Here is a 121,896-nt window from a genome sequence, read left to right as displayed (position 1 = left end):
GATTTCATAATCTCCTCTATAACTTTGACTACAACACTGAAAACATTTCTATTTCTATACAATATGAAGTTTGGTGAATAATTCACATATAAAACATCTGATTTTGTTTTGTTGAACAAAAAACATTAAGCATTGGAATGGATATTTTTTTTTTTTTTAGATCTAAGGGCTTAGATTCTGGTTTCCTAATTGTTACCACATGTCTGTAGATCATTCAAAGCTCTCAGCTCAGCTCTCCATAATCTTTACATACAATGAGAAACATTAACGCTTCTGGATGAAGGTAACTGAACCATCATCTCATTTCTTTAGGCTTTTGAATCCGTCAGAACATCTAGTGAAATGCTGCAGCGGAGAAACGATTTAGGGGAAATTACAAGAAGCTGAAACAGGTTCTAATAAAAAAGTGACTTTATTTAATTAGATATACATCTGTGATCGTACGCCTCTGCCGGTTGGGAATATTTACAGCGTTTCTTTCTGCGATCCCTGAAGTATTTTATGCCAGTCCTTTGAAACTTGACTGAAATAAATAGACATTATTCCCTCGGGACTTCATCCTCTGCTTGCTTTCCCTGCTGTAGCGTCTCGAATCCCATCGCCGTCTTTAGCATCCTGGTGGCTCGGCCTACTTCAGGGTTCAGTCTCTGTCCGGTTCAGATGATTCACTTCTTCTCTGTGACATGGGGCTCTAAAAGTTTCTTGAGCTCAAGCTCCTGCACAAGCTTCTCCACCAAGGCCTTAAACTGAGGCTCCGGCTCCTGAAACGACGAGAGGCAGAACGAAACAAAGTCAATAACCTGCAGACGTTTGCATTTTATTGAGTTCATGAATGTGTCGAGTTTAAAAAGAGACGGATAAAAGGTGTATTCAAGTATTTCTGTAACAAAACTGTTAAGATCTTGTGATGTGGTGGCCTTTTAAAAAAAGCAGACAAAGAGGGAATCGACCAGAAACTCCCCCAAATGAGCTTCATTTAAACAATAAAATGTATTTTTTTAATGGCTTGGTTCTGCTCTTTTCCAGCTGTAAACATTGATATCATTGACTAAAAGTGAATATCTGTTGGATTAGCCTACATTCCCCCTCTCTGCTCCCCCAGTTTTCTTACGTCACGACAATTCAGATGATTTCAATCACGAGAATCTACATCAAAGGTTCATGTAGAAGAAAAACAGATGCTGCAGTTTAGGGAACATGGTGGTGAGCGAGGCAGGAGGGGCACAATCAGAAGACATAAACAGTGTTATTCTTTAAAGCTGCAGAGTCTTCCACACATGGTATTCATTTCAACAAATCATTGGACTGGACGGGCAACATACATGCATCTTTACTTTTCTTTCCGCCTGTATTTTATAACATAAACTCCCCCAAAATGGCCTCCTTTTGGATTATTTAAAATAGCATCCTTTATGGACTTTTGCTTTTAATCTGTTTTTATTAGTAATCTGACAGTATTTGCTTAAAGCAACTAATTGTATGAATGTGGATAAAAGTCAGTGCCATGATGACTATGACGTAAAACATGTCGACACTGTTGCTTTATTAGCAACATTTTTTTTTCAAAGCAGAGTCTAAAAAAAAAAAAATCTGTTTTAAATTAAAAGTCAGAGGCAAAGCAAAAGAATACAAATAACTTCTTCTGAGTTTTTTTTTAAATATATTCTACCCTTTCCTTTTGCAGCCCATCTATCTCAAACCTTTAGAGTTGAACAAACATTTAATAAAATGTCCTTCCTGTAACAGAAAGACAACAGGACTGGTTACCTTGTGCTCCAGCAGCCTCTGTTTCTCCACGGCCTCATCCAGGGTCAGACCCACCCACTCCGCCTCTTCCTCTGGGATCTCAAACTGCTGCTCACAAAAAAAGAAGTAAAAAAAAAAAAAAATTAAATTGGCTTTTTTTAAATATCTCTCCGGAAGAATTAAAGCAAAAATTAATTCTCAGAAGCCGCGTTAATTTGTGGTTAGGCACCTTGTATTTGTTGTAAACGGTCTCCCTCTTGACCGGGTCGTCGGGGTACAGCTCTGTGTCTCTGCGAGCCAGGCGGAGCAGCATCGCCCTCTTCAGGTTCATCCCCAGCCTAGAGTTCAGGTCCTCCTTGGGTGTCTGAAAAGCAGCGACCATTAAAAGTCAGGAAGACGCATTAATATGGAATAAATAAATAAATTCACAGTATGGCCCGCCCCCACGCTTCGCTTACTTTTAGGATATAAAAGTCAAAGCCGAAGGCAGCGTCGATGAGGTCCAGAGTGCGAGGCGTCACGTTGATGGTGAACTTGTGGTCCAGGATCTCACTGTACAGTTCTCTGCTCAGCACCTGCGGCTTCCAGACCTTCTTCAGGCGGTTGGACATCTGAGCGACAGACGGGTCACAGTGAACTTTGGATAAGACGGCGCAACCCGAGAGTCCGTCTGTAGACTTACTTTGTCATTGTTGGCATATCTGAAGCCGCTTATCCAGCCCTCTCCGCCCCACAGGCCATCCTGGGACTGTGGGGGGTAGTAGACGGGGATGGGGACGTCCTGCACCCGTTCCTTCACCCCGGTCTTGGGGCTTATTCTGTGCCGGACTCCCAGGGGCCTCCAGTGAACCGGTGTGGGCTCTTTCGGTTCAAGGGACTTCAGATAGTGTTTGGGGAGATGGGCGTAGATGCCCTGCTTCAGTTTCATAGCCTCCCACAATTTGGGGGGATACTTATGAAGAGGCATGACGCACGCGTTTACTTTGACAAATAAATCTGAAACAGAGGAGGAAGAAAATTCACAACCTTAACATTTATATTTAGTGGCAAAACTGCACGGCAAAAACACAAGGTATTTCCAAATCAAATATCTTAGTACACTTGAAATAAGATAAAACTAACAAGTAACTTTTCATCACAACACAGGGGTTTGTTTTAAGTAAATAATTACTTAATATTCATGAAAAAGAGTTGAGTAAATGAGAAATACTTTGACTATGGAACATTTTTTCAAAACTAATCCATATGAAAAAATACCATAGCGTTAATTTGCCTCTACAGCTCTGAACCGCCCCCCCCCCCCCAGTATTCAATATGGCTTTACTCTGTGTCTGTTATAAGAAAACATATTTGAAAGAAGACTATAATAGACATAGTCAGACATTTCATAATGATGCAGGTTAGCAGGAAGCTAATACAGATTAAGACAGCTACACAGGTTACTCCGCAACAAAAATAAAGCTTTACGAAATCTTCGACTGAGATAATTTCAAGGTTCTTACCGGGAACTTAAAAATCAGACAGCTCCACTTAAAACAGGTCCGTTTTTAATTCGCTTTATTCCAAAATTCAAGCCAGCAAGGACATCGTGCAGCAACCATCACACTGGTTGACTTTTCCTCTTGTTCTTCTTCTCCGGAGAAGTGAGAAGAGTGCAATTACAGTGCTGCCACCTCCTGTCAAATCAATGTCCCTGCGGCTCTCGTTCTCCCGATAATAAAATAAAATAAAAAATAAAAAAAAAATAAAATAAAATAAAATAAAATAAAATAAAATGCTGAGGTCTCAGCAATACAATGCATATGCTGAAGTGTCAAGGTTAAAATACTTCACTGCCTCAAAAAGTCTGTATTGGCGACAAATTTGGACTTTTTATGTTTGGACACAGTCAGAAAACAATTTTTTTCTCTTTCTCTTTTAAAGATTAGAGTGTCTAAATTTTAGAGCAGCCATTTGTAATTAATAATCCCACTCTGTCTAATCTTGAGGATTATTTACCAGCTACCATGTCTGGAATCTCTAGAATTGGACTAGTGTCAGCTGAAAATTAAATAGCTTTTTGGGTTGTTTTTGATTTAAAATTGTGTCTCTAGGTGAGTGGCTCTTAAAGTTTTCCTCATATGTACAAATTGTGAAAATTATTTTACCCAAAAAATATATTTCTTCACCTTTAATCTGAAGAGATTAATCAAAAGATGAATTTAAAGAGATTTGAACTTGGGAACAAAAAACAAGTGAATCCAAAATGTAATGTGAGAAATATCCTGTCAATATGTAACAAAAAAAAAATCACTAAAAGTTATATTTCACAACGAAAATATCATTCAGTATTTATAAGGAAGAGGAAGTCTCCGATTCGGCTTTTATTTTGAAATACCAGAAAACATCATAACGGAAATGAAAGTTTCTCGACAATAAACTGGTTTTCATATCTTTTGCTCCTAAATGGCCGCCCGAAAGGTGGAATTGAACCACTCTGCCGCTAAGCAGCTACGGGTTTGAAGCCCGCACCCCGGACCACCGAGGCTCATCCGGGCACTTTGAAACTGTCCGAACAGCTCTTTTATTACTACTCAGATTAATATCACTTTCACTCACGGTGTTACCTTTATGTCTTTAATTTTTCATGTAAATCTTTTATAAAACAATTTACACCTACCACAACTACATCTTACTTATCTTAGATCAGAATTCTCTCTTAATAAACCCGAAAACAGGGATGTTTTCAGCTCTGCTATGTGTTATGCAAAGCAGACGCGATTTGATTGGTTGGTTTATATTCTGAGGGTGGAGACGGAACTCTGTCTTCACAGGTGAAAGATTTTCAGTGAATCAAGTGAAACAGTATCATCGTGGTTCTGTTTTGTCAACGACTACTGTGTAAAATCTTTAGCAAGGATCAACATAGAAACCCATGTTTGGTAAATTTATTTATGCTTTTCATGAAGAAACAATGAAATTTTGGCCATGGTTGTATTTACTCATATATAGTAATAACACCCGTCCCGTAAAATACGGAATCGTCCCGTATTTGGTTGTTAAATGTTGCGTCCCGTATTGAACCTATACGGGACGCGATTCGTTCCGTATTTCTATAAATGTCCTATAGACACGCCTATCACACACATATCAACATTAAGTGCAACAATAATGACCAAAATAAAACACTGGTGGCGGGAGCTGAAAGGACCCCAGAATGCTACGGACCGACGCTGTTGTCACGGTTGCCTAGAAACGGAATCTACGCAGCCGCGGTAAGGTGCTATCAACCCGGGTCTTTTTAAAACGTCCTTGACCTGATACTCCACTGTCCTTAGAAGCAAAACCTCTCGTAAAGATACATACGTGAGTGGGAATAATGTTTGTGAGGATGAATAAAGACAATTTTCAAAAATGTGTCCATCGTGGCGCAGTGTGATTACCAGACAGAATGGATCAGGAGAAGAACTGTAGACACGTTAGAGCACGGGTCTAACAAGGAGGGCCTGCATCCTGCATGTTTTAGTTCTCTCCCTGGTTTAACACACCTGCATCAAATGATGGCTTGTTAGAAGCCCTAAGAGGAACATTGACAAGCTGGAAAGGTTGTTACTACAACCAGAGAAAGAACTAGAACATGCAGGATGCCGGCCCTCGAGGACCGACTTTGGGCGTTAAAGCCTAAAGAACTAGAAATCAGCATCTCTTCATCCCTCAATCATCTCCTGAGGCTGATATGGTAGAACATTTTATTATTAAGTTTTTTTTTATTGTGCTTTTAGTCGGCTATATTGGTTTGATTATTTGCTTATTAATAATATCAGCCAAAATAATACTAATGGTCATTTAAAGAACAACTCATACAAATAGACATCAATATTTCCTACTTTAAAAGGTTTGCTAATGCTTTCTGTATGCTTTATTTTGAAATGCTGATATATTTTATGAATTCAGTGTTCAGTGGTCATTTAATGTATTATTAATGCACCAGACACAGATCTGCAGCCCAGGGGCGGTTCTAGATGGGGCTAATGGGGTACCTAAGAAATTATACTAAATAAATATCTTATGTTAATACTCAGTGATGGATTTTTTTAACCTACACAATTTTACTTTAACAATTAATTAAATATTCTAGTGCTGCACTTTTAGCTGCTGTATAGAGATAGGATCACACTTTCCATCTGCCAGGGATCTTCAACCTGGATCTCTGGAGACAGATGTGGCTCTTTGGCTCATTTAATATATCAAATGATGAAATATTGCTCTATTTTTTTTTTTGTTTTGTTTCAAAAAACACTGACTAAAATACCAGAATGTTCACATAACTTTTATACTTTTGGCTGTCTGAGGACACATTTTGAATATTAAATCAGGTGTTATGATCAGTTACTCAGTACTTGAGCAGTTTACCAAATACCTTTTACACTTGTATCACCTTGTTGTTCCTTTGGAAGAGGAATGACAGGGCATGGATAATTTGTGAAGACTTCTGGCATCGTTCACAACAGTCAGCTGTGTACAGCTTACAGTCTGTGGTGATGCCAGACTGTTAAGTTACTTCCTCAACTTATTTTCAAAAGGTACTTTTAATCTGACAAGACTCATGAAGACATTTTTAATTATTGAGTATGACTGTCGCATCTGTGCTTTGAAAATGTCTGAACAGACCGACTAAGACTGGGTGAGTGTGAGAAAATATATTTTCAGGAACATAAACGAAACGTAGGAACATACACAATGATCACTCACAATGCTTTTATGAAATGCTGAGTGTAATGATTCTGTGTAACGACAGGCTGTTATAACCAAATGTTGTGTTTCTACATGAGAACCAACCATTCATTAACACATTAGTGTGGATTATCAGTCGTCAGGACAAAACCATCCTAATGCTGGTGTTGGTCATGTCTTTAGTTGGACTGATGTTATTACTCCTGTGCTGCAGTTGTTACCACATCTTCTTGTTTTCACATTTGAATTTCGCAGTAGGACAGGGCTTATGCAGATGCACATCTGGTTAGAGCTTATAATCATTTATTTAACTGATTTTATTTATTTCAAAGAGTCCAGACTCAAAGAAACAAATTTAATTCACTGTTTATCCCAGTTTGTAAACAAGGACAAAGTTTAGTTTTAGAACAAAAAAGCTAAGCATCAGTTATTTCCTCAGGAAATTAAAGGCTATTGCTTCAAAAGACCAACATGAGCTCAGTGTGTTTGGAAGGAGGATTTTTGATTAGGAAAAAAAGAGGTGAACAAAAAACAAACATGAAAAACGTCTGACCTCAAAATAGAAAACATCAAACTTTTTACTATTTCCACCCATTAATCCAAAAACTGACATCTGATCATCAGCTTGAAAAAAACATAACATTCATAACCACGATGAAGAAAATGTGCAGCAATTGATGCTAGGAGCAATTAGAAAATCTATAAAGATCCAAAAAGGTGTCTTTAATAAACATTAATGAGTAGATAGCTTTTATGTTTTATTTCATCACCAAACAGGGCATATCTCCATATAAAATTACCATTTAAAAAAGCACTCAAAGCTGATAAATCAGTTCTCTAAATCAGTGACGTACAGAATTTCAAAAATTTTTACATTTATTTCTTTAAGTCTAAAATATTTTGTGATGTTTGATACATTAATGGAAAAAAAACCCTAACATTTGCTGTACTTCTCCATTTATTCTGATAAAACAATGAAACACCCTAATAAGCAATGATCATCAGTGGTCATTTATAACAAGCATTAAAGCATTAAACATAAAAACTTCATAATAATATCAGTGAGCATGACACTATACAGACTCAGAACCTTTTGATACAAATACAAATAATTATTATTGCCATGACAAAATAAGTTTTGCTCAAAGAAGTAAAATCAAACCAACCAAAAAAAAGGTTTGCTTATTTGCTTATTAATAATATCAGCCAAAATAACACTAATAGTCATTTAAGAACAAATCATACAAATAGACATCAATATTTCCTACTTTGAAAGGTTTGTTAATGCTTTCTGTATGCTTTATTTTGAAATGCTGATATATTTTGACTAAAATACCAGAATGTTCACATAACTTTTATACTTTTAGCTGTCTGACGACACATTTTGAATATTAAATCAGGTGTTATGATCAGTTACTCAGTACTTGAGTAGTTTACCAAATACTTTTTACACTTTCTTAATTAAACCTGTTTAAGGTGTGCTACTCTGATTAGAGTACAATTTTGGGGTACTCTAACCGACCTCTATGCATGAATGATTGCTCTATGGATCACTTTTTAAAAACAAAAAACACCGCCATAAAATAATGTCTATCACTGCAGCGGACGTGAAAGACGTCCGCTGCAGTGACAGACAGCGGACGTCTATTACTGCAGACGTCCGGGCAACGCTCCGCGGTGGGCGTCCCTTCTTTTTATTTCTGAAAGGTGGCAACCCTACTTATATAGTAGAACTGTCCATGAACTGAAAAGTGCAACAACCTAAATATTGTATGTTGTTGTATTGTATAATATGATATTGTTATTGGAATGACAGCACTATTATACAATACCTACTGTAAGTTAGTCTTATGAAAAATAGGTTGGAAATAATTTTCTTCTGCTAGCATTTTCTATTTTCTCATATCATTTATCTTTACTAATTATTTACATTATTCTGTAAAGTACAATAATTTCCACATAGCTTTATATTTTTGTCTGTTTGATAACTTTATTTTGAACAAGTTAAATCAGCTGTTATGCTCAAACAGCTGACATGCAGTCTGGTCTGCAGTGACGCACAGAAGCCCCACTCTTCATCATCCATGGGTTTTGGATTTTTTTTCTCTCTCATCTATTAGTTTCAGAAAATTAATCTTGATTTTAAAAGATTTAAAAAAAATAAGCCATACCACCAAATCAACCAATTTGGGGGAATTTTCAGACTGTGGTCAAAGTCCCCACTCTCGCCAAACTCTATTCTGTGGGATCAGAGATGACTTGAGGTCATTGGTTTGCATCCCACACTCCTGATGATGAGAACGCAGTCTGCTGGTGAAAGCGTCAGCATACAGATGCTGTGGGGGACGGAGGCCATCTGGCTGGAGGAAGTGTGGAAGTGTTTGGTGCTGAGGAAGCCTGAGTGCAACGAAGCAGAGGGAATGAAATCTGTGGCCTTGGGAGGACAAGAAAATCCAATAAACCTTTTAATTTCACAGACTATGTTCTCTCTCTGTTGCTATGCTTATCTGTTGATGCATATATATTAGGTGTTTGGAGAGTTTTATATCATCAGAGGGATCAGGGTCTTGATTGTTGCTGCATCACTACAGTGCTTTTTATTAAAAAAGAAAAACTGCACCATTTTCTATAAAACAAGTCCATGTTCATTTTAATATTCTCAATCTATGGGGTGTTTCGCTTGTTTGTTCCATCTGTTTATTCTGCTCCATGTTTGGAAAGCAAAGGCTCGATTGGACATAACCCTAACCCCTAATACCCCTAACCCTAAGCCTGAAAACAAAAGAAATTTTACTTGGCAACTCAAGGCCTTGAAATTGGGTCTCAGTGTCTTTAAAAACTCCTGCTCTTTTTGAAACTCTGTCTTCAGGAAGTTGTCCAAACACCGCTCCTCTATTAACCCTTTAACAGCGTTTTTACCAGCACTGCACTGAGAAGCAGCTTGTGTAATGAGCTCAGCTGATGCTTAGCTCCACCAGGTGTTTGCTAATTGCTGCTGGCTCGTCTGAAGGAACTCAGTGGGGGACCCCCAGGAGAGGGTTGTTTCTGGAGGCTGCAGCTCCGAGGAGGGGCTTTGTCTCAAAGATGGGGCTAAGTCCACCCAGGCCTTTAGCACAGCTCAAAGGATTTTTCAAACATGCATGAAACAGTCAAAGCAAAACTCCAAGTATGTTTTTGATGAAGGAATAACATTATAACATAATGTAACACCCAAAAAGTCGATTTTACATAATACTGGAAATTTATTTAACATCACCCATATGAAATTGAAAAAGTAAAGCTTTTCCATAATCAAATAAAGAAACAAAAATGGATAGAAAATCTTTGGAATAACACCTGTTTATATAATAAAACTAACAGAGATAAACATTGCGCTATTTTCCGCCTTCACTTTCTTATATCAGATAAAAACAGAGAGTCAGAGGAACGTGTTCTCGATGACCAGAGTCTGAGGATCCTCCTTGCTCTCTCCAGTTCCTGATCTCTGAACGCTCTGGGTCTGCTCCTCTGTCCGTTCCAGGAGGGAGCAGCACATGCTGGCAGCACAGGCTTTCCCACAGGCCAGGCTGCATTGTGGGAGAGGACGAGAGCAGGGGTCCTCTCTGTGGACGAAGGTGGTGGCTTCATCTCCTCTGATCGAGGAAGAGGAGGAAGTGAACTCTGGCTGAATAGTGCTGCAGCTCACACCCTCGTTCTGCAGCACTTTGGTGACTCCTGACATCACATCAGCATAGCTGGACAAATAAAGATACATTAGATATACACAAGGCATCTATAAATAAAATTATGTTGAATTCTTATGAATCATACGTTATTTAAATTTTGTTTTTTGTTTTGTTTTAGTGGTGGTGCACGGCCTCTCTTCTTCCCCATGTAAATAATCGCCGGCACATAATCTCACATAGAGAAGTTAAATAAGTGAAGTGAGTTTGTTGCCTTATGACTGGAGGTTAACTCATGATTCTGTTGGTGAATGGGGCATCTTGAGATGAGGACAGTTTTTTTTAAAAGGCTGTTGTTCAAAAAAAGAAAAAAAACAAACAAAAATGCAACTTTCCTCTAAGTTCAACATAGAGACAATAACAGCAAACAGAAACCCTTTTCATGGTTTCCTGTTTTGCTTTGGGGTTGGTACTCTGAAATAAGAACATACTGAACCGAAACAACAATCAGTGAAATGTTTGCACCAACGCTGTCTGTGAGACATATTCAGAAAAGTTAAATCCAAAGAAAACTTGCCTGAGTGTAATATTTTATAAAATAAAAGTAGACTGTTAACCAAGCAACCTAAAAACTAATAAAAACATCTCTGCACATCTTATTTTATATTTCCCAGTGCTTCTCTGTACCCATCCCAGTTAGATGAATCAAAACCACAGCTAAGCTGAGATCTTCACGGCCTCGAACCAGCCTTCAAACTTTTTAAAGTCCAACTCCACCATGTTTAATCAATAAATACATTTCAGTCCGTTCATATCGCTTCAAACACAATGTCTGCAGAATCAATTGTCATGACAGAATTTGACTTCACCTGTTGGACGTAAACCCGGCGTGGCAGTGGACGTGGACAGAGGCCACTGTGAGCGACTCGGTCAGCTGCCAGACGTGGAGCTCGTGCACATCCTGCACCCCGGGAACGCCGGCCAGCCTCCGGCCGACATCAGACACGCGCATGTGTGGAGGCGAGACCTGAAGGAGCAGCATGCCGTACCTGTACACCTGAAGGGATGCAATGCAGAAACACAAAAACCAAGCTGCGTAATTTAGAGCAGGCCTCGTTAGTTGGCACCCTGAAAGGTGAGTTAAAAAAAAAAAAAAGTAAAACAAATAAAACCGATAAACATTCTGGGCACCTTATGCTTACCCAGTGATATGTTACTGGGTGACCATAAGAAGATGGGGCCTTGATGGGTTCTTTGCCCAGTTAGGGCCCAGATTTTCCCAACATATTACCTTTATGGGTTAATAAAATGGGGCCATTATGGAGACAATCCTACATGGGGCCCATTTTTCAGCCCATTTCCAACCCATATTGGCCCCACATGAAAATTTTGTTGGCTGGGTCTGTTCTTAGATCTGTCCGAACGATTCGGGAACAACGCCTGGATAAGACGCAGACGTTTCCTCCGATGGCTGATTGCTAGATGACGAGCGTTAGCGCTACAGCTGAATTATGAATGTATCTCATGTAACTGTTTACATTAGTCGCTATCTCGTGAACAAGCTTATTAACGTGTGATTTTAATTTATTTCTTATTTAACGGAAACACCGCAATTGCAAGGATTTGTGTTCCTTTGTAATGGCTGTAGAAAAGCAGGGCATCTTCAGTCAGTGACTTCTTCACATTTGTTGCAATACAGACTGCTACAGGAGTTCTTCCCTGCCCAGCGCCACCACTACCTACAACGTCTCTTTAAGGACATAAAAGCTGACAGAGTGACCTGCGGCACAGACGTTGCAATCAGCATGATGACAGCCAGCATGGAGAGGCCTGGGTCCAGATAAACCAGGACGCTGCAGGCTCCGGAGCCGTGCAGGAGCCGTGGAACGACGAGCGTCACCAGGCTGTTGATCAGAGCCAGGAGGGACGTGAAGAGTCCCTGGATGACAAAGACGAAGGACAGGAGGCAGAGGGCCCAGCGGCAGCTCCATCCAGACGATGGCTTGTCCGCTGAAGAGGGTTCATGTGTATTCTGGCTGTCTGTGATGGGAGGAAACAGAAATAGTTACAAAAATAAAGCAACGTCCACGAGCATTTTGGAGGAAAACGTCAATTATCTGAACTCTGTTACCAGGATGCCCCATGCACAGGTGGTAGTTCAGACTCCCTCTCTTTGAATGCGCAGCACTGCTCTCTGAGTCAGCGGTTTCCTGCAGCTGAAGCTCCGTTCTGCAGTCGTGTTGAGGCAGGTTGGGAGTTCCTGGATTACAGAGGACAAGTGCCCCGCTGTGGAGACAGTGGTGTGCTGCAGTTTGAACTTTGGACGGGACAGAGAGCTCCTCTTCGTCTTGGCCTTGGGACTCCTCGGCAGTGCAGACTGTGGGAGTGGAGCAGAGGAATGGAAAACAAGGCCCCGCGTGTTATCTGTGTTCCAGCTGAACATACACACCGTTCTCTTAGCGGAGATTTTTAAATCGAATAATAAAGTTCCTTTTATGTTTGCCACGTAACTGTTTGATCTTTCTTTTAAAAAAAATGCTACTCTGAGGTTCATAATTTCTAGCAAAAGTATTTATAATGTTTCAGTGTTTTTCACACTTTGTTCAGTTACAGCCACAAGATAAAATGTACCCAAATTGGGATTTCAAGAGACAGACCGAGGAAGTGAAGTTATTAGTTAATTAAAAACAGTGCAACCAACAAACTTAAGAAACCGATGAAGGACGAAGCTCCTCCTGGGAGCTGCAGCTTCCAGCCGAGCTCCTGCCTCACAGAACAGCACCCACTCTGCACATCCACTGAGCTGATTATGCGAGCTACTTCTCAGCGCAACGCTGGCAAAAACGTTGATAAACGCTGAATAGAGAAACGTCGTGGTGAGACGTCGATGGCAGAGTGTCGGAAAGAGTAGGAGCTTCTTAAAGAGTTAGAGGCCCGATTTCACTGTGTTAAATTACAAAATCAAATTTCTTTTGTTGTCGTGAGCAATTTTATAAACAATCTGAGGTAACACAGTTACTTGACTGTGCTATACATTAGCACAATGTGCCTGTAAAATATGTAACGCCGCCTCTTTAAAAGGTTTTGGCCTATGTGTGGCTGAAACCTAACACAAAACTTCATCATGAATGGTGAATGATGCCAGTATTAAACTGTGGTGTTATTTTTTATTTTTTTGGGGGTGGGGAGGGAGGATGGAAAGAAACAAGGCAATCCTGCAAGTAAAACCTGGTTAGAGGCTGCAGAACATTTAACACTGTGATGGAGGTTCACCTTCAAAACAACAACCTTCAGCTTACAGCCACATATGTGATTCTGAAGACAAGGTTATATTCTTCTTAGATCCACTTTAGATTCTTTGGCAAGACATGAAAATTGATGTTTGCGGAAAAACTCGATGTTGCAATCAAAGTATGCAAAAATATTGATTGAGAAGGATCAATAATATGTATATATCACGCTTTCCACACTTTTGTCAGCGATGCTAAATAAAACAATTCGTTATATAAAATCCATGTAGAAGAACTGGTATTCTGAACATGTTCTGTGTGTGATGAAAAAAAAGCTGCAAGTTAATGGATTAGTTTTGTTTCATTGTTGGAGAGGTTTTGAGGTGTCTGTGCTGCCATCACCTTTGTAGTTCATTTCAAGGGGAGGTTGAGTCTCCGCCCGCCGCCTGCAGCTTCCCGCCTTCTTATCCAGCAGCTCGTCCCAGTCCAGGACAAACAGCAGCATCTTATGGAGCAGACTGCCAGCTCCAACCACCACTGGCAGCAGGGGGTGGTGAACCGGGTGGGGCTTCACCATGAAGCCCATGATTTCCAAGAAGTAGGCGACGCACAGAGAGACCAGGAGGAGGTGGGAAATGAAAACACCCACAGCCCGCTTCCTGCTGTCGGGGAACGACAGGCCGCAGCTCGGAGCTGCTGGGGAAAAATGTTTTTGTGAGTCAATCGGTGCAGCCGGGTCTCGGCGGGGCTGTTCTCCGGCGGACTGGGCTCTGGGTGGAAGTTCGGCAGGTGGACCTGACAGTGAAGGAGGAGGAAGAGCCCCCGAGGAAGAGGAGGAGGAGGAGGAGGCAAGCGCAGAGGAGCGGGTGCAAGGTTTGACGAAGCCCTCAGTCTGGTGGAGAACCATGTGGAAAAGGATGAAAAGTGTATGGAAGCCGTCCACCATGGTGATGAGAGACTTACACAGCTGACTGACGGCGATCTCACACAGCAGCAGCAGCACGGTCAGCCCCATAATGCACCACTGTCGCAGCCTCATACCTGACACTGGGAGACAAATTAAGATAAATAAATAAATAAATAAATAAGTGTAAAGTTTAAAAGAGCACAACACTGTGCCTCATTTCGTCCTGCTACAACCACCTACGTGTTTTACTGGGACGGAACAACATAAAGTAAGTTTATGATTGTGAGTTGGAAGGAAAATTATAAATGGCTTTGTAATATACACACATGTTTGATAATTTTACTTTTACAAAAACACTAAGTTGTATTCTTGGCAGAAAGTTTACCCTGCAAATCACCCTGATTAAAAACTCTCCCAACAATGACCACGGTAGTGGGAGCATCATGCTGTGGGATTACTTTTCTTCAGTAGGGACAAGGAAGCTGCTCAGAATTGATGAGGGAATAAATGCAAGACAATACAAAAAAAACAAAACAAAAAACTTTTCAGTTTATTAGAGCAGAGACTGCGAACCAGACCCTCCTGTCCAACATCAGTGTCTGACCTCACAGATGCCCTTGGACACTCTCCTAAACCAAAACCCTCCCAAAAGAGTTGAAAACTTTACCTATAAAAGGGAGGACTGATCACATTAAACCCTCTGGATGATGAATAAGATGTCAATTAAGTTCTTACAGTGAAGCCCAAAATTATTCATACCCCTGTCACGTTTCGTCTGACAGGAAGTAGTATGTTCACGTTAACAAGAGTGGGCCAGCAAGAGTCCTGACTTAAATCTGACAGAGTATCTATGAACTAAAATGAGCTGTCAAACAAACAAACAAACAAACAAACAAACAAACAAACAAACAAACATTGAAAACAAGCAAAAACCTGGCCAGCAAATATAAGACGACTTTGATTGCTGTAATGAAAATTCAGCAAATGGTTTTGGAAATGCTTAAAAGTTTTATTTGGAGTACTTCCATTAGAAATAAATGTTTTAGTTGAGTGAAAACTAATTTGAATGTCTCTGTTTTAGTCATGCACTCCCTCCCTGACGGTACGTTTCACATGCATGGATTATTTAGCTAAACATATTGACATGTATTCATTTAGGCAGTAGATGCACATTGTTTCAAAGTCGAAGGGAAGAACGTTGAGATCAGTCTCCCACAGGACGAAGCATTTATGGAAAAAAAAAAAAACATTTTGAAGATTTAGCCAAAAAAAAAGAAAAAAGAAAAAGAAACATTCTTTCAATTGAGGGAATTAAAATATACTCCTGATTTTAGGTAACTAACTTACCAGAGTTCTATGCAGAACTTTTTTTCTCTCCATGAAACGTACACAAAGTAACAAATTTAAAATGTATTTACCCCAAAGAAGCAGACGAGGGAAGACGAGCTTAACTCCTGGATAGTATCTGTGTAACGCATGGATGTTGCTCCCTCTTCGGTGCACCCTCCTCCTCTTCCTCCTCCTCCTCCTCCTTGGCTCTAATCACAGTCATGTGAGCAGGAGAGGAGGGTGGGCGCTGTTACTCTCTCAGTCGTCCCTGTTTGCATTCCCCTCCTCAGCATTTTGGAGGGACACAATGCAAACCCACCAACACACACAGTCAAGCCAACACTTCACACAAAACTGTTTGCACTCAAAATCCCCATTGGACTGTCAAGGTTAGAAAGTAGGACCAGATCACATCAAGAACCGCATTATGGAGGCCTTGGAGAAAGATTAAGATAAGTTAAAGATGACGGTTTTAAAACTGATTGTTTAATTCATTTCTTGTTAAAACATGAATTAGCTGTAATTAAACATATTTCTTTGGCAACAGGTGTTCAGTTTTACAGGTTTACAAGTTTCCTTCAGGCAGTCAGCTGCCAAACAACTGCAATCAGGAAATCATTTAAAAAGAAACTGTCTGACAACATGAAGTAGACCAAAAGGGCCCTAGTCAAAGTATGGGCCTAAATCTGATTGGGAGGCTTCGGTGTGACTGATTAAAACAATTCAGTAGAGAAAATGGGCTAAAACACCTGAACTCACACACTTTGTATTCACTCTGGTTATCCTCGTTTGACAAGAAAGCAAAAAAGTTAAGAATCTCTGATAAATAGTTTTATAATTAAAACACAATTGTGCAAATTAACACTTTGCTTCTGTAGCGCTCTCAGTTTTTCTGAACACGATGAACTTGTTCCTTCCTCGATCAGTCGTTGGCCCCGTTTGTTTCAGTCCACTGGGTCGTGGATCAACAGGACAGATACGGGCTGACACTACAGATAAATCCCTACTATCCCCACCAGCATGCCAGCACATTCCTGAGGCATGGCCAAGCCCAAAGAAAGCCCAGGCAAGGAAGTATTTGATCGTCACCGTACCCAAACTGCAGACACAACAGCTTGGCTAGATTTCGTCATTTCAGGAAGCACAGTTGAGGTTAGACCTTTAGCTCGGGGGGGGGGAAACTATGTTTTTGCTGATATTTGTTCTGCTTTGGTCACCATGTAGGTGGTGAAATCTGTCACTGCTCTGATTTAAATTCATATGGCACTCTTTTAAAGATGGGGAAACATCTTACTGGTTTATGGACTTGGTGTGATGCTGTAGAAACGATGGAACATGTTTTTATTAGCTGTAGGAAATATGTGAATCAAAGAAGATTACTGAAAACAGAAACAGGTTTTACTAGGGAATTGAAATTTGAGTTGAGGTTTCTCAGTTAAATAGTAAGGAAAAGAGAAGCTATTTTGTTTCTTAAAAAATACTGGGCTCATTAGCAGAGTTTCAGGAATAAGTATTAGGATCCAACAGATGGCAGTAGTGCAACAATAATGGATGCAAGCTGCCGTTAAAATATAAAGAAGAAGAATCAACTTCGTCTTGTTCATAAACCCGTCTTTCAAATGGCAGATACATGCTAGCATAACTTCATATTCATATTCAGCCTAGCATGTGTAGCATTAGCCTCAATTTGTTTCTTTGTATTAAATAAACAGCAACATGCATGTTGCTCGATAATCAATATTTTTGATGATATTTGAACCAAAACTGTGTCTTTGAAGAACTGGATCAGTTTGTTGTTGAAGGACGGAGCTTCAACTAAAACCTTTTTCTATGCTAATGCTAGCTCCACTTGCTAATTTGACAAACCCAGAAATTAAAATGGGGTCAGCTTGAAGTCAAAGCTTTTAAGTTTAAATGTTTTCCCAGCCGTCGGTTCTAAATGATGTTCTTTTACTGGATTTGTTGTGTCAAAGACTATAAAGAACATAAAGAACAGTCTAAAAAGTTTTATGTTTAGGTCACAGTATCAGGAGGTAGATTGAAAAGTAAACTTTCACAGTTCACATCTTAATTTTCACTCAACTTTAGACATTAGAAACAGTGGCAGTTTTTCAAATGAGTGATATGGCTCTCCACCCAGGGCTATTTGACCTGGGGGTGTGTTACATCCTCAGTTCAAAGAAATGTGTGTAAAAAAAAAAAACACTAAGGTTTTTTGATTTGTGAAACCTCCATTCTTTATGTGAAAATTTCAGCATACAGTGGGGGGATGCAGCAGTGTGTCCCATCCATTTACATGGAAGAGATTCTGACATAAAACTGATGAACTTTTCATTTATTCCTCCTCTGGCTCACAGTTTCTCACCGATGTGGACCGAGGAGACGCTTTAGGAATTCTTCTGGTCGTATGACTGAAAACAGCAGCTGAACATGAGGAAATATTTTACCTCAAGCATAGTTTTGAAACCACACTCAGTCACAAAAAACCCCACAAGACAAACACAACTAATTAATAAATAAATACCAGACAAAACCAATCAACCTTTGTTTTCCACTTCAACACAACCTTTCTGCTTTCTCCAAATTATCAGATCAAGAAGGGAAACAAATGATCTCCAGTTTGAAGAAGGTGGTATATATACTGATTGCTCCCAGTTTAAGGTAAGCATGTTTTTAAAGGGCAGCAGAACTAAAGCACTGCAGCAAACAAAGTCTTACACATGACTTAGTTTGGTGTTTGAGAAATAATACTCAAAATCAGTGGTTGCTATTTTTATTTTCGTTTTAGATGAAGACATTACATAGCTGCTCAGTTAGCTACATGTAACCATTTTGCAGTTATTTTTGAATAAGTACTTCATTTTTATGTTTTCTTCTTACTTTCAGCAGCTAAAGAGACTTTTTCCAATGAACTAATCACTGAATGATTAGTTCATCATTCAATGAACTAATCATTTGTTGAATGATTAGTTCATTCATTCAATGAACTAATCAGTCCTGAAATAAGACCAAAGTCGGCAGTAGTTTATTTAAAAAAAAAAAAAAAAAAAAAAAAAACTCACTAAACACTAAAATAAACCAGCTTCTTGGCAATACTTCAGTCAACTCTACAACCCCTGGCAAAAAGTATGGAATCACCAGTCTTGGATGAGCAGTCATTCAGACATTTCATGCTGTAAAACAAACTCGGATCAAAAACATGATACAATATTAAGGTCATTCCAAAGTGCAACTTGTTGGCTTTCAGGAACACTCAAAGAAATGAAGAGAAAACATTGTGGAAGTCAGTGAATGATACTTTTATTGACCAAACACAGGGAAATAAATATGGAATCACTCAATTCTGAGGAAAAAAGTATGGAATCACTCAAATTGGAGGTAGAAAAAAGGACACACCCAGTCTATTTCCTTTCCCTAAATGGACACCTGCCCCAGATTAGATGTGCCCGTTAGTGTGCAGTTCAAAACACCTGCAGTCATGACACCTTGGAGGGCTGCTGGACGAAGTGGAGTGGCGAGAACCATGACTCCAACAAGAGAAATGTCCCTTGAAACAAAAGAGAGGATTGTGAAACTTCTTGAAGAAGGTAACCCTTCACGCATGGTTGCTAAAGATGTGGGCTGTTCACAGTCAGCTGTATCCAAGATATGGTCCAAACACAAACAGCATGGAATGGTTGTTAAAGCCAAGCGTACTGGTAGACCAAGAAAGACATTAAAGCGTCAAGACAAACAACTAAAGGTCATTTGTCTTGAAAACCAAAAAAGTACAACTAAACAGATGAAGCATAAATGGGAGGAAGCTGGAGTCAATGTATGTGACCGAACCGTAAGAAATCGCCTAAAGGAGGTGGGATTTCAATACAGGAAAGCTAAATGAAAACCAGCATTGACACCTAACCATAAAAGAACAAGATTCCGATGGGCTAAGGAGAGGCAATCATGGACTGTGGATGACTGGATGAAAGTTGTCTTCAGTGATGAGTCAAGAATCTGCATTGGACAAGGTGATGATGCTGGAACTTTTGTTTGGTGCCGTTCCAGTGAGATTTATGAAGAGGCCTGCCTGAAGAAAACAACCAAATTTCCACAGTCCTTGATGATATGGGGCTGCATGTCAGGCAAAGGCACTGGGGAGATGACTGTGGTTAATTCTTCTATCAATGCACAAGTTTACATTGACATTTTGGACAGTTTTCTCATCCCTTCAATTGAACAGATGTTTGGAGATGATGAAATAATTTTCCAAGATGACAATGCATCGTGCCATAGGGCAAAAACAGTGAAGGCATTCCTTGAAGAAAGACACATTCAGTCGATGTCATGGCCTGCAAATAGTCCAGATCTCAACCCAATAGAAAACCTGTGGTGGAGATTGAAAAAAATGTTCCACAAGAAGGCTCCAACCTGCAAAGCTGATCTGGCAACTGCTATCAAAGAGAGTAGGCACCAAATACTGTTTGTCCCTCATCAAGTCCATGCCTCAGAGACTAAAAGCTGTTATAAAAGCCAAAGATGGTGCAACTAAATACTAGTGATGTATTTTGAATGGTCTTTTGTTTATGTGTTTTTCATGATTCCATACTTTTTTCCTCAGAATTGAGTGATTCCATATTTATTTCCCTGTGTTTGGTCAATAAAAGTATCATTCACTGACTTCCACAATGTTTTCTCTTCATTTCTTTGAGTGTTCCTGAAAGCCAACAAGTTGCACTTTGGAATGACCTTAATATTGTGTCATGTTTTTGATCTGAGTTTGTTTTACAGCATGAAATGTCTGAATGACTGCTCATCCAACACTGGTGATTCCATACTTTTTGCCAGGGGTTGTAATGTAACCTTTCTCTAATGATATTGTAAATCTGTTCATTTTTCTCACAACCCTCCCTCTATTGGATCAGAACTGGATTGTATGGATTAGTCTGGCATTCCTGGAGGAATCCTGAGCCTTGTTCCCACCCGGCGCTCCACACCCTGACCCTCAGAGTGCCTCCGCGTTTCCCTCGTGATGAGGGGCCGAACGGGTTCTCTCGAGGGCTAAAGATCCGGGTTTTTTTGCGAGTCGTCGTCTGTGAATCTGTTCAGTGGCCACAAAGAGGCGCATCCATGTGACGTTCAGTCCGAGGGATATTTACGACTTGCTTTCCTCTCATAGGACTGATGAGATGATCCCGGATCACACTGGAAAATGAGCAATTGCAGAAGAGAAAGTACTAATTGAGAGTCAGGGCTTTAGCTCCAGGTGTGTTGAGGAGGATGGACTGAGTCAGTAACTCAAAGCTCCTAAGAAAGAAATGTTTTACCAGCTGGTGTGGTAAACTGAACTTTACTGCAGCACCTTACAGTGAGAAACACATTTGAGTTTGTCTATAGGACTGGATTGAGCTGATCACATGTTGTATCTTTGTATAGGATCTCTTTAATAAAGAGGCTTTAGACAATGTTTGTTGTGACCTGAACTATTATCCCTACAGAATACCAGTCTCCTGATGGCTACTTCCAACAAGATGAAGCACCACTGCACAAAAAGTCCTCCAATGTTTTCCAGAGTCACCAGATCTTAATCCAATAATGCACCTTTGAGGTGGAACAGGAGATTAACATGACAGATGTTTGTTGGAATTTTGACCCATGCCTCTTTACAGAAACGCTCTAACTGAATCAGGTTTGTAGATAAACTTGCAGATCATTTTTAGCTTTGCCCATAAATTTTCTACGACAGAGATCCATGTATTGGGTCATTGTCCATCTGGAAGGCCCATTTCAACTCAAGTTTCAGCTTCAAAGACACCTTAAAATGTTTTATTTCTTCACAATGACCTTCCTTCATGATGTAATCGTTCTTGTGAGGTGTACCAATCCCTCCTGAAGAAAAACACCTAAACATCATGCTACTATCCCCCATACTTAACATTTAGCACGGTGTTTTGTAGGATCCAAGCTTCTCACCTTTTCCAAATACAACACTGGTAGCTATTACCGAACCCTTGGATAGCTTCATCACACCACCTCAAGTATTTGTCCCAGAGTGCACCTGAAAACTGTAATTTGTTTTTTTGAGTATTTTTCCTCTCAATGTGGATAACGAAACCTATCAGCTCCAGCCAACATTTTCACAAGGTATTTTTTTGGGGTGGGGGGAGGGTTGGTCGATGCGCACATTTGGTACCCAAACACGTTCATCTCTGGGACAGAGAACCAGTCTTCCTCCAGTATGACGGCTAGAGATTCCCATCCTGGTCACACTCGCAAATAATAGAATAGTTGACGACGGCACCTTTAGGTAGAGACCAAGGATGGATGAACTACAAAAACAGAACCTACTCGGAAGAACTTCAAGTTTCAATACTTCCTGCTTTAACCTGTTTACATGTCGCTTTCCCACGGGACGAATCCCAGAACCTCAAACTGACTAATTCACCACGGAGTCGTTTCATTAATCATTACATGCATTTATTTGAGAGAAACAAATTTCGCCATACATATCTTTGTGATTACCAGCACATTTCAATTAAGTTAACAAATCATTAAAAATTTCTAAAAATTAAAGCATTACAAACAGTGTGGGCGGCGGGGCGCGGGGAAAACTACCATTTGGGTGGAGAATCGCTGTGGGACCGATCGCTGTTTCCGTGGAGGAGAAAAGAAAACACAACCTGCCCGTTTCTGCTTCTGGGGAACAAAAAGCAAAAAATGTGAAGGCAGAGGGAGCTGGACCTCTTCACAGAAACATTAAATGGATGTTTTAATGTTCAAGTCTCTTGATCTAAAAATATTTAGCTGTTGAGCTCATAATTCTTCTTCAAGTCCGAATGAAAGATAAAACAGCCATCAGCGCCCCCTGGTGGCCAATGATTCGCTTTGCAGGGCTTCTGCAGAACAAGAACCTCGACATGTTTACAGCTTTCTGCACCCCAGTAGTCAACCATTCAATTAAACCCACCATTTACTCTTATAATAGATTATCCCGTCCCGAAAAACGTCCTTTAATCTAAATATTTTCTCTAGTTTGCATATGAAATATACATCGAAAAGGGCGTCGGCTTTAAAAGCAACCCCTTGGGTAAAACAAGCAGATGGAGAGATGGAAACATTTTAAACCAAAAAGATGTCCAAAAATACAAAAATAAGTCATTTCTCAAAGCAGCTGAATGGGTGAGACTTTTGAGTAAAAGGTGAAAGACTGAGGGAAACAGAAGAAGGTGCGAGGAGTTTGGAGCTGAATAAACTCAGGGGTATAAAAACAAAACAAAAAAACATATCTAATCCGACTTCTCTTCAAATTGACATAAGTTCTGAGTTATGATTTGTGCAATTCTGTAATTTGGGATTAAATTCCTTATGCCAAACACAAAACGGAGGTTTCGATCGTGCAAAACGTGTTTCAATGTTCTCCGTGTCAAGATCTGGACAGCAAGTAAGAGGACGCGGATTCCTGAGGGGCCAAACAGAGCAGAAGACGAGAAAACACAGGGGAAAAAAGTCACTTTGGCAGAGGTCCCTTAGAGTTTTATTTCTGGTGGGGAGCAAGAGAGAGAGAGAGAGAGAGGAGACCAGGAGACACACACAAAGTTTACATTTACACAGATGGATAAACATCCTCAGGTTTCTTGGATACAAAAGCCTTTAACAGCAACTTACTCCCAACCTCGAGTGTTTTAAAGCCAGCAGGTCTGCTCAGCAGGGGGCCACTGTGTTTCTTGTCGTCGCCCTTACGTCTGAGTCGTGAAAAACTGTGAATCGATCTGCCCGAAGACAATCTACGGAGAGCGAGTAAGGGCTGTCAGAAAGGTCTTTGGTTAGTGTTTTACCCTCCGCTTCTCTGTCCCTGATCAGTCTGCGACTCATCGAGGCTCACGGAAACGTCACAGAAAGGGAAAATGTAGTGAAAACGGCGGGGGGATCCCTACGCCTCCCCCGAGCTTTTACGTGGGTGATGTAGCTATGGATGTAGAAAGACTTCCTATGTGTCACAGGTTGCGCTCCGTGTGATGCTGTCCTTGTATTTTTCATGTTGGGAGCTTTTGACTTTAACACTGCGTCATCCATCCCTTCGCAGGAAGCGTTGTTTGTTTGTTTGTTGTTGGATAACGTGAAGAAACGACAAAGATATTGTGGGACAGCCGGTCGTGTTGCAGAGCTTGACGAATCGTCTTAGTGTTGCTTCCATCTGTCCTGGCAGTCCCTGCAGGGAAACCAGAAGCGGAGACAAATCAGTCCTGAAAGCAGCAGAGAGCGTGATTCAACTAAACCACTTCCACGATTTGATGGAAAAACTGACGTTTGTGGTTGTAACACGAAATTAATGGGAATGGCATCATTGAGCATAAATACTTTATTATCCGACACCAACAGAAACATTAATAACTCAACGTACGGGTTGGAGAATATGGACTTCAATTTGTAGTGCTGCGTTTAGTGGTACGACTGATGATGATAAAAATGATAAGAACTATTATTTCTACTTTAGGTAAGTGTATGGCTGTGCCTGCATGACAGAGCAAATACAAATACTGCTTTTGAAAAATATGCATTTGTTATTCACTTTTTTAGGACAGCAGTCAGTCAGGAAGTGTGATTTGTATCACTAAACTGCACAAGGCAAGTCAATTTAATCATATTTTAAAATTTACTGATAGTTTCATTGAACAAATAGTGGATAAAATAGTAAAAATAACAATTCCAACATTATGGAAAGCTTTGTTTTTTTTTCAAACATTAACTGGAATTTATCATGACAACGATAAATCAAAATTCCTATTATGATAAAAAATGTAGTTGGATAACGATAAGACAGTCGTACTCAACGATGCTTAGAAAGTCTGAAACTTTTCTATTTCTCTCTCTAAGCTCATTTATCTTTTAGCTTCTCCCTTTAAAATATCCATATTTGTATGATATGAATATGGTGTATTCAGCAGTAGATTCGTCAGCACTTGGAAGCGTGAAGACGACGTTTGGCCAGCGTGTCGTAAGATGCAGATATTCACCAGTTTACGGCGCGTCTCTCCCGTTGTCCATGCTGGCCTCCAGCAGCAGCTCCTCCAGCTCCAGTGCACAGCTGGAACTGACTGCAAGGCGATGCAGAACAGATGTTTACAACAAATAAAACAGCGTGGAGGGCGAGTCCTCTGAGGAGGAGCAGCGACTCACCGTGCTCCATCACACAGCTGCCGGGCTTCGGGGTTTCGCCGTCCAGCAGGTGGAGGGAGAACTCCGTCTTCAGGCCGTTGGGCAGAGCCGAAGCGACCACCTCTCCGTCCAGCGCCTCCTCAAAACACTCATCGGCCGAGTTCTCGTCAGTCGACTCTTGGTCTTTAACTTTTGAGCCTGGATTCACGTCAGCGCCGTCTTCAGGCGGATTGGAGGACGACGGAGCCTGCTGACCGGTCTGGACCGGGTCAGGACTCGCTTCCTCTCGGCTTGGCTCGTCGTCCGTTGGGTTTGGGGGAGGGGACTCTTCTGGTCCTGCTGTCTGGTCAGCGTTTGGCTCTTCCTGCGCAGGTGTCGGCTGAGCCAGTTCATTTGTGGAGGGTCCCTGCCTGCCGTCTTGTCCCTCGTGTTCCTCTACTGTATTGCTTCCCTTTGCGGCGTCGGGCCCCTGAAGGGGGCCAGCCGGGGGGCTCGTTGGCTTCAAAGCCACATCCGGCAGAGGAGAGGAGTTTGAAGGCAATGCTGGTGTTGGCAGACTTGGATCCATCAATCCTGCTGGATCTAAAGTTCTGGCTTTCGCGTCCTCCGACGACAGCGGGTCTAGTTTGGGACTCTGAGCAGCTCCTGGTCTCTCCTCTGTCGTTTTGTCATCCGTAGATGAAGCAGGCGGGCTCTCGTTGGCGCCCCCCGGTGTCAGTTGTGTTTGTGCGGGTGTTACTGTCGTCAAGTCTTTCGGCGGGCAGAGGGCTGGAGGAGCTGCGGCTTTCTGCAGTTGCTCCGGTGGGCTCTCCACCCGCGTCACCATAAATATCTTGTGGCCCCTTCCGGGACTCGACACGGAGATGCAGCGGCCGGGCGAGGGAGGCGTCCCCGGAGGCACCGGGACCATGGACTCTGTGACCGTTATTCCCGAAATCAAAGCTGGTGCTCTTGCAGGCGAGGCAGAGGGGGGTGAGGGGGTACGTGAGGCACTAAGGGGGGGCTGACTGACTGGAGCACCCTGGTTCGACACAACGGGAGAAGACTTGGTCACCACCTCCCCCTCGTCCTCGGTGTCTGAGTCGGAGTCCAGATTTCCAGGAGGAGCGGTCGTATCGGGGCTCGTTTCTAACACGCTGTCCGTTTGTGACGCATTCTCAGTCGGTTCGCCTTCCTCCTCGCCTTCCTTTCTCTCAGCTGAAGCCGGTTCGTCTTCCTCCTCCTCCCTCGTTCCGTCCTCTGTGGCTATTTCAGCCATGGAGGCCGACAGCTTCATCTTCTCCTCGGTTTCCTCCTTTTCCTTCGCAAGGATGAAGTTTCTCTTACAGCCGTTCTGGATTTCAGTCAGCAGGGCGCGCTGCGTCTCGATGAAGCTCTTCACCTGAAACACAAGAGCGGAGACCGGAGGAAGTTAGTCAGGCAGCACTTCCCTTCTTTGGTCAGGAGTTTAAGTTGTTCTTAAAAACCTGAGGCTTGGTAGTGCAGTGTGTTGAGTAAGGCGGCATTTAACAAATTGTTTTAATATTAGGGCTCCATTATATTAGAAAGAGATCAAATTGTGCTGCTATTGTTGAATATTGTGACGACGACATCAATTGCAATTTGGAAAGTTTTTCCTCTCTACTGTCGCTACACTACATGCTCATCCAGGAAGAGTGGATGCCGCAATGACTCGATGCAATCTGCTGGGTTTTATTAAAAAACTTTTCAACTGGAATAATAAACCAAACTTGTTTCACGACTCGGATCGACTGGAATGTATGTGTGATTAAATTTAAATTACTTTTTTTAAGTAAAGGGCCTTGAGACAACGTGATTCGACGTAAATTGAATTGATTTCCTGCAAACACTGAAACGTCGCTGAGAATTAAAACGTGATGCATTCAGGGTCTATTACTGTGCTGGCGGGAGAGGCTGCAGCTGTTGTTATGGTTACAGCTTCTGAAGAGGACAGTGATAAATCTGATGACGATGAAGGATATAAGACCTTTGATGAACTGGACCTTTAGACCAACAGCAGACAGGTGGAGGGGCTGCAGCACTTATGATTTCCAGTGTCTCGTTTGATTTGTGCTTCACAGTCACTTCATCTTTAAATGTAACATTACTGTAGTTCATGCTAAAACAAAGCGGTGACATTGACCAAAATGTCTCGTCAGACATTCTCCTGTCTAGATGAGCCTCTACCTTCACCTTCCTGTTAAAACCATGGGGTCAAACTGAGAGAATAAAAAAATAACTTTTCCTTTTCTTTATTTTTAAATGCAGTTGATGCTTACACTTTCTTTCTTGGGTTCTCGGTCGAGGTCGAGGCGCAGCAGCGAGTTGTTGACCTTCAGCGCGAGCGACAGCGCCATCAGGCCTCCGGTCTTGATCTCATTCTCCCGCAGGTCCAGGCGCAGAAGCCTGGGGCTCTCTGCGATGAACTCAGCCACAGCGACGGCTCCTGCACGGCAACGTTAATGCAGTCAGATAGTCAAGACCCCAAACACTGCAGAAGACGTACACACACACCTACACACGCACGCACGCACACACAGCTTTAGCTCCCACCTTCACAGGACAGCTTGGTGGAAGCCAGGCCCAGCCGGAGCACAGAGCGGTTGGCAATCAGTCCGTCCTTCAGCTTGTGGACTCCTTCGTTACCCACCGAATTGTGGCCGAGGTTCAGAGTCTCCAGACTCTGGGTGCATGGCTGAGAGACGTGAAACACACATTCATCCTCAAGCTCACGAACAAAATAAGATATAAAATAAGACATATTTTTAATGCGGTGGTTGGAACCCTGAATCATATTCTCTGACGCTGAAGAGGCATTAAAAGGACAAAGAGATGCAAATGTTTCTGCATCCAGCGATTTGATCCATTTTTTGATTCTGAAAGGTTTTTTGATTCAGAAACCAATTTTCTGTAGATAATGTTTAAATTATGTGACTGATAAGAAGAAAAGACAGTAGAAACAAAGATAACGTTTGTTTAAAATAAATTCAATAAGACTCCATACTGCATCAAATGCCACCAGATTATATTTGAACAAAAATAGACTTAGGTTAGACCAGGTTAAATTTTTCTTACATATCAAAGAATGATTTCAAAATATAATTTTACATAAAAATGAATCAGATTTTTGATCATAATGAATGGATTCAGAATTGCCAGGACAAGGAATCGCGAATCTCTGTGGAATTTATTTTTTTCTGTCCTTTAAAAAAAAAAGACAGCTGCTAGTTTGCATATCTTACCTTTAACTCTATGTGCAGTGGAGGCTTAATAATTTTACACTGCACAGTTTTTCTCAATGCACAGCTGAATATGGACCCATTTAATAATCCTTAGAGTCTGTTTATTCTAACTAAAGCCCCACTTTTCACTCTTCATTATTCTTAGAGAAATGTGGTTAGACGTTAAAACACTGAGTTAAGTAAGAAAGAAAACTATATTTTGGGAAAAAGCGTTTACATATCATATGTGTGGTGGAGACAGTGTGTGTGGTGTACCAGTGCAGCAGCGAGGTAGCCCATGCCATTGTGTGTTAGCTGGTTGTTCCATAGCACCAAAGTGACGAGACCTTTCCTTTGCTCCTTTAGTCCTTCACACAGGTAGGCCAGACCTCAGACGACAAACACACACCAATATAAGAACAACAATAATACTAATAATAATAATGAAGTGTGTGCATCATCTGAATGTTAAGTACAGTGCCTTCCAAAAACAGTTCTTGCTCTTTAGCAATGTTCACATTTTGTCAAGTTACAACCAAAAACGTCAATGTGGTAAAGTTTGATTTTAAGTGACAAACACTGAACTGATGGATAACTATGAAGCGGAAGGCAAAAATAAATAGTTTTTAAACCTTTTAGAAATAACTAAAAAGCGGAGTGTACATTTATTTCAGCTTTTCTGGCCATTACTTTGTATTGGCTACGTTTGTTTAGGTTGTTTCTGTTCAGTCTTTTTGCAGGACAGCTCATCTGATGGGGAGCATCTGTGAACATCAGCTGCCAAATATTTTCAACAGTAATTATAGGTCTAGAGCATTTTAGAGTATAAATATGGCTGATGCAAACCACGTTATTGGAGCTCTGGCTGCACGTTTAAGGTCGTCTTCCTGCTGGAAGGTGAACCGCTGCTTAAGGCTCAAATCTGCTCAGCCTCTTAAGTTTTCTTCCAATTTAATTCATTCCACTTTATTCATGTGGCATCACCTCGCAGCAAAAGACATCACAAGGTATTTCATCTTTTCTCAGAGTCGCGTACCTGAGTCTAGGATGTGGTTATTGCGCAGGTCCAGAATCTGGATGTTGTAGTTGAACTTGAGCAGGTTTCCGAGCTGAGCCGAGTCCTGCAGGCCGTTGAGCTTGTTGTCTGCCAGGTACAGCTCTCGAAGGTTCATGTTCATCTTCAGCGCCGTGGCTGACAGAGGAGAGGGCGGTTGAAGCACAGCGAGTCGCCGGAGGGATAAACAGAGAGATCAGATTTCATTTCCTTCTGAGAAAAAAAAACAAAGCAAAAAAACCCAGCCGAGAGGACAGAAAGAGGCTGCCTGTCCTTTGCATGTCTCACCCAGTAACATGAGAGGCCTGCCAGAGAGACCGGCGTTCTCCAGGTGGAGGACTGCCAAGCTGCCGCTGATCCTGAGCGCCCGGGCTACGAACGGAGCCGAGTGGTCCAGCAGAGGAGTGTTACGGGCCTCCAGATACTGCAGGGAGCTCGTCTGCGGGGGAAACGACGACAGAGGCTCAGCTTCAAACACAAAACCAAATCAGGCTCCTTTCATAAAGCAGCTGATATAAACTAATCTACATTCATACCGCTGCAGTTGCAGCTCCTCAGCAGATGACATTACATTTATAATCTTAGTTATTTGTGTGAATCAAATCAACATACTGATGTCAGTTTTTTTTTCTACATGAGTGATTTGAATTGTTTTCTGTTTAAGACTAGGTTCAATCTCACTCATTCATTCATACGCAGCAATTTGCCAAAACATTAGTCGATTAAAATTTCCTAAGGAAATGTGTGTGTGTGTGTAGTCTTCAGGAAGGTCCTCATTAATAATCCATTGGTTTTTTTTTCTTAAAAGTTTTTATGGCACCAGCGTCCCACGGTGCGTTTCTGCTCTACCACTGAATCACTTTGAGATCAAATGACTGCATTTAGGCAAACGGATCTGATCAGATGACAAATTAGCTGCTCACCTGAAGAAAGCTGTAATTTCAGCAACTTTTGCTTTGTCTATATTACTTGTTATTGAGCCTTAATAAGCATGGATTGGTATTAAGGTTGGATGATTGGATAGATACATCTTTTTGGCGATGAAGTTCTTTCTGACTTGATAACGATGCTTGACTGAAACCAAAGAAATGCAGCCGACAGAAAAAAGCCCCAACACCTCATGCTGTTTTAACTCTTCTGCTGCAAGCAAAGCCTTTGTTTTCCCCAGAGAGACTCCAAATGCATCTGCGATTTATTTAGTCAAACTCTGTACAGAAGGAGAGCATCCTATGTTCAGAAAATACATTTATTTAAATAATCACAGTAAGCTAAAGTAATCCCAAATAGGTGAGTTGTAGTTTTGTACGGCAATTAATTAATGGATTTTTGTCAAATCAGTCTGTGCATGTTTACATCTTTTTGCCCACAAAAAAGTGCAAATGTCTCTGAATATTTCGCACATCCTCATTTGTCGGACCGATGAAAATCGATTAGGGGAATGTTACACGTCGCCCAATCTTAGCTGGTATTTTACAAAATCATGCAAATATTTGGAATCAGTATTCGTCTCGGAGGAAACAACTTGTGATTCAATTCCCCAAGAAAGTATGAGAAAGCACTACTACTTGTTATAAAAAATAAAGTTATAAAATATTACACAAAACCAGCAGAACATGAATTACGTACATATTCTCTTGTCTGTATTATACAACATCCTGTGGCTTATGACACATTTTTTTAAAATTATGTATTTTGTTGGCAAAGCTTAAAAACTCGATAATAATAATAATTACTCCTATGGGAATGTGTTGATAGAAAGAACATTTTATTAATACAAGTTAATAACATTTGTGTAAATAGTTTTTCCTGAACGCTGCAAATAATGTGACTTTTTTTGTATTTAAAAATGTCTGAAAAAATAATCTCATACTTTATAAGATTTTTTTTCCCCACCAAGCTTTTTTTCAAACATTGATCTAAACACCAAATTGGTTATAATTAGTTTCGTTTTCGTAAAACCTCCGAGACATCATGTGCTGTAAATCTGATTGTGTATTTTCCATTTGCACATGGTTAAAACTGGGAAAAAATTCAATTTAAGGTGGGAGGATTTGAATCTCAGAGTCAGAAAAAAACAAAACAATCGATCTCTCACCTTTCTCATCATGTGAGCGGCGGCCTGCCATCCCCGTGTGCCGATATGCTTGTTGAAGGAGATGTTGAGATGTGTGGCTGATTCGTAGTACTCGATCATGTCAAAGAGAGCCGACGCACCCTGAGGACGACAACACGAGGATGGACTTTTAAAAACATCACAAAGGGAATAAAATAAAATAAAAAATACACAAGTTCCAAGTTGTTTATTATGTCAGAACATCTTAAGAAATATCAGAGGATTTATGAGCGGTTCTTTGGGACCAGTGAGAAATTAGAGGTGTTTGCATGATGCCTTTTGAAGTGTTTGGGATTTTCTTTTTTAAGAGTTCCTCTGGTTATGGTATTATTTATTTATTTATTATGAAAACAAGAAAAAAAAAACTCACATGAATTCAACACAATTAACACATAAAGATGACTTTAAATGTGTTCTCTGAATATAAAAGTTTGCTTTTACACATTCAATATACAACCATCTGTATAAAAAAAGTTAAATTGTAAAGAAAACTTGGTTGAAGTCTTTGTTCCTGTTGTTATACAAGACTAATATGAAATTAATTAGTTCTCCTCCTTACCGTAAATAAAGCTACTTGAGAGCAGAAAATATCAAAGGAATACATGTAATAAAATTAAATGAATAAATATTAAAATCTGAACAAGTCAGGGGCAATGATTTTATCTTAAAAAGATTACTTTCTTATTAAACAGGTTTATGATAAAATATTTTAACAATTCACTGGTGAGGGTTTTCCTGTAAAGACTTCTGCTTTTCTTTAAAGTCTGATCTGCAAATTTAGATTTTAAAACATAATAATGCACATTTGTGTTCGAGCTCGTTTTATAGGGGTAGTAGTGTTGAGTCTGGGAATAAATTAAGGAATTATCAATATTTATGCATCACATCATGAGTCCCTAACATTTATCTGATTTAATTAAGCTCAAAGTGCAAAAACAAGTATAAGCTGTTAGTCTTCAAGATTATTGATAAAATAAACTCTGATCTTCTAGTATGCTGATCGGTAAATTAGCTGACTGCCATCACAGTAACTCGTCCCTCAACCACTAGATTAGGTTTAAGTATAATCATCAAATGTAAAGAGAAATAAAGATGTTTAGTTGAGTTTTCCTTGCCTACAAATGAAATATCAGCAAAGTTTGGGGCAAAACCTGAGTGTGATTTGTATTTTCCCTCTGAGGACAGAAATGTAGAAGAAAACGAAAACCAGATGAGCCAGATAACGCATAACGTCCTCTGACCTTTCGCCTTCTCGTGCGTGTGCGTACTGGGAGATGTTTCAGAGTGTACACACGCATGTTTATCTTCAGGGCGGGGGAAGATGAGTCACATTCAGTCTAATAAAAGCCACCCTGTGATCGCACTCTTCATGCCTGCTTCTCCACATGTTTCTCAAAACGCTTCCCCACCGAACCACTTCTCCGCTTTCATCCTCCCAAAACCGTCCCGACATGAGGCCGCGATGCAGATGCGACTCTCTGCCAAGTGTAAACCATCTTCTGCATTTCTCTCCCGCCCACTTCAGAAAACGAATCCGTCCTCAAAAACAAGTCGATGCGCGATTTATCCCCGTTCCTTTAGAAAATCAGACGAACCAGCCGAGCCTCTTCTATAATTCGTCCTTTCAAACTTCTGTTTCATCGGAGCCCAAAGCGAGACACTCGTCTGCAGTGACTCAGTTAATGACTCACTGAGCTAATTCATTCATTTTTCCGGAAAACTGCTCCAAATCAGTAAAAAAAGAAAAGAAAAGAAAAACCTTTAAATGTCAAGCTGCATTTGTTTGAATACTGTGAAGGTCGTATCTTCTAGAACGCACATGTATAAGCAGCATGATTCATCCAAATATTAAGGCCTGATGGCTTTTCCCTTCAAGGGGACAGATTAGACAAAATGCCACAATTTGTAAGGTAAACAACAAATATTTAGGATAAAACTGAGACAAAGTATCTGTAACCTTTAGGACCCTCTCAGGGACTAAAAAAACAAAAGAACAAGCAAATGATTCAGATTAGCAGCAGAAAAGCAAATAGTTTCTCCAAAATCTTATTTTAAAGAAAGTCCAGCAAACAATTTCTTTCAAAATCTTCCCCCAACATCAAATCAGGCTGAATTCATTGGATCCAGGAAATCAAGACGTCTGTTTTGTTTAGTTTCAGTGTGAAATGGGTGCCAACAGTAAAATGACTTTTTATTTATTTCTGCAACGAAGAGAAAATCATCTCGGTTCAGTATCGGAGGTTCAATTAGGCCACATCATGTAAAAGAAATAAATAAAAGACAGAGACATCGTTAGTCTCCGATTTAGCTTCAGATTTAGTTTTTTTATCTGTGGATATCTGAAGGTAGAGTTTGTGACTGAAAATGAAAGCAAGATTGGAGATGGTGGTTAAATTGGCATTAGTAAGTGCTCTTATAATAACTTTTGCTACTGTGCCATTTGAACTGAAACAAGATGGTGCTGTAAAGATAAGAGCAAAGTAAGTTATGATTTAACTACTAACAGAAATGCAAAGCATTTATGGACAAAACTCTGATTTCTTGTTTGAGTTCAAGCCTGAGCTTGATTTACTGAGGTTAAAAGATTTATAGCCGAGCATTTAGAGTCAAATTTTCCACTACAACTAGTGAAAAATAAAAACGGCTTGTTTTTGTTTTTTAGTTTGAATAATGTCAGAGATGTTTAATGAAGACCTAAAGACATCAAGAGTCCTTCAAAAAAGGGACGTCTGGTAAAAAAATAATAGTTAAATAAAAAAGTAGGTTTGTCCTTAGAAGCCAGTTCATTGTTAGAAATTGAGTGGAAAATCAATCAATCATTAACTTTATGCACTCGGGTTGTGTGTCTGTCTCTTGTCTGTATTGTACAACAACATCCTGTGGCTTTGGAATGAGAGTTTCTACGGTCAGAACCTGGATCCCAGTTCTCCGTACACCAGAACATGTGCTCAACCCCAACATTTCCAGTAGTTTCTTTTTTTATTTTTTCACAAATCAACATCTGGGACAATCAGACAAATCCATGACGACCCCTCTGAATCCTGGAGAGGACGATCACAGACTGGATTTGGAAAGAGGAAACAAAAACACAGATGGAGAGATCATTTCAAGTTATCTTACATCTTCATCCAGGTTGGTCTGCTCCAGGTCTATCACTTTAAACTGGACTCTCTTCAGAATCTCCTCCAGAGACTCGCACGCTTTGTAGTCCAGCTTCTCACCTGAGCACACAAACACACACATTTGAGTATTTATGTGAAGCAGGAGAAGAAACGGGGTCAAAAATACTGTAAAGCAAAAAAATAAAATAAAATCTAAAATCTAAGTCCTGATTTTTAAATTTTTTTTCCCAATCAGTAAACACACCACACTATGCCCTATAAAGATAAACTGACGACAACACTCTGGAGTGGAAGACGTTACTGAATAATGAAGAGATTTTCAGCTGTTGAACATAAAGTTGGAGGAAGAGCAGACATATACATTTATACCAATGAAGTATTTCCTACAACGTTTTGAGGCGAATCTGGAGTTGGAGTGATCGAGACCTTTAGTTGACACCAGAAAATCGACATGGAGATTGTTTCTGTTTTGATGCAGACAGGAGTCTGCTGTCGAGAATGAAACTTTTAAAATCTTAGCTCAACACTTTTGGTAGCAACAACTGTCCTGGTGTTGCATCATCTCTGCTCTTAAAATAAATAATTAATGAACACTTACAGCAGGAAGATACACAATCACAATTTCTTTTAATGTAGTTGTTAAAGAGAAATTTGAAATCAGCAGGTCAAAGTTTTTTATTTTTATTAAAAAGGTGACCATAAATCAGCCACAGCATTCTTAATGGAGCGTCTCTGGTTTCTGCACATTTCTTCTGAAAGGTCAAAACAGTCATTTCCAAATAATATGGAGCACATCATAACTCAGGGGTAGCAAACATTCGGCAGTTTCCAGTTATCCCCACAGTGGCTGTTCCAGCAGGTTCACCTCAAGTTCAAACTGTGCTGTGTTCAAAGAAATTGCACAAGAATGCAAAAGTCAGATCTCAGACTCTGCACGTCTCAGAGGGGAAAAGGTAGAAGTTCATGATGAGAAAACATTAAAAAGACCAGAGCGAAGCGCCTTACATTGGAAAAGTTGTATCTGGAACTAAAATAATATAATAATAATAATAACAATAATAAACAACCAAGCACAGGATTTTGGAACAATAAAATCTGGAGTCTTGCAAAGTGAGAACCTCATCCTGATTTTAAGGCCCCTGGTGTGACTTAACAAAAGCCTGCAAATTTCTATTTACTGAATATAAAGACGATCAGAGACATTTCCTCTGGATTAGGGTTGCACCTAATGATTATTTTAGTAATTGATTATTCTGACGATAAAGAAATAGCACAATCTGCATATTTTTTATTTAACTACTATAGCACAATGGTGGAAGTGCATCAAAAGATGCAAATAAGGAAATAATTCAACTACTTTTTGGGAAAATGCCACTGAAGGAGTCCTGGGTAGAACAGACAAAGAAGGTTTTTCATCTTAAATGCAAAATGTTTAGTTTTTTTTTTCTTTTACAATTTTGGCTTAATTAAGGCTCTGACTGTGTTGTTCTTTCAGCAAATAGCCAACACTTTGCTTGTTTGACAATGCTTCTTTGTTTTGGCCAAGTAAATGAGGTCTAAAATGCTGCGTGTTGTTCATCTGAGCTTGTTTCAATTAACCTATTAAAGGCAGACAAAAACACACAAGTTGAATGTACAACACTGCCCGCGACTGCCGTGTTATTTTTGTGCTCACCCTTCAGATCCAAGCATTCGTTTCGCTGAGTCAGGTCTTTCAGTTCCTACAGAAACAGAAAGAAACATGGTCAGAACGAGTTCGTTTTGTCCACCAGTCTGCAGCAGACTTTGCTTTTCAAATGATGAAACTTTCACGTCACATTAGAGGAAATTCTATAAAATCTGTAAGAGCCGTTTGCATCACAGATCTTGTGCAAACAGAGATAAACCTTCGGTACAAACATTGGTTTCAAGGCGGCTGAAGCTGCTGACTGAGTCCCAGTGATAAGTTTAAAAGGAACAGCGTGTCGCCAGCGGAGCGACGTCATTGGTCAGTACAGGTGGGATACTCGGGACAGATCATTTCCTTTTCTCTATTCTCTATTGTGTTCTTATAAATCATACGCCTTAAAGTCTCTGTATCTGCTGCTTTACCACAAAAAAAAAAAAAAAAAAAAAGAGTAAAAGAAGGCGTAGTTAACGATCTTTTGGCGACTTTAAGATGAAAAGCTTCCCATTAGAAGAACATGACTTGTATGGAGACTAAGGGTGGCATTCCTTGGCTTCTCTCAGCTACAACTTTGCACAGTTTAGACGCAGCTTGAGGAGTCTTTTAAACAGGAACAGCAACAACAACAATGCGAAAGTGAAACTAAACTTCAAACCACAAAGTAATGCTATGAAAACCTAGACAAATGGGTTGTAGAGTAAAAAAGGAGAAGTATCTCTTAATTTCAGGTTTCGATGCAGCCCTGAGGGACATTTTGAGGAAAATGAAAGCAACATGAAAGCAAAACCTAACGCCTTTAAAAAAAAAAAAATGCTGCTTTCGGCCTTGATTAGAGTGCCACTTATTTCTTCAAAAATGTATTTTATTCTCCATTTGAGGTGAAACATCTTTACCCAAACTAAAAAAAACAATAACTACCTTCTTTACACTAAAGGGTGGCGGCAATAAAATGAATACTGATGAAATCAAAGCAGAACCACACTGGATCAATTCAGCTTTGCCATTTGGTACCCAATCTTTATTATTATTTATTCCTGGAAACAGCCTAATTTATTCTTTCCTTTCTTTCTCATCTGGGTTTTCATCACCCGGTGACCTTTTGGACAGATCCACTTGTATCCAGTGTGAGCATCTGCTGCCGTGAGACTGTCCAACGGGCTACATATGACATTTGCATGCAAATGCTTGTTCGTTACACTTGGAATATATTAGCCAACAATTATTGGGTTCCAAATAGTCCTTCACAAAATGAATACTGCACACAATGATAATGCTATGACTGTATAGTCGCAATACATTGTGTAGCCCTAAAACAAACCATTTTGTCCTTAACCACTGTGGACAAACATTCTCCAATCTTAATAAACAATATGCTAAGATCTGTGATATAAACACCATTTCAACGATGTATGGTAAATTTTATTTTATTTTTTTAAACAAACTTTTTTAAATATGTGGAGCCCCAATATCAATATATATGCCAATCCAGAACTGCACAGGATTCTGGGGGATGTAGGCAGAGAAAAAGATTTTAGCTGATCAAGCTAAGCTTGGTGATTTGCCTCACCCTCAACCTTTGGTTGCCTAGCAACAATCTGCTAAGTAACTTGTGCAGCAGATTCAGGTTTTGCCATCGTGTCTCATAAGTGCTTAAAAATAAAAATAAACAACGGAGTGGAGTGAAAACCGTGGACAAAACAGTAAAGGTCACACCACCAGTTTGGCAGAATTTCAAATATCTAAACCAAAAAAAAAAAACAATAATTAACCGACATCGACCAATATCAAACGTCTATATTGTGGTAGGTTTTTTGGCCATGTCGTCCAGCACACAGACATGAATTTAATGTAGATAATTCTTTTTAATTGGACATGCAAACACTTCATCACAGCGAACTGAAATAAAATTAAAATTATTCCTGCTGCTCGGCTCAGCCCGGCTATGATCCATAAACATAATGAGGGTTTTAGAGGCGGTGTGCTGCACCAGCTGGTTCCCACGTGAAACCAGCCTCTTCACTGAAAAAGTTACTTCTTCAAATTTTCACATCCAGAGCTCCTCGTGTGTGTTCACCTTGACCACTGACTGACTGTAACGGCACCGCAGATTGAAGGCTGGTATTTAACCTCCTGCCCTGGTAAAACATCCAACCAGGCCACACAAACACAAAAACACACAGCATGCTCTCCTCAAAACTATGCACCAGCAAATCCCAGTCTCTAGATGATTGCCCTGTCCATTCAGGGTGAACTCCGCAACCCCTGCCCTACTGCCTCACTGCTGTGGCTGAATGTAACGATGACAGAGTTCATGGCCTCTTGCATGACTCGGCTGGTTTCAAAAACATGATGTTATGGTACAAATACCACATGCAAGAAGCTGAGCCATCGTTGCACTAACAGAGCGACATGAAGTGCTTGAGATAACGGAGTTTGTGTATTCAAGGGAGAAACAGACACGAGCGTTAACGGTCTCTGGTGACATTTTGTGAAATCAAACTAGACTCCGTTGAGGGAAGGAGATGGATCTCTTGGGGGATTTTTCATTAGGTCTGTGCTTAGCTGCGATGAAAATGGGCACGTCAGGAATGCTGACCAGATCAGAGCAAGTTCCTCTCTGTAAGCTCTGCCAGAACCCAAAATAAAGCATGACACATCATGGATCACTTCATGAGTGTTTGTGCTGTGGGTGGACTTTCAAAGACCGAGAGTTTTAATTTCTGACCATTTTCATTTCTCATTGTTGCTATGTGCAGAGTTTTAACATATTTTTAATTCACAGTGACTTTGGATAGATATTTCCAAAAGGGGGTCACGATTTAAACGTAGAAGGTGAAGGAGGGAAAGGTGCGTGGATGGATGGATGGATGGATGGATGGATGGATGGATGGATGGATGGATGGACGGGCAAAGAGAAGGGTGCATACAACTTCTACAGAATTAGATTGAGAATATTTTTGAAATGTAAATATTTTGACAATTCTCTTTTTGTTTACCTATTTAAACGTGAGAAACACTTTTCTAAACCTCCTTATGTAGAAACCTGGTATACATGTTAAACTGGACAGCATATTACAGCTACAGCTTTTATACAAATATTTTTTCATATTTACTACAACTGTCACTGTTATATAGTTACATAAACATAAAACTGTCACTATGTTATGACATTATAACAAAGTACATAGTTTGTCAGAAAAAAAAAAAAAAAATCAAGCTCCTCTGCCATCTCCAAAAATGTCAGAAACAGTCAGTCAGTCAGGAGGAAGGTCTTACTAGTGTCAATCATTCTGGTGTACGTGCTGCTGGGTGGAAACAGCGAGATTGTGTGTAAAGCTCAAAATTGCTGGTTTGCCACAGCTGTGCAAAGGGCAGAGAAACAACTCACCATTACAAAAAAACTGTTTATCTATCGACGTCTGTAGCCATGCTAATTAGCTTACGCATTCACGGCAGTAGGTGTGAGCATGATAGTCGGCACTAAGACCCTCCTCCTGGCTCTGATTGGTCATTTCTGACCAGGAGCAGAGTATTTCTGCAGATAGCAGCAGGACCACAAGGAGGAGGGAGAATAGCTCAATTTTCCCCTGATTATCTGTTCCATAGTCTCTTGACATACTTAAAGTTTTAATAAATATGTAAAGAAAAAAGCACTATATTTTTTATAAAAGTTAGCATTCAGCCAGCAAAAAGTAACAATGTCTACAAAGCAGATTTTTAAGTAGCCTAAAATGTATTTTAGTCGATCACAAATTAACAGCAGCCAGTTTAAAATAAAACTAATTTGTCCAAAAAGCCATATTAATCTGCATGATGCAATGCTTACCATCTTAACATAAGAGCGTATTTACTACCCCCTTCAGCTTTAAACATACACAGTGGATGTTCTGCAAAATAAATGACACGTCCTCTAACATATAGCTCTGATATGCAGCTTGTAAATGATAATGGACTTAAGGCAGTAATTCCATGTAAAAAGGGCTCCTGCATGTTTATCTCTACATTAAAAAGCTGAAAGCAGCCTATAATTTTACATCTCATTTACAAACATTTGCCAGTTTTTTTTTTCTTTATAGCAACAGCATTCAGGGAGAACATATGTCTACACAAACAAGCATTTAAAAAATAACGGAAAAACACTCCTGCTGCAGATGGAAAATGCAATCAAGAGAAATGTGACACAAAGCTACCAAGTGTCCAAGTTTTAGGACCCCGGTGGGAGGAACTGTGCAGCAGACATTCAACATGCAGCTACTAAATAGTCTCGCTCGCTCGCACGCACGCACGCGCCAAGGGCAATATGGAAAATCACCTGTAAGACGACTGGCAGGTTGCCACATGAGCAATCCAGCAGTACTTAATAAAGAAAGCATTTAGAGTGAAAAAGAAAACAGTAAATATCTGAGCAGCTCTTGCCAAACGCCTCTCATTGGCCAGTCATGCTTATGTGACCAGTTACCGCAAGGATGACTCAGCAGAAATGGACGGTCTCTTTACCGGACAGGAGCTCTGCTGGTAGACCATAAAATTGAAACCGCGACGGTCAACGTCGGACACAGGCTGGTAAAATTTCCACTGGATGTGACTGAAACTCAAGATGCAGCTGTTGTCGATGACAACATTTTAATAAGTTAAGAGGATTTGGACCTTGAATTCACTTTCTCCAATAATTAAGGTGGACATTTCCAAACCCTAAAAACCCAGGCGTGGCACGTAACCAAACTTGCGGGTTTCCTGCCGTTCCCTTTGTGTTTTTACTAAATCAATTTACCTCCTGTCAGACTCTGGGGATGCGGTGTTTACCACCCCCACAGGAGATGTGAGTGCTGAGCTTGGGAGCAGGGATGCATTATTAATTCCTCCTGATTGTTGTGCCACTGCAGAGCACGCACGCACTGTAAACCGTTTACTGTCACCGCTTTACGGGCTTTGCACATTTATCGCGACCGGCTTTTTGAATGATGGTGTCAAACAAGAAAGAGGTCCAGATGAAAATATGTTCCGCGCTGCGAGGAGACCGGTCAGCTGAGAGTCTGGGATCTCAGCCTCGTGTGGATATTCACATTAATGTGCTAAGCTGCTGTTGTAAAGAAAATAAAATCAAATAAAATCACTTGGGTACATTGCGGGAGTATATTTACACACTTCAGGACTATTTGTCAAATTTCCAGCGTGATATAAATTGCTGAAAGACAACAGTTTTTTCCCCCCTCAGGCTGGCTATATATTCCCCATTTCCTCTAGCGCTGTTATAAAAACACATCTGACGTTCAGAGGAAACGACTCCCAAATGAGGAAACTCCAATACAGTAATAGAAATGAAGTTTGTGCGTCAGTCCACACACAAAGGCAGAATATCTGCAGAACAATACCGATACTTTAGGCTTCCTCCGAGGAAGATGAAGAGCTGAAGGTCTGACATGACGAGACTGAAGTCTGCAACCAAGAAACAAAAACAAACAACTGGTCCTGATGACTGAATTTTGTTTTAAAAACCCTCAGTTCTGTCAATTTATTTACTGGTGATTTATAATCTGCTGTTTTCTTCACACAGACTAGTAAAACTGCATTCATCAAACATAGTTAAAAAAAAAAGAAAAAGAAAAGAGTATCCTGCTACCTGTGAAAAACCTGACTGTATGCTGCAGAAACTTTAGGACTGGGAGGACTGGGATGATGGTCCCCATGTGGGACTGTAAAGGCTGATTTACAGCGTCTGACTTTGAAAACTGTACAATGCAATCAGTAGAGCTGGGTGATAAATAGATTTGGTCAATTAATAACTATTTTTGCTTTGTGGAGATTTAATTTTTGGAAAAATTAGGATTTTTTCTCTCCCATGCAATTCTTGGGTTTTTATAGTTCAGAGTGATGTCAGCACACCTACGGCCGCAATCTTGTTTGACAAACATGTTTTACAGCTTTTAAGTATTTAGACTTTGAATTCAGGTCAACGCTGTGACAGAATATTAGGGCCAGACTAAAGCTTAACTATTTTAATTAGGAGAATAAATTTATAATACTAACAGGATAAAGTTGTAATTTTATGAGAACTACTAAAACAACAACAAAAAAATTCAATGAGGAATGTGGAGCATCTTATGAAATCATTCTTTGGTATAAGCTTTATAGATAATATTTAATAGACATACTTCTAACACAAACAAAATTATCACTAGCAGGATTTTGAAACGATTGTGCAAACAATTACTGTATTTTCCGCACCATAAGGCGCAACTAAAAACCTTCAATTTCCTCAAAAGCCGACAGTGCGCCTTATATATGGACCAATATTGAGCCACAACAGGTCTAGCAACTACAGTAAGCAGCCGCCGACTTCATTTTCGCCCGTAGAAGAAGAAGCGCGCGGTGCATGCTGGGATAGTTGTCAGAACGCTGGTTTGTTAATAAAGTTTGACTGATCCATCTACCAGGTCGTCTGCAGGTCATTTAGCACCACGTTCTCCATGAACATGCTGTGCGCGAATGGAGTAGGGTGACCATCATCCGGCCACACCCCGGCCCAGTCGCGGTAGGCTCATCCGGGGTGCTTCGACTAGGGTTACCAAGGGACCAGCCCCTATACATTTAAAGTCGGGGGAGATGCAGGGGGGAGAGAGAGACAGAGACTGCGGCGGTGGTTGGTCTGTGTTACCCAGAAAGCAGTTGGACACAATATTACAACACCGTGAGTGAAACCTACTACATAAAGTACTCACGGACCATTTCTTTATTATTACACATCCACATTTGTAGAGTTCGGAACAAATCGCGTCGGGACGGGTGGCAACTCGGACTGTAGCGTCTATTCTATGCGCCTTATAATGCGGTGTGCCTTGTTTATGAAAAAAAGTTTTAAAATAGGCCATTCATTGAAGATGCGCCTTTTAGTGCGGAAAATACGGTAATTTTATTTTGAAGAAAGATCAGATCCTCATAATATTTCCTAGAAAAAAATTTTTTTTCTAGTAATTTTAAGACATTTTCTTCTGGTAAAATTGCATCTTTTTTCTGCTGATATTATGACCATTTTCTGGTAACAGAAATTCAGGAAAATACAGTCGTAAAGATTCTTTTGTTAGTCATCTTCTATGTCTCTTCAGATATACCCGACATATTTCCGTTTACTTCATTACAGGTGTCAACTGTGACACACTTGTTATTAAGTGTCAAAATAACAAAATAATCTTTAAGACCGGACATTTTCTCGTAGCCTGGCTCTAAAGCTCTGTCGTACAACAGACGGGATAAGTGAAATAAAAACTACTTTTTAAAAATATTTTCTGTAGTCTGTGTTTTGGAAAACAAAGCAAGCTAACAGGCAAAATAAAATAAATAAATGAAAAAACTAGCTGAAGTTTACATTTGTTATGGAGATGTGCTGATGCAGTAGTATTTATTATGGTGGGGATTTTTTTGTGCTTATTACGGATTAAAAGAAAGCAACATTTTCTGATGTCGCCTCATATTTGTCATCGGTTGTCTTGGGTCCAAATCTGCTCTTGGTTGACTGAAGAGCTTCTTTTGATTCGCTCACCATGAGTGATTTTTGCCTGCGACAATTGCACAAAGCGGACCCAGCTTGACGGGATCACATGCAAAACAACCTACAGAGCAAGATTAGATGTATGAGCTCATTATGTTTCCAAGGAAAAGCTCATTTTATAGCAGCTCCGTCTGCAGCGTGAAGGACTGCAAAAAACAAAGGTGAACAGCTCACAAAATAATAAAATAAAAAGGTTACTAGTTCCTAGGTGAGTTTTTTTTTTTTTGCAAGACAAGTGCAAGCGACAAAATAAGTTAGTCGAACTAGACCATTTAGACCCTCCCCCCCCCATTTACAATTTATTTAGTAAACATTTGTACATAAAAAGCCCTTCACTAAATGTCCTTTTGTTGCTTCTTACCTGTATTTGTTTGAGCACTTTGGGGACAGGTTTACAGTTCAGTTTCTGACAGGCCTGCTTGTAGGAAGAAAGGATTTCCTCCACCGTCACATTCTGAGCTGAAAAACACAACAAAAAGGTAAAAAATATATTTTTTTAAAAAGTTTAACAAGAAGGCAGAAAAATGAATAAGGATGGCTGGATTCTCTGCACACATTTGAGTGTTTAAAATGTTTAACAGTTGTGAAAGTCACAGAAACACTGAGCTCAGACTAACGTACTGAAACAGAAACATGGCTGTGGAGACATTAGGACACCTAACGCCTTTTAGTTATAAAGCTGTGCTTCAAATACACATAAATGTTACTACGACTGTATTTTATTCACTTTTTTTTTTTAAATTAAGTGAGAAAGATCTAGGAAACATTTATGTAGCCTCTGAACAGCACCAAGCACACCCTGATGCTACTCATCATCATCATCATCATCAACTGCTGTTCGACCAAAGCTTCCCTAAAATAAAGTGTGGGACTGAGACACAAAGAAAATACTTTGTTTTACTACGACCTGTTTGTGTCTGAGCCTGAGGGAGCACTCCGCTCTGACACAGAGGATCAGAAAACACGACCCTCCCCTTCCTCACACCCCCCACCTCAGGGTGCCCCCTACTTAAAGCTGCAAAAAGGAGGTATTGTTCTTGGTTTTTGTGTGGGTTAAGTGCAGTTGCCATCCCAGACTGTTGCAGAGGCTAACTCCAGTCAGATGACTGGGCAACATTCAAAGCTACTGTTCTGGCTGAGAGGCTCTGCTGATGGATGAAGCGAGGCTCTCATGCAGAGGAGGGGAAAAAAAATAAAAGAAAGAAGAAATAAAAGCCCAAGACAGACAGACATGAAAGCTCGAATCCATACACATAAATTTAAAAACATGAGGCCAATTGAGCTGATTGACAAAAGCAGGAGAATAATTATGGTCTTTGTTTCCTTGAGCACGCTCCACACACACACACGCGTGCATGTGTGTGTGTGCATCTTACTTTTGCTGCAGTCAGCAATCTGATTTCACAGAGGTGAGAAACTTGTCTCCTTCACTGTTCAGCGGCATTCATCACTGGTATCCTTGCTCTCCTGCAGCGGCTCTCGTTAAGTTCATCACCCAGAGCTTTGATTAAAAGCAAATTCTGGAGAAAAATGCTGCAGCGCGTGAAATCGGGGAAACACAAGACCCGCATTTGTACTCTGGTTTTCTGTGTTCTAGGAAAATCATAATTAGTTGGCACACAAATGAGAAAGCTGCTGAATTTGGTGGTGATGTAAAAAAGAAAAGGATCAGTCAGTTATATCCAGTAACACTGCGATACTCCAGATTGGTTTTGGGAAGATAGACCGTAGAGCTGGTTGCATTTTTAGGACCATTGCCCATTATTTTAATCCTCTTCCAGGTTTTTCTTTCAGAGATTCTCAGTATTTAGCTCCAGCCATGTTCACATCAACTCTTCCCACTGAAGAAGAGATTTACAGATTTCATATTTTTGCTATAAAAAAGAAAACTTGTCATGACTGCTCCTTTGTTTGTCTGTCACCTAAAGCCACAACTTGATGCATGTAATTTTAACATGAGGAATTCAGAAGGAAAACCTTTGCAAGTCACTGTAATCTTCAACGAAATGCTTCACTAGGAGACACGAGACTCTAAATGTTTGTGTCTTTTTTGCAGTACAGAGGTATAACATGGGTTTAATCACTTAATGCCACATTAACAGCTTAAATATGTGCTTAATTGTGGCAGTTATGTTTCACTCAAATGGGCATTTGGCAGGACATACCAGGTTAATGCCAATCTGCGTTAGTATTTTACCTCTGAAATACATACAGAGCGAGCTCTGTGGCGCGAGAAAGTCTATTAAATTTGTTCTGTACAGTTCATGTGTTCCAGCGAACAAAGTGTCCTTGGAAAAGTGTTATTGTGCAGCGTCGCTGTGGAGCAAGCGTGTGAGTAAACATTTCCTGAGACGGGGTGGGGTTCGGAGGTGGAGAGTGTGTGATGCTCACTAGACTGTAACTTTCATGCAGCTTATTAATTAGAGAAGGACAGAAGCAAAGAGCACAGATCATTTAATCTAAAAATGATTCATCGCCACCATGTTAAAAGAGTGCAAGGAGCGTGGCGTATGACCATTCCTCCAAATTTAAAAACAAAGAAAAAGCAAACATCACCGCCAACTGAAGTCAGTGATAAGAGTTGAAAGAGTGCAGAATCAGTAAAGCTTGAGCTACAACTGCTGTCTGCATTTCTGCTGGGTCTGCCTTTGTTTTATTGCACTCTGCTCAGAGCTGCTGCTACATGCATGGAGGGGAGTGGTGAAGAGGCACGCAGAGAGGGAAGGAAGGCCGAATTACCGAGCCAGGTTATGTCTTTAGAAACACAGATCGAGAGCCGGCGACACGGAGAGGCAGAGAGATTAAAAGGCAACACAACAATGAGTCAGGAAATAAACTCCACATCAGAAAATGAAACAAAAACGAGGCTGAAAGCACGAACGGCACAGGAAGCAGACTCCTGATCTAGTCAGGAAACACGTTCACAGACCAAGAAGGTTACACGGTATTGGTCTTGTTTAAGTGACTGTAAGAGAAGGAGGTCACAGAATAGTTAAACTAGCATTTATTTCACCCTTTTAAAATCATGGTTTTGGCTACAAATTGAGTATAAAAGGATGACCTCTTGACCTTTATGATCTGTACCCAAACTCTATATAGTTTCTACTTTTCATTAAGCATGTGATAAATAAAACAAACTGAGGCAAATATGTATATATTCTGTCCATCCGAAACAAAAAGTTCAACCAAGCAAAACACATAAAATCTGTGTCTGTAAAAGATTCAAGGTCAGACGTTTCGCCACATTGATATTTCCGGTTCGGAGGACACCGAAGAAGAGACGACGACTCCGCTCTAACCCAGAAAACCTCCGACAGGCCACATCTTTACATCTTGTTTGTGTTTGCGATTGCTGCTGGCAGCTCTCCACAGCGCTACAGCAGCAGCTGCCTGAACCGCGGTCTGTGCAACAGAACCTTGTATTCTGCCGACTCCGGTTCTCGGAGGTGAACTGGGTTGTGCCGGGCTAACGGGTAGAACCGCTGCTTTTCTGACGAGGGCTGGCCAGTTTGGCACAAACGTACCCACAAACACTTTGAGCTCCCACGATGTTTGTTGAAAATAAAAACAAATTGAGGAATTTTGACTGCGACAGGAAACGAACAGGCAAAACTTACACAAATGTTTCTCCCTTCGTACCCTGATGTGGAGAATTACTGCCAGCAAACACAGACACATGTGTAGATGTAGTAAGGAAATTAGTGAGATTAAATCCAGAGACACAAACTAAAGACAGAGCAATGCAAATGTGCCAAATGATGTACTCCTGCAGACAGACGACTACAGATGGCCAAACCTCTGCTTCAGAGGTAGCAGAAGGGACACAGTCTCCAGCTGGCAACACATCGACTATCTGCTTCACACAAAGGTCAACGTCTGAGAGTAATTCCACTAAACTCCTTAGAGAGTGAAATTTAATGTGGGATTGTGGGTAATGGTGTTTAATTTGAGCAAGTCCTGAAACATAGGGCTTATAGTGCCGAGTAAATTAGGACACAGCGACAGTGAAGATGTTTTTAAATGTGTAATTATTATAAACCATGGTGGGGGAGAGAAAAAAAGTCATGTGATAAAAGTGAGTTATGAAGTGATAACTATTTTTAATGACGGCTGCAAAGACCAAAGATTGTTACTTTAGTTATTTGAAAGAGTTTCCTCTTTTTGGTTCAAATGGGAGGCAAAAACAACTCTGGTTTGAAGATCCAACATATAAATGTTATCATATTTGTTCAGCAGCTTAATGTTAAAAAGCTTAATGTGATAAGCAAAAAAAAAGTTAATTTCTTGTGATGCTTAAGAGTAATTTCAAGAAATATCACAAAATATTTTGATAAAACTTTAGGTTTATATCATACATTCCTACTGAGGAGTACAGAAAAAAATAGATAAAACTGACTCAATATTATTTTGAATTTTTGTAATTATTAAATGATGACTTAATTTAAATGATGATTAAATCCCCATAGGGATATTTTGGGCCACTATTCTTTGAAGTGCACAGTCTCATTTGTGATTTTCTGGTTATAATTGTCATATTCCTTATGCAACAACTAGTTTCATCCAAAGTGTTTTGCTGCGAAAATAAAGCAAAAACCCAATAAATCTGAAATATTCCTTGCAATTCTGTGCATATGGGGGTAGAAGCATTTTATAACACTTCTTTCCTCTCTCTTCAGAGACAAATTGGGGCACAAAAAAACCTAAGTATGAAAACAAAGCCAGCTTTTCAATCCACTCATGCTTAAATTTGAACTGAGGGCATCGTGGCTCACCTGTTTCCTAAAAATAATCTGCTCCCTCAGATTCTGAGAATGAACATGTATAAACAACGCCATCAGTGAACGCTCTGATGCGCTGTGTTTGTGTGTTTTGACTCTTGTACTTGACTGTAATACTTCCTAGTCAGAACAGCGTCGTAAAAGTAAGCTACTTCAGTTACCGCACCTGTATGAAACCAGAACCAGCTGGGCTGATGTCCCAGGGCGAGGAAAAAACAGCCAGCGACAGGGGAGGTTTAACAGTCGTAAATTTTAAATCAATTACTCAACCTGAATAACAGGCAGAGCTGCAACAAGTACAAGCACATGTTCAGGAGGCAGAACGCTGAACCAACAATGTGACCTAGAAAGCCCATCCTTTGACCTTCCACACCTCAACTCGCTTGCATAACTCCTCCAGTGAGATCATGCTAATTTCAGAGGAGGTAGTCACTCCTCTGTATGCCAACACACTGTTATGTTATTGATATGGATATTTTGCCCTCAGAAAACTGCGACTGAGTAACGTATTCATCCGTTTGTTTTCACTGAACTACACTATTGTGACGGCTGAAGCTTATCCATGAAGACACCGTGCAAGAAAACTTGCCAAGGCCGGTGGTTGGGGCGCTCAGCAGTCATTCATCCAGCGGCCTGTCGTATTTTTGAGTTAAAAAATGTTTAAAGCTGACAGGAAATTTGAAAGTATCACTTGATAATTATGCGTCATTGAAAAATCGGAAGATTAATATCTGAACACCAACTATAAAGTCTTAAAAAATGCAAACATTAAAACAAAACGTAAGAAAATAAGCAATGCTAAGCCTGGTGGGAGCACAAATAAAGCCTGGTGGCCCGCCAGGCTTATAAAACTCTGTTTTCTGTTGAAAAGTTACCAATAAAAGGAGCTAGGTGTTTTTTTTTTATTATAAAAATGGTCATGCACCCACATGGGAGTCCCATAAACTTTATTTTATTATTAAAATAAAGTTTAGCATAGTATCAAGCAAGCTACTGCCCAAATATCCCCATTATTAACTTTTCATTAAGATTATAAGCACAAGTTTTATACTCATTTTATTATTTTATGTTGTCACTAGAACCTTTTGTCCCGGTTTGTTAGGATTTTCACTAGATTAAAAGTATCAATATTTTTACTTTATTTTAGTTTTTTTACACTTTATGTCTTAAATCGAGATGTTCAACTCTTGTCAAGCAGGTACAAGTAATCAAACAGCAAACTTAAGAGCCTGTCAGATAAAAATACTAAACATCTCCTTCAAAACCTGACAACTCTGTAAGACAGGCTCAAAGTCTTTATCACATCCCACTGCCCTGCAGTGTCAGCCAACAGTGGAAGCGAATTATCACACACACAAAAAGCATAAACTAGCTGAAAAGAGGGCAATGAATGCATTTATTCTACGTCTATACATATCTTTTAAAGTTGAAGATCAAAAGAAGACGTACAAGTTTAAGCCTAACTTTGTTAATTAAACGCCTTTTAATAGAAAAGGTCTTAATATCTACTCTTAAGAAGCATTTTGTTACACTTCCAGTGAAAAAAGGGAGGAGTGTTTGATATGTGATCAAATGTTACGCAAAGAAACATCAATGTGTGCAAAGTACAAATGAATAGAAAGAAACATCTCCCTCCCCAGGATACTGAACAGAGGCATTTATGAAAAAACATCTAAAGAAGTGTTAGAACACCTAAGGGGCCTAATTACTCCATTATGAAGTTCTTCAAAGGCGCTTGATGTTTAAGCCAAACCTCGGGGGCCTGTGTAAGCATGAAATTCGTACCTTTTCACATAAGAAAGCAGAGTTAACAATCTGCTTTCCCTCAAGGAAGCTGTCAAATGAAGGCACTGCCATCCTTCAGACCTCCAACATCTTAGACAACTCAATCTAAAACCAGTTTCTTAAAGAAAGACAAATCACACCTGGGTTTTCCTAAATGTTGAGCTTGCATTTTGACCCAGTTTCAGCACGTTTGTTAGTCTCTTCATCTCGACCTCCTTTTTCTACCTTCATCACTCATTTGTTCCCTTTGCTTAATAGACAGGAAAACAATTTGTTCTTTCACTTGAGCAACACAGAGCAAACAAGCAAAGGTAAAAGTCTACTTATTTTCAGACCCCACCTGTACATAAAGACAATGGTCATCCTGTGGAAAGATTCAGTAAATGCTACGTTCGTGTTGTCCCTTGACAAACAGATTTCTCCCGAGGGAGATTGATCAAATTCTTTGACTTGACTGACTCACACAGTGGACTATTTTAAAATCTATTACGGATTATTTTTTGCTTCACTGATAAAGGTCGACTTGTCATGCAGATTAATTGGTCAGAGACTGATTCGAATGATCATTGTTTAATTGACTCTGACTGCACATATTCAGATATTTCCTACTGATTACGGGGACCAAAACAAATAGTTCCCAGTATTTCACTGCAAAAATGTTTGTGCGGATTTAGAGTAAAATTTAAAAAGTGTTGGATACCTTTAGTTTTAGTTATTACAAATATTTGCCTGGGGTTATTGATGCTAAAGGTGGCCCAACCAGTTGTTAGGTTTCAGAGGCACTTTATCACACAGAGCCATGTAGGCTCCATTAAAGCTAAGGTATGTAACGTTAAGCTTTTTTTTTTTTTTTTTTTTTACATATTTGTTAGAACTCACATCGTTGTGACTGTATATTATGAGACGGATCATTTGTGGGAAAAAAAAAAAAAAGGTCACCCAGTGCTAACTAGAAACAACCAAAGTCAGGAGTAGGAACTGAACGCTGTCAATCAGGCACAGATGCCTGATTGACCCTAAACCCCCAGTTCCCTGCTCTGGCGCAGCTTCTCCACTTCACCAAAGCCCATCATAAATGCTATGGACAGTTGGCATAGTTAGCATAGTTAGCAACTCGAGTAACGGCGAGTTGTTTTGCCGCCATTAGCACACGTAGCATCAGTGCTAAGACCCTCCTCCTGGCTCCGATTGGTTGCTTTTGACTGAGTTGGCTGCATTTCTTCATACGGCAAAAGCAGCACGAGGAGGAGAAAGACTGCGCTATTCACAGATTATCTGTCTCATATTATGCAGTCACACTATGGTGAGAGTTTTAACAAATAAGTCAAAAATATTCTTAATAAAAGCTACATACTGCAACTTTAACAAACACTGTCATTTAAAAGCTCCATTTAGTACTCAGCTAATATTTTAATTGGTCTGATGTTGTGAAACATTGACACTTCTTCACCCCACTGTATGCTGCAGTCCTAAATCCTGCATGACCCGACTTGCTCATAAACTCAAGTAGTGACGTAAAATGTGGTGAACTCAGCCACGCTCCCGCAGGTAACACTTGCAGTCTGTGCAGATAAACAGTTGAGGTGTCAGCAGAGAATATTGTTGGGGTAAAACAAACAGTAATTTGCTAACCAGCTAGTACGACCACCTGTTTCTAGTGAGGCTATATTAAGGGGATTGCCTTGAGTTGATTACTGCATTTATAAAACCATGATGACAGGAAACGGTGTTAAAAGATTTTCCAACAATTCAAAGAATTTTGCACCACCAAGGAAGATCAGATACAGAGCGCAGGTTGGAACGGTGACATGTCAGCAGGGTAATAATTACTGTCTTCAGAAAGATAATGATCCAAAACATATGTCCAAGCCAAGACAGAAACGGTTCAGACAAAAAGAGGAACCAGGATTTTGGACAACCTAGAGATTATGAAAACAGAAATAGTCAAATACCCCTGTTCGTATGCTCCAACTTTGTGAAATGTTATGAGAGATGGATCAGAGCTGGTCTATTGGCAAAGGGAGGCTGCATAAAGTATCAACAGGGGAATCAGTAATTGTGCCATTGTGCATTTTAAGTAAATTAGACTGTTCCCTAGTGAAAGAAAAGAACACAGAGGTTGTATTTATATCTGCCTCTCAATGGATATGCAGTCATTTCAATTTTCTCTACTAAAAAGTGCAACCTGGTTCGACATGTTTTTATCAAAACTATGGAAGAGTTGGGACTAAAACAAAAGCAGTAAAAGCCTCTAACCTCAAAGCGGGAATAAAAAGCCTTCCCGTCCTATGCTCCAGCCCTGTTTGCTGTCATTTCGCACCTCTTTGTTGTGGCGCATGTTGTGGCAGCAGCACCATTAACACGTAGCAGCCAGCTGACTGGTTTGTCAGAAGTGTGGGAAAAAAACTGAGCTGAGAATTTGTACCAGCATGCAAAATGAGAGTCGGACAGAGTCAGATAAAATAAATAAAGAAAAGGATGCAGTGATGGTTTGTGTCCAGGAGAGATGCTGATTAAAATTGAGTAATCAGAGTAATTAAATACAAACCATGGATTGTAATTTCAGTTTACAGTAGAGAAATAAAGGATTGATATATAAACTGAGAAAAACTCATGTTCAGCATGGACCGCACTGGATTTGGCTTCTTGCATTTAATATCTAGAATAGAGCAGCAACTAACAAATATATATTTATAATTGTATATTCTATCAATTATTCTGACAATCTGATAAAAAAAATTGGTACATTCTACAGTTTTTTTCATTTAAACCTTTTTTATGCATTAGAAATAAATTAAAATGCAATTCCTTTTTAAATAAGAAAAACTTTTTATTGCCTAAAGGGAAATAACATTTAGTGAATTTGAACTGGGTGAAGTTAAAACTATGCCACTTGAAGAGTCTTGGGTAAAACATATTTGTACAGTTTTGGTTTAATCACCGTTTTTCTTTTTCAGCATAATGCCCTTTTGGAGTCTGTACACTCCAGTCAATTAGTAATGGATGACTTAATTGATTGACTATTATTTGAATAATTGATTCATCATGATTAATCGTTTCAGGACGAATCTAGACACAGACATTACAGGTGGGTATTAAGGGTTAAAACATGCATGTGCAATATTAGCATAAAAACCCCTTTACGTCTCATAAGTGTTTTTACTAGATTAAACAACTCTCTTCAGTGACTTCCAACAGTTTGCTTGACATCATTTTCCAGTGTTAAAGTGTTTTTGTTCAGTTTGCAGTAGTTTCCAGCTTTCCACAGGAGCTGGAATGAGGGAAGAGAAGAGCAAGGTATTCCTGTTTGACAAGGACAGAAAGTTCAGACGTGAAGGCAGCTCCATCGGTAAACAACAAGTGGCCTCCTTCTGTGTCAAACTGCATTTTTAACTTCCCATTGAAGAACCTGGAGTCAAAGGGCAGGTTTCAGCAGAAAGCAAACACACATGCTCACTTCTTTCATTTAGAAGACAAACAGAGATGCGTGTGCTGTTTGGTTAGTTAAATAAGCCTTATAGACGTAAGGTGCAAATAAGAGGAGCAGCTCTGCTGATATCATCAGCAGGCGCTTTTGTTCCTCAAACATTGGCAGAGAAACACTTTGTTTCAAGCTTGCAGGTAATTTATCAACAGTTTGCTGCAATATGTTACAGAAGTTGAGTTAGGAATTATTTATTTTAAGCAGCAAAAGCAGCTTACATTAATGGTTCTCACTTCCTCCGTGCATTTATGTTGTCATGGATTATCCAGCCGACCTCCAGGATGTTTCTACAGATTATTTAGCAATGTGCAGCTACAGGTGGAGGGACGCCGTGTTGCTTCAAGCTATATTATACCAAATCACATTTAAGGGACATAACATTTCATGAGTAAAAAGTTTAATTTTTGCTCCTACATGGCATGTAGGCAGGATGTCGGCCCAAGAGTTTTGCTGCTTGTAAAACAATCAGCTATCAATGTGAAAGCTTTGCTTCGATTGCAAATAACGAGACTTAATCGAGATCAAACAAAATAAACTTTGTGCTATAAAAAAATAAATGATTTTGCATTTTCACAAGGAAACATTGCGGTTAAGGCCTTTATGGTTTGAACTAGCACTGCAAACTAAAGCCGTTTTAAGGGGTGAAAGAACCTGGGAAGAGAAGTGGAAAAGTTCGGGGAACTAAACAGCGAAGGGAATTCTAGGAATCTCAGGATATGATGCAGTATTTGCCCTGGCCTGGGGAACAAACAGCCCTCAGATCTCCACTGAAGAAGACTGGGGAAAAAAAACAACAACAAAAAGAAACCTCTAGAATATAAAGCAACTCAGAAGAAAATAACCGCACATATTTCACCTTTTTAGGGAGCGAATGGGAACAAATGCTACCTGTGGCGCTGTTTGTTAGTCTTTACCTCTTTTATACCCACATGTTAAGCTTGTTGATAACACAAACCCTGACAACAAAGCAGGAAACAAGAGAACCAAGAGGGCATGGAAATTCAACACCCCAGCTGCTTCCTTCTGCTCCCCTGAGATGCTAAACCAAGTGTTTATTTTAAATGGCAACCCAGATGAAGTTTAGTCCATCCAGAAACTCCTTTTATGGCTCAGATAAAGCAAGATATCTGCTTTTCATCAGCTTCTTCATACCAATCTAATTCTTTAACCAGAATTTGCAGCAGAAACTCGCTATGTTTTACTAGGATCTTATAGTGAAGGGAGCCAACGAAGCTGGATCTGAAACGGGTCTATTGTGCCACTGTGCTAAAGCCTACTGACACCATAGAAGCTTTCAGAGAGTTTAGATAATCCTAATGATACAGGCCTGTATCACTGGACTTAAACCATTAAAAAAAGATTTGGGATCATTAAAAAATATTAAGATCAGTAAAAAAAACCCCTCTTCTTTAAATATTTAACTGGAGTAGATGACTGTAGAAGGTATTTTAGTGCAATTCTTCTGAAGTTACATAGCAAAACCATCTGTAATAAAAGCAGGACATCCTCCAGATGTAGAACGTAAAGCCGGAGAAATAAAGACTGGTAAAACTCTGCAAAAGTCAGTCTGTTGGTGACAACCCGATCAAAATGCATCACATTAGCTGAAGATTAATACAAAGGAGAAACCAGTTAAACCATATCAAAAACTAGCATAGCTAGGTAGCATTTAAAAGAGCCTTAACAAAAGAAGAAAACATTTCATTTGATAAAATTACTTAGTCATGTTTGTGACATATTGGTACGATAAGTAAAACCAGGCTGATATTACCAGGTGTTGTTTATGTACATGTTGTAGTTGTTGTAGTTGTTTGTGTGGATGATTCAGGCTGTGGGAAACCCACTGTTATGCGTTTGGACATGTGACAGTGACGCCGACGGGATGGGGTTTCGTTTCCTGAAGCACAGACGTTGTGCCAGAAGTCTGGTCGGTTTTTTTCAATGTATTGATTATAAAAATATTGGCACTTAGCCATAAAAGGAATATAAATTTTGGAAATTGATAGCTGCCCTAATTTTCCTTTTGGTGCATCCCTATTAGATTGTAATGATTAATTAGAAAAAGAGATTTTATTCCTTTAATCTGAGCTACTGTCCTCTCCATTCCTGTTTTAACATACAAAGACAACATTAAAGTGATTTTCCAGCTGTTAGCTAATAAGTCTAATATTTTCTGAGTTAGCTACATACACTTTGTGAGATGGCTGCAAATTATGACAAAGTGTGCGAGGTTTTCTCAGACACATAAAGGCAAGACCTCAAAAAAGTAGGGAAGTCCAGATCTGATGTACCAATTAATCCATTTTCAAACGGATATCAAGACCCCGGAGAATCCTGTTGATTCTGCTTTTTATTTTTACAATTTTTTTAAATGTGACAGAGTTTTTCCCACATGCACAAATTTTAAAAGCTTTATTGTAGGCCAATCACATCTTATTGACCAAACAAGTCTTGTTTTTATCTAACAATCTAAGTGTTTGGAGTGAATGAACGAGGGAGGCTCCTGCATCTTCCTGTCTGTCATTCGACCTACTTTGCTCACCGTCCTCTGACAGAGAGAGCAGCTGAAACACTAGACTCTCAATTTTACGACAAAACTAACAAAGTAAAGAAACTATCAGGCGGAACAACTCTCCCTGTAACTTTTAGCTGAAACAGCAGTGAAATGTGATATGAGCCGAGTTATTGTCCAAGTCGCATCAAAGCAGAGAGGAGACGTGTGCTAGCATTAGCCAAACGCTTCAGCAGACTGACAAACAGAAAAACATCAACAGCATGAGCAAGTAACGTCGCTTATTAAAACCTTCGCTGCAGGTGTCAAGATAGATGTCCAGAGACAAATGGTCCTGTGAAAAAACTATTAGGACTGTAGTTTTGGACAGGTAAAGGGTAAGTAAGTAAAACAGGAAATACTCACAGTAATACAGGGATGTAGAGGGAAAATTCATTACAGCACTTTCTATATTTAAATGGAGTATATTTTAGTGACTTATCCGACAGGGGCTTTGTAACAATGCCTGTTCTTAAATGACTCGAACTGGTTGCGGGTAAAAGAAACTAATCCTGGTTGACAAATTCCCCTACAGAAATGTTCTGTTCAGTTCACTTCACGGCAAAAAAAGGCAGAAATTTGCATATTTAAGAAGGTAGAAACATCCCAAGCTTAACATGCATTTAACAACTTATCAAACTATCCCTGAATAAAATCTCGTCAACTTTTACTATTTAAATCGATTTCCCCATGAGCTTAGTACAACTTTTATTGTATTTACATGACATTTCCTAAACTTTATAGATTTTCCATTCAGTAAAAAGTGCAAGCCAGGCACTGCGTGACCGACTTCACAGCCGTCAGCTGACTCTCTGCCTTCATACTGACACTCGGCCGCAAAGAACTTTGGAACTTAAACCAGCTACAAGATAAAGGTGTTTGATAAAACATCCAGCGCTGCGGCTCAGCGTGCGAGATATTTAACGGTTTGTCTTGTTTTGCACAAGGCCAGAAAAACTTGTGAAGGGACGAACTTTTCTCCAACACACTCAGGAAACCGGCATTTTAATTTAAAACGAAGCCGGCCACGTGATTTGGACTGAACCGTTCAAAAGCAGCAGGGTTATTTACATGTATTCAACATGCTAAAGTTCTTCACTGCGGCCGAATCCACAGTCAGACGGAGCTACGTGTGATTCAATGAACGGATAAGTATTTCTCTGATCATTTCAAACCGAATCCTGACTGTGTTTTCTAGATGATGGAGGTCACAAACGCACTGCAATCGTGAGGTCAGCGGTGCGCTCGACACCGTACGCGATCGTCTTAAACCGGCCAAGTGTGTAACTATGCCAACGCCAGTCACATTACCGTGAGCAAACAACAGTTTTCACATTAGGCCTGTGAAGGCTGTTTAGTAAATGGTGTCCTTTGTTGACAACAGATGAAGGAACGTGTGAGTCACACACACAAATTTCCAGCTTGGCCACTGTAAAGCTACTGTTAAAGCAAAGCCTGTCCTGCCTGTGTACGGACCCAGCGTCCGAAATATAAACAAAAACAAGTAAACAAAAGCATGTAACAGCTTAAGATAAAGACAAAATGTACAAATTGACTGGAAAAAAACAGTCTCTCTGATAGAGAATAATTAAGTTCTACACACACACACACACACACACACACACACAAAAAAGCAATTCCCTCCAAAAACCTTTTAGGAAGATTTCCTTCATTGTAACACCACACACTGGGTTCCCTATGTGTCTAAGTAAAAGCAGTGCCACATCCTCAGAGTTTTCCAAAGTGTGCATTCGCTGAACAAACAGGAACCTGCTGTGGTAAAATGGCACACCTCAAGGAGTGGAGGGATTCGCTCACTGTGCCGCGCCGCCATACTTGGATATGGAGTTATGCTTTGGCTATTCTGAGTGCAGCAAAGCCAGAAAACCTATTATGTTCTTTATCTATTAGAAGTTGTTTAAAGTAGGGGTGGGGGTTCAGGTGCTACCTGAGGATTAAACAGCGGATTGACAAAGCAGCGGCAGCTCTGACGAAACACACAAAGAGAAGACTAACACACTAACACACCTCTTTGGGATGAATGACTGCATTCATCGAGCCGTCAAAATTTTAACGGACAATGTTAAATATGCGAAAGAGCATCTTAAGCTAGTGCTGCGTGATAGTAGGGCGACAATAATATTGATTAGAACTACAACTAAAGATTATTTAAGTAATTATTGATTATTAATCGGTTAAAAAAAAGTTTGCGCATTCTGTAGATTTTTTAATTCAACCAATTAAAAGATGCAAATACTGACATTTCTTTTTTTATACAAGAAAAACATATTATTGTCTAAAATGCATAGAAAGCCCTCGTGTAGTTTGATCATTTGTAGTAAAGGATGCATGTGCAGCAAAAAAAATGCCTTCTACTAATCTGATGATTATTTTTATTTGGATTAATAATTGAATAACACAAGGAGATTAATAGGAGATTTTTCTTAAAGAATTTGAACCAGCTGAAGCTAAAAATATAACTTTAGGAGTTTTGGGTGGAATAGGTTTACAGTCAAAAAAAAGGTTTTTCAACCTAAAGGCAAATTTTATATATTTTTGTCCAGTTTTGGCTTAATTACGACTATGTTGTCGTTTTCAGCAAATTACCTTTTTTTTTTTAGTCTGTATATACTCCAGTTAACAAGTTAAACACTTACTTCAACAATTGATTGATCATGACTCATTTGATTAATCATTTCAGTCCTAATGATGGTCATGAATAAATCTTTCTTTTATACCACCACAATCTCCCCAACAGCTTTCCAATCTGACCTTAAATTAACATGATCAAATCTTTGTTGACATGTGGATGATTGTGGTTCTATACTCTGGGTGGATCCGTTTTGAACCAGATCTTTCTAGCTGAGATTCCCAGAGTGCAGTCATGAAATGTTTAAGTGGAAATCTGTAATATAACCTAATTTTTTTAATTTAAATTTTCATTCCTGATAAAATAAAACCTACTGATTATTGTAGTTTGCTGCAATGTAGCTTAGTTTATAAGCTAAGCTACTCTTAGTTTTAAAACTGTACCTCTGAAACTTTGCTATCCTAAATAGAGTGTTTCTTTAGTTTTCACAATAGAAGCATGAATGTTTTTCTACAAGTGGAAACATTCCCAAACAACCAACTTTGTTTTCTTTTTGTGAAGGACAAAGTGTAGCAGTGTTCTTTCAGCCTGCTGATTGGCAGTGTGCAGCAAAGAGACAAAGGAAGAGTGCTGCTTCACCCTGTGCACTATTCGACTGGATAAAACCCCCCAGCTACATTGGTGCCATCTTAAACTGACAATTATTTGTTTATTTTTTAATCTGAGTGGTTTTCAAATCCTAACTTAAAATCCTTGGCATATATTAATATAAAATGCCTAAGAGAGATTATAGCTAAATACACTACAGCTAAATAATAAAAAATGCTACAAATGCATCAATTAATCAGCTAGAAATTGAAATCGAGAAAATGTTCTCTTAAAAGTCTCCAAAAGAAAAAAGGAACCTTCAAGAACAACAACAAAGGCATGAGTCAGGAAAAGACCGAGTTGTGCGCCTTAGTTACGTCCCTGGTGAACCAACACGTCTCAAACGGCCTTAATGACAGCACAGCAAATAGAAAAGTTCATTTACACATACACACACGCAGAAAATGACAAGTACTACCATGTCTCCAGGGGTCCTTCGGCTCCACCGCTCCAGAAACGATGTCGTCGTCTGAAGGAAATGTCACCCTTTTTCCACTCTGTTTGTGTTTCTCTTCCCCCTCCTCCACCAAGGGATACAGTCCCGCTTGATCAGCGGCAGACGCCTCGGTGCTGCACGTCTGGATTGCATTTGCCTGGCCTTCCGCTGTCCTGCCGGCTGGGACGTCCTGAGGACTGGACTTGGAGTCCAAAACGTTGTCTGAGATGGACGTGGCGTTCGCAGACTCGGCCTCCAGCACCCCGCTCTCGTCCAGGCTCAGATCCACCCCGATGTCCATGTCCACGCCATCGTCCCCTGCCTCCACAGCAGCGTGTGCAGAGTTGATGTCCCTGTCCTCCTTCATGTTCACCTCCTCCACCTCCTCTATAACAATCTTGTGCTGCTCATCGTTAGACGAGATCAAGTCAGTGGGATTATCTACAGCAGGGGTGTCCTGGGCACAGCTCTTTTTATTTCCATTGACTTCATCAATTTCCAGTGTGTCTTGGTTGTCCTCCTCAGCTGTCTGGAGATTGTCAGTGAGCTGAGGCATAAGGTAGGTTTCAGAGGCCTCTGTGGGAACACTGGTTTGTTTCTCGGAGTCGCTGTCTGTCATCAGTTCAGAAATACGAGGGGTGACCGCTTCTGTGTTGTTGGTAGTGTTATGGTCATCGTCCACGTTGGCCTTTGTCTTGACATTACACAAATCTAGACGCTGCTCTTCGAAATTCATGTTTACATTTCAGCTTGCAAACTGTGGCGCACCGTATGGTCAGCAGGTAAGACAGTGACCACCTGGAACAGACAAGCTTTTCTCTCTACTTTAAAGCTGATGAGTCCCCGTTTTGGTCATTCAAGTGCGTGAGAAACATCCATCTATCTATGCTTGTATTTTGTTTTCGATGTGGAAATAATATACTTCAACAAACAACCGTCAAATGATGTCAGAAGCCAACTAAATAAAGTGCAATTTTGTTGAAATGTCATTTAACAAGAAATCGTTTGTTTCCGTGCAAAACGCTACTGTTGTCTGCACTTGTTCATAAACCAAACTATAAAGCCTAACTATGAACGCACAGGTAAGCGCTAAATTTCTGGCAGTCCTATCTTATTGCTTCGTTTTGAGGGCGAATAATGTCTCCCTGGTCGTCAGCATATTACTAGCAGGAACAAACAGGGCCAGACCAATCTACTAAAACGAACAGGTCGCTCAGGGAGCTTACGGAGCCAAGTCATCAACGTGAATTAAAGCGAGCTAACGCGTTGCTAGCTTGCTAAAGTTGTTGTCCAACAATGACGTCCAGGCCCGAGTAGGGTAGCATGCCTGCTTCTTTACACCGACCCGACAGTTTCTCCAAGTTCATTCTTCCGTGACAAGAAGATGAAATATATTCCCTCCGCAGATCTTGGTCTCACCCTCTGTCGTGGCGCAACTCTCTCTGCTCGCATCACAACCCTCAGCCAGCGGCGGCGGTAGCAGCGGCGGAAAAAACAGGCGTCACACTCCGAGCAATGAACATGCCTCGGTGGCTAAGCTCAGCGCTCAGGAAACGCGCCGGGACTACCGGTGCTTACGGTTGGAAGACTATGGCCGCTATATTCCCACCATTTAGCTCTCGGCTGTATCTCCAACTCCGGGAGGAGTCAGCTGAGCCTGTTTTTTTTTTTTTTTTTGTCCAACGTTCTCCTTCGCTAGCCTGTTGAAGTCCAACAACTGTTTGTTGTGCACTCGTCATACGTCAGCACGTAGCCGCACGTACGTTTAGCTCACGCACCAGTATGGCATGCAATTGTATCACATAATAATGCTCTTCTAAGTTAAAAACGTTTCAACTTTCAACAAGAAAAGATGATATCAAAGTATCCAGACGCCATTCTTCTAGTAGAATGCTATCTAGGAGAAAGATAGCATTCTTACCTTTTTGTAAGAATGTAAGAATGCAATTTTACATTTTTGTATTTCTTACAAAAATGTAAGAAATAACATTGACAAAAATGTAAGAAATACATTTAAAAAACATTTCTTCATGTTATTTTGTTCATGAAAATAACATGCACAAGATGTTATTTTTGTATATTCAGCCAACTGATTATAACACTTGGCTGAATATTTAAACAATATATAATCAGTCAGAAAAATATACATTTGTGTGCAAATTCTAATATTTTAATGACTAAACTAGTAAGAAAATAGAACGTATAAATAACAAAATTACAAAATAAATTCAAACAGGACAAATTATTTGATTTGCAAACATGTTACTTCAGCTTAAATTTGTTATTTTGTAATTATGGTATTGTTAGCATAAACTCTACAAAACAAATTATTATAACAGCTAGTGATAGGGTAAGGTAGTTCCAGTGTCAATATATACTGTTTTCTTTCACCTTATCTCCAAAGACGCTCTGCAGGTGGCAAATAACTTTAGAACAACGAAGCTTCAGTAAAAACAACAAAACTCAATGAACATAATGTTTTTGTGTCTGGTGCATTGTTGGCTAAAATATCTTTGTTCTCCATTCATTGTAATTACCTGCAGTGAGTAAAGTAGCCAGAACTTTTGCTAAAGTAAACATTGTATAACATTAATTCTCAAGTAACAGTAAAAAGATAATTCCCAAAAGTACTTATTTTTTTCCAAAAATATTAATGAACTAGTGAATACCCACATCTGACAAAAAGTTTATTTGTGTAACTTCGCACAAGCACATGGTAAATTCAATGTTCTTCACAGGAAAATAAAGGACAAAAATGTAAGAAATAAGCTTTTAAAAAGAAACCCATTCAAAGAATAAATGTAAAATTTTAGTACTACATTAAAAAAAGAAACATTGATAAATGAAAAAAAAGGAGAGCTGCCTGGGCTGATTATATGTTACAATAACTTGCCGTATCAGATCGCTGATGCAAAACACCTGTTAAGTTTAATGACCTGCAAGGTTTGTTTTTCTCCTTCAGAATGAAAGACAATATGACTAGAAATCTTCCAAGGAATATAAACTTCGTTAACCAGATGAGGGATGTACTGATGCAGCAATTTAAAAAAAAAATTATTCCAATAATTCAATTCAGAAGTTAAACTCAAAACTGGTAGCCTTTCATATTACTTAGTTGGTGCCCATGAAGTACAACTCAGCTGCAAAAAAGTTGGTGACCTCAGAAATAGATGAGTAAACTGTCCAGAATAGTGAGAAGCTTTGACAAAAACAATGATGGGTATGTAAGACACATGCAGTGTGGCAATTAAATGTAGCATCATTTTATCATGACTTTTCTTACTCCAGTCTAGATTGTGTTTCATTTCTATCAGTTGCTTACCAGATGTTTTTTTTTTTCTTTTTGGTGCATCGGTCCCTAGAAGACAGAGTCTCACACACCTATGAGACTCGTATATTGGTCTTTTTAGGCCAATATATGATGATATGGGCAAACGTTTTTGGTAATTTTGTCAGGGGGAGGTGCAGGTCCCTAGTCCTGCTGGAAAATGAAATGAGTATTCCCATAAAGCTCATCAGAGCACACAAAGTGCTAAAAATTACAAAGAGTACTTAGAGTTGAAATAGACACCAGCAAGAGTCATGGCAGTTTAAAGCAGACTGTGGAAAGGTCACATTGGACCACAAGCAGCCCCACTGCTCCTTACTCTGGGACACCAAGTGCCAAATGAAATGCACAATAGCCTTCCACCCATATTTAACCACTGAGCAATCTGTAGCTCAAACCCTGGCACTTAATGCAGCAACTCCAGACCTCATAAGCAGTCTGTGCCCTAGTCACCTTTTCACAAGGTTAGCTGTAGCACCGTTCAATAGCCACACCGCCTCCCATGGTGGAGGGCGTGTGGGCTGGAGCTGATCATGCCTAAAGTCATACAGGCCACAACACATTAACAATTCAAGTTTCTGAACACTATGCATCTCACTGTGGTCTGGATTATATTAGAGAACATATGTAACTAGTTTGAGTCATTTCTAGTTCAGGCTTAATATTTTGGACAGAGCTCTTCAAACTGAGGTTTAACACAGGTTAAGCTTTAATAAGTGCAAATATAAAATTTAAGAACATGACAAATTTGATTAAAATAAAACTCCCAGCCTGCCACAGTTAAAATTCTTGAGATTGGACATCTTTGGCGGTTGCGTCTTCCCTTGGACCTGTGGTCTTCTTTGGTAGGAGGACCGCCTGAATGTTCGGCACCACGCCGCCCTCCGAGATGGTGACCCCTGCCAGCAGGTTTTTGAGCTCCTCGTCGTTCTTCACAGCCAGCAAGATGTGGCGCGGCGCGATGCGCCGCTTATTGTTGTCACGGCTGGCGTTTCCAGCCAGCTCCAGGATTTCAGCGCAGAGATACTCCAGGACGGCCGAGAGGTACACGGCAGAGCCGACGCCAACCCTCTCCGCGTAGTTGCCATTTCTGAGCAGCCTTTGAACGCGGCCCACTGGGAAAGTGAGTCCTGACCTGGAGGAACGGGACACCGCAGATTTCGGTTTGGGCACAGCTTTCTTTCCTCGGCCGGACATCGTTATGCTGGATTCAAAGCACAAGGGCTCAGAAATCAAAACACACTTCAAAGTGTTTCTTTAACAACTTTAAGAGCCTATTAGAAATCAATCAATCACTTATAGTACTCAACTCACTCACCAGGATCACTTCCACAGGAGAGCTCAACTACAGACTGAACCCAGAAAGCGCCTTTTATCTCAACCAAGTTAATGAGTTGATTGTTGACACCTGTGCAAACTTAAAGAAGGTGATTTTAAAAAATCAATTCAAACTGACAGAACCTGAATTCATAAAAGCTGTGCATTCTCGCCAACAGTGTGAACAGAAACTGTATGTAACTCAGCTGATGCAAATCAGACGCTGAGATGTTTCACATTTATGTTATTTAGTTTTTATACTTTCATTGTTTTTTAGTATTGTCTGAAATGCATCTTAACTCTGGACATAAATTAAGGAAAACTGTGTTAGGCTGATTAGTTTTTGTTGTTGGCACAATAAAAACTAATCAGGGGAAAGTTTAAGGACAATTTATTGGTGGAAAGGGCAGCACAGCTAAGTATGTGAGCTGTACCCGAGAAAATCTCGCAAAATCCTGTCTGCCAGAACCAAAACACTTTTGGTAGAGGCAGTTTGATGGCGTGGGACGGCATCCCCATCACTGGAAAACTAAAGATTGTTGTTATAAGAGAAAGTTTCAGACGTAATCCTGCTATTTTGCAGCCAGTGGCCAGCCCATTTAAGGACCAGATTCCACCCTGCAATATGTCATTGACCCTTATCAGAGGCCAGCTCCAGAATTTAGGAATGGAGAGGATGGAAGGACGTCCTCGAAGTCCTGACTTTGACCCCTGTGAACGCTTGTTGGGTCAGTTTTGGCTTGCTGTTGTTCCAGAGTGACCGACACAACCCCATGTAACAACTGCAACTTACCGCAATTAGTAAATCACTAAGTTAATAAATTGTTAATTTGCCAATTGTATCTTCAAACTTCTATCATTATTGACTCAAACAAACATCACAAAACAGTCCGTTGCAGAATAAACTGCTTGGATCTGTTGACTTTTACATGTGCAATCAGGTAGATTACAGATTGAACCAACAGTAGATGGCAGCATTGAGCCGCATATCTTTAACCGAGTCCACTCTCTTTCTTTTATTCTGTTACATCTGTCTTGCTTTAAAGATTGATCACTTATAAATTTACACTCATTGATGTCGTGAGCCTGGACTTTGGGTCTACTGTGTCTGAGTATGTGATATACTTACTGATCAGCTGTTTGCTGCAAAGATGAGTCATCTCCTGCGCAGCGTAGTGCACTGGCTAATTCAATAAATTTGACGTTATGGGAAAGTTAATTTATTCCAGTAACACAATTCGCAAAGTGAAGCCCATCATATAGATTAATTAAACACAGACTGATGTTTTAAGTCTTTTAATTATGTTAACAACAATGATTTTCAGCTTACAGCCAACAAAACCAAGACGTTTAACATTAGAACATTGCATCAAAACATTTCACAACAGAAATATGAGCTTAATAAAAAGTATGTTTAATACCTGCTTAAAGGCTGTTATTTTCAAAAACTGTTCATAATCTATCAGAAAACCTCATTGGAATCCTTTTGTTTAGGGTTGCTCTAGTCGCTGTTTTAAAACAATCCTCATATATAATCATATACTTCAATTTGAAGCTTCCTCAGATAATGTTTGTTTTAGTTGAGGTTCATATCAGTTTGACTTAATTAAAAAAGTAAATTCAACTCAGCAAAGATATCCAAAAAAGCAAATGAGTAGGCCGCAGCTTGTTTTTGTCGAGTTAATATTTATAGAACAGTTTATTTATTTTAACTGAGTAGATCATCACAGGAAATGTTGCTGCTCTGCAACCCACTGCAGCTCTGGGGGAGCTGCACAGGCATAGAGCTCAGGTGGCAGAATATAAGCAGGACAGCTTTTATTCTTGATTGTGATATATTTTAAGAAAACTACGCTGCACACTCACAAAATCAGACCTTTTTCCCAAGAGTCCAAATAAGAAAACCATTGTTAAAGGAAAGTTTAAAACATCTTTCTTTCAGCCACAAACCATGTATCAGATAAGATCAAATCTGAACTCTATGGACAAAACCCCCAAATTAAAAAGGTTACAGGAGGCAGAAACCAAATGAAACACATCACCCTTAATGGGAATGATAGCTGCAATAGATGTGAGTCTGGGATTGGGTTTGACATCCCAGTTGAGCAATAATCCTAAACATACAGATCAGCAATGGGAAGGTTTAGATCGAAGAAAGTCTAAAACTTAAACCACTTCAGGACATAAAAACGGATGTTCATAGATGCTCTCCTTCCAGCCTGACCAAGTAGCATCGAGTTTTTCAGCCGTGGGGAAATTTGCGAAAAACTATTCATCATTCTCTCTCCACTTCACAGTTATGCACTACATTGTGTTAATTTGTCGCACAAAACACGTTGAAATGTCATTTGAAAATGTGAAGCAGAGCAAGGTAAAAAAGTAAATCAAGTTATTTTCCCAACCGTGCAACAACAGGGGCTCTTATCGAAGCCGATGCTTCATTTTCTTCTGCGCCCAGTGGCCTGCAATAGAGAGGCAGAGAGGAGAAAGCCTGAGACATTCTCAGTGTTTGTGTTCGCTTTAAAGTATGGCAAGGAGCCAATCACAAAGCAGCAGGAAGACAAATTAAGCAAAGACCTTCCCAGCAGGTCGTCCTTGGACAGACTGAATGTGATTCTGTTTAACCTCTCAACATCCTCTTCACACGAGGAGGACGGGACGGGACGGGACTCACGAGCTGCTAGCTACCGGCGCACATCGGCCTGACTTTCAACTATGAAACGGATATTGCCAGCACACACATTGAGCTGTTTCCTGACAGAATTTATTTGCACCCAGCTGAGGGACCAGACCTGTGAATTAGACTGCAAGCTGCAGTTTTTCATCGTGGCAGTCGCCATCGTTGAGGGAAACCACTTGTTTTCACACAGTTCTCCTGAGGGTTTGTGTCTGGATAAAGCCTGAAGGCCTTCTGTATTTATTAGCAACAGTAGCTACTAACACTGAGGCCTACGTTCTGCTGCTGAGAGCAGACTGAAGATGAAAGCAAGAACAGAGGAGGACAAAGAATTGAGCCAAAAATTATCATTAAAGTCAGATACTGAAGGCAAAACCAGACGCCACGGCTTCCAACTAAAGCCCTTTGCTAAGGAAACAGTCGAGCTAAAACAAGCACCACTTCGCGACTGCTTCATTAAAACTGATTGCAGACTTCAAGTTTTAGACATTTAGACTTGGTCAACACAGCAGCAGAGTATTTCTCATCGGTGGATGTGCTTTCTAGGGTCGTCTACAATGTAACAAGCTGTTCCACAAACTCAGTTTAGCTCCATCCCGGGTCAACAGTTGCTTCAGTGACTGCAGGCTACTCCATATTACAGCCTTTGTAGATCTTTGAGTTACGACCAATTTTCTTGGGTGATATTACACAGAAGGTGACAACATCATGATGGAAATTCACTGTGGCTATTAACGTCTTTCAACAATGAATGACTCAGCCGCCTTTTAACACTTTTGTTCATAAACAATTTATTCTTAATTTACACCGATACCATTAACACTCTAAGATATAAAAGTATTAGAGGGAAGAACTGTGAGGATTTGGGTTTTCGCTGCGTTTATTTTGGCTTCTGTTTCTTGTGAGTCTCTGTTGTCCTGTCAGCCCTTGATTGTTCCCAGGTGTTTCTCGTTCCCTTGATTGTAGTTAAAAAAAAAAAAAAACCGGTCAAATACGGAAAATATTCCGCTAACGCGATGGGTCGCATGTAACGAAGCACAGCACATGGCGCTACACCCCCACCCCCACCACCAGGAGGCGGCATCCTGCTACAGAGCCAAGAAGGGCCGGTGGAAACGCGATCACTCCGAAATAGAGCCGAGCCGAGCCGAACCGAACCAGGTTGTTTCTATTGCCGGTGGAAAAGGGGCAATTGAAAGTCATCAAGCAAATCAGAACAGCGGAGAGGATTTAACAGAATGTCGCCAGTGAAAGTCCATGAGTAGGAGGAACAAAACAAGACCACCAGAGGGCGTTGTTGTCACATAGAACACAATGGAATGGGTCAAACACGTCACAGGGTCCGAGCTGCGTCACGTGTTCCCTCATGACGTAATTATTATAAGACTTAAAAGTATTTTTAGGCATTTATACCGTGCTGCACAGTTGGCGCAGTTGGTAGAGCTGTTGCCTTGCAGCAAGAAGGTTGTGGGTTCGACTCCCGGCCCGGACGCTTCTGCATGGAGTTTGCATGTTCTCCCTGTGCATGCGTGGGTTTCCACCCACAGTCCAAAAACATGACTGTCAGGTTAATTGGGGTCCCTCCAAATTCTCCCTAGGTGTGAATGGGTGTGCATGGTTGTCTGTCTCTATGTTCCCCCTGCGACAATGATGGCGATCTGTCCAGGGGCGTTAACCCGCTCGCCCCCGAAATGTTCAACTGGCGAACGATTCGGAGTAATGTTTCGTCCGAAGCGTTACCCTCTGTGAGGGCACCTGTTCGGGGGGATACTCACAGGGGGCTGAGGGTTAAAGTGAATGATGAATGAATGTTTTACCTCACATTCAAAAAATAACATTTTTTCAGATAAAAATATTTACACGATTGTTCCATTTCTGAAACATGAGTTAGAAAAACAAGATATGACTGTGGAATCAAAAATAAAATATAAGTAGGAGTGAAGTAATAACAATATGAATTGGATATATTAAATTAGTAATTATTGAAGCCATTCAACTCTGTATTTATTTTATATTGATGTGCCGCAGTAATCTGATTGGTCTGATTGGAGTTACTTGCTCCACGCTGGGATCTCACACAATTATTCGCTGAAGTTATTCTTTAAAAACATTTAAAGAATAACACCTGAGCATAACACCGGACGTTTCGGGGAAGTGAAATCATGGAAAAAATAAAATATAAAAAATCCTGCACGCACAGGGTAAAAAAAGAAATGTTTAATGGATCGGTTTGGATCAGACAGATCCAACTGCCCGATGAACCAGCGCAGATTTCTCTGCAGATGCGAACCTGGAGGAATTTGTGACCGACACCAGGAGCAGACATGGCAACCCAAACCATCCCACTTTAAGCAACATTGATTCTTTGCTTCTCCACTCTTCACAAATTCACAAAACTTCCCCGAAACAGACAGATGTTATGTCTGCCGCGCTTCTGAGCGCCGCTATCCTTCTGGGTGCGGGAGGGTCACGTCTTCAGCTCCATTAGTTAAAGCCACAGGGTGAGTTAACGCGTCCGTGTTGGTTGTACAGCCGCAACGTACTGCGCATGTTACGATCTAATTAACTTCACCTTCCGTAGGGGCCGGCAGTTTATCTTGAGGAAATAAATAAAGGTGACTTGATGACTTTCAATTGCCCCTTTTCCACCGGCAATAGAAACAACCTGGTTCGGTTCGGCTCGGCTCGGCTCTATTTCGGAGTGATCGCGTTTCCACCGGCCCTTCTTGGCTCTGTAGCAGGATGCTGCCTCCTGGTGGTGGGGGTGGGGGTGTAGCGCCATGTGGTGTGCTTCGTTACATGCGACCCAGAGGTCGCGTTAGCGGAATATTTTCCGTATTTGACCGTTTTTTTTTTTTTTTTTTTTTTTTTTTTAACTACATGAAAATTTAAAGCCCGTCGGTCATTTGACAGGTTATAATTAACACCCTCATGCGAGGACGTGATAGACTTTACGCAAAGAGTTCATCGCAGAGGAAACTAAAATCAATCAGTAAAAGAATCCTTTCTGAATATCATCTCATGGACACTGAACTAAATGCGTCTTTCTGACCGATGTTATATCTTTAAAATTTCCCCTTCGGTCATATTTCAGTCCGTTTTCTCGTCAATATGCGAGAGCTTAGAGCGATGCGCGCTCCCGCGAGAGGGGATGCAATTTTGGGCAGGCATGCGTTTCTGGGCATAACACCTGTGTTAAGCGCTAGCTTGGTTCTCTGCCTTGCTGCCTGTTTACTGGACTGTCGAGCTGTTCATTAAAATTCTTCATCATCACCTTCATCCTGGGTCCTGTCTGCGTTGCTCCCTCTCCGCCAAACCATACAAATCATGACAAGAACCTATCTGGTCCCTTTCACAACTTGAATTTAATATAAAAGTTATGATAGAGCAGAGGTTCCCAAACTGTGGGGCGCGCCCCCTAGGGGGGTGGGGGGGTGGGGGGTGGGGGGGGAAGCCGTCTGGATAAAAAAAACAAAACAAAACATGAACGCTGTATGCGCTGGGTTTTTACCTTAGAATGTCCAACTCTGTTATTCCTCTGTCAATCTGATACAGTAGGGGGTTCCGCACTTCCCATATCTTTGTCCTCTGTCACTTTGTTTTATCAGCAGTTAAAACTGTTTAATCCGCTGTTAACATGTCGTAACCTGTTTTTCCGACCCGCCTTCAAACGCAACATGAGCGCTACGACGCTCGCGCTGGGTTTACACCTGTGCGGCAGTGAAGGAGACCTGCTGCTGCTGCTGTGCAGAGCTACGCAGGTTTGTGTTAGAATCATGGCAGCAAAACGCAAAGAACGTTTCACAGTTTTTCTCCCAAACTAACCGACTGAGTTGAGTAAAGCTGCTGGATGCAGGTAATGTTAGCTAAAAGATGACTAGCTAGCTAATATCAATACATCACCTTAAGCTTGTAGCTTGTACGCTACTGGTGTTGTTGTCTATGTTCAGCTACATCCCCCAACCCCCTTGTGAGTATAACAGGGAGTCTCTAAGAATCCTCCCCCCCTTCGCTCACATGCATCATATTTTGGAAACCACTCGGGGGGGCCTGGAGAAAAAGTTTGGGAACCACTGTGATAGGGAATCCACAGTAAGTGGACTGTGAATTAAACCTTGAGTGGATTCATTTATGTTTTTCTACTTACTAATAATGGCTGAAATTGTGGCACCAGATGTTGAGAGCAGGAGGAAGATTTGTAAAGATTCTGCAACAGCAGGAAAGTTGTTTGTGGCGTAAATTTGCGTGCCTGCATTTTAAATGCTGGGATTTCCCCTGGTGCAATGTGTTCTTGGGAGGTTTTTTTTTTTGTTTGTTTTTTTTTACAAGAAACACTAAATTTCAATGATTACTAACAAGTTTTTCCCCCCACCAAATTTCAAGAGAAACAACGAGTCACAGCTAAAAGCGATCACGCCAATGCAGTGCCTTGCAAATGTTTTCATTCACTTTGAGTTTTTCACCTTTTATTTGGTCACACCAACAAACTTCACTATAATTTATCTGTATTTTACAAGATAAGTCAACACAAAGAAGTGCATATTGTCAAGCAGGGAGTACATTCAGATATTTATTTAACAGATAATATCTCAAAGGTCTGGCACGGATTTGTGCCCAGGCCTCAGAGGTTTATTAGAGACGAGCAAACAAAGATGGCAAAATATAAGATTCTTGTGTGTGCTGTATTTTAGTACACGGGGTCTGTCCTGGGTGAATAAATGACATCTTAAATAAATATAAGAGGTAAAGTAACCTCCAACCTAACTTAGTCTTTCTGATTGTTTATCAATGTGAAAAAAACAATAATACAAATTTGAAATCCAAACAGCATTCCTACACAATTTCAATTTGAAAATGTCTGATTTTCCAGATTTTTACTAATTAGTTGCCAGGTAACGGTCATGTCAAGGAGCAAATATAACTTGCATGTTTCAAGTTAATTCTTGGGCCAACTTCAGATTTTTATAATCTGGCGTTCCGCAGTAAACCCTTAAAATCTCCAGCATTATTTAGAGACGACGAGCAGAGAAAGACTCATCCAGAAATAAAGCAACTCACCAGCAAGGAGCACGCCACGAAGAGATGAGCTTAAAGCTTCAGCGAAGACAGGATTTGTGGGGATGGATGGATTAGGTGTGAGGATGATGGGTCATCTGGGGAGACTTGCTGGGGAGATTCAGGAAATGGATTTCCCAAACCCACCTAGGACCCCCCCGCCCCGTGTGGAACCTGAACGAGGCGAGGAAACGGGGGATAGAAAGAGGGTGATGGGACGAAGAGGAGAAAGAGAGATGAGGTGGGAACGGGTGAAAGGTCAAGGAAGGTGGGGTTGAGAGAAGGTGAAGGGCTGAGAAGGACGGGGGTATGAGTAGAGTTCTGGGTGACTAGAGGTTTTGGTGGAGGCGCGGCCGAGCTCCTGCACCCAAACCTGACTTAACGTTAACGTCCTAAGTCTTTACTCACGATGCTTGATGGGAAACAAAACGTCAGCATTCAGACAGTCAGCAACTTTGAGCTACGATAGGATTGGCCGACTTCATTACATTAAAACTGGTCAAAGGTGTTACATTACTGATTGTGACTGATGTGCCACAAAGCAGAGAGAATCGGTGTTATTTACGTCGCCTGTTGGTGGTCCTAGTGTTGTCATTTCTACACCCTTCAGTAGAAACAAACCATTGGGAAATATCGACTTGTGTCTCGTCCCTGTTTATCCAGTGTTTACATTGTGTTTTTACCATTCTCAGGACTGAAGAACACTTTGATGGCTGCCATGTATCCACACCGGTTTAATAATTAAATACATTTAAAGCAAATCACAACATGGAATACGAGAGATGCACAGTTAGAGCAGGACTTGACCTGGTTTTGACCAGGATCAGACATTTTCCTAAGGAGAAACACAGCCTCCTCAGATCTTCTGCCACGTCATCCGAGGAAGGAAGGATGGAGGGCAAAAGATTTTCCATCATCCACCCAAACACCCATCTGTCCATCCCACCTGTGCTTTACTCCCATTCCTCCCCTCTTTTAATCCCTCCATCTGTTTTTCTCTCTTTCCTTTCTCCCACATTTTTCCTTTTTCAGCCATAACTTGTTTTGGCGGGATGTCACTTTTTTTTTTTTACCATGTAATTCTCTTCCTGTCTAGATTTTCTCCTCCACGCACCCTTGGTACCTCATCACCCGACGCATGCACGCACACACACACACGCACGCACGCACGCACGCACGCACACACACACACACACACACACACACACACACACACAGCAAGAGGCATTTACACACTTCATTTCTTTAAATATTCATTTCCGTCTGTCTGTGAAGTGTTTAGTGGAGTTTCCTGTTCCCAGTCCTCCCACTTCCCTGAGAACCAGCATGTAGGAAGTGGCATTTCTGGCTGCTGGTTCCCTCCCGTTCCTCTAACTGGTCACATTCCCACCTGGTGGAGGAAGAATATGGTAGGAGAGAGATCAAGGCTGCCATCAAGGTCACCGTCCATCCAACAACAGCTTCTCAAGTTATATACAAAAATGATAATATAATCTTCTCTACAAGACAATTTATTTTAACCCATAAGGCCTCTTTAGATTAGTCTTATTTATTTTTTGATACCAACTATTGTCATGTTTTTACTCAGAAAGTTACTAATATGCAGTGTTGATACTCACAGGACAACATTTTTACACGGAACCCTGCACAACTTTTAGTCATGTGAGAAAGTTTGGCTTGAAATAGATCAGCACAAACTTCTGCAGGACGACTAGAATCACTTTATTTACAACGGGAAGCCTTTCTGTGATGTGTCTCTACCTGCTCATTCTTGTTTTCAAAATACCATAAACTCAGTCAGATACAATGAAAATCCCAGTTGAATCTTTTTTCCTGCCTTGTATATCTTCATAAAGAACTCTTGTGAGTCTGACACAAAAACCAAGATTTTATGCTTTTTTTTCTTTTTAATTTTGAAATAAGAAAATATGATTTCCACAAGAAAATGCTCTTTGTCTTTTGAAATGCATATTAGTTATGAAAAATTTGAATTTGGTGCAAAAATCTATGGTTCTCATCTTCAATCCACCTCATACATTCCTTAATAATTTTCTGTTTAATCACTTTTAAACAAACAAACAAACAAACAAACAATGTCACCCTATTGTTGAGACGACAGGCGCTTAAATTCCATAACAAAAGTATGTTTTTATCTTTTTCTTTTCTCTTTCTTACTGTTTATTCAATGTCACATGCTGTTTTATTTTGTTTTTTAATTATGTAAAGCACCTTGAAATGCCTTGCTGCTGAAATGTGCTATACAAATAAAATTTGATTGATTGATTGATTGATTGATTGATTGAGAATGGACCAGTTAATTAAAATGAGTGATTATTGTTATTGTGTTTTTCTCAGCTACAATCATGAATGCTCGGGCAAGTTAGCATGACCACCGATGATGGGAGATAAACAGCCTTCCTGCGACAGTAAGTTATTTTTCTGTCATTTGCGCAGCTGGAGCATGTACACAAACATGATTGACAATGCTAAGACCCTCCTCCAGGCTGTGATTGGTTGTTTCTGATGGGAAGCAGTACATTTCTGCCAGTGGGAGAAGGCAGAGGAGCACAGATGATCTGTTTCATGTTGTCGCAACACAGTGACAGTTTTGTAGAAAATATGTTTTTCATAAAAACTACATCTTGCGGCTTTAAGTAGAACACTGCAAAGTAAAATAAAAATGTTCATGTTGGTTTTTAAAAAAAAAAAAAATTCTGACTTTCTTCGTATTCTTGCAATCTCTTCTGTTGTCCATGTTGACATGATGGATGCACTCACCCTTCCTCCTGCTCTTGTTGCCATTGTTGGTGATTTAATGGAGTCAACCCTCCCAGCCCCGAGTTCCTGAACAGCTTCCTAAATAAATGAATTCAAATGGACTGTGAGGGATGTTTATAAGACATGTTTTTAGTGTTTCCATCCTGTTACCAAACCACAATCAGGACGTCTCCTGCTCTCCGTCTGCCCCTCCAACTAAAACATAATACCGCTTCACGATAAGTCAAAAAAATACTGAAGTGATTCTCACCGAGCTTCGCTGCCAGCCATCTTCAAAACACATATAACGCTGACACCTGCTAGAGCGCTCACTACTACAACAGACTCTGCTGATGTCCCGTAAGCGTTTGGATGGAAACGCTCCATGGCCTCTTGGCTGGCTTCTTTCCGCTTCCTTCCTCGCTAGCTGGTGTTGCAATCTGCCAAATGTGAGGTGCACAGTATCCCCACACACTCATGTGAGTTCACACACACCTGATGTTGAATCAGATCTGGTTTTTGGGAATTTTTATGACCACGTGGCAGCTTGTTTTTATTTAAAGAAGGCATGGCTTCCAGTTAGCCACTGATCTCGGTTTGACAGGGGATTTTGTCTCTAAACGCTGGATTTTAAATCAGAAGGAAGTTTGTACTATAGTAGGACCAGAGGAAGAGGGAGATATTAATAGCAGACAGAGGAAATACACCTGGGAAAGTAATAAAAATATCTATTTAACCCAGCAGGTGATATTTTACATGATCTCAGGCTATGTTCCCAACCCCCCCACTCCTTTTTCATAATTAAAGTGAGCCGGTAAATGTAGAGGTAAATTTTAGATCATCTCTCAAATTTTCAGGCGAAGATGACCCTTTTTTTCAGTGATGGTTTCTCTTGTGTAACTTTCCGAACCAATCTGTTTTTAGTTTTAGGGAGCAATTACATCTTTCCATAATAAGTGATGGAAACAAGAAGCCTCTCAGACAACTGGCAGGGAGCTTTTCTCACTTTGGAAAATGCAAAAATCTAAGGGCACCTTGGATTTAGGGTCACAATCTATGTCAATCCAACACTCCTCTTAAGGGTTTTCAGGTAAAAAGTTAAATTTGAGTTTCCACCACTTAGTGCAAGTCATTCTGGACCTGAAACAGCAGAGCAGCACCAGACCATCACACCACCACCACCATGTTTCACCTATGATGTTTTTCTGAAATGCTGTGTTGGTCTGGAGCCTGATGAACGCCTTCCAAAGAGTTAGCTCACTAAACATTTCCCCAAAAGGATGTTTTGAGGGAAACGTGAGGTGGGTCGTTGTATCTTTTTTCATCATTAGCGGTTTTGGCTTCTCTGTTTGCCCAGTTTCTTTCTTATGATTGAGTCATGAACACTGACCCTAGCTAAGGCCTGCAGGGCTCTAGTTGTTCTGGATGCCGTTCTCTTGTCTGACTTCCTCTTGGAGAAAATTTGTTAGGCTGACCACTGAAGGTTCACCACCATTATGTGTTTCTTCCATTTGTGGATAAAGGAGCTCATTGTGGTTCACTGGAATTACAAGTGGTTTTGTAACCCCTTACAGATGGAAAGGCGACTTTGTTTCTGACGCGTTCTTCAGCTCGTTTAGATAAAAGCACAATGTGCTGCTTTTTGAAATTTTTTATTTATTTTACCTTATTTCATGTTGTCAGACTGGCTCATGAGATGGACCCAGATGTTGATCAGTGAAGTAACTTCTCACACTGGTGATTCTTTTCCCTCCAGAAAAAGAAATAATTTGATGACTGGTTCATTATTTTCTTGATTAAACTTTGTGATGATCTAAAACTTGCAAGGCAAGAGCAAAAGCGATACGTAACGGGACATCAAACGCATTTTACGAAAACAAGCAAAGGTTTAGCGTAAACCTTTCTCATCCACTAAAGAACCACTAAACAGACATTTGTGTGGGTGAAACTTTTAGCACTTATTCAGAAATAAATGCAGTTCAAACTTGTGGCTCTGGGCTGGCATTCCTCCGGCCCCTCAAGAGCTTCAGCTCATCTCCTCATTTGTCAGCAGAGAAAATAACTGCTTCCCCAGCAGCCCACCAGTGAAGATTAGAGGGTGTGTCTATATATCAGTCTATCTATCGCTTTGTCTCAATGCTGTTCCCGCCCTTCCTCCCTTTGGAGTTACAGCTGACGCTGCTGGATGCCGGCTCACTGTAACAGTGGAGTGGAGGAAACATTCTTCCTCCAGCCGCGGTCGATGTTTCCTTCCCACAGGGCGCACAATGTAATGAGAACAGACTTTGTTGGAGGGACTGATCATCAGAACAACAGTCAAAAGGTGCAACAGAAATCACTGGGTTGTAAAACGGAAGAAACCCCCCGGTAGAGGAGGATTTGGTTGAGAAAGGAAAGTTAGATGTTTATTTTAGTGAGAGGAAGGCGTCTGTTAGGGTTATTTAAACTTTGACTGATGCTCAAGCTGAGCTTTGTGACAAACCTCATCTGCATGACTCACCCTTGTTGTAGATCAGCGGTTTCAAATTACACAGTAAGATCAAGAATGTCTTTACAGGGTCAAACGTATTGACTGAACCCATCAACAAGCCAACAAAATCCGAATAAATAGCCACCTTTGCATTGTGATGAGGACTTATTTTTACCTTGATATAATTTGGCAGAAAACAGGTAAAGCTGCTGTGACTTTACTGATAAAATAACACTTAAACACACAACTGTTATGTTAATGGTCCTGTTTCTAGAAGGCCACATAAAAACCTCTGGTGGACCGGATTTGGCCCGCGGGCCTTGAGTTTGATACATGTGCTGTGGATGCTTTCGTGGTGGGAGTGGACACAGTCATTTAAAACATGACTGTCTTGAATGTTTTCTTTGCAAAAAGCAACAAGGACCAAACTCTAAAAAATGAATTACGTTTTATGAAACGTCAAGTTTTGTGACATAAAGTGTTCGACACCTTCAATATGTGTCCCTGTTACAGCATTTTGAACTAAAAGGTATCAACATTTTTCAGAATGGTATAAATTAAGGATAATATTTTAAGTTTCTGCTGCATTTTTGTGTTTGTGCTAATGTGAACTCAGTATTTTGCGATGGGATTTTAAGTCACAGACCAAATGAGAAATTCTTATAAGTAAAAATCTGAAAAGCATTTCTATTCCTTTACTCTGAAACACTTTCAGATTCAGTGCTACAGATTTCCCAGAGAAATGATCTCAGTTCTAAAGAAAGTCCACCTGTGTGTAATTTAATATTAGATTAAATCCAGCTGTTCAAAGAAAGCATCAGAGTTTTGTTACAGAAGAATAATGAACAAGCATCATAATGAAGAGCTTAAATTCAGAGGAGACGAGACGTGTGACATGAAAATCATTTTTGAAACAGCTGTGGGAGAGAACTCAGGGGCAATGAGGACAAAAGACAAAGACTTGAACTAGACACAAACCGATGTAAAGGGGACAAGACCGAAACTGACATAAAAGGATAAACCAAAATGCACAGAAATCAAAACACAAGAAATTAAATCTATGAAACTCAACAAAAAGCATGCAGTACCATGCCATCTACAGATGAACTGAATATGATATTAACAATAATTAAACCAGGTTTTATCTAAAAAAAAAAAAAACAACAACAAAAAACCGCCAAACACAACTATAAGGAAACAGCAAACATGTATGGAGGTGTAACTTTTTGGCTTACTGTAATATTCAATGTGTTGTGAAAAACTAAAACTTCTCTAACCTTGGAACAGTGGAGGCGGCATCATGCTGTGGGGCTGATTTTGTTTAGCTGGGTAAGGGAAGCTATTCAAAGAGCTAACATCAAAAGGCTAACACCAAAATTATCCCCTTGCTAGAATCTGTGCGTGGCTCACAGACGCTCTCCACCCAGTCTGAATGAGCTGGAACTACTTTGCAAAGACTAGTGGGAAAATTTTCAGTCTCCAGATTTGCAAGGCTGATGCAGACATGTGGTAAAAGCATATCTGCATATCTTTTTCCTTCCTCCTACAAATCTGCCCTAATTTGTCAGACTCATATCACACAAAATTCCAGAAAAACACACTAAAATTTGTATCTGTGATGCGACAACAACAACAACAACAACAAAAAAACAGTGTGGAAAGCTTTTTATGATATTTTTAAAAGTGACCCTGCAGCTCCTCTTTTTTCCCATGACATCCACCTCCTCCTGAGCGTATTCTCCATCTTAACCACTCTCCTCTCCTTGTGCAATCAGACACAGTTCTTGGATTTTATCCTGTCTGTCTGCATAATAACCAGGACTCTGATTCCAAGAGGATCTTAAAACAACAGTTCAGGCTATTTTGTTGGGCGCAGTCCAGAGCCATTTTACTGAGGAAACATTAATTTATAGCAATGGTGATTCTCAAAAATGTGAAGCTTTCAAATAATAATAATTTAAAAAAATGCAGCATCTTCTTTTTACACTCCATCAAAGAATGAAGCTCAGAGACTTTATACGTATTCATCCACTTACATCGTTTTCCTTTAATGCTGCTTTCATAAACAAAGTCATCTTCATTTTAATTGTGTTTTTTTGCAAAATCAAAATATTCTTTTATGTCAAAGTGAAAGCCAATATTGAAGAAAACTCATATGAAAACCTGTGTGGACTTTGGCCAAAGGCCTGACAGAGACTTCAACTCTGGAAAAGTCGAGACATTCATGAAACTAAGTCAGCTTGTTTGGTCTTAATAAGACAGAATTTAGTTTTCCGGACACCAGACTAGAAGCTAACACATTTTAACACCACACTGTGAAGCATGGTGGTGGCTGCATCATGCTCTTGGGATTCTGAAAGGCTTATAAACATGGAGCAGAACACAAATGCAGAAAAATGCTACTTAAAAAAAACAAAACAAACAAAACCGAGTCACAATTTTTAATTGTTGCAGCTCCCACATTGTCTCGGCAACATTCTAAATACTATTTCCCTAAATAAGACACAAAAACAACAGCCTGACGAGCGAAAAAGCCCAGAGAAATGAAAAATAATGCATAAGGCCAGCGGATGAAAAGAGAGGTGGAGGAATAACTGTAAAACCTGGCTATGATCTGGAGGGGGAAGAAGTAGCTTGAGCCAGACGAGTTCACAGATGTTTTAAAGTGCTAATCTAATCTTTATGCCAGGCCTTTCCCTCTCCTCAGCCTTCCCTTTCCTCCTCAGTTTTGCTTGAGGGAGGCTGGAAAGACTCCAGTTTGTGTTAATGCATCTCAGGAGCATCATGTACCGCCGCTGCTCAGTGACAGGGCCTATTTATTCATACGCCTGTTATCAGCCCTGTTTTCAGATTCAGACACATGTGGAATTGCAATGAAGGAATCTGGACCTAAGAAAGAGCGACAATGAAAAGCAATCTCACGCGGCGACGCCGACAGAAGGGGACAGAGGGGAGCTGAAGAAGATTGGATTACCTTTTTAAAAACATATTGTCACTGTTGATAATTTGTTGAAGTCTGTAAATGTCCAGTGTTTTATTTTGACGTTTTATGGCTTCTCGTAACATTTGCCAAAAATGATACTGTTGTGCATGCAGGCTGTCGTCTGGGAATACGGCGATATTTCATCGGTCGGACCCTGATTAACGCAAAACCTGCACAATAAACATAACCTGCCTCACAACACAGGGTCAAAGGTCGCAAAAAACAATTCATCATCCTGCCTCGATCTAAAGGGTCACTGACATGTAGCAGTCAGGAAACAGTCACAGTCCAAAAACTCACAGAGGACAATTGATTGATTGTTGCTAATGGTTCCAGACTGGACCGGGTTGTTTGTGGATAAATTTATTTTTAAAACCTTAATAAACAAGTTCATAATTATTATTTTTTGTTTATTTGACTATCTGAAGCATTTCAGAGGCACTGAGAGCTGCTTTAAGTAATTTCCTCCACTTTTCATCTTCTTCCCCGGTTTCCTGCCTTCGTTCCCCCTGAGAGGACGAAGGTCTTTTCAAAAACTCTGAAGCTTCCTTCAGATTCAGCCGACGAGCCGAAGTTGATCTCTTGAATTAAACAGAAACCGCAAGTTGTTCCTGCCGACGTATCTGATGTGGAAAATGAGACGAAGCTGTCCTGATCCACAAAATTGAAAATGTAGCCAAAGACTATTAGAGGAAACGATGCACTTATAGCTGTTTTCCACCTCCAAGACAGTGAGTGTTGTCAACCACATGGTTTTAATTTACTTTCAAAATATTAAAATTTATTTTTGTTCAAAAGAAAGCGAATGTACATGACTTCCTCTTGAGCACGATGTTTGTGCTGTCCGATCGAACCCTCACTCCAGCGTCTGCAGCCTGCAGCGTGTGCCTCTTTTTGAGTAAAGGCGGCAAACGTTAAAAATAAATTTTCAGAGAAGACACTAAGATTGTTGTGCTTTTAAGAAATTAGAGCGTGCAAATTTTATGCTGAAAGTTTGCGGTAGAGGTGGAGCTGGGCGCAAATTCACATCTGCAAACCGACGACATCAACACTCAAAACAATCAGGAGCGATCTGATACATTATCATCACCATCATAATTACCTTTAAGACCCAGCTGACCACCATTAAAGTCATTCTCTGTCTCCCAGAGACATCCTGTGGTCTGTAAATTGTTTAAGCTGGTTGTTGGCCTGTTTGGTGCATCACAAACACAGCGAGACGTAACATGGCCTCTGCTCCAGACGCTCGCCTGCTGTCAGTCCTTCCCGTTTTCAAACACGCAGGCCTTTTGCTGCACAAGTAAACCCCACTGAGTTTACTCCACAAACTCAAAAACAAAACATTAAAAAAAAAAAGGTTCTGACTCTCTCTTTGGACTTCCTGCACTGTCCTGCGTCTCTTTTCATCGTTGGCGTGATTGGAAACATCTGCAGAAAAGAGATATTTTTGAAAGTGAACAGCTGTCAACCAGCTTTTCTCTCTCCTATGGTCATCTCTGTTTCTAGTTTTTGCACGTCTCTCTCTCTCTCTTTCCTTTTTTTAATTTATCTTTTCTGTTTAACCGCAGCCACATGTGCAGCTGCTGTTATGTTCTGCTGACTTTGCTTCAACAGGTGAGCATCACTGATAGAGATGCAGACGCTTTGACCTTACAGCGAATGCTTGCTGCTGACCTGAGACACAGGACTGCAGAAACAATGAGAGGTCATTTTTCTAAGCTACAGAAATCAAAGAGTAAATCCGACTAATTGCAACGCTCAGTTGGTCGAAATCTCGTTTTTTTTGTTGATCTTGAAGCGGCAGTCCTCATGTCACGATTAGGTCATTAAATGGCGTGCACCTCTTAGTGATAAATATGAAATAAAATTTTATATTCCTCGTTTCAGGGGAACATTTAGAGTGAAACGCACTTGGGATCCTGGAAGACCCTTGACTCTAAATATCTGCCTCCCTGTTCAGCAGTTAAACCTGGGAACACATCCCTCATCTCAGGTTCAGCAATATATTTCCTCTAAGCCTACACCTTAGCCGAAGTAAATCAGAGTCTATTATGCTGAACGCAACAAAACCAGAAAGGAAGCGAAGGAATTACGGCGAATTTAACAACTCGAATCTGTTTTGATTGTAAAACACCTGTGCAAACATTGTTTTTCATCCTGAAGCCGCATCAGAAAGGAAAGAGGCGCTCAGAGAGAAAAGCAGGGACTGAACGCACAACAGGAAGGTCGGGGGGGAAAGTTGATGTGTTTGTTTGGAAGAGTGTTTAAACTAGAATCAGGTTTGATTAAGACGGTATCTGGCGCACAGATTGCCAGAAATATCTGGCGGAGCTGAATTGAGGAAGCCAGCTGGTCCTTACGCAACCTCTGCCTTGCTACATTAAACACACATGCACTCAAAAAAAATCAGCGTCCCTCCCTGACTCACCTCAGGGGTCGGCGTTCTGGCTCTGGAGTCGCCTGTTTCTGGGCCGACCTTCCCCGTGCGGCACCTGCTCGACTCTGTGACCCGCAGGATCGATTTTTTATTTATTTTTTTTTATTTTTTTGCGCTGATTCAGTCGGTCTTTGAAACCCAAAACCTTTGCTATCTGTTTTATATGTTTCCACCGCGAACCACCAACCCAGTTTCAGCACACAACTGGTAGATCCATTCACATCTGCTGCAGAGATTTGGGACACCATCAGTTTATCGTGTGACACACTATATGTATCAAACTGCAGTTTAGTGTACTTTGGGGGTTAGTATGATTGAAAACTCTTTCTGATGTCCAAGTAGGAAAGGTTCACACCCATTAGCAGTCATGACCTTGGTTGTGTATGTGATGCTATGGATCTTCTGCTGCTGGTGCTTTAGACACATCTTTACCTTTTTTTTTTCTTTCTGTAGCATAAAATAAATCTTAGATCTCTTTGCCAAAATCGCAGACGTCGACAAGTAAAATGCATTTTTCTGAAGTATTATGTAATGAAATTTTGGAAAGTTAAGGACCTTCTTTTTTTTAGTTTTCTAAACCTTCAATATATGGACTGAAAATATTCATAATGAAATGTAACACATCCATGAAACATTTCACTTCTATCATTATTTTGTTGTGGAGGTGCGGGAGGAGACTGGTGCATCTCACTCATTCTGTCTGACCGACAAATTTTTAATTTAATTTAATAGTCTGTTGGTGCACTTTATTATCGTATTCATAAAAATACAAACTAAAGGGAGAAACTGAGTTTAACTTAGAGCCATATTGGACTCTGGTTGGAAAATACAGACGAAATACTTTGTTCTGATCTACCTTCCTTTCTCAGTTGTAGCTGCAGAGAGATTATGATAGTAGAGACTCCTCACACTTCGCTCTGCTTTGTTCATGTTCTCCATCGTCGCTTGAGCTGATGCCTCGAATAACTAATAACCGCACTTCACTTCCACGCATAGACGTTTTGAATACGAACTGGTTAAAAAGTGGAAGTTTCCACATGCATCTAACTAAAAACAAAACCCCAAAACTGTTATGTTTTCTTTAGTATTTTATAGTTTTTCACCTCCTTATCTCTCATCCGTCAGAGCTGATCAAGCTAACCCCAAGTGCTTCAGTTTCCACCACTGGCATCATTTCCCAGCAGCTTTAACAACTTTTGTTTTGGTCCGCTTTGGAAGCAGTTCATCAGTCGACTGGAGACAGAGAAAACCACCCGGCTGGCTCCGCCAGAGCTTCCCTTCATGTCCGACCACGTGGGTGGGAAAGGCTGGCAGCGAAGCTCCATCAACTCTGTCGTTTCTGTGAACGAGGAAGCAGCTCACAGACCTGAATGACACAGCACTTCATGGTCACTGGCAGAAAGTACTAAAAATATCTGCCTTTCCAAAGTCCAACTGCAGCACAGGCTTTCTTCACAGCCTCTATGTTTGCTCATTATTCTTTCTGGATGTTTTTTCCATAATAAAGAAAAGGATAGTTATTTCAGGAGCCTATGCATTTATTGGAGTTTTGCTGATCTTAGCAAACAGTTGCATGACTTAAGACGCGTGTCAAACTGAAGGCCCGAGGGCCAAATCCGGTACGCCACAACTATTTCCTCTAGGCTCTGAAGGGACACAGAAACAGAACTTTAAGAGAACAAATATTATTTTACAAGTCAAATCAGCATTTACGTGTGCAGTGATATGTTCAATATTTAATTTTAATCAAATGTAGGGAAACCTGTAACATTCTAACAGTTTTCTTTAGGTAGTTTTATCAGTTCATTCTGACACACCAGGCCCTGTGAGAACATTCATGGTCTTAATGTGACTCAAAGTAAAAACTAGTTACTGAAGATGAGCAGATTTCATCAAAAATCCTGAACACAAGTTCTGATGATAATCAAAACTATGCAAACTCACTGAACTACATTTCAAGACACACCTTGACCTCAATTACTCCTATACTTTACATACATCGGCAGCAATTTTAGCTTTACTGTGTTGGTGAAACTGTCATACTTGTATTTGTTTGTGAGTAGCATGGGAGTGCAGGTGAGGGGTTTTCTGCAAAGACAGAGTATCGCTAATGTATATTTACCCCAGCTCCATTATACTGAGTGAATTAAAAAAGCAAACAAACAAAAAAACCAACCACACAAAGAAGTCTAAAGTTTTGCTGTCTATTATTAATGCCAAGGCCCAGAAGGCTGAAGTTGTTTATTTTAATCAGTTTTGCTCCGACTCCATCAAAACTATATTGCACTGAGTCGCTGCTTGCATTTTTCTTTCTTCTCCTTCTTAAACCTCATTTCTAAATACAATTCCACACCACAAATACTCTTTGTATTTGAACTGCAGCAGCCTGAACATCCTGCCTATATGTACAATTTGGATGTGTGTGCGCTTCCACCCACCTGAGAGCGCCCTTACACAAGAAGTGCAGTGCCTACATAATTTTTTTTTTACATGCCAGGCTACCAGAACTTGCCAGAGTGTTTCAGATATTCTTCATTTACAATGGGGAGTGATGACTGTTAATCTCACCTGGGAAGGTGAGATCCCTCATGAGGCATTCAAAGGTAATACAACATCTATAATGACCATGCTGGTGTCCTTGGTGCACACCTCATTGATTACCTGTCACCGCTACAGCCAGCCTCTCCATGCGGCTCACAGAACTTAAATGTGCTGCTACCATAATATCGATGCTTTATACAGTCGGGGAAATCTCACACGGTATCACACGTAGCGGAGAACACACTGTGGATGTCACCAAGTCAAATAGTTGTATTTTCATCTCATGATAAATGGGTATAAATTTAGGGTTTTTAAAATACACTTTGCTAACGTTCTTAATGAGGAAAAATTAGCTGTTTGACACAAAGGAGTCAGTGTGATAAGCTGGAAAAAAACAAAAAAAAGGAAATGACAGACAACTAAAACGGTTTCAGGAACATGAAGTTCAGGATAAAAGATTTAACGTAAATTGAAAAGCGGGTAAAGATGAGACGAGTCAGGCTCGGCTGAAAAGGGATGGGCTGAGAAAAGAAAAGAAAAACTGAGCCGGGACCACGGACTAAAATTGTCAGAAGATATATTTAACCACTAAGTGAACAATGATGTGTTACAGTGCATGAGGAGAAAATGTTGTGGCGCTAAACCAAAGCCTCATCTGCTAAAAGTGTTTTGCAGCTGAGTGGACATATACTATCTGTGAGGATATCATATGACTTATCTCAAGCTTTCTGTCCTCCCACTTTTTCTCTCCCCTCACACAGACGTCTTTCTATCTTCATAAGGACTTTGCATTGACTTGCTTTCATTTTTCATTCATTTCTATAGCCTAACCCTAAACCTAACCATTACCAGTTCATACCTAACACTAAACCAGTTCATACCTAACACTAAATGTATCCTAAACTCTATTTACACCTCAGTCCTAAACCTAATCCCTAACTCAAAAACAGCACTTCTTCTTTTGGGACTCAATAAGAAGTCACAAAATGTAGCATGTGTTTGGAAAATTGTCCATGCAATGTATCAAATACAAGAAACACACAGTCGCAGTGTGAAAGAGGCAGAAATATGCAGGAAGGAAGTTCAGATAGTTCCAGTTGTACGTGCTGGTTGTTGAAGACTGTATGTGAAATTTCCAGCGTTTCTGCAGAGTTGTAAAAACTTCTGGGTCCTTTACAGCCCTCGGTATGGACCTGCTTATGTGTTTTTATTACACTCATTTTCATGCCTAAGCAGATATCGGCAGCAAACTGCAGGTGTAAATGTGTCCTCATTAAGATAACCACAGACAGTTATGAAAGGAAAGAACAGATCACAACTGAAGAAGAAGAACTAGTGAACTAAAATACAAAACTGAGACCCTGTCATGGATATCAGATGTTAATAGTTCATAGGCCAAAGTAGAAAACAAGTGCGGACCACTTGTTTGGTCCGCACCAGAGTGTGTTATCACCGGCACAAAATGTCTGGAACAATGGAGGAACAAACTGTGGTTTGTTTTGAAGTGGGCCGAATATGTCAGGTATAATTTAGGATGTGTTTATCTATGAAGTAACGTATTTGTTTTACCCATGCCATCTTCTTTGGCTGCTCATTTGTAGTCCTGCTTAAACAATAACTAAAGGATTACAACATGTTATTCATTCCTATTAAAAAATAATTTTGATGCCATTAAGTTCAAAAACGAGATTCAGTCCAATTATGATTCAGCCTCATCAGTTCTGGGACTGACCCTGATGGTCTTTGTTGCTGCAGTGAACGTTTTGGCTAATTTTACTCTGGATGCTTTGCTTGCAACCAGATATTTCTGTAGTAAATATTCACTGGTCAGCTCAGGAATTAGATAAAGATTTCATGAATCAGTAGCTGAATTTAGCAGATTCACAGGTGGGAGCTCGATGAAGCTCATGGTAAATTCAGGGAAAGCAGTCAGCTGCTCAGCATGAGCTTTTTTTTAAATTAACATTAAACCATGTCATTCTAAAACATTTTAACTCCAACACAGCAATTGATCCTGCACTTAATGTTTGCAACATGCAATTACAAAGTCAAATCCTTTTTTTCCGTTAAGTCACGTTTGACATATACGTCATTTTCATAACAACTGGAGATAACTTAGTCACTTGATTACACTATAAATTAGCACGATGTGGAAAACCCCTTTGAATTCCTGGCTGTCTGTTTGCTCTCCAAGCTTGTGGAAAACTTTTCTCCTGATTTTTCTTCTGTTCACAACAAATATAACTTCAGTACATAGGTTCACATTTATTATTGTTCATTGACTATCTCTACTTTCATATTTGGTATTAAGCAATGATGTTGTGTAACACCACAGAATGGCTTTAGCAGGAGGACATTTAAACTTCTCTCCTAAACCCACAGATGTTACAGGATAAGAATGTGAGGCTACATTTTAAATCTAAGTCTTTGGATCTTTTACTATCTATATTTACATTCTCTTTTATCCATCCGAACGTGATACCAAGGCTTTTCCTCTGGCCAACAACGGCAACAATAAAGAAAGCTGCAAAGAAAGGACAAATGGTCGACGCAAAAGAAAATTCACTTGCCAGTTGTTCTGCTTGGTCTGTTTATTAGAGGTATATTGGCAAACATTTTACAAGCTCTTGCTGAAATGTTTCCGTTCATAGAGGAAAATGCATCACTGTAAAACACATAAAGCTCAGCAGAGAACACGTTGAAAGCCCCTGTTTTAAAAGGCACCAAAGGCCGAGTTTTTACTATCCGTCACATCGCACACATGCAAACACAACTATAGCAAAGACACCTGTGTTACACACTTCAGCTGCTAGAACACACAGAGCTTCCCACTGATGTGTTAGTTCAGTTTCTAGAGGTAATACCACATATGTCTGCTATCATGTGCTGCGCACCGAGAGGCAGGTGAAGCGTCAAACACTGTTAATTTCAATATACTAAACATTTGTCGGGACGTAAAGCTACCATTAAGTACTTTGTGTGGCTGGCAGGCTTTCATGTTTGCTCTGATGAGTGCAGGTATTTTAAATATTTTCTAGATTAAATACACCATACTGCTGCTTTCTTTAAATACATAGTGTGTCTTTTAACTTAAAGTTCACTTATTTATGTAAAAATCACGACACAACCATTACATGAATTTTTGCAAAAAACCTTTTACAAAATTCTTTCTTTCTTTTTCTTTTTGTTTAAATAATAATGATAGTAATACATTCAAATAATAGCATAGTAATTCCTCAGCATGATTGTTTTAAATAGCACGTGACGTAGTGGTTGCCTGTATGGTACAGTCATTCTTGATACCACCTTTCGTGGAAACAAACGGACCCTTCTTCTCATTCAGACACTGTCGATAAGACACTGTAGCACAAAGGCTTTAATGACATGCTGGTGCCGTCATCATATCTATTTCAAATACAGTTGATTATTCAGGTCGAGTCAGGCAGAAGTACATAGGAATGCTTGAAATGCACAGGAGCTTAAATGTGTCCTGAGGACAGAGATGTTGACAAGTCTTTGGCCTCAAGTCCATGTCAGGTTTCACATCTTTCACGGCAGACTGTGGCGGTCTAGTCTTCCTGAAACAGTGAGGTTCTGTTTCAGGAAGACTCACTGCTTAGTACTTTAGATTTAACTTGTAAAACAAACAAACAAACAAAAAAAACAACAACCTGTGAATTACTTTGAAAATTAATTACAAAATACCTGAACAAAAATCTAAATGTGGACTTACATTTCAAAAACTTGCTGAAATAGGGCAACACTTTAATGTCAAACTTGTTTGTGAGTCTAACAGGAAGTGCTTTTATTGTGAAGTCATCTCTTTGTATAGCTATATGTAGCGCCTGTTAATCCCACAGATCAAATAGCCTAATTCTTTACTCTGTGAGAGATAAGTCTGGATTATGGTTTTTCTTCTTTCTTTGAGGTTTAAGATGAGCCAGATCATTGGGAAGCCAAGTGCTACAAACTTTGTTTAGAGCAAACAATAAACGTTCAAAGTTTATTGTCTAATCAAAAATGCTAAATGAGACCTCACGTGGTGAACAAATGAGAAGTAAGATGCTAAATGTAATAAAATATAACAGGAAATGCTTTTGTTTTGAAGGAATCGAAGTGACTTGTGACGGTGCTACCTTGTGAGACAATAAGTTTTACTTATTTAGCGGCGTGTTCATCTGCCATTGTCACGAATCTGCAGCTGCATGAATATATTGTTATGAACCTTTAAGAGTCCACAGTCTATGAGTCATGAGGGTTAATAAGTCAACTCGATCCTTTACTAGGACGAAACGAACGTCTCAACGAAAGTGTCCTTCTACACTCTGGTGTACACTTTACCAGAGTGTACATCTTGTCACAGCTTTACACTCTGGTAACGTTGGGGGACTCGCAGCATTTCCTAGGGTACTTTCACCTCCGATTGCAGAAAAAAAAAAGTACCAGACCTCGAGTCTGAGCTGGGTCTAAAGTCTTTACAGCGAGAGTTTGTGTCAAGTCTGAAGTCTGTTTCTGCAACTTGGCGTACAGTTTGAGTCTCCATCTCTGTCCGTCAGCGACTCCTGTTTCTACTCAGGAGGTCGGCTGCCTTCCCTCACCTGTGCTTTCCTACAGGTTGCTGTCATTAACGCAGACCTTTTGTTGTCAAAGCATTCGGTGTTAAAGCATTGGCTTCTCACATTGGAGCTAGTAGCCTGGCAGTGAATGATGTAAACGTCTGCAATATTGCAAAATGGAAAATAGAGCATCACTCCTGGCAGTTTAGTTTATTTCTGTCATCAATATGTAGCACATTATTCCTTTCAAATATTCTTATACTCCAAACTCTCTCTTCCAGTCAACACTGTTTGCTCCTGATAATGATAACTTAGCTGCTCTATCCCATCATCACCCTCCTCTCTGCTCATATTTCTGTTTGCTGTGGTTTTTTCTTTTTTTTCAGTCTCTGTCTGTTTGCAGCTTTTTGGCCTCTTCCTCCCGTCCTTCTGTTCTTTCTGTCTCCTCTTTGTTTCCTTGTCAGAGTCGCTGCGTCGGAGCCCTCCGGCTCCTCTACCAGCAGCCGCAGCTTTCCACCACCATGTCCTGGTAATTCTTTAACACGACTCTGTCATGATTGTCCAGGTAGAGCAAGGCGATGGGGCTGAGGGAGGTCGGGACGCAGCAGGCCCGGGGCACTGCTCCGTTCACAGAGTTCACCATGGTTTGGACCACGGCGTGGCTGGAGGCGTTCATGTGGTCGGCCAGAGGGTAACGGCACTCTCCCAGGCAGAAGAAGGCGTCGTAGCCGCTCGGCGCGATGATCCACTTGTGCCAGCCCACATCTCTGAAATCTACGTGCAGAGGATGACGCCGGCACCTGCCACGGGAAAGCCGCTTCAGCTTAGCGGGGCTGCCGTTTCGTTTCACTCTTCCTCGATCGCTCCAGCTTACGTCTCCCTTGTCGTCCCCCCAGCTCTTCATGGAGTAACCCATTTTTCGGGTCTTCCCCCAGCCTTGGTCTCTATTGTGGCCTTTGCCGCTTCTCTTGGTCTTCATGTTTGACCCTTTTCTGGCCTTAATCCACTTGCTGTTACCAGACGTTCTCCTGCCGTGTTTGACTAAAGGCTCTCCGTGGCCGTCATGGCTGTAAGTCACCAAGAGGGGTCTCTCCTGGGCCCAGCTGTGATCGTCCTGTCCCACAGACCTGGACACCCTCAGGTGTCTCTCCTGACGCTGCTCTGTCTGATTGTCACCTGCAGCAGAGGAGTTGCCCTGGTCAGGTGAGGCGGTGCTGTTTTCAGGTGTGACCTCCAGGAGGAAGCCCAAACTGCCAGTCCCACCCTGGGCTTTACGGAGGAGCTCCGCATTTAGGCTAAATGCCTCCCAGAAGCTACCGGATTTATTGCCACGGAGGCCAGTGGTGAGTAGTCTCGTCTCAAGCAACGTGGGCTCAGGATCCCCATGGCGTTCAGAAAGGTACAGGTTTAACCTGTGAGGCCCGGGGCCCAGGGACGCCGTCTGGCTGCGGAGCAGGCGAAGCTCAGCAGAGAGAACCGTTTCATCTTGAGGTATGGAGGAGATGTTGAAGGAAATGTGCTCTCTTGTCTGATCTCTTACTGTGGTGTTGTCTCCAAAGGGCTCTGAGGGGGAAAAAAGAGCATGGAAGAAATCAAACTTAGTGTGATCAGACTTCAAATAAAGAACACCAACAATTGTTTTTGTAAAAGTCTACGCAGCTTTAGTGTCGTCAACAATGACTCCAAAACTGTAAAAGAAAGTTAGCACAAGGTCTTAGTGCCTGTGGTTCTTAAATTTAACTAAGGTGGTGAGAGAAGTGATCATGCAACACATAGAGGCGCCAAATAATGACGGGTAAAATTGATTTCTAGTTGACATTTTCTGTATTTAAAAGCTGTGCATGTGTGAATGATATTAGCATGTAGTATTAGACTAACCCTTGTTTATTTTATAGCTTTTATTGTCAATTGTATTGATTATTGTCTTCTTTGGATTTACTGGTTGAGCCGTACAAAATTTGGCTTTTTAAAGCACTTTATGAATGAATGAATGAATGAATGAATGAATGAATATAGTATTTTACAATTTTCTTTTTGTGTTTGATTGAGCTGATCACTTTATGCAATACATAACATAAAACCTGAACACTGATACAACACACACAACAGATCCTGTGGGTGTCCTGGGCGACTTTGGGAAATGGGAAGTTTTGGTTCCAACTTTCTGTCAGGTTTTGAAAACCCTGCAGACACATCATCACATCATCAACACTACGGCATGAGAGTTTCATTGCAAAGTCAAACTTTCAAAGGACTCTTGCTTCAAAAACGTCTACGAAGAACAGAAAACAAAAACCTAAAGTAAAATCATGTAGTTTAACTTTGTGAGTTATCGCTTCATAAAAGGTGAAACAGTCCTCAGATTCAGATTTTTATTTAACTTTTTTTTTTTTACCGAATACTTATAGGTGTTTTTTTTCCACTGACTAACAAAAGTTATGGAAGCTCCCATTAAAAAAAACTTGTTCTCTCATACAAATTAAAGTGGAAATATACATACGCCTTAATCCACTTTTAAAATATGCGAATTAACCAATAGGCCTGCACTCTGCTCAATTTATTCAATTTCTGGCATATTTTTTGCAGTAGCTATATCATGATGTTTCTTTAATTTGATGTTTATTTGCTGCGTTTGAGCGGGAGGTCCAAGTCATAAATATCAGCGCTAAAGCCTGAGGTAATAATGGGAGTTATAAAGCAGGCTGTAAATGAGATGGCTTAGGGGTTGCAGGCTGGTTTAGAGATATTACTGACCCGGGAGTCAAACTGCTGGTGCAAATGCTGTAATAAATAACCAAAAAAACGGAGAGCGAGGATTTATCTCGTTTTAAAACTGAAATACCAACTGCGAAAACCAATACCCCCAACGCTACAACTATTAGCACTTTAGATTGAAATAATTGCAATTTTCTGCAGGTTTGCTGTTCTCTCTTTGACCCTAAGAATTAGAAATGATTCCAGGAGTGTTCAGATCCGACTTTCTCAGGTCTGTTCTAACGGGCCCTAAAGCAACAGGCTTCCCAAGCAGATGATGGCACAAACGCCGCTAAGTAGAGGCAATAACAGAATGAGCTCCTCAGTCAAAGGCCATAATTTCAGGGATTGTGTTGGAATTAAAGGCAACATGAAAGGCGGACGGGAGAGGTCAAGAGGGTCCCGACTAATGTTTGCCCCCGTCCTCTCTGATGGGGCAACTCAGGCGTAATGAGGGGAGCAACACGAAAAGCTCAAATACTCCACAAACCAAGACGAAAAGCGTGAAAAATATATTTTCACCCTTACAGATTTCTTGTGTTTTTGCTTTTTTTTTGCCACACTTTAATGTCTCTGGCAAAGATAACCTGAGAAAATGTATCATGGCCTTTTCAAATGATTTAATTTATGCATGGAAGATGTTATTCAAACCAGCTTGACATTATGTGAAAAAGCAGTTTGTCCCTAAACTCAATAACTGGTTGATTCAGGCAACATCTGCCATCAAGCATTTATGATAACGGGTAATGGATCTTTTAACCACTCTGGAGATATTTAGCCTCACTCTCTCGTTTTCTGCAGAAGGATTTTAACTTGGCCAAACTAGATACTTTCAATCATGAAACGTCAGATGAGGGTCACGCCACAGCATCTCACCTGTACGCGCACATTCAGCAAGCAGATCCTGTTTGGTTAGAAAGTACAACTCTGGATAAATTAAGAGCCCACTGCACTGAGCCCCAAGTGGTTCTTCCACCAAATATTGATTTCTAAATTCTGAGTTAAAACGTTAGTTTTGTTGTTTCTAAATTAATATGAATTTGTTTTCTTTGCATTATTTGAGGTCTGAAAGCTCTGTATCTTGTCTTATTTTGACCATTTTCACACTTTCTGCAAATAAATACTAAACTTTTGCTTGGAATTTCAGAGACGTGTTGTCAGCAGTTCATAGAATAAAAAAAACAATGTTCATTTTACTCAAACATAAACCTATAAAGAGTAAAATTAGAGAACAGATAACTCTGCAGTGGTCTCTTAATATTTTCCAGAGCTTTGTATGTACAACTTTAATAATATGCACTGAGCAAGAACAAGTATAATAAACTGAGGTAACAAAACAAGTAAGAAGAGTCACAACTGATGATTAAAAGAGAAAGTGACACTTTTAAGACACTCAAGGAATTGCTTTAGCTGTAATTAAAGTTTTGATTACAGCTGTGAAAAAGCGATTTTTTATATACGCTCTGTGTTCCCCTGTGTTTACCTACTGTCACTGTTCAAACTTACAAATCCGGACATGTCAGAACCAGCAGTAAGCTTACCACTGTGGTGAAAGCTGCGAATAGTGTTGGCCTGCTGGATGTGGTGGCTGGGGAAGCTGAACGTCGGGTCTTCCAGCAGGTGGTACTGCTGCTGGTGGAAGCGGTAGAGGTCGAAGAGGTACTGCGGCACCGGCACGTCGGGCCTGGGGTTCGGCTGAGACTGCAGGCCCAGGCGGCTCAGGAGGAGAGACTGGATGGTCTGAGCCAGACCGGGATCAGCCGGCAGCGCCGCGGCAGGCGACGGGGACGGGGACGGGGGCACCCTGCCATTGTCGGTCTCGCTGGATTCTCCACCCTGGCGGCCAGACGAGGCTTGAGGTAGCAGCAAGACCATGAGGAGCAGGAGGTTAGCAGGGAGCATGGTGGACCTGAAGCGGGAGGAAACGGTTACTACGTTTACCCTGCCTCGCAAAGTTGTTATTTCTCCTAAAGTTTCGCACATTACAACCACAAACCTTTATGCGTTTCATGTGGATTTCATCTGATACACCAACACAAACTAGTTAGTGCATAGTTTTGAAGTGAAAGAACATTTTTTTTACAGATATTATTTGATGAATTAAAATCTGAAAGTGTGGCATGCATTTGAATTCAGTTCCCCGGAGTCGACGCTTTGTGTTTCGTTTTCCTTTGCAGTTACAACCAAAAGTCCTTCAGGCTACGTCTCCACCAGGTTTGTACATCGAGTCTGAAATGTGGCTTTTCTGTGTTTGCGAAAGAGCTGACATTGACCGGACCATTCAAACTCGCGAACAGGTTTGGATCTCATCTCTCTGGCTGTAGGTTTAGAGTTGTTGCTACTCTGGAAGGTGAAAGTCTTTTTCAGCCTCTAACAGCTTTTATTCCATGATTTTCCAATATTTGGCTCTGTGCAGCTTCCCATCAACCAGAACGCCTTTATCCTGCTGGTTAAACCTGAGGTGTGAATCTCTGCAGCCCCTCAAAGGTCACCAAGGGGCAGATGCCTGCTTCTCTGATCAATGATCAATGTAGCAAACTGCTGGAAACATTTTTTCCTCCATGTCGCATGGAGGCAACATTAAGGTTAGCTTTACCTCTTCATGCATATTAACCTGTAAATGGACGCATGGAAGAGCTCGTCCTCCTTTGTCTCCATGCTATTGCTTGTTTGCCTCTTGAACTTCTCTTATCGTATGATTTACTTTTATAATTAAGATGCTTTAGTTAGATAGATTAGATGACATTTATTTGCTATATTGTAAGTTAAATTCATTGTAAATATTCTGGAATTGCTTAAAAATGAGATTAACATTTGTGATGTTTTTTTGTTATTTAATATAAACAACAAACTAGACATTAATTTCCTGCTGGTTTGTGATTCCTTATCGTACACTTGGGTCGCCTGGCTTGATGAATTTTGGTAGATTTGCAGTTGTTACTAATATCTTTGATTTTTCATGATACTTCATGTTTTCTAATGTTCTCCTGCAGCCTTCACAGAACAATTGGATTTATAAAATGACCCAGAATTGGACAGTGACTTAAAAGTCAAGCAGGTGAATAAAAATGCGTTCGTTGTTTGTTTTCACATACAATCCAAATTAAACACAGTGAAGTTTGTGGTTTCACATTGACAAAATGGGGGGGGGGAAAGCTGAGCAGGAGTACGTTTACGAGGCATTTTACTGTTTGATTCCGGACCATTTCTATTCAATTCAAAAAACAAAACCAAACAAAACAAAACAAAAAAAAAGCAAATAAATTGTATAACATAAGGACAACACAAAGAGCTGGTTGAGAAATCTGCAGAAGCGATAGCCCCTTACAAGGTGTTCCAGCTCTGTGTATATCATGCTCATGTCCTTTTGCTTCCTGGACACACTAGTTTCTCATTAGTCTTCAGCCTTCATGTGGCATATGTTGAAGAAATTTACAGTCCACGAATCCATACCAAACTGTTTACTTGTTATTCCTGCCTACTACGCTTTATTTTCCTTCCGCTAATTTATGGCGGAGCTCCATACCCGCAAGGCCCATCTATCTCGGCGGACACCTCGACAGGAGCAATTAGGCAGCCTCCAACTGGAACATAATCATCTCATGTGAGCGCTGAGAGTGCTGAGCATCAAGATTTCTGGCATTAATCAGAGGTAGTTGACTCTGGTGGCATGTTATGGAGTTGTAAAGACCTGACACAGTGACACATGACCTGCATGCTTTTCCCTCTACGTCTCCAAATCACCAGAGAATAAAGGCTTTAAAGCATTCGGTAGCTTTCCATAACTTTGACTGCATGCAAGGGAGTGAAAAGAACATTTCCTAAGAGCCAAATCATAGATCTTAATAAAACGTACAGCTCTGATAGGTAGTTCTTTAGATTTGTTCGTTCATGAGAAAAACATGAAGCCACGTTTACAGCTCCAGATGGATCCATCTGCACGCATTAAACGAGTCGTTTCCAATTTATTTAGCAAATAAAAAGAACAGAAAACAATTTACAACATGAAGCGACACAAGGCCACATAATGGCAACGCAAACAGCATTAAAAACCAATAATAAAAAATACTGATTTATATCCACATGTTCTCTTGTTATAAATATGATTTTTTTTAAATTCTGAAAATTAATTTAATTCTTCCCACTAAGGCCACTAAGATTTTTTTCAATTAAATTTTTATTTTTGCCAGTGTAGGATCAGACATGAAAAATAAGGAAACGGATTTTAATGGTTTTTGTGAAGAGGTTTAAATATTTTAGGTTTCTCTGTTTTTTTTTTTTAAATTAGTGCTATTGGTGTTTAATAATCACCTTTTAAGTAAGTTATCCTAAAAACGTTTTGCCCTCCTGACAAAGATGTGAATAACAAATGATACAACACTTTAAGAGAAATCCAACAATTAATTTAAGTGTAAAATAAGAGAGGAAAAAATCCTGTGTAAAAAGAAAATGGTAACTTTATTTGAAGGGGTGTGCATAAGACTGACGAGAGACTGTCATAAACATGACATAACACCTGTCATGAACATGAAGAAGTCTTTATGAATGTTTACGACAGTTGTCATGAAGTTTAATTTGGTAAACAATGACACTTTTAATGCAAAGTTGCATTAAAAGTTGCATTAAAAATGCCAACTTTGCATGATTTTGTAAATAATGACAATTTAATGGAAAGTTGGCATTTTTAATGGACATTTAATGCAACTTTTAGAGCAACTTTGCATTAAAAGTGTCATTATTTACTGAATGACACTTCATGACAACTGTCATAAACATTCATAAAGACTTCTTTATGTTATGTCAGTCTTATGCACACCCCTTCAAATAAAGTGTTACCGAGAAAACTATTGGTCAAACTGAAGAATTTCTATGCATTACTACAATTTCTTTTAGCTTCTATTCAAAATGGGAAAGACAAGAGGAGGTGCTATTTAAGCAGGGCAAACTTGTTCTCTCTTTCATGAGCTCCAAGAAAATAGCTGCTTACCAAAACGTCTCCACATCCGCAGTCAGAGATATAATCGTAAAGTTTAAAATGACTTGAAGAAAAGCGCTTCAAACTAATTTCAGCGTAGGAATATTTTACTGCTAGATTGATTTCTTTGAAGGCTTTTGCACATCGACTCTTCTTGAACCTTTGCTCTCCTCAAATTGAATCTTCAGAGGTAGGGGTTATTTCCTCTCACTGAATCACAGCAGCATCCGTCCGCTTCACCAAATGAATCAGTTCAATTAACTGAACATTTGAACGTTGGATAATCTGGATCTGTTGACGGCTCGCAGGAGGCGGCTGCCTCTTCCAGGTGAGTGACGCTCTTTGTGTCGGCGCGGGAACCGCCCGGCTCGAAAATGGGGTCACACAATTACCACCGTGACCTGGCTAACACCCAGCCCCTTTGTGGTGCAGGTGTTAATAATGAAGGGTAACTACAGGCCGGCGTGGCAGCAGCTCGGCTGACCTCAGTAAGGTTAAGGTACCTAAAGGCCAGCGAAAAGGGTAAAACTTGCTAAAAGGCGACATGAGCTACTGAACACACGGGAGTGGAAATTTCACCAGTCGATCCCACTAAGGCAGATTCCTGCCAGAGCGATCGCTTTTAGGACGGATGAAATATCTGTCACAGCACGAGCACTCCCATATCTCCGGTTTTCTCACCTCTATCTCCTTATCTCATCTCTGTAGGGGACAGAGAATCGATTAGGGCCTCTGCAGCGAGATAACGGCGGCGTTTATGGGTGAGTAAACATGTAATGACGCTGTAATGACTCTTAATCTCGCCATATTGTCAGAACAGAGGTAAGAAGGAGGTCACAGGTGTGAAGGCGTGTATATTTTTTATGCGTGTTGTTCAAATGGTGCACGGTTCAAAGGGCAGGCATGGGAAAATGAACCACCTCCTACCGTGGGATTGTTGCTGGGTATCCATTAAACTCTGGCAGCTCCACCCTGAGCTGTTGCACCTGAGGCAGCGTAGCAGAGGACAATTATAGATTAGACACTGCTGGACGGCCTCTCCCTTATACTGTGGAAGCTTGTAAAGGAGATTAAGGACAACAACACCACCTCTCTCTTCTGTACTTTCCTCACCCACAAAAAAAAAAACCCACCCAAGTGACTCTGAGGTTCAAAGGTTTGGCTGTCACACAGCAAGGTGTGTCTGAGGCTGAGAAACGAAAAAGAAAGACGGGAGGAAGGCTTCCTCGGTCGTTGTGTGGCAGCTATAATTTTCCGTCACACTGTATTTATGGCATAAAATTTGTTTTAATTAAGAAACGTTTAGGACAACAAAAGTTTGGATTGTGTAGAACAACACCTAACCTGTGACACTGCCAGTCAGCTGGCCGCAAGAAGTCTTTTATGTCGTAACTGATTCCTGATAACTAGTTCAGTTATGTTGTGGAAATCAAACAAGCACCATCAATGTTATTTTGGTAACTTACAGCTCGGGATCGACGTGTGGGACCGATGTTCAGGTTCAACCTGAGATATGCTTGTTTGACTTTGCTGCGAGATAAGGAACGAAAGTGCCGAAAAATAAAATCATTGTCTACAATAGGAACAAAATTTAGTAGATATATTTAAAGTAACGATAAATAAATGTTGTTGATTGGTAAGTGGTTAGATCATCTCGTACATCTTTGTTTAAAATTACCTTTTATTTTGAAAACCAGGTGTTTTGCTCCGATGAAGTTTCTAATTCAAAATTCATTTTCGTTTTGTTCCAAGACCATGAATGCTCTTAAAGGGCTGGTTGTGCCAGAACGTACAGATAAAACTTGTTCTCGAGCTGATAAAATATCAATGAGTTGTTAAAATTAAATAACATTATTGAACATCTTTTCAGTCCCTCCAGGATTTTGTGAATCTTTTTGTGAGTTTTCCAATAAAAATCAAAGTGTTTGTGGTGCTACTTTGTAAATATTTGCGTTTATTTACAACAGTAGATGGGACTTTTTTATTACTCGCTGTATAGCTTACATGGATTATATAACCTGACATCAATTAGGGCTGACGGAGCTGATTAGTACAAGTAAGAAAGTTTTTGACATTTTTTGAGAAAAATCGACAATAAACTCCCAGTAAGCGCAGAAAAGTGCGGGGATTTGTTGATCTTGTGTGAATTTCCACGATAATTCTCAAGAAACTGGAGGGACTGACTGATGTAACTCGGCAGTAAACAGATAAAAACTGCATTGATTTGATTGATAACATAACATTTAAGCTCACTTAGGGTTTAGTCTAGAATCTAGAGGGCCACATAAAAAGGTATGGTGGGCCAGATTTGGCCCACGGGCCTCGAGTTTGACACACGTGTTCCAAAAGTATGATAATGTTTAGATCTGCAGAAGATATTAAATTGCATCACACATCAAAATAACACTGCGTGCAACGTTGCATTTGCAAAGGACTACTTTGGTTGCAAGATTTGGTACAATATTAGTTATTATTTTTAGTGCCATACATACAAATTCTGCAAGTAAATAATATGTTTGCTGTGTTGGACAGATTTTTCCTGCCTTCTGCTTCCTTTGATGTATACTTTTAGTGACGCACATAAAGAGTGGTTGGAACTTTGCAAAGAAAGAAAGGAAAGATTATCCGGGTCAGTCGCAATCAAAACCAATATCCAGCAGTTACATGTTTTCCTAATAACATGCAGCCGTTGTAACCGTGAATAACAGCGAGTGCCGTGGTTTCATGGTTTGTAACTTCGTAAAATGTATCCGGACCTAACTGGGGGGAATTTTACAAGTGATCTTTTTCTTCCTGTCCAACCTGAGTCTGGCCTGAACTTGAAATAATGAAATGTTTGGAGGGCGTACTCTATAATTAAAGGGTCATAGATACGGTGGAGGTTTCCAGGTCTAAGAGTCAAACACTGGTGTTTTTCCACCTTGTTTTTTTGTGGATGTATAAGACGTGGCCTGACCCGATGCAGCAGACAGTAGTGGGACTCCGGCGTGCAGCAGGTCAGCGTCGTTGCTGCCCTGACCCCGTATCTCTCTGAACTCGCTGATTAAAACCTCTGACCTCTGACGTCAGCCTCTCTTTTTATCTGTTTATTTCAAACTCTGCTCCTTTTCCCCTTCCTCCTTCCTCTTTGCATTCCTTGAACTTTGTCCTGTAGCTTTGTCCTTTTTGTTGTCTTACAGAGCTGGTAAAATATGCTTTGTATTTTTTTTTTTTTACGTTTAACCCCACATGTTCTGCTGTTCAATATTTACCCACCTTTCTCCTGTCTGTTGCCATCCTGTGTTTGAAATATCTGTTTCCACGCTTTTCTGCATCACCTCCCCGTTACCCTATCAGTTGCTCCCCTTCCTTTACCCGCTATGAAGGTTTTCCTTTTTTTTTTTCCTCCCCAAAGTTTTAAGTGAATGGTGTTTTTACGGAAGAGCCCAGCAGACTGTTGCTAGGCCAGGGGGCCGGCGTGTCACCGCAGCCGGCTGATTTATCCACCGCTGCTGTCTTCATGTTACGCCTGGTTCCTTAACTTTCCCTTCCTGTTGTTCTTCCCGTGTTTCTTTTCCCAAATTCCTTCTTTCACTCTCTGATTTAATCCCTGCTCCCCTCTTCTTGGCCCTCGTTTTTCAACGCAGTCGACCTATTATTTCTGAACTTGATACGTGCTGCGAACAAGCCACAGGGTTTGTTTTTGCTCTCTGAGCAAATAGTTAAGGAAATATTAAGTTATTCTAACTCGTGAGCCAAATGTGTGACATGCACGCATTTGTTCATGATTTCTCTCCAAATCAGCCCTTTTCTCTAAGAGTAAAATGCTGTGGGACGTGTTAGAGAGAAAGCTTAACATGTTCAACTGAGGTCCTCCTATGAATGCATGTTCACCTGCTGCTGAAATTGGGTGATTTTTAACACTCTTCATTGTGGATGCTGTTGCTGAGTGAAGGCAATTCCAGACTTGCTATTTTCAGGATTAGGAGGAAAGAAAGAGATGTAATAAGCTATAAAAAAGGAAATTGTCCTCTGCTGGAGGAATTCTAGATAGCAGCATCTCTCCAACACTTTGGATAGCGTGGAAAAAGTATTCACTGCAGTCAGAGTTATATGTGAGCTCATTGTATTTTCACTCTATACCAGAAGGCATCAAACATAAAGTCAGAGCTTTTCCATTATCTTCAGTATTGCCAACGTCTTCAAATGCACCTGTTGTCTGCTATTAAGGCAATTATACGATGCTAAATTGGACATAATTGACCATCTGCATGCATTAGGGTGGAGGAAACCACTGTTGAAATGACAATAACTCTAAAAACAAAATCATAAAAATGCTAAGAGCTAAAAATAAATTCAATTTACATTAAGAAATATTCATTAGTTTAGGTTCCTTGAGTCTGTTTCTTTATCTCTTTGCAATCACACAAAGGAACAGAACAGTATTAATGTCTAAATTCAAATATTTTTGAGTAGGCTCTACATTATTAGCCTAAATAAACCAACAAGAGGCAAAAGAAATGCAATAATTGACCACAGACAAAAGGTGATCAATATTTATATCCTGTCATGGCTATCAGCACATCACCCAGTGACTGCTTGTTTCACATTAAACATGAAACGGGTGGAGGTGGTTGGGTGGATGTCTAGACCCCGGCTGGGAGGGACTGCTCTGCGTTTGGACAGACTGTAAATAAATAAGTGTAAAATCTACAGTAAATTACTGGCAGCGAATTGCTGTAATCTTTACAGTAACCTCCCTGCAATTTTACAGTGATTTTATTACGGTTTTACTGTCATTCTGTTACAGGGTTTCTGTAATCTTATGACATTAGAAAAATGTAATAAAAGCAGAAAGACATTTTGACAGGAACTGAACTGTTTTGGTTGCTGCTAGCTGTTAAAAGTTACTCACAATAACTATTAATATTAATTCTTTTCTAATTTTAAGGAAATAAAAAAAAACATACTGTAAATTTTAAAACAAATGATGGAGAGGGACCAATGCTAACAATCCAAACAATCAAACATTCAAACAATTGAGTTTGAATGTTGCTTGCTTTCACAAGTCTACAAAAATCTCCACCAACACCAGCAGGATTTGCTAGATTGGTCTAAAAACTTGCTAAGTTCGAAGGAGTCACTGTATTTTGTACAAAATGTCACGTCAGTCATTTCTTCCGGCTGTGAGAGAGCGAGCGATAGCAAGACTTCAGGAAGGGATAATAGCCTGGAGAAAGCTGCTCTATTTTTTTTTTTTTTTATCATTTTGAGTTTTCAAGCTCCACCTGCCATGGAGCATACCAGATGTGGAAATGTTGCACATCTCAAATTAGGAATCTTCATGTCCAGTCCTCGAGGTTTGGCGTCCTGCAACTTTTAGATTTGTCCCTTCTTCATCACACCTGAGGTGGTTAAGCCATTTTATTCAGGTGTGTTGGACCAGAGACGCGTCTGAAGGTTGCAGTGCGGTACTAACCTTTACCCTCAAGGCCTTTTTAACTGAAGACACCTGAATTGTCTTGAAATTCAAACAAGGTTGTAATTGTTCATACAGAAGGCCAAACTCTGGAACCGTTTGTCACACACGCCATGACTTCGCCGCATGACCGCTCACTGCAGGTAGGCTGGGAAAACATATTCTGCTCTCTGCCTTTCTTATCAGGTCTTAAAGAAAAATTGACGTCGGTATCATCGGGTCAAAGCCTCACAAAGATGCAGCTCTTGTTCTTATTGAACGACTTTAACATGTGGATGTAATGCATGATTTTTGACAGCTGAAGTAATGTGTTTTTTTTTGTTTTGTTTTTTTTTTTAGAAGAAATGCTAACATAACAGACTGTTAGGGTCTCATGGAATATGCAGAAAAATACACACACATGCGGCAAAAACAGACAGACGCAGTAAGGTGCGCGTGAATGGACGTGGAGAGCTGACATTTAGGAGATCAGAGAACCCCTGCTCCACCTGCTCCGTCAGGTAACCGAGACACACGGCGCTTTGCTCTCATCTGCAGGTCGTACAGTGATGTTAATGCGCTCCGTCCTCCCACAGCTTTATCTCCACGGCCGGAGATGCTCGGCGGTCCCAGCGACAGTGGCACGCTGCGGTTTGCAGGAGGCCCCACGCTGACGCGCAACACTTTCACCAGCATCAGTGGAAACACTGACATGTCCAACCCGCAGCTGCCGAAAGCTCAGAGACCGCTCTCGTTATGCGTCTGACAGCTAAACGGATGTGAAACACAGAACTAAAAAAAAAAAAAGGAAAAAGGAAAAAGAAAAACAGCTCTGCTTTTTGCATTAAATCTGACGAGTGTTAACGCTGAGAGCCAAATCATGCTGTGCATGCTGAAGCGGTGGTGAGTTATGCTCTTTGAACTCATAATGGGCGCATTATTCTCAGACAGGTTGCTTACTGGGATGAGGTTTTGATTAAGTTAAAAAAAGAAACAGTTTGAGGGGAACGTTTGCATGTGTGTGTTTTTCCCCAGAGTGGCTAATGGGTTCAGCAGCGCTGTTCCTGTGGCCTGTTGCATGACAGATAGATGTGTGTGTGTGTGTGTGTGTGTGTGTGTGTGTAAGGATGGAGTACTCACGTCCAGGTGTGGTGGGATGTATGCAGAGTCCATGGTTTATCCTTGAGCTCCAGTGTTACGATCCCTTGCCTCGTTCTTTCGCTCCTTTGGACAGAAAAAGGCAAAGTGAACTAATTGCCCTGTCTCTGTCTCTGCCTGCCCCTCTAGGACCCACCAGGCTAAGTGTTCAGGGTCTCTATAGGTATCTCTGCTCGCTCCATGTTTTTCTTTCCTCGCTCAGATTCTCATCCTGTTGTCACTGTCAGATAAGCAAACTCTTAAAAACATCCACCGGCTTCCCTTCTTTGCCTGCCTGACCTCTGCTGGTGAACGCCACCCTCCTCTTATTCTCCTGCACTTCCAGCCCTGTCTGCTAAAAATCGCAGCTGGTGGCCTCGAGAGAAAAACAAGCCGTGTGTGTCTTCACTTGTATCACCGGCTATAACGCCCTCTTGTTTCTAAACCTCCTCACTGTGTCTCACTCCTTCCCTCTCCACTCTGTTCCTCCCTTTTGTATCTCCTCCCCCTTTCCTCCCACTCTTTATATCTCTCCCAGCAACACACACACACCTCCACACACACACACACACACAGCTGGCAAACTTAGTTTAACTCTGACTTTCCTTGAGTGTCAGATCTTAAAATATGCTGAGGCATTTCTCAGTCTCTTTCACATAAATCCTGCCCCCCCTCATTGCATGGAGCCGCTTTAAAGTGAAACACACTGATCTACCTGAACTGATCAAGATAGCCCTGGAGGTCGGCGCGCACAGGCAGACCAATTGTTCCCCTCCGTCAACAGACTCACCTGCTGCGTTTCATTGGCAAAGTTTGACTTTTTCAGCCGGCATGCTCGCAGACGGTCCCTCCGTCATTATAAATACTCGTGACAATCAGAGCGAAGAGACTCAGTCACAGAACAGAGGTATGAATGGATGACTCATGAGAGCTGCCATGAAGTCACCGCATCTGGGATTTGTGATTGGATCAAAGTTTAAAAAAAAAAAAAAAAGAGAGAGCAGGACTGCTGGGCTTCTCCATGATGGGTTGAAGCAAGGTGCATCCGTCCTTCCAGAACAGAGCGGGCGGGCGGGCGGGGGTGAATTTGTATTCATGAGGTAAACCCATGAGAAAACGTCTCTTTAGGATGCATCGTCTCTCATATTAGATCTCATCTGGAGAATCACTCACCCACGTCCCTCGGCTCCTCCTCCCTTGTCCCCTCCACTCCCTCTTCCAGTCCACTCTTGTACAAACACACACACACACACACACACACACACACACACACACACACACACACACACACACACACACACACACACACACACACACACACACACATACGCAAACTCAACCACAGACCTCATTCATCCCCAGATGGAGTAATTGTCCCACTGCAGTGAGACACAGGCACAGAGAGACGGACCCGGACGCAGGGCGTTTGAAGGTTTTTGTAAAATTTGACTAATCAGTGAATAATGACATTACTTTAGAAATGTATTACATTACCTGCAGATTGTAAGCTGTTGTCAACGCCTAAAATTAAAGACCCAGACCTACTGAGCTGACCTTCAGTCATCAACACTGGAAGGGGAAATGTACCCGTCATTCTCTCAACAAAGTGCTTTAGGACATAATGAACTTCAACCCGTTAAACCAGGTTTTGTCAATGAAATGGCAAATCTTGAGTTTGTTGCTGAAATTTTGGAGACTTGAGACGTTTACATCCAAACACAATCAGAACATTGAGTCTCAAAGGCAACCCATCCATTGAATTGATCACCCTGAGATCTGGTGGCGAAGGTAACAAGGAAACCCAGGCAACCTTCTCCCAAGAAATATTCTGACGAGTTTGATATTTCCTCTGGCGTCTCAACGGGAAATCCCTGAAAAACCCAAAGAGCAGGAGTCATCTTGGGATCCTTTGTTTGAAGCGGACGGTGGGTCTTGCCCAAACTCTTCCTGGATGCCGGAGCTTTTGACATTATCTCTGAAGCCGACCTCGGACATCCTTTGGAAGAAGCTGATATCGGCTGCTTGTACCCAGAATCTCGCATGTTGAATCAAATCCTTTTACCATCAATGAGGGAGACAGACCGGCACGCCAAGAGCTGCTTTGGCTCAATGTTTTCATTACAGAAGAAGCAGCAGTCTCGTTACCGCAGGTGAATCGTCTTTTCCATCGATCAGTCTCCCGTTCTGTCCTAGCATCACTCATAAACCAGGATGCCTTAATCACTCCACTTCAAACAGAAACAAGTTCCTGACACAAAAGATAAGTCTATTGTCTTTTCAGTGGTTTATGATGAAATCCATGACTTAAAGACTCCAACAGAAGCACATGGTCGACAAAAAGTAAAGACCTTTAGTTTGTGTCCATAGCCAAAGTGGGGACCAGCAAGAAGGGGAAATCACAAATTAAGTATTTGATACAATTATCACTGCCAAAGAAAAACATATGTTATTGTGGCTAAGTGTTTCTTCTTCATCATTTGAATGTCTGACATCTGATTCTTCACTTGAAAACAGATATTTATTACTGCATTCATATCTCCTACTTGCTTCATTTGCAGTTCTGAGGTCAACATAAACCATTTAAAACAGTAGAATATTCTTTGTTGCTGTAATGTTCAAAAGTCTTATTCTAAAAGACCAGGTTTCAAGTTAAACCCTATATATTTATATTTCAAAGGCAATTTTTTTCTTCTATTTTTATATTTTCGACAACAAATCAAACGCAGTAGTTTAATGAAACTGTTAACATAGGCCAAGTTTGATTGAGAAGGGATCTGTATTATGCACAGGTATTCCTCCATCCATTGTTTTTCCTCTCTAATCCATGCAGGATGGTAGCTTGTGTGTGCATGTGTGTGTGCATACCTCTAGTGATCATGGCCTATTCATAGAGAGATGGACAGGATAAAAAAATTATACACACACATTATACACAACTAACAACATAACATGTATATTTTTAGACTTTGGGAAGAAGCCAGAGTACCCAGTGAGTACCAACGCACGCCTAGAGAGAACATCCATACTGGTCTAAACAGAAAGGCCCGGTTAAAACCCTGTGGCTCTGTGGAAACGGTGCTAACAACTGTGTCACAATGACGCCCACACGTCCAGCTATGGATGATTTAGTGTGGAAAGTTTGGATGCTGTGCGTTTCAGATCAGTCGATGTTTCCAAAGCAAAAATAACATTGACAGCTCATAGCTTCTCTAAGGGTCTGCTGAGTTGAAGATGATGCTTTCAGACAATGCTCAGCATTTGAAAAAGTTAGATCGGTGTTACGTATTTGTTGGCAGGACTTGATTTGGAACCTATTTGCTTTTCTGAAGATCGTTGTTTGGAGGAGTGGTTAGTGAGAGAACTAACTTCACTGCTGACAAACTCTTTCTGCTCACAATAATTTTGCACAAATTGCCTTGGAAGCAACTGGAAACTGTCTTTTTGAAAGCTGACAGCAGCATCACATCTGCTCTCATTCCCATCTTTGCCATGTCTGTCTCTCCAGCTGATTTTCTTGTTTATTACTGCTTGACTGACAGTTGTTTTTCCAATTTCTCTCTGAAAACTGTTAACCTAGAAAGAAATTGCCCGCCTCCCCACAACATCAAAAACATCTACACTTTTTCGTTTAAGAAAAAAAAAAAGAAGTGGGCAGTGATTTCAGCCTCCAGCTTTCCCATCTTCTGGAAAAGCTCTCAGCTGTCTCTCCAATTTACTTCCGACGGAGGTGGAGACAAACTTTTAAAGAAATAGCTCTCCGCCTCCCTAACAAGCCCTCCATCCATCCTGCGTTCCCACCTCCTCCTTCCCTCCATGGAAACAATTAATGAGGCCCCATCCAGAGGAGCGGAGGAGAAGGGATTTGGATTTATCCCCCGTTCTACCACCTCTCTCCGTATCCACTCTCAACAAATTGTCACACATAATAACTCATCCGTCATTCAGCAGCTGGAGGAGGAAGCGGCGAGTGTCTGGACAAAGAGGTGACACGGCATCTCCGTACAAGAAGCACCAACTCTAAACACTCAAATGATAAGGCTTGTCCTCAGAGTGCCTGTAAAGAAGTAACAATGCTATTCTTTTTTCTTCTTCCGTATTTTGTCAAATTTCAAACACAAGCTTCAGTGTGTTTTATCTGGGGTCAAAACAAATTAGTGTCTAATTGGGAAGTGGAAGGAAAATCATACATGGTTCTCAAACATTTTGCAAATAAAACTCTGAAAAACTGTGGTGTGCATCAGAATTTGCAACCAAAGAATAAAACCAACTGCAACCAATTGCCTTCAACTAATCAGTGCACTTGTGACCAGCTTAATATAAATTAAAACTTTTCAGTGATGGCCGTAATGTTTGGTAAATACGTGCTCCATATATCCCATCAATCAGATCACCAACAATCCGTCTTTTCAGCTTTAAAATGAGAATATTTCTCCACATTCCAGAGTTTTAACTCTTAAAATGCGACATAATGTTTTGTAATTCTTAGCTTTAGAACAACAAAACTCAACTCCTTTCCAACACACGTTTCATTGGGATGTCTTTACTGAAACTCTGGGTGCAGCTGCAGGATGGGATCAGCATGTTGGCACTTTGGAAACAGGAAAGTGGTTTCCTCGAAAATTTTAGCAACATTTAAAAAAAAAAAAAAAGTCATACATGTTTTGATCAACCTGACATTAAAAACTCTAGAAAAGTCAAGTTGTTCTCTGCAGCAAAACAAGAATAAAAAAAGTCTGCATGAGTCATTTTAGCATTTTGTTATCTTTTTCTTCTCCTCCCTAGAAATCAAAAACAAATCTTTTGCTTTGTTTTGGATTCTTGTAAAAGATACAAATACTTCAGGAAAAATATTAAAACCTGCTTTAGTAGTTTTCCTTTGCATCTCTCCAAATGAGCAACCTAAAGTTTTTAATCACTTCTCATGAGACCAGGTGAAAAACAATCAAAAAATAAATCCCTTTATCGTAAACCATGGAAACTAACTTTGCTACCTGCAGGCAGTTCTGAATCAAAACACTGAGGTGACACTGATAAACTTCAGCCTAACGTAATATGCTGTTTGCAGCAACTTATGGAAACAGCGGAGTTTAATCACTTGGACATCTGCTGCCTTTTCCCTAAATCAAATTTTCCTTCACACAGAACGGTTTGAGTCATGGGTGAAAAGTTTTCATTGCTCGACTGCTGCCACATCAGGATGTTGTCTGCTTTACAAATATGAACACTTTTCCTTAAATTTAAGTTTATATGTAACGCGTTTACATGTCTACGCTTGTTTTGGGTAACTAACACAGAATTTTTACTTTTAAACCAATTGGGTCCATTTTGTTTGTTAGAAATATTTATGGCTTCAAAATTAACATGTTTGTTTCAATTCGGTTAAGTGTATTGATTAATAATGCTGCAGAAATCTTGGTTAAAAAAAAATGTTGATTACAAAACTAAAGTGACAAACAAGAACAATTCAAATGCTTTTAAACACGCACACAAGCCCTGTTAAAGTCACAGGTTTTATAATGTAAAAGAATAAAACCTTATAGTGAATCTTTTAATGTTTTCCCTCGATTGTGATGATGTGGTGGTTGGGAGGTGGTGAGGATGAATGCAGAGACCCAGGTTGAGAAGGAAATTATGAATTTAATAAGGAGAGGCTCAAACAGTCCAATGCAGGCGGCACGGCAGAGAGAATAGCACACAGCTAATTACCGGTAGCAACTGATAGAGGACTGAAAAACAAGAGCTGACGCCGACACAGGACTTAACCAGTTCTACTGTGACGACGGACAGACTGACGCTGACAAAAACGAGGACCCGACAAGAGACAAAGGACACAGGTGGACTTAAATACACAGGGAGGGTAATCAGGAAAACTAGACACAGCTGGGATCAATCAACAGGGAAGACAGGACTCACAGGGAACAGGATCAAAGATAAGACAGAAACCTAAACTAAACATACAGAGAACTCAGAAAAACCTAAATCCCAACATCGATCTTGCACATATACTCTACAATTAAACTGAACAATGACAACATCTGTAGGGGAGGCGGAATATAATACACACTCTTACACTAAAACTTTCTGCTAAAAGTTAAAGTAAATTTGATAACTCATAAACAAAAGTTCATACTAGAAGACTTTTCCTGACTTTTGTTCATTTGCTGAGATGTTCCCCAAAAATTAAAATAACTACGATGAACAACGGTTTCAATAAGGGCAATAATAGAAAAAAAAAGGTATCCAAAACAATTTTGAGAACACGATCTGGGACGACACAGAAAGTGGATGTTTCTCTGAAAGTAAGAAAACGATAAAGCAGAAACCGTGAAGAGCAACACCAGACGCTCTGGTTGGGTTGAGCGTGACGCAACAATTTCCATTGGGCGATCGCTAAAATTCACAAACACTCAAAAACATTGCACTCTAAAATCTATATTTTCACAGTGTGAGTTTACTTGCTGTCAGTGTTCGGTTCAGCTGAACTTTGACCTCTGAGCGCGGTGATGAGTACAGATACAGCCCATCCGAGTCCCTGGAATTTGTTAGTCACCTTCCAGGTAGCATGTTGTACGTTAAAAACGTGATCTTCCATAGCAGTGTAAAGTCCCTCTGAAAGGGAAACAGGCTAAAACTTTCAGCACAATAAACTGAAGAGAGAGAGCAACACTGGGTGCAGAGGCCCAAAACCCGAACATCCTGCTGGTTCATTGACTTATCAAAGCTACAACTCGCTACCCAAATGCATTTTGCTGATTCAACAAAACGAGGACAAGCACAGCTCTTAGTAAAAAGGTTTTTACTCCACCCAGCCATCCACTCATCCATCCCAGGGACTAGAGCCAATCTCCAGAAGTCACCAGGTGGCAGGGTGCAATCTGGACAGGTGCACATCGCACAAGAGGAAGAAAGACTGAGCCCCCTGGGGAATCCACAGGCATAATGGATGAAGTCTGATAATGTCTTGAATCTATAGAGTACACCTACGATACGTATCAAAGAAAGTCTCCAGCAAGAAAAAAAATGTCTTTGGATCACCTTGTTCATGTTTTGAATAAATAATTTTTTTTTTGTTTTGTTTGTTCCCCATTTGTAAATGTTGAGAGGGTTTTACAGAAGGAATGACGCTGTGGAAGAAGAGGCAGGATGATTTGCGGGTAAAGGGAGTAGAGGAAGGACAAATGGATGTCAGAGCGAGACGAGCAGAACAAAAAAAAAAAAGAGGGAGACGCAGATGAGATTTCATTAGCTGCTGCTATGAATGAGTCCTCTCCACTGAAGAGGACACACACGTCCTGCATGACGGAAGACACACACACACACACACGCACACGCACGCACACACACACACACACACACACACACACACACACACACACACACACACACACACAGAAGCATTTCCAAACTACAGAGAGACACTGTCGTGCAAACATGGTTTCTCATTCAGCACCAGTAATTTCCCAGTTGCTTTTTTTATTTTGTTGTAGTCAACTGTGAGTTATGTTGTGCTAATCTAAACATCTTATGCTCGACTTAGTGACTCTGACCTTTCATTAACTTGTCAAGGGTAAGTTTATATTTGAGAAAACAAAATAACCTGAAGATATTTCATTACAGAGGCAACATTTATTAGAATCTCAGTTGAATGCAGTTGTGGCCAAAGACGTCGTTCTGCTCCATGTTAGAGTCGGTCACAAGAAATGATAAGTAATCAGCATCCAGACTGACTAGACAATGTTACAGAGTTACAATGGCTCACAATCTACAGTCCAGCATTAGCAGCATGTCAGGCCAAAAGCTATTTGTTTTGTAATCATTGGTGTTCAGGTCTTTCCATATTAGTTTAGTCCTTTGCGCTGAGTTTCTTCTTTCCGTCTGGCGTTCTGCTTTCCGTGCGTTTTGATCCGCAGCCTCACAATCGAGTCTCGTTTAAACTTTCTGGTCTTTCTCTGCTGCGCTTCGTTTTGTAGATTGTTCTCCCCTGGTTTCACTGATCTCACCACCACAGCATTCAGGTTCGCCGGCTGATTGGTCTCTGCTTGACTCTTCTGTTGCTCCCTCTCTTCTTCCAAGGTTTGTAAGTTTCTTGTTTTATTTCACCTTTAAAACTTCTCATCCTCATCCTGATGGCGTCCTCTCGCTGCATTTGGGTACCCAACAAAAAATCTGAACATAATCGTGGAAAACCTGGCCGGTTATTATAAGAAACAATTACAAATAAAAATGCTTTCACTGATTATTAGGAAAGGTACACCTGCTTGTCTGCATGTTATTTTTTTCAAAATAAAAATATACATGAAGACTTGCGCTCCTTTCTCAGTGTTTTTCTTTTAACATTTACATTCAGAAACACACTTCTTGGTTTAATAAAACATCATATTAAACCTTTATCTGCCAAAGTCTCCGTTTTAATTGTAAACAGTGTTGTCTCAGTGCCATCTAATGTCTGAATAGTATAAAGTATTTTTGTCGTGTTCCTTTTTTTCAAACTTTATAACGAAGTCGCCAACGTCTCTTATTCAGGAACAAGAATGACACTTTTTGAGTAGATTTTTGTTAGCTGATTTATTCGGCCTTGCAACAAATCAAAACGTTCGAAGTGAACTGAATTTGTTTTATTGCTCTATAAGGAAATAAGAATGTTTCACTGCTTCAGCAACGATTATTTTTTTCTTTCAAGTCTATTCTTGTATTTTGGAGGAAATTATCTTGACCACCTAAATCTGCTGAACATTAATCAGGGTTAAATCAACGAGTCTTTCCAGGAAACCTGGAATTTATGGAGCCATAAATTAAAGAGTTTATCAAAGGTATCGTGACGACCAGAAGAATTTGGATTGATCATTAATAGCTTTGGAAAACAGGAAACAGATCGTGCCAGTCGTGATTGCAAATATCCTCTAGAATAAAATGAAAATGATGAAAGAAGGAGCTCCAGTAGTCACTCCTTCTCCAACAGACTTTTAAAGACAAGGACACAGACAGAAACAAAGATGGATCCCGTGTGTGTGTGTGTGTGTGTGTGTGCGTGAGACAGCATCCTATAAGTTAGTATCCATTCATTATCTCGCTCAAGGACAAACACTCGCCTACTCGCTCTAGACGCTACTACAACCACTGCACAAATTCATTCAGTAATTCAACTCGGAGAGGGAGGCGGTGCACACGCTCTCCGTCTCTCAAACAAACACACACGCACACACACACACACACACACACACACGCACACCCCCACACACACACACACGTTTGCGTGGCTATCTTTGTGGGGACTTTGCATTGACTTCCATTCATTTCTACTGCCTAAACCTTACCTTTACCCTTTTCCTAACCCTAACCATCACATACCTAACCCTAACCAACCAAAACTCAATTCATACCTTAGCTCTAACTCTGACCCCTGACCCAAAAACAGGGTTTCCCCTTGTGGGGACCAGGCTTCGGTCCCCACAAGGAGCAATTGGTCCCCACAACGTAGTATATGTCAGGAAAATCAAACGCGCGCACACGCACGCACACGCACACACACACACACACACACACACACCAAGCAGTAGATCAATTCGAAATATCTGCCTGTGTTGGAACAGACCGGACTCACTGATGTTCTCCAACAAACCTCTGAGCAGCTGGATTTATAAAGTCATTAAGATGCACATATGTTTACCGGGTTCAGTAACTCGGGGACTGAAGTCAACTGGCTGGATTTCATCCAGAGGGATAAACACACAGGCACCCCTAGTTTGTTTTTCCAACCATTTCATGTTTATGGATTACTTTGTGTTAACCTGTCACATTCAGTCCCGACAGGAACTTAATAAAGTCTATTATTATCGCCACCGGCTATTTATGTTGAGAAATAATATCGGTGCTCAGCTTTGTCTGTTCAGTCAAAATAATTAAAATCTCAATTTAGATTTGAGCCCATTTCCCTTTAGATTTATCAGAAGAAAGACGAGCTTTTCCTCACTCATTCTAGCTGAGCGTGTCCAGTATTAGTATTATAGTTTGATCTTTTTCTCAACGTTTATCATGTCCCGATATCAGGATTGTTCACGATCCCCTATTACGTATAACTTTTTTCTTATCATAACCCATTTTGGTTAACTGTTTCAATTCAGAATGGAATGAAATCAAATAAAACAGACCATTTAAACATGTCTTATCTCCCTTACACTGTTTGGCTGCAGCAGGACGGCTGCAGAACAACCGTGATGAGCGGGAACTCGTCCGATGAGTTAGACGTGAGGAGAGCAGTCCTCACGCCGTCCGTCTGTCCTTCAGAATCTGCGGATGCTGCCTTGTGATTGCAGTATGTATATGTACAGCATATTGCTGGCTTGTATATACGCATGTATATGTGTGCGTGTGGTCAGTAATAACAGGAAGCTGGCCCTTGATGTTGACACAAACCTGATTGGCCAGTTTGAAATAAATAAACACACAAGTGACCCGCCACGTCCACAAGCAGCAGAGTTCTCAGTCAGACCAAAAATAAGAAGCGGCGTCAAACCCAAACAGGAACACCTGGGCCCCCCTCTCCCCTTAGGGGCACAGCAGCCTTTGGGACAAGCAGCTGCACTGCAGGCAAACTGTTTACAGTTGGATAAATACAGGGAGGGAAGGGGGGCTGCAGACGCTGCAGATAGAAACTACAGCTGATCCGAAACACTGATTAGGAAATTAATGGATGGAAAAGTCAAGAGATAAAGAATACACAGACACAAATATACGGTCGTCGTGTTAAAGAAATTTAAAGATTAGGTTGTAGGTTAAAGACAACTTAAGAGAAAAATGCTATTAAGCGGGTATTTAAAGGGGCAGTGTTATGTAAAAATGACTTTTTTTTTAGCTTTTTGTAATCTTGTAATGTTGTTCCCTGATCAAAAGCAAACCTGGAGTGTTGAATTGATTCTTTCATGCATTTTTAAGGAATCTTCGAATCTCCCGTGGCAACCGTTCAGGACTCCTCTACTCTGCCCCTCCAGACTAGCAGCAGCAGCAGCAATTAGCAAACGCCTGGTGGAACTGTGCTGAGCTCATCATACAAACTACTTTTCAGGGCCACACATAAAAGAACTGTTGGAAGCGGCTCAACTATGAAGAAATGAATGACTTCTGAATCAAATTTTCACACATGATTCTCCTTAAAAACAAGTAAAGATAAATTGGCAAAAAAAAAAAAAAAAAAAAAAAGATTTTAAACTATAATCACATACAAAAATCTGAATCCAACTTTTCAGAAAACACATCAAGAAATCCAGCTCCTGCCGCATCCTGCTCTGACCTGCTGCACCAGGAGGCCGTTCTCACCGACGTAAAACGATAACCCTGACAGTCCCGGGCCCTGCTCTGACGTCCGTGTCATCGCTCTGGTATTCGGGGCTCTGGGGAAGCGTCGTAGCAAAGCGGAGCTTGAGCCATGATGGACGAGCTTTTCAGGTTTCAATTGTAACTCGTCGCCCGGAAACATGTTGAAGAAGAACAACCGTGCACAGCCGGCGTTTTATCCGCGCTTCGCTTTGGGATGTCCCACCACTTTACCCTCGTCTGGGAGGTCAACATGCCCTCCAGCAGCTGCACCACCTGCACATATTTCTCCCAGACACAGCACGATAAAACACAAGTGTCTCTTTTTGTACATAAAAACGTAAAAGCTCAGGATTAATGCGATGACCACACCGACCATCTGCATCTGGACTCAGTGTGCCGGTGTGTATGTGTGAGACGGACGCGTTGCACAATCTGGGATCCCTTTAGCTTTCTGCCTCTGTGTGTGTGTGTCTACGTTCAAACACATGTGTGGAGACGAGCCGTATATTTGTTCTCCGGGAAGTGCATGCCTGTCTGCGTTTGTGTATTTCTTGTGAGTGACATACTGTACATGTGTGAGGGTGTTATTTATGCTCCTCCTCGGCATCTTTGAGCGTGTCGGCTCCAGATGTGTGGGGGTCAAAGCTGGGCTGTTCTCACTGTTTCAGAGGAGTCCAGGTGTAAGAACATGTAGGTCTGACTCTCCTAAGACCCCGAGACAGAGAGAGAGAGAGTGTGTGTGTGTGCGTGTGTGTGTGATCGCACTGCTTCTCCACACATGCCTACTGCACTAAAAAAACACAACAGGTGTTCCAACTTATAAAAAAAAATAATTTGTTACAAGTAATCAAATTAAGTATTAAGTTGTCATGTTAAATAAATGTAAATTAAGCAATTTGGTTACATGTAATGCAATTCAAAATCTGATGTGTGGTCCTTTTATATTTCCCTTTTTTTTTTTGCAAAGAAGCTCCCACTCAGTCAGATAGGACAAAAAATAATTACTTGACTTTTAATATCTAACCACAAAATCTCTATGGGATGTGCTCAGGACTTTGACTGGGACACTCTGACACAATGCATTTCTATGCTTTCCATTGCAGCTTTGTCTGCATGTTTAGGGTTGCTGCACTGCTGTGGGCGAACTTTCAAATCCGCTATCAGGCGTCATTTTTACTCTTTTTTTTTCTTGTCTCTGATGAAGAATAGTATCCCACAGCATGCTGCTGCCGCTGCCATGTTTCGCTTTGGGGTTGGTGTTTTGAGGTTTTCTTTGCAGGAAGCTAAAAACAACCCTGTCCATGTTGTCTGACCGGAGCATCAACTTTCATGTTGTCCATCTCACCTGCGCTGTAGAGAACCCGCTTCCCCAACCTAGCTGAAGAAAGTTTTTTTTTTCTCTTTCTTTCTTACAGCAGCCAGAATCTCCTACAATTTTGCTCAAAAAGAAAATTGAGTGTGAGATAAAACGCAAGTTCATACCAGGACCAAACAGAGAAATTAAAGACTAGCATGTTTAAATTGAGTTTTACAGGGAGATTGTATCAACTCATGAGGATTCAGGTCCAAATGTCATCAGGGAGGAGTACTGGGCGAGAAGAAGGAAGAAGAGCTCTTCTTGTTATCTGGCCTCGCTGTTTACTCAGATTCCTCTCACAGATAGCATCAGCAAATAAGCTGCGAGCATGTCGACGTGCTTTTAGACCAAAACTGACCTTTTGCCTCCCTAAACGCACGCACACACACACACACACACACACACACACACACACACGTGGACAATCCTGCTGTTCTCTACATTCAGCTCAGTTATAAACACAAAGTATTTGTGTGTCCAAAGCAAAACAAAACCAGAGTTTAATGGAAGAACATAAACACATGACTTGTATTTGGTTTTGTGAGCCTCTGTGGGAGTGTGAGTCTATTATCCCTGTTTCTCATGTTTTGTGTGTCGCTTGTGTTATAAGGAACGATGAAAAAATTAGGCTTACTTCACATAAACTGAGAAATGCGGGCAATTTTGCGCCGTAAAGAACTGTGAAAATAGTGTTTTTTTATGTGTTATTGAGTGATATATATATATGTATGTATATATATATATATATACCTTATTTCAACACTAACTCGAGATTCTAATTATGGAGATTATTCAGCTCATATTAAGCAAACCACAAAACACACACAACCACAGATTGTGCATCAAAGATCCCCAGCTACTCTCCAAACACTAGATGTCCATCAAAATATATTTTTTATTGCTGTTCAGGACTGAGCAGTGCGGCTCTTTATTCCAAGGTGTAATTTTAATGCAGATTGGAGGGAATTCCTTAATGTTAGTGACCGATTCAATCAAATACTGATCTCAGAACCAATACTTTTATCAAATTGTTGGACTTTTACACACTGTCATTTATTTGAGTTCATGCATTTGCCAGATGACCTTAAGTTGTAACATTCAGGCAGAGTCTGTAATGCAAAGGTCTATACATCCTCCAAGAGGACAGATTGTTCTCTCTTCCAGGCCTGCAAGGACAAAATGACATAACTCAGTTCTCTGGGAGTTCTAGCGGTCTGTTCTTGACACATAATCTTGGCAGAAGCGTACAGTTAGACCGATATTAGCTATAAAAATGTTGCAGTGGAAGATTAGGACTTCCCAGGAGTTTTGCACTTCAGCTCTTGTGAAGAAAGTAACACGGTTCTTGACTAAAGTACAAAGTCTTCTTTCAGTGTTCAACACGGCTGCTTGTTTTGTGTTTTGTGCTAACATCTACGTTGTGTTGGTTGATTACATTAAGAATAACTGAGGAAATTTGTGTTCTGTGTTGGGGAAAACTCTGGAACAACCCGGGGGGATTATTGTGCAAAGAAGGATTCAACGTAAAATCAAGAAAAGCATGGCCAAGCCTGAGGATCGTCGCCATGAGACTAGCATTAGTCTTCAGTCAGAGGCTTCTTTAGGCGTTCTGTAAAACTGACTGCTGCTGCGCACGGCCTTCACCATCTACAATAACGCTTCAATTAGATGAGCTACAACAACATTTAGTTTCCCTTTGGAGTCAATTAATAGAGTATTTTTGAATTGAATGAACTGAACTGATTGTGTGAAGCTTGTAGAGACACACCCCAAAAGACAGACATGTACTTTCAGTAAAAGGTTGTTCTACAAAGTACTGACCCAGTGTGTCAATACCGGGTCAGTACTTTCATACTTTGGACATATTGTGTGATACATTTTGGAGATTTTAAATTTTTGGCTCCAACATTTCGAAAAGTGAAACGGCCAGTTCAAGGGTACTTTTGAAAGTTAATTATGTTTATTGCGTTTTTGCATTATTTTCCAACGCACAAATGAAAGTGGCACCACTCAGGCGATGGGTTACCCAGTGCATTAGGACTAGTTTATCTGGTATGTGTATTAATTATGATGGATTTAACATAAACAGTGCAATGACTATTCGATGAAGCACAAAACGGTTGTGAACACCGAGATTACGGCGCAGGCATTAGAGTCGAGCCTCTCGTTCATCCTCCGCCTCTCTAGTTCGTCTCTCTTTTCTTTGGTCTAGAAGAAAAGAGACAGTAGAGAGCAGACAAAGTCGGGTTACCCTGATAATTTAGGAGGACGGAAGCGTCCTGGACAGGCAGCGTCCCTCCTCCCTCCGCAGCGAGAGTCCCATTGATGATTCACCGGCCCGCACGACGGAGGTTGGTGACCCCAATTTGAGTAAGGCATGAGGAGGAGGAGCGGGAGAAGACGATGGATGAAGAAGGGGGGATAATGAGGAAGAGGGGACGCCAGTGCCTACGTCAGAGGCGCTCGCTAACAGGCCCATGTCCTTGTCTCTGTCACAAGTAAATCATGTCTTTTAGGAGGGAAGAATGAAAGAATGAGAGGAGGGGAAGGAGGAGCAGGAGGAGGAGGAGGAGAAAACAAGAGAAGCAAATGTTGCAGCCTGCTGCAGCGAGGTGCTGCGATGGATGCCGGTAGGTTTTAAAGTGAAATAATTGGAAAGAGTAGTTTAGTTTCTGAGCACCAAAGTGGCAAAGATGATGAAAAAGGAAAATGAGAATGAAGAACTGTTGAGCTCATAACATGTTTAAATGCTCAAGGCTCAGAATTATAAACGCCATGGACATTTAGACGTTTAGATGTTGGAGACAAACTGAATCTCACCTCCCACTCTCAAACATCTCACCGTTCAAAACCTTTTCATGGCCTACCAGCGTTTTCACTTCCTCTTTCAGCCTCTTGGAGCGTTTTGGATAACAGGAAGCGGATAAAAGCTGCACAGTTACAGCACTGTCAAACCACCCACCCCCAAAAAACACATTTACCTGTTGCAGAAGAAATATGCAACAGCAGGAGAAACGATCTTAAAGATTTCAGATCATCAAATAAACTTTAATGTGAGACAAATAACAGCCTGAAGTAACACAAAATGCTCGAAGTGTTTTATACATTTCATTTTTAATCAACCTAGCTCATGAATAATCTCCACTGTAACGCGGTGACGCTCACCTCTTGCAGCTGTTGCATTTGTCCCACCAGTGTGGACGTCAGGCGTCCCTCGGCCTCACAGACACTAATTAGTAGCATCTTCCTGTGTTTACTCCAGTGGGAAAGGGAGGGGACCCTGATGAGGTCCACAGACTTATAGATGAACGGAGATAACTTTAATCTCACCCTAATTAGCACTTCCCCTCCCTTCCCCGCCTCCTCGTATGTCTTCCTGTCGAGACGCACAAGTGTCCAGCTTCCCATATATGATCCGGTGGCATCGTCTTGATAACGTCCTCAGCTCTCATGTCCGTCTGGAGAGGCTGGATTAAATCACCGACTCTGCATTTGAGGAAGATAAAAACTAGTTGCTGTTCTGCATGCAGCTCGCCTCGATAAAGCCCAATGTCTTTGTTAAAAGTAAGTTATCTAACGTCAGTTAAATTCAAAGGGTAAAACTCGTGATGTCAGTCTGCCACATGCACAGTGATAAATTTCAAACTTCAGTTTCTGTTCTGGATTATCGTGGCTCCTTACTCACGAAAACCAAATTTTCACTTTCGCTCAGAAATTATGACTATAAGAGAAGAGCTAAACGCTTTTAAAACATAAATGTGCTATAAACAACACAGTTATGGCAAAGACTGCTGACTTGACAGTTTTCCAGCAGACAGTTATGAATACCCGCCAGAAGGACGGAAATGGCTAAAGAAGCTGGCTGCATCCACCGAAAACAGAAAGTTGAATGGAGGGAAAAACCGTGCACAACACAACAGGAATAAAATGTGGTTTTGCAGGAACTGTGCAGCAGTTCAGGAGTAACAATGAACTTTGATTGCTTTGCTTTTCATTTCTCATTTGTTTGTATCTATGTTTTTCATTGCCTCCTATAAAAACAGTTTGTTTTACATAAGATTAATGTTATATAACGTTAATCAATCAACCAATTTTGATTGATTAAGTGATCAAAGTGACTGGATGGTGGTTTGGCCCAGAGAAAAACGGGATGTTGCTGTTGCTCAGCAGATCAAAGTCAACATGACAGACTAAAAGTAAATTTTACATTTAATTTGGAAATCCAACGAAGACTGGAGAGGCACAGAAAAAAAGAAGAAAAATCATCAATAATGACAGAAATATGAACATTAAATACATTACTTTGTGTGTAATGTGTTTATGTGATATTTGAATTTAACTTTCTAGAACTGTTGCCTAGCAGCAAGAAAGGTCGTGGGTTCAAATCGTTCAGGATTTCACTAAGTTCAGGAAGACGGAGCAACATCACCGCCTGTAGACTTTCTGCTGTAGTTGCATCAAGCCTCCTGACCTCTCAGGTCTTCTGGCTCTGGTTCTGCTCTGCGTCCCCAGAACCAGAACCAAACATGGAGAAGCAGCTTTCAGCTTCTATGCAACACAAATCTGGAACAAACCTCCAGAAAACTGCAAAAGAGCCGAAATACTGAGTTCCTTTAAATCAAGACTAAACATCCACCTGTGAACCATAATAAATATACCATGTCGGTCAATATGTGATGTGCAATGATGAGTTTCATGATGGCACTCAACAAAAGGTAATGTTTGTTATTGGCTTCTCAATTAGTGACTGTATGTCTCTCTCGGTACTCCAGCGTCCTAGCACAAACCAAAACGTGACAGTAATGGGTTTCTGGTAAATTGTCCTCAGGTGTGTGTGTGTGTGTGCGTGTGTGTGTGTGTGTGTGTGTGTGCATAGTTGTTTGTCCTGCATGTCTCTGTCTTGTCCTGTGATGGACTGGCGACCTGAACTGACATAAACAACCTTGTTGATGATATTGTAATTAACTGAGATGCGTCTGTATAAAGTCCTTTTAAACAACGAAACCTTAATTCGGTAACAGCCTACACTACATTCCCAAAACCCAAATAAAATTAATTAAATATGTCATTTACTAATGTTCCAGCGCCG

At 40.6% G+C, this 121,896-nt stretch overlaps 5 protein-coding genes and 1 non-coding gene across 6 annotated transcripts; all 6 read right to left on the bottom strand.

Moving 5' to 3' along the window:
* Positions 1-393: 393 nt before the first annotated feature.
* On the bottom strand, positions 394-3,429 carry mrpl28 (mitochondrial ribosomal protein L28). The gene is made up of 6 exons (XM_014991030.2): positions 3,249-3,429; positions 2,429-2,742; positions 2,205-2,357; positions 1,976-2,110; positions 1,768-1,854; positions 394-761 (listed from the first exon to the last, which is right to left on the bottom strand). Exons 2-6 carry the CDS (start codon positions 2,711-2,713, stop codon positions 666-668), a joined length of 756 nt encoding a protein of 251 aa, XP_014846516.2. The 5' UTR covers positions 2,714-2,742; positions 3,249-3,429; the 3' UTR covers positions 394-665.
* Positions 3,430-4,196: 767 nt separating this feature from the next.
* On the bottom strand, positions 4,197-4,283 carry trnastop-uca (transfer RNA opal suppressor (anticodon UCA)). Its single transcript has one exon. It is a non-coding gene; the product is annotated as a tRNA-Sec (tRNA).
* Positions 4,284-9,681: 5,398 nt separating this feature from the next.
* LOC106920170 (proton-coupled zinc antiporter SLC30A1) lies at positions 9,682-15,787 on the bottom strand. Its single transcript, XM_014991029.2, has 6 exons — positions 15,677-15,787; positions 13,754-14,398; positions 12,253-12,498; positions 11,902-12,161; positions 10,991-11,178; positions 9,682-10,193 (listed from the first exon to the last, which is right to left on the bottom strand). Exons 2-6 carry the CDS (start codon positions 14,388-14,390, stop codon positions 9,878-9,880), a joined length of 1,647 nt encoding a protein of 548 aa, XP_014846515.2. The 5' UTR covers positions 14,391-14,398; positions 15,677-15,787; the 3' UTR covers positions 9,682-9,877.
* Positions 15,788-22,018: 6,231 nt separating this feature from the next.
* ppp1r37 (protein phosphatase 1, regulatory subunit 37) lies at positions 22,019-61,586 on the bottom strand. The gene is made up of 13 exons (XM_014991028.2): positions 59,696-61,586; positions 43,803-43,900; positions 35,905-35,950; positions 34,228-34,328; positions 31,090-31,209; positions 29,283-29,433; positions 28,977-29,132; positions 28,217-28,329; positions 27,273-27,414; positions 26,999-27,165; positions 24,741-26,100; positions 24,578-24,658; positions 22,019-23,772 (listed from the first exon to the last, which is right to left on the bottom strand). Exons 1-12 carry the CDS (start codon positions 60,447-60,449, stop codon positions 24,582-24,584), a joined length of 3,285 nt encoding a protein of 1,094 aa, XP_014846514.2. The 5' UTR covers positions 60,450-61,586; the 3' UTR covers positions 22,019-23,772; positions 24,578-24,581.
* Positions 61,587-63,727: 2,141 nt separating this feature from the next.
* LOC106920167 (histone H2A-like) lies at positions 63,728-64,458 on the bottom strand. The gene is made up of 2 exons (XM_014991026.2): positions 64,360-64,458; positions 63,728-64,245 (listed from the first exon to the last, which is right to left on the bottom strand). The coding sequence occupies exon 2, from the start codon at positions 64,236-64,238 to the stop codon at positions 63,822-63,824; it is 417 nt and encodes a 138-aa protein (XP_014846512.2). The 5' UTR covers positions 64,239-64,245; positions 64,360-64,458; the 3' UTR covers positions 63,728-63,821.
* Positions 64,459-87,851: 23,393 nt separating this feature from the next.
* Positions 87,852-105,435, bottom strand: bmp16 (bone morphogenetic protein 16). The gene is made up of 4 exons (XM_014991025.2): positions 104,928-105,435; positions 104,141-104,224; positions 94,130-94,497; positions 87,852-91,397 (listed from the first exon to the last, which is right to left on the bottom strand). Exons 1-4 carry the CDS (start codon positions 104,939-104,941, stop codon positions 90,328-90,330), a joined length of 1,536 nt encoding a protein of 511 aa, XP_014846511.2. The 5' UTR covers positions 104,942-105,435; the 3' UTR covers positions 87,852-90,327.
* Between the last annotated feature and the right edge of the window lie 16,461 nt (positions 105,436-121,896).

Source organism: Poecilia mexicana, unplaced genomic scaffold (genome assembly GCF_051168715.1).
Source record: "Poecilia mexicana isolate PSO_F unplaced genomic scaffold, ASM5116871v1 scaffold_13, whole genome shotgun sequence".
In the NCBI taxonomy this organism is placed as follows: domain Eukaryota; kingdom Metazoa; phylum Chordata; class Actinopteri; order Cyprinodontiformes; family Poeciliidae; genus Poecilia; species Poecilia mexicana.
This window is presented reverse-complemented; position numbering and strand designations above follow the sequence as displayed.

What these genes read in the sequence shown, in the direction of transcription:
- LOC106920170 (XM_014991029.2), bottom strand. Translation starts at nt 14,390, where the DNA reads ATGAGGCTGCGACAGTGGTGCATTATGGGGCTGACCGTGCTGCTGCTG. An exon ending in CCTTGAAATGAACTACAAAG is followed by an intron (nt 12,499 to 13,753) that starts GTGATGGCAGCA and finishes CCACTCCCACAG; the next exon opens with TCTGCACTGCCGAGGAGTCC. An exon ending in GCCGGGTTTACGTCCAACAG is followed by an intron (nt 10,194 to 10,990) that starts GTGAAGTCAAAT and finishes TTATTTGTCCAG; the next exon opens with CTATGCTGATGTGATGTCAG.
- ppp1r37 (XM_014991028.2), bottom strand. Translation starts at nt 60,449, where the DNA reads ATGAATTTCGAAGAGCAGCGTCTAGATTTGTGTAATGTCAAGACAAAG. An exon ending in GAGAACCCAAGAAAGAAAGT is followed by an intron (nt 26,101 to 26,998) that starts GTAAGCATCAAC and finishes CTTGTGTTTCAG; the next exon opens with GTGAAGAGCTTCATCGAGAC. An exon ending in CAGCTGTGTGATGGAGCACG is followed by an intron (nt 24,659 to 24,740) that starts GTGAGTCGCTGC and finishes ATCGCCTTGCAG; the next exon opens with TCAGTTCCAGCTGTGCACTG.
- bmp16 (XM_014991025.2), bottom strand. An exon ending in ACATCCCACCACACCTGGAC is followed by an intron (nt 94,498 to 104,140) that starts GTGAGTACTCCA and finishes CTCCCGCTTCAG; the next exon opens with GTCCACCATGCTCCCTGCTA. An exon ending in TCGCAGCTTTCACCACAGTG is followed by an intron (nt 91,398 to 94,129) that starts GTAAGCTTACTG and finishes TTTCCCCCTCAG; the next exon opens with AGCCCTTTGGAGACAACACC.
- LOC106920167 (XM_014991026.2), bottom strand. Translation starts at nt 64,238, where the DNA reads ATGTCCGGCCGAGGAAAGAAAGCTGTGCCCAAACCGAAATCTGCGGTG.
- mrpl28 (XM_014991030.2), bottom strand. Translation starts at nt 2,713, where the DNA reads ATGCCTCTTCATAAGTATCCCCCCAAATTGTGGGAGGCTATGAAACTG. An exon ending in GATATGCCAACAATGACAAA is followed by an intron (nt 2,358 to 2,428) that starts GTAAGTCTACAG and finishes TCTGTCGCTCAG; the next exon opens with ATGTCCAACCGCCTGAAGAA. An exon ending in AGAGGCTGCTGGAGCACAAG is followed by an intron (nt 762 to 1,767) that starts GTAACCAGTCCT and finishes TCGTCGTTTCAG; the next exon opens with GAGCCGGAGCCTCAGTTTAA.